General features: G+C 39.1%; 4 protein-coding genes across 5 annotated transcripts; 3 read left to right on the top strand and 1 right to left on the bottom strand.

Moving 5' to 3' along the window:
* Nucleotides 1–11,472: 11,472 nt before the first annotated feature.
* Nucleotides 11,473–28,276, top strand: ttc12 (tetratricopeptide repeat domain 12). Of its 2 annotated transcripts, none has more exons than XM_085380607.1 (21): nt 11,473–11,620; nt 11,905–12,062; nt 12,315–12,336; nt 13,254–13,331; nt 13,585–13,706; nt 13,941–14,000; nt 14,338–14,409; nt 14,754–14,814; nt 16,184–16,372; nt 19,279–19,348; nt 20,186–20,274; nt 20,658–20,826; nt 21,329–21,424; nt 22,334–22,397; nt 22,482–22,616; nt 22,788–22,880; nt 23,120–23,188; nt 24,782–24,883; nt 25,267–25,366; nt 25,590–25,818; nt 27,881–28,276. In XM_085380607.1, exons 1-21 carry the CDS (start codon nt 11,569–11,571, stop codon nt 27,948–27,950), a joined length of 2,100 nt encoding a protein of 699 aa, XP_085236733.1. In that variant the 5' UTR covers nt 11,473–11,568; the 3' UTR covers nt 27,951–28,276. The 2 variants fall into 2 exon arrangements, with proteins under 2 accessions (XP_085236733.1, XP_085236734.1); XM_085380608.1 differs by having other exon boundaries at nt 11,905–12,086.
* A 1,869-nt stretch (nt 28,277–30,145) lies between these two features.
* On the top strand, nt 30,146–40,287 carry LOC146654056 (uncharacterized). The gene is made up of 5 exons (XM_085380232.1): nt 30,146–36,003; nt 36,562–36,795; nt 37,897–38,053; nt 39,274–39,403; nt 40,100–40,287. Exons 1-5 carry the CDS (start codon nt 30,248–30,250, stop codon nt 40,285–40,287), a joined length of 6,465 nt encoding a protein of 2,154 aa, XP_085236358.1. The 5' UTR covers nt 30,146–30,247.
* Nucleotides 40,288–48,629: 8,342 nt separating this feature from the next.
* ankk1 (ankyrin repeat and kinase domain containing 1) lies at nt 48,630–58,037 on the top strand. Its single transcript, XM_085379782.1, has 9 exons — nt 48,630–49,027; nt 49,695–49,977; nt 50,153–50,304; nt 50,642–50,691; nt 51,478–51,633; nt 52,296–52,420; nt 53,349–53,382; nt 54,948–55,188; nt 55,934–58,037. Exons 1-9 carry the CDS (start codon nt 48,843–48,845, stop codon nt 56,973–56,975), a joined length of 2,268 nt encoding a protein of 755 aa, XP_085235908.1. The 5' UTR covers nt 48,630–48,842; the 3' UTR covers nt 56,976–58,037.
* A 28,098-nt stretch (nt 58,038–86,135) lies between these two features.
* Nucleotides 86,136–143,907, bottom strand: drd2a (dopamine receptor D2a). The gene is made up of 8 exons (XM_085429435.1): nt 143,494–143,907; nt 115,999–116,309; nt 98,425–98,534; nt 91,472–91,608; nt 89,985–90,193; nt 88,938–89,024; nt 88,325–88,712; nt 86,136–87,857 (listed from the first exon to the last, which is right to left on the bottom strand). Exons 2-8 carry the CDS (start codon nt 116,275–116,277, stop codon nt 87,661–87,663), a joined length of 1,407 nt encoding a protein of 468 aa, XP_085285561.1. The 5' UTR covers nt 116,278–116,309; nt 143,494–143,907; the 3' UTR covers nt 86,136–87,660.
* Nucleotides 143,908–144,179: the final 272 nt, after the last annotated feature.

Raw genomic sequence — 144,179 nt, 5'->3', positions numbered from 1 at the left:
AGACTGAGCCCTGGAACATTGTATGTTATTTTGTTATTTTTTTAAAATTTATTTCATTAATTTAAAATGTTTTTTAAAGATATGACAACCTGATCTGAGATATCAAAAACAGGGTTTCAAAGTGTTTTACATCAAAACATGGTGTATAAAAATCTATCATATCCCAAAGAAGCAAGAGAAACTCTAGTGCAGGAATAATTACAGTGGAACCGAGTAGCTGGGAATAAAATAACCTAAAAACCCACAAATAAGTCTTTCAAAATGATATAAAGGGAAAATTTACTAGATTGTGGTTTAACATGCTGCATTCAGAACCATCAGCGTTGGGCTTTTTGAACTCTGAATTCATTTACTAAGGTCCCTTTAATCTATTTATCTTACACTAATTTGTGCTTCTGGAGCTAAAGGAAGATTTTGATCTCTATTTCTCTAATTTTCTTTTTGGGTTTTATCGACTTCAGTTCTTTCAACCTAAATAAAAGTTTTGTTTTTCTAATTTTTGACTGAAAATCCTGCATATAGGTCTTTCTGTCAAAAACATGATTATTTTTTAATTCAGTTCAATTTTGAAAAACTCTCTTTTAAAAGAAAGAAAGAAAGCTCTGGCAGAATGAGGAAAGCCATCTGCCATAACCCGTTGCTCTCACATTGGGAACGTTACTCTCACCACTCTTAAAGCAGTTCTCAAAACAGTTAAGGAATTTGTCACTCAAACAGTTGAACAACAAAACCCTTATCACTTGTCAATACATGCAAAGTCAGTAAATCACTTCAGCTGTGCCCAGTGAATAAAATAATTTCACCAGTGTTTTAAGACTTAGACACTAAAAGATTTGAAACTTTTTTTTACACAACTTCTTAAACTTCACCTTCAATAAACTGGTGGCTCTGACAAGTTTGCATCAGTGTGTTTTCTTTGCAGCCAAGTAGATCGTCTAACCACGAGTTCACTCAAGTGTCACAGTTTTTCTTCATTCCTTTGATGCAGTTCTCACATCAGGAATGCATTTCCCCACCCACACTGCCTTTCTCATTGTGTTTGTACACTTGCTTCACTCCTAACCAGAGCTCTCACTTGTCTCACACTTGTTCATATTGTCCAGCGTTCGATTTATGTTTTCAGATGGAGCAATTCAAACTTTTTTCAGATTAACATAGTTGTGACATCTTTATAATATATACATAATACATAATATATTGTAAATTTTTAATTTGTTGGATTAATAGAGGCTGTCTTATCTCACCTCATGTCATCTCATCTCATCTCGCCCGTTTTCATTTTGTCTCGTCTTATCTTATCTTATCAGCTCCTGCTGGGATGCTGCAGTGTTTTGTTGTGGCTACATTTTCTTTATGGGTTTAGTATGAATCAGTGAAGCTTGTCATGAAATATATTTTTGTCAAATAAAGAAATAAATAAATGATAGTGAGAGGTGAAGTAAATGTTTTCAGTAATTTAATGTGATGTGAGTTGTGATGTATATCTTAAGAGTAGGTCATGTTCTAGTGAGGACTCTGGTAACTCCTGGTGGCCTAGCTGCCCCTGGGTGGTCTGGGGCCTCTGATGCGCCGGCGGAGATGGGAGTCTCTTCAACTGGCGGTTAGTTTGTCACATCCTTGCAGGAGGCCTCTGCTCCACAGGAGTCTACCCTGCAGGTAGGGGAGGAGAGGAGAGGTGGAGAATGAACTCAACCTGTCTTATGTAGAATGGTGAATGATTGGATGATAGGGTGGGTGTAGTTTCCTCTGCGGTGGGGTTGGGTGGGTCACGCCTGGCTTGGCGGTGCTGCTGCTGTTGGCCCCGGTCTGGATGGGCCTTGGTGGGGGTGCCTATTGGGGTCAGCGGGTGAGTTCCTCCTCTAGGGGCAAGGGTACCAAGACCTGGGGTATAGAGTACGCTTGGGGAGTGTGATTGTGTGTACAGTGTCTATTTATGTCTGTCTCCACGTTGAGTGAGTGCTGAGTATTTGCATATGAGAGCATGAGGGTGGGAATGGATGTTTGTATCTGTGTGTGCCTGTATGTCATGTCTGTGTCTATATGTCAGGTCGGGTATCAGACGCCACCTCTCTAGGGACATATCAGGCCCTCCATGGTATGGAGGCCTATCTCCCCCACCACTCTCCCTGCCAGTGGCAGACGCCCTCAGACATCGGTGCATTGGTGGTTCTTTGTGTCCGGGGGCGTCCAGGTACGCACCGGGTCACTCCTGGTGGCTGCTTGTCGGGGCCTGGAGCCTGGGGCTCGCTCGGGCCCCTTTGGGGGTGGGGTGCCCTCGGCCTGGGGCTCGGTCACTCTGGCACAGCTGGCTGCTGGCGGAGCTCACGGGCACGTCACTGCAACCCCCCCTGGCTTCTGCTCCGCGGCTGCTGAGTGACCTCTCATCTGGGACTCTCCTCAGCTCTTTCCGGGAGAGTGGCGCGGCTGCCCCTCCGTTGGTTCTTCTTGGTCTCTTGTGCTCTGAGGGCCTCTGGATGTCTGGAGCCTGGATCTCCTCCATACCTGCTTCATGCCCTGGAGGATGGGGCTATGGCCCTCTAACAGATCATTACATGAAGGAACCTTTTAAATACAAGTGCGCTCATGCTCACAGGTGTACAAACGGGTGCTCACAGACACAAACTACACCCTTTTTGGCTCCTACCTCAAAGCACACTGTGTGCTGTCGATCTTACGTGCTGCACGATAATATTTAATATTTAGTATTTACTGTTATATTCACATAGATTATTGCCATGATGTTGTTTATTATATTGCTTTTTTTGCTTGTTTTCTCTTTTTTCTTTCTCAACATTTTTTGTGTGTTTGTTTTGTTGGTTTTTGTTTTTTTCCTCTTTATCATCGTTCCTCTTCCCTGCTGTTTCTCTTTCCCTCTTTCTTTCTTCCTTTTCTGGGGGAAATCCAGTCATGTCTGTCCCGTGTGTAGCAAGTGAAAATAAAATAAAATAAACAATAAAAGCAAAGGTGAACTAAATAGACCAATATGGCAAGGTCGGGGTGGTCAATTTGGTAAAGTAAATCCGTTGGGCATCTTTCTTTGCCTTTAGACAATAATTCTGAATGCAAAAGAACCAAACGGGACATGCGGGGAAAAAAATAAAAATAGAACAGCATGCAGCATCACGACATATGAGCGGGTGGAGTGAGGTATGGGGTCTTCAGGGCAGGGGGGGCTGGGATGAGTTGGCAGTCTGGTTGGGGTCTGTGACGCTGGGCTTCCCTGTGACTGCTGGGCTGGGGGTCGTCTGCTTGCCCCCACCACAGGGAAAAAGGTAACATCTCTCGGGTCTGGGGGTCGATTGCCCCCCTGGGGGTGGTGATACCTGGACTTGGGAGTATAGAGTATGTCTGTGGAGTGTGAATGGGTGTATAGTGTTCATTTCTGTTTGTCTCTTCGTTGGGCAAGTGCTGAGTATTTGTTTTTTTGTGAATGAGGGTGGGAACATATGGTTGTGTCTGTGTGTGCCAGTTTGTCTATGTGTCAGGTCAAGTCCCCACCTCTGCCTCTTTGGGAACATCTTACCTCTCCGGTGGTCCTGCTTGGGTTTTTGGCACTCTGAGGAGCCTATGGAAGTACGGGCTCGGGTCTCCTCTGCCCCTGCTTCATGCTATGGGGGGGAGGGCTATGGCTCACCACACCCTCTAGCAGATCGTTACATGGAGAAGCCTTTTGAACTCAAGCGCGCTCATGCACACAGGTGTGCACATGGGTGCTCACATTCACAAAAAAATTGTGTTATGCTGATTTATTTGTAAGCCATCTATGCCTGACCAATATAATATAATATAATATAATATAATATAATACAATATAATATAATATAATATAATATAATATAATATAATATAATATAATATAATATAATATAATATTACAGTCCTGCTCTATTTCACAGCTGGGCTGCTATCCCTGATGTAATCTATGTGCATGCCAGGTCTGCGCTGCTAGTTAAATCAAAAAATTAATACATTTAAAAACCTTGTACTGATAGTGTTTGGAGGCAAATCTTGACATAGGGTTAGAATTGAGGTAGGGGACAGGACCACATGAATGAGCATGTATGCATGGAAGGTGTGGCTCCTATACTGTAAGCCAATAGAATGAGCAGAATGAGATGTTAAATCCTATACTGCCACATGATGGCAGAAATGGTTACAGAACACAGGTCATATCTAATTTCTACATATTGGTTGTAGCACAGTGCTTATTTCTTAAGGTTTCAGAGGAATAACCAAACAAGTTGGGCTCTGATTTCTTCCCTGATGGAGATTTCTATGAATAATATCTATTTCACACTATAATTACTGCTTAAGTTCTATCTTTTGATTCGGTAGAAGTATTTAGTGTGTTTAATCTCTACAGTTAAGCACTTGTTGCATGGTCCATCCCACTCTTTCTGTCTTAACCTTCAAAGCTCAATGAAATTTCAACATTTAAAATGCTTTCTATAGGCTGTAAATGATTTTATAAGCCTGTTCTTATCTGTTATTATTCTATGTTATAAAGGCTATATATCCTTTAAGTCAGGGATGAGCTATCTCAATATAAGAACAAGTTGGAGGATTTCAACATAGATGAACATGTTGCAATATACTGCAGCAGCTACAGAAAGGAATCTGTCACCTTTAGGCTAAAGTTGCAAGAAATAAATATGTAAAATTACAGCAAAAGTTGTGGAAGCTCATTGCCCAGACTGCCCTCTGGAATATTTAAATTTCTGTATTTTCATTTATAATAATTTACTGCAGGATGGGTCACATGTAAAACATAATTTTAACTTCATTTGATGTTTCAAATTATTGTTCCTATTTTTCCAGAGTATTGTATTTATTTACACCACATAAAAATATAGAATATATTTCAAGTAAGCACCACGACCTTGATTGCTTCTTGAGTCTGTTTATGATCATACAGACAGTAAGTTGAAAAACTTCAGTGGACCCAGGGAAATGCTTCTGTTTTCTCATCTTGAAGGAATTTTGGGAAAAGAGAATTCTCTGAAGGTGAAGACAAGACTGAATAAACATATGGTACATCTTTTATGCATCTATATTGATGTTTAATATAGATATTTTATATTTATATTATATTTACAGAAGGTTATAAAATCCAAGTCAGTGAAAGAAACGGAAAAAAAGAAAAACAGAGGCAAAATTTACCACATGGCCACCAGGTGCCAAAGCAAAGGTGTCAAGTATCATAAACCCAATAATACAATATAGCTGATAGATGTTTTACAAACAGAAATGTTTAAAATAAGCCACAGACAATTTTCACTATCAAATTAAAAGAAGTACTTTTATTATAACACACACCCTTTGTTACAATTTTTATATATTTTCTTCTTTCATCACGGCCCATGCCAACATAACTGTAAATAAGACAAATAAAAACAATATTTTTTACAATAATATGCCTTTGTTTTCTTCCTTTTAGTAAATGGCACACTCGTGCAGTACTCTGATGCTGACATGCACTCATTGTTCTTCCTATAATTTTCATATCATATCATTTTGTTTTTGTTTTTTTTTAAATGGAAAAAGCCAATTAAACATAGTGTCACGGTTTGCCGGGGCAAGCCGTGTGAATAATAATGGATCCAACTGCAGGCTGCTGAAGTGGAGGGTGAGTTTATTTGCAACTAAAAGGTACAACAGACAGGGTGGCGAGGAACAAAACGGTGAAAACTCTAAACTGGGAAAACTAAATAAAACACTAACCGGAATACAAACGTGACATGCAGGGAGAATGACCAGAGAATCAACACAGAAGGGTGGAAGGGAAATAACACAGACGAACCAGCAACTACCATGACAGAAGACACAACTTAAATACACCCAGAGAACACAGGGAGATTACACGCAGGTGGGGAACACAGCTGGGAGTGATTATCGTGACGAGACTAGGGAGGCAAACTGAAAACACTCACATAAGACGCAGACCTTCACAATAAAACAGGAAACACATACACGCAATGACATAACACACCAACTAAACACAGACTGGGGGACACAGAACATAGGAACATGAACAGAAGAATACAAACACCCAAGGTAACCAAAACCACAGAATACTAATAGACTAAACATAAACACGGAGTCGCAGACTCCGGACCATGACACATAGTCTGCAAACACATGCGAACAAGGACCTGACATATATTCCTAATTAATGATCCATGTAGAGGAGGTGTAGCACATAATTATAAAAACTTTTTTGATTTTTACTCTTTATTTTCTGGCAAAATTTGGCCTTCTCTATCTTACATAAATGTAGCTGTAATCCAGACGATGATGATGATTATTCCAAAGACTGTTCCGAGGATGTTCAGGGTCTTGGCCGTCCTTGATGCTTCCTCAGCAATAGCTGATTCCCCCAGAGTGTTTGCATTTTGTGCCTTTAAGAAAAAAAAATCTTTTTTTTTCTTTTACATTTAACTTGCTTAGAGAAAATATGTGTATATGTGTGATGGAAAAAATGATGCGTCAATGAAATCTGACTGGCTACCTTATAATAAGCACAAATCATTACAAATCAGCCTGGAGAAAACCTAAAAATAAAAATTCAAATATATTACTTTGAATTTTACTTTTAAGTGATTTATCTGGTTATTTAAAAAAAAAAAAAAACAGCAATGATGTTCTAAAAAACTGAAAGGCTTTGGATGATTGTTGCTCTGATCTTTCGGTGTGTTTCTGAAAGCAGGTACAGAAGAGCAAAAGTTTGAGCAGGGGAAAAAAAATCTTGATTCTCAGGGAATGTTTCCTACCTTGCAGGAAAAGATAATAGCAGGAATCCCAAGTGGCAGACAGCAGCATAAAGTGTTAAAGATGGACCAACCAAGATAGGATGGAGCAACAGCGTGGGTCGCGCCTTCTTCCATTGTGTCAATCTCTTGTACTTTATGGTTTATTGGTCAGTGTCTGGATCCAGTGGGTGGTGGGTGTTGTGACCCAAAACCTTTTATACTTCAGGGGTGTGGTTTTGGAGTTTAATAGCTAACAGCTGCATGTATGTGTGGAACAGAGAAGGGGAAAACCCCCTCCATGCACTTCTATAGGACTGAAATTCAAGAAAGATTCAAATGAAGCCAAGAAACTTCCCACTGTAAAGAGCCTCCTCCCTGGTTGAGTCTGGAAGCAAAATCTGCTTGTGTAAATGTAATTAATTAATTACAACAATTTTATTCTGTAGCTCACATTGATTTATGACACCCAACACAATGTGTCATTGGTTAAATTGTTTTACTTTTGGTTTTCTATCTAATCAGAACATTGCAACAGAAATTAATTTTTTTTTGTTTGTTTTTACTTCTGAGACTTAACTCATTGTATAATTAACAGGATTAAGGAAAAATAAGTTTTGGTAGATAATTAAATCTGCCTCCTTCTTTGAAGTAGCTTTTTTATGAGATAGCACGTTCAAAAGTTAAATTTGTACCAAATCGTTGTAACTGTGCTGAGCATGATTACAAGATGCAATTACTATCACGGTTTGGTGCTGTGGAGGGCAGGATGAGGACCAAAACGCAGGAGTCACGGACACAGAAGGGTGAACTTAGAGAAGCTCTATTGTACTGTGCAGATGTTCAGAAAATAAACTCACGAAAAAATACACTAAACCAGAATGTGAGAGCTGAAACACTGGAAAAAAACACGAACAGTAGGAGGGAACTGGGTGTCACAGGTGGAAACACAGCTGGGACTTATCAGATATAATGAGACAGAGGGAAAGCAAAACTCAAAACACTGAACACATGACACAAGACTATCAAAGTAAAAGAGGAAACACAAGCAACATTGATTTTGGTTAAGAGCACGAGGTTTTGGAGAGTACAGTGGCCAATGGCACACTTTGAATCTGTCAAAGTTTACAAATCTGTGCATACTGATAAAACAAGCATAATTCTGGTCATGCTCACTAGTGGTGGTCATTATCTATCAGACAGGGAAGCCGAGCTTAGGTCACTAGGGGTCCATGATAAAATTTGGGCTCAATAATAACATTTTAGATGGACATGAGCAGATGGTCAAATCAATTTTGTTTTTATTTTCATAGGCATCGTCACAAAACCTTTCCGTCACACCTCATGTCTTCTTCTTCTTTCCGTTGTTCCTTTTAGGGTCAACAAAGTGATTTCACCCTTTTCCTAGTCTCCTCTTCTGTCACACTGACTGTCTAGATATCCCCCTTTATCAGACCCATGACTGTCATATCCACACTCTGGCTTTTTCTTCTCTCCTGCTCCTTTTCAGTGTGCCTTCTTTCTTTCCTCTTTCTTTGTCTTTGGCCAGCAGTAGTTGTAGCCACCGTTTGTTCTGCCCTTAAACAGGGTAAATAGAAGAGATTGACACGCTACTCTCGCCTTTAGCTCACAAAACCAAATCACATTTTCTCTACATAGATAAACTCGGCCTTAGGACACCATTCCGAAACTAAATTATCCTTCTTTTCTTTTCTAACTGAGGAATATATTAACCGTATGAACCATAACATGAAGTAAATGTATTTTATTAACTCATGTAAGACTCAACCAGTGGATCAAAGCACAATGAACCCAGGCAACACCCATTTCTGCTCTTTACATTCTCACTGCATATTCCCTACAGCAACACAGTCAAAAAACAATGAAATTCTGTTATGAAATTCTGTTATGTTATAAGAAACAGAATTAAATACCTCAGTAAGGAATCAGATTTCTTATCCATCACATTTGCACTTTAACTGTTGGCCAACAGCACTAGAAGTGGTTGTTGTTAACCTGAGCCCCCACAAGCCTAGTATGGAAATCTCATTCTTTATGAGTCACACGTTTGATCTGGCCAAGATTTTAAGCTGGATGCCCTTCCTGACCCAATGTTCTCTATTTTTCTTGCACTCAGAGTACACTAGCTTGTGGCCCACCTGTGGTCTGGTTTTAGATCAATCCATGAATGCAATACTGCTATAGCAATCCCTCTTTGGAGTGAAAATGATGATTCAGTGTCTTTCTGTAGTGCAATTGAATTCTTGCCATGCAATTTGCATATTCGCTGTAAGCATTGGTCTAAGTGCTTCAAAAATGTTCCCTAACCTCAGATCAAATTTGGGATACAGGATGGCCTCTGTTATTCTGCATCAATTCAAAACTACAGGATAAGTGGAAGATGTGCCTGAATATTTATAAACAAACAAGATCAAATAGATGGATTAAAGCTTCATTTTGAAGCACTAACAATATATATGCATGTAATAGAAGTAGCAGAAAGCACACAGTGTTCAGTTTTGTGAGAAAAATGGCATGAATTACAATAAATTTACTGGTGTTAAATGTTTTAAAAAGTAGAAACATTCACACTGATCTTTACAGATCAAGAAGAAGAAGACGTGGAATCTTGTGGAGAGTTAGTACACAAAGAAAGATAAAGTGGAGCGTATTTAATGAATGACTGCTCTGTGCTGTCAGTATCTGTTGTCCACTGAGGCACGGAACTGCAGGAGCTAGATCCGGCCATACACAAGCCCCTGTCTGTAACTCACACAATATGCATTCTGTCCTGCTCCAGTGCATACACTCTACCATGGAAGTTCACAAACTATAGTAAATATTCTGACACGGAAATTCATAAGCAGTAGCTGGACACCAGATTAGACACGACAACTTTAGTCTGAAAACAACTATAATTTCTTAAAATTGCTTTTGTTTGATCAAATTAATTTTATGTGATTGGTTTCTGTGTCTTGCTGTGCTCTTAACCTTTGAAGCCTCTTTTCTGGAAATATTTTCAGCTTCCTAGTTTAAGACTTGTGTAGGATATTACACAGAACATTATACCAAAAAAATCTAATTCAATTTGAGACCGTAAGTGATATAATTGCAACTCTATCTTCGTTTTCTTTGTGCAGATGTGGACAATGAGCCTCACTGTGTGTGATGATTTGGATCTGTATTAAATGTCAAGCTGTGAACACAGACAGCCTGTGAGGAGGGAGGCAGCGAGCTTTCCTGTAGTACCATACTTCATGTGGAGTCTTCTTGTAATAGACAGTGAGAATTCCTATTTTGCACAAGTAGCTTGGTACAAAGCCCTTCCTGATTTCTTATTGTTTTGCATTTTTGTCTCTCGTGCTTGTTTCAGATCACCAAACAAATGTTAATATTAAACAAAGATAACCCTAGGAAATAAAAAAAATGCAGTTTTTTTAAAATGATAATTTCATTTCTTATGGGGGAAAACATGTCCAAACCTCATCAAGATGTTTTTTTGTCAAATGTGAGATGAGCCTTTGACTCTTTCTGGTCAGCAGTGGTTTTCTTATCGGAACTATCCCATACATGCTAATTTATTCAATTTATTTCTTATTATTGAATTTTGAACTCTCAACTCAAGTGAGGAAATTCAGGAATGCAGTTTTAGATGCTGTTCTGCTCTGGCTCTCACTGTGACTTGTTTAAAATCCTCATTTAAAAACTGTTCTTTCGTATTATTTGGGTTAAACTTTGTCTAATATTAAAATGTCTTTGACACATGTAAGTGTGACATATATATGTAAAAAAAATTCAAGAAGGGGGCACTGTTTTTTTTTTTGTTTTTTTTTTAAAACATTTTGTTATTCCTGACTATTTTCACTGGTTGAAGGATGAAACTTAAGAACGGATTTAGTCTCTTCATTACGACTATTTTGAATATTCTGTAGTTAATTAAAGATGAAAAGAATGCAGTACATACAAAGGAATAATAAAAGACCCACAGCACTATAAATGGACAGCTAGACGGACAACATATTTGGATAGATGTGTTTTCAACCACAAGGAGGCAGTTTAGCTCCACTGTAGAGAAAAATGGACGACGGGGTTTCCTATTGCGATAATATACAAGGTCTCTGCAGAATTCACAGCCCTCTGTCGTTATATGTAATGTATGAGGGGCAATTTACAGCACAATATTTACTCCTTAAAGGAGTAATGGCACGAACTCATCACTAGTAGTACTACAACAGCTGCTGGTATAATAAGAATAAATATTTTATTTTTCTTTTCATTGAAATAATAATAATAATTAATTAAAAAGACTACTAATTTCTATGGTAGTGAGTGCTGCCTTCAGATACTTCCTCTAATCCGCGATTAAAGAAACATAAACATAATTATGTAACACAATGCACTTATTTTAGTGATAAAAAATATGTTAAATACCGCATTCATAACCATGACGGAACTAACTTACATTCACAATGAATCAAACACGTCTCAGTGCTATTTTGATTCAGTTTTGATTTAGTTAAGAATTACCCTTTTTTTTTTTCTTTAAAATTTGTCCCTCATTTATAACCCAGAGTAGTTAGCTAAAAGTAGTGTAGTTAAAAAGCCCCAGTTATTTACTTTCGCTGTTTGTTCCGGCTTCTTCTTGGCATTCTTATGACATAGCTTATTTGTGTAGTTTACGGGCGGGCCTGAAGGCATCACGTTGCTATGGTAACTCAACGCTGAAACCTGAGGGAGAAGTACATTCAGCGTCTAGCTGAGATAAAACGGAGCCACGTGTCTTAGAATCCAGCAAAAGCTGTCTAAAACGGACAAACACGCAATGGAGAAACTTGAAGACATCGAAAGTTTTCTGAAGAATGTTGATGAAATAAGTGAGTAATGGTAGAAGTATAGTTTACTAACGATATTAGCTAACACAAAGTTATTCTCTTGTACCCATTTTGCTAAGTTAATTAGCTGTAAACGCTAAAAAACTATTGTGTTCAATAAATATTGAGCTCAAAACGCAAATGTAGTGTATACTTCTGTGCTACTGGGAACTTTGTTGGTTTGAAGGTGTAGATTCTTGAGCTATTTCTTTACTTTTAGCCCTATTTCAAATGCCAAAGTAAAGCCTCTTGGAAAAGATCTCTCTATTTCTTTGAATTCTTTTCAGGTCAGCTTGTGGAGGACCTAAGGTCTTCTGATGCTGAAGCCCAACAAAAAGCAATGGAAAAAGCTGATTGCTACATCACTTCCTTGGCAGAGCCCTGCAGAACCAAAATCAACAAGATGACAGTCAACACAAACCCACCGCCACTCCCTCCTTCCATAGTAAAGACATGCATGCAGTCAACAGCATGTGTCTTAGTCTACAACTCCTTGTATCTTTCTCTGTCTCTCATCCACTCTCTGACCCTCAGGCAGGAACACTACAGACACTACAAACAGCTTCTTGTTGTGTTATCCACCTTGTTCTCTCTTGTTCTTTAAGAAAAAGAACACGGTGTACATTAAGCAGTGAGTAGGTTTTGACCTCTTTGCTACTGTTATTGTTTTTTAAATTGTTTTTTTCTTCTTTTACAGACTCCTCAGACTGAAACTCCAGGTGAGCCACAATGAAAATAAATGTCTCTGTGGTTGTCAGTTGCAGTGATTGAAAGCACACTGATACTGTGCCCAATAATGAAATATTTCAACCAAAGAAGCAAAAACTAGTATCCATTTTTCAAAGATAAATTAATAAAGAACATAAATGATTTATTCCTCCCATGAACTACCATGCATTAGAGGATATGAATGACTCGAAATCAGTGATGTTCTTTGAGTTGATTTGTCTAGAGGCCCTTTAGTCAAGGAGCCTTGTTAACTGTTTAACTCACCAAGGACTTGCATTACATCATCAGTTTTACTGCTTAAACATATGCAAATAGGAGTAATCTCTAGGCTAGTGTACAGTATTTTTATATACTGAGAAGCGCTGTGATGACATCCCACTGAACCCAGCACCCTGAATGTGATATTCCATTTAAAACAGCTTTTCAGCCGGCACTTCTTTTCAAGTCGCCCGGGGGTAAAACTCATTAACAGTTAAGCTTCAAATGTGTAAAAAAACTCACACCTCTTTGTGTGAATCTTCTAATATTGAAATTAACACACCATACACTGAATTCATGATGAGTAAGAAAAATAATCTTGTGCTCGGGGCTGAGAAAGCAAAACAGATTTTAAATTTCTCTGGCTCTTATTTATAGAGAATATCTAGCTTTGTGTGAACCCTCTTTGCATTATAAACACACACTCTGCACACTGTCTGGATCTGTGTAGTTACTAATAATGACTTTCTAAAACGACTGCAGTTTAAAAATAACAGAGCTTCTCAGACAGCGTTGGTTTGATTTTGTTTATTTAAATGGTGTGCAAACTCTCTTCATACTGTGCTCATTAAAAATGGCATTTTTTGACTATTTCCTCCTTTGTAGTACTCATGCTTAAGATTATTTTTTTAATTTCTGTTTTGATCAGAGAATTTCATGAAGATTATGGAGATGGATGCAGAAGAAAGGAAAGTTCGGAAAGCTGCAAATGTGAAAAAGGCTATCGGTTTGTGAAACTTAGCTACCAAACCCTCAGAGGTCTAATTCGAACTCCAAGCAATCAAAATATATGTATTTTTATTGTTTGTGTGTCTTTGCAGTTTGCATTTCTCCAAAATACAGGATTAGGGTTATCACCTGTGATGAATCAGACTTCAGAGGGTTCACCTGTTGTAGATGAGCATTTCTCTATAGTCATTGTTCTGCTGAGCTGACAGTGTTTCCTTTTTAAATGTAACTGCTTGTATCCATCCCTGCAGCGTTCAAGGACAAAGGGAATGAAGCTTATGCTCAAGAAGACTATGAAACTGCTGTAAAGTATTACAGCGATGGTTTGGCTGAAATCAAAGATATGCAGCCGCTGTACACAAACAGAGCTCAAGTAAATATCTTCAATCTATGCTTTACAATGAAAACACAGACTTCCCTTTTTTCTCAAGGGGAAACAGAGCAGAGATGCTTTTGTGTGTTTATGTGGACACAGAGTGCATTAGGCATCTGTGAAACAGAACTTTAGAGATTTTAAATTTAGAATCTTTGTTACCATCTGCAGTGAAATTGTAAAATCATTATGTTCCCTTTCAAAATGTCCTGTCTAATGTTTACATCTGTGTAGGCCTATATTAAACTGGGAAAGTACAATGAGGCCGTCAGTGACTGTGAATGGGCCCTAAAGGTAAGGTCTGCCGCATGTGTTATACTGAAGTCTAGTGAGCTCACCAGCAGTTTAGAAATATTCTCTAAAGAAACTGGGATGTTTGAAAAACTGGTTTAATTTGGTAATATCCTCAGAATAATGTTTTCTTTATGCTTCCCCAGAATGTCAAAGACACAATTTTTGGGTGGGAGATGTGCTCTGTAAACTGTTCATGTAATTTTCTCCAGTGCAGTGTGTCTGAAAGTCAGGTTGAATATTTATTTCTTACTGTGCAAGTGTGCTGGAGTCATTAAACGACCATTATGTAGATGAAGAGGTTTATTAAGTAATCCCATGATTATTTCATTTCTGCCAGTGTAATGAGAGGTGCATAAAGGCTTATCTACACATGGGTAAAGCATATCTGGGATTGAAGAAATATAACGAGGTGAGTAAGAATACCTCTCATTACAGTTGTACGCCTGAAGTAGAAAGATAATAAGAATTCTCAAGAAATTATAAATATGTTTCTGATTAAGATAATGTGGACTCACAGGAATCATCTGTAAATCTAATTTCAAATTATTTCAATTTATTTATTCCAAAATAGGATTATATCTAACACAGATAACCAGTAAAGCAAGATTTATTGTATGAATCACATTAAAGTGCACTGTAGCTTTTTGCAAACTGTATACCAGCTCTGCTGAGTCTAGAATCTTCTGGAGTCTTTAGTACATGATTGAAACACATTATATAGAAAATGATGCAGAACATTTTTTCTTTTTTTAGGCAAGAGGCTGTTTTGAAAAGATAGAAGAAATTCAACCTGGGAAGGAAAAAATAGTGAAAGGTAAAGAACTATTTCCCATGGACTACGCTAGGAAAAGGTCCATTAATGAAAATCACCATCTTTGGTCATGTATCATCCAGAACTGTTTTAAGATGGGTACAGCACACATTTACGTTTTTCTTTGAAAAACATCCACAATATTTTGTTTTTTTTTTATACTTTGCTTAATTATTCTGTGAAAAGAGTCATATGTTTTCCTAACAATATAAAGCCATCATACTCCTCAAAAACATGACAGTTAGAGGAAGAATGCATCCGTTCATTTTCTTCCACTTGTCAGGGTAGCACCCTGTGGCAGCTGGGAGTCTATCTCGGTCTATCACAGGGCTAACACATAGAGACAGACAACCATTCACACTCACATTCACACCTATGGCCAATTTAGAATCACCAGTTAACCTACTGTAACATGCATGCCTTTGGTCTGTGGGAGGAAGCCAGATTACCTGGAGAGAATTCACACAGAGGGAGAGAACATGCTAACTCTACACAGAAAGGCATCAGCTGGATTGTGGATTTGAATTCAGGACCTTCCTGCTGTGAGGTGACAGTACTTAAAACGGCCCCGCTGTGCCATCCTTGATTAAAAAAAAAAAAAAAATACATTTAAGTGATGAAATATCCATCCACATGAAATATTAATCAGGTAATTAAAGGGTTAAGCAGTATTTTTTAGCATACAGGACTCTTTGTTCTCAGTCTGATGGTAAGATGGCAAAATGCTTACCAGGCCAAAAGAGTAGAGTTGTATGTAGAGCAGCAGTGAGACATCCTCATGTCTTATCCTGTCAGTGACCAAAGATTAGACACTGGTTAGATCAGAAATAGTTTGAAAAGGAGGAGCTTGAGTGGAGGTGGGTTGCAGTGTGACTTCCTGAGGCAAATTGACTTTAGGCTAACTAAAGCAACTTAAGTAGTGGGACCTGTACCAGATTTGATGATCAGATTCATATAATGATACCAGCTGAGACCTAAGCTGATGTGACCTGGGATTATGTGGCCTGACCTGGTTTATCTGAACTAGCACTGTGCTCTATTTTGTTTTATTCCCAGATAGAACCTAACCTTCCTGCACTTTGTTACTTTAATGCATATGATGCATCAAGTTCAGTGTTTTACACTGATTTTGCTATTTTCTTATTTGGGCTATTAGGTCATATGTGATGTACCAATACATTTCTTATACATTGGCAAGTGACCTCTTTCTATTTGAGTGAATATTAATAGCAGGTGGTGGGTGTGGTAGTCATGCCAGGTTGACAGATGCACCACAGGAGACTCTTCTCAGATAGGGGCAGCTGCACTTACTGCTATGGAATAACTTACTTTCTCTTCTTGCTTCTCCATTCTCTTTTGTTCTCCTTTGCAGAATACCTGACCCAGGTTGATTTGGGAAAGGAGAAAGAGACTCAGGAGATAAAGGCAAGGGAAGAGTTTGACAAGGGGAAGAGGAAGGCCACAACAGTGGTGGAGCTGTTGGAGAAGCTGTCAAAACCCGGTCAGATTGCCCTCTACTACTGCGGAGGATTGGAGATTCTGTCACAAGCACTTACTGACTGTGAGTGTTCAAACAATTGTGTTTCTCCTTTAATCACTGTTTTCAGTTTTTTCTTGGTAGACTGCGTCTCCGGTGCACCTATTTGTTGGTTTTATGACAAACAAACAAACAAACAAACAAACAAACAAACAAACAAACAAACAAACAAACAAACAAACAAACAAACAAACAAACAAACAAACAACAACAAAAAACGGATTTCAGGCTAGATTGGATAAGAAGACTTGAAGCAGAAAAAGAGATTACAATAATATGCTCTAAAAGCTTGTGCTAATTACAAAAATGCTTTTTTAAGTTTTGCAGGATTGCTTCATGGTAGGTTAAATGCTTACCATCCATGAAGTCCTGCACCATTAGTCTTTGGTACCAGTGACAGTGGAGCAAGTGTGTAAATGGTGGCTGATGTCCATTAAGTATCAGCTTCGCAGACGTTAATGTAAAATGAAAGACGTGCCAGACATTGTTCCTTAGTTTATTTAATAATGATCAGTGCATTAATATCAATCCAGATTCCATATTGGCCAAGGGCATGTGTCCAAATGCATTTTCACTTTTATTTTAAATCAAATATTTTCTTAAATGATTGAATTTCCAGCTATTTTTTGTGTTTTCTACCAGAGACATGTCTAATCAAGATATTGGTTAATTAAAAAAAATAATTCATTAATTTTAAGTACTGTATATTCCTTTTTCATCCTGCTTGTAGAGTGATGCAGTTTTGTTCTTGAATCTATAAATAAACAATGAATTGCTTCATTAAAAACACCGTTACAGTATGTTTAAAACTTAAGTATTTTTTTCGACATGCCTCGTAACGTTCTGTACTTTTAGATGTTGATGGTATAGAGATCAGAGGTTTGCTTTCTTTGAAAAACTACATCTACCTCAGTTGCTGCTGTGTTTGTGTTATTTGTGTTTATTTATTTTGTCAGGATGCTGGCTCAGTTAAAATAGAAGAGAATTAATCATAGCAGTGCTGAAATCCTCTATATATAGTCACGAAAAAGAAAGTTTTCAGGACCTCTGTGCAGTCCTGTAACTTGCAAGAAGCTTGATAGCTACATCCGAGAGCATTACTAGCATGTTAAATGTTAAATTTCATGACAGTAAAATTAGAAAAATTTTACTGTCTGGAAGGGTTACCACGAGAAAACCTCATCTCAATCAACGAAAGCAACATGCAAGCTATTGAATTATTGTTTTTTCACAGGACTGCCCAGTCTGCAGAGTCTTGTGAAAACGTTATTTTTCTTATAACTCTACATATAAAGCAACAGTACTTTTGTTAGAAACTGAAAAATGTTCCTGTTTATTGTCCCTCAACAGTGAAATGATATATCCACCTTTACATGTGAAACTGTTATTCAATAAATAATTTTCAGGCTTTTGTGCAGTGCCACTTCTGTGAAAATCTTTCATTTCTTCTTCACTGGTTCTTTTCAGGATTTCCTTATATAAAAATCCTGGAATTGCCACTCTGAAACTTTCTTTAGCGTCTAGTACAGACAGAAGTTTTTTTTTTCCTTTTTGTTTTACTGTGCCTGGTGGAGCAGCTTTAGTGCAATATTTAACAAAGCATCCACGATAGAACTTGTCCATTTACTAAGCTCAGCAGCATTATTTCACTCTGTCCTGTCGGTCACTACTGAATGTTGGAACTTCTCCATTGACACACTAGATTTGTGACAGCCTGGCCCCGGGCACTCTCCATGGACATGGGCCTCAAAATGACATGTTTATATACATTTCAGTGCAAGAAGTGAGCTGTTGAAAAGAAACATATCTAATTCCTTTTGCTTGGTGGTAGCACAGAGCTTGTTTCTCAAGGTTTTAGATAGGCAGGAACACACTCTTATGGGCCTGATTTCTTCTTGGGTGAAGTAGGGAATTGGGTGGCCAACCACTATTTCACCCCATGTTCCTGTTTGACAATGATACACTCAGGCTGAAAAATAACCGATATGTTTACCAAGTCCTCTGCAGTCTGAAAAGGGGCCACTGTGGACAGGGAGTAATTGAACTTCACTGGGTGATTCACCCTTCCTATTTGAGCTGGTGATATTTTTGTGAATGTTTTTGACCTGCCAAATAACTTTGAAAGTCAATGCTACTAATGTAACTCTTTTTAGTTATTGCCACAAGGCAAAAATGGCAGTTTTTTTTATTCAATAGCAGCACTGTAACAGTATAACTCGCCAAGGTCAGTGGCTCCATCTGAAGTTTGTTTTTTTGTCTACTTATACTTTAAACATGTGGCAATGACGTGGTAATGAACTGCATCGAGTGTTCTGCTACCTGCATTGTAAATTTTCAGGTATTTTGACTGCAGGGGCAAGGCTGATGAAACTAATAATGTTTAAAGTTCACCACTCAGCAAACCATAAGAAGGTAAAGCACATCAAAATGAAATGGTAACTCTCTCTACTTCTTCTTCTTTCTTTTTTTTGTTAACTTGTATGACTGTTTGTAACATAGGATGTTATGTTGCCCTGGGTATTGTCTGCCAAATGGCAAACATCTCTTATCAAATTTCACTTTTTTCTTCATTAGAAGAATAAAAGTGTCATGTCAAATGATATAATGCCTGTCTTACAGTGCCATTCAACAGAAAAGGGCAAAACTTACATAACTTACGACTGAAAGGATCTCAGCAGGGCTGACATTACAAGCTTTTCCCCCTAAAAGTACTCCTTCACTGCTCTGCTTTACTTCGTCTTCTTTGGTATTAGATAATAAACTGTTTCTTACTTTGCCTTAGTCTCTTAACATGTTTTATGTATTTTTCATTCCTGCCCTTGACTGTAAATCAGCCAGTGAAAAAGGTGCGTCTGCAAAATCTCTAAGCTGCCTGATGATGTTCCACTGCTTTCCGTCTTCTTACACCATATATTGTTCTCTTCAAACAGGTACAGGGCAGACCCTTTTCAGGCTGAACAATGGCTTTAGTATCATCGCCAGCAATGTCACGGTGAGAAGGTAAGGAGACCAGAGGGAGAGGTAGCAGTCAGCCCTCGGTGGAGCTTTGACAGATGGACTTAGAGGCAGGGGCATACAGAGACAATGATGGCATAAACTCGAGAGATCATTCACCGCCCCCTCTCCCTCCTCAGCTGTTTCTATGAAAGCCCAGAGAAGAAAAGATGATCACACTAGAGATTGAGATGAGTGCTGAAATAAGCAATGGCCCCCGTTCTGTCCCAGAAAGAGGTTGTGTTTTTGTACAAGATACAAATTATGACTCCCTCGTTTCAGATCAGTAAGGTTATTATTAACTTGTCACATGCTTTCAATGTAGTCCATTGTTAGCAATATCCTTTTTCAAGCTGGGACACAGTGTCCAGGAAGCAGAGGGTGCAAAGAAACTGCAGTCTGAGCTTGACGGAAATACTCAGTAAGGCTGCTGGTGTGAGCCAGATAAATCACCTAACACCTATGTGAGCCACGAAGCAGGAAAAGCCAGTGCCATTGTGGCCTGTCCTAATCACAAATTGAAGGGGCACTCTGAGTTTGGGTGCTCTTGGTCATTTCTGAGAGTTAAAGATAAGCAGGAAAAAAGGTCTAGAGTTCTTCAAAGTTACATTTTATGCTAAATATAGTATTTTTATTTCAAGGTGTCTTTCAAGCTCTTCACTTTTACATATATAGCTGAATCTAAAAAATGAATGAATATTTTTTTTGTGAGTGCCTTTTTAAAAAAATAAACACTGTTCTGCAGTAGGGTTGTTTCATATAAAATTATCAGCTATGTTGTCTTTGGCAACTGGGTTTTATGTTTACTGACATACTCACATTGCTTGTATAATTTCTCTGCAGTTGCCTGTTGGAGAAAACAAATGATCCAGAGAGTCGTGAGCTGTGTGTGTCTGTTTTTAAAATATGGAGGAGAGTTTGTTGTGGAAATGGTATGTTGACAACTGAGGTACACTTCAGTGTCTGTCCATGTATCATTTTACTGTCACCGATTTAGAAGGAAAATAAGAAAACAATACTGTTGACCTCTAAATTAGTATTGTGGTCTTTATGCACATCTTGTCAGTATTTTGTTGAACATGTTTTTTGTGCTTAAGATGGGTGACACATGGAATGTCTAGCATTTTGTGCAAGCCTTGATCATTTTTACACACTGTGTATTTGTAATATAAATACCTTCATTATCAACATAGGATTAATAATACAATGCTAAATTCATTAAAACTAGGTTGTTGTTTACTGGGAACTGACAATGGGACCACTGTGTCTAGTGTATCTGTCTCTTTATTCTTCTTTGTTTTTCCACTGCTTTCAGATGAAAACCAGAAGCTGTTGATGACATGTCCGGTCGCCACACAGTCCATTGTTCATTTGGCTTCATCGGAGCATGATGAAGTGGCGAAAGAATGTCTGGCACTGCTGTCGGTGTACTCAGAGATACCACGTGGCAGACATTTGGCCATTGAGAGCCTTGATTTGAACATGTAAGATATTACTTTATGTTGTCGGGAGATTCCACTAGCGATGACTCAGTTGGAGTGAAGATTCAGTTATTGTCCACCATAGTCAATCGCTTTGCAGGGACAGGGAATTATATATTATATAGACAGAAACAGTAATGCTCTTTTACCTCCTCCCTGCAGTGGAGGGACTTTAGTCTAGCCTCGGGTAATATGTTTGTTATTGTCACTCCAGGTGCGACATCATTTTAATGATATTTCAAGAACTTTTGTTCTGTCATTGCTCTGTTAACTCTGAGCAGCCCAAACAATTTGTTTTGCTACCCGTATACCTGCGGCTGAGCAGATTTTCAGAAAATGTAAAAAGAGTGATTTTTATTGTCAAAGTATTTCTGGCATTATTATCCCAGTTGTTGGTCCCAGGCTAAATGCCATCATTATGTGGGAACAAAATATTAATTTCCTTTAGTAATATCTTCTCCCTCTCTCTTTGTTTATCTGCCTTTGCTCTTATCTGAATGTAAAGGTTAGTGAGGAACCTCATGGTGTGCGTCTCAAAGCCAAAGAAGCAGCAGGAGAACACAGCGGTCAATATTCTGCAGAACTTTGCAACAGAAAGCCGGTATGATTCATTACTAACCCAACAAAATACTCAAGTCATGATCACTTCACGCAGTCTTTACAAACTAATAAAACAGAAACAAGGCCTACAGGACACTCCTGTTTGCCTAGCACAGATCTACCTGTATCAGCAGAAGTCTAGAGAGAAATAATAATGTGTTATCCAAGCCTTAATTACTACACTCATTAAAGCCAAGGCTGCTCTGCTTCTGATCGACTTCAACTTAAAGACGCTATTTTAGTGTAGTATACATATAAGCAGTATAGATATCATACAGCATTCTTAACCTTTAGTATTGAATTAAACGGAAAATGACTGTGCAGTGCAGATACAAAGCTCACAGCAAATCCATCCGACTTTTACTGCCTTTGATGTGGATGAGTGACAGTCTTCAGAGACATGACAGTCAGTTCTGTTTGACCACTAAATTGAATTGTCCTGTATCTCTTGTATGACTTGGACATTTTGTGCATTTGGGGAGTATTTACAATTGTTGAGGCTCTAGGGTTCGAAGATAAGTCACTGGACTCAACTGTTCAGCTAGGAAAGCGGTCCCCTCCTTTGAGGTTATACACAGTTTTCGTTTCTCGAAGTTCTTGATTTGCTTTCTTCTGTCATGCATGGCTGTGTATAACTTAACCTGACATCATTCTCTCACCTTTGACTTTATTCCCATTGTAAAAACAGCACACAGGATATTGTCAATTTGCTACTTCAGTGTGACAGTAGAAGACCTTCTGTCATTTTCCATATTTATACTCAGACAAATCCTGTTTTGCATTTGTAGCAGACATGTTTATATATATATATATATATATATATATATATATATATATATATATATATATATATATATATATATATATATTTTTTTTTTTTTTTTTTTTTTTTTTTTTTTTTCTCTTGCAGGTTTTGTATTCAGTTGAGAGATGTTTTGACAGACTCAGTCATTCTGCCAGTTACAACAATGCTGGTAATATATGCAATTACTGGTTCACTTTATATGCAATTTGTGTGCATGTGGAAAAAGTACTCAAGTGTTTCCTGTATTTTTCAGAAAAATTTCAACACGTCCAATCAACATATACTTCCGTCACTGATATCAGGTCTCGGCTGTCTGGCTAGAGATGACGTCATTCGTCACAAGCTTGCTCATGATCCTGATTGTTGGAAGGCCTTTCTGGTTGCTGTTGTTAGTAATGGTTACACATTTGTCTCTTTCTTTAGAAAAGTGCAAATTGCTATTCATTGTGTTGACGTCATATGCCAAAGAAATTAAATGTCTTCTATAGTGTTGTCACAATGAGACAGAAAAGATGTCTGCTTATTATTTAGTGGAGGGTTTTATTCTCTCTCCACACAGAGGACATGCATTGCATCTGAATACAGAGAGATCCTCTACCCTTTACTTGGCTTGATTATGAACCTTTCAACCGTCACCTCCCCTGTTATCCAGGTAAGTTCTCAGGTTCTCTGACTTTTTTCCTGACAACTTGAGGAACAACATTCTTACTACAAAATTCATTAATAGTAATAAAATAAGATTGATAGATTAGACTATATCAAAAAAAAGAAAAGAATAAAAGCCAATGGGAAAGGAAGCAGAAAGAGCAATTATTTGTTGTGACACCTATTTAAAGGTGAATTGAATGTGAAAATTGGATTATCCACTTTTCCATCTGTGGCTGTTTGAAGGAGCTTTCTGTTTCACTCTGCGACTCCTGTGTGGATCTCCTGAGGCATAACGACGAGGGAATCATAACTGTGAGTAAAGCTTATGCTCCAGCACTCTGAAGACTTTAACCTTAACAAAGAATATAGATTGATCAGGCATAACATTATGACCATGGACGTGTGAAGTGTACAGCACTCATTATTTCTTCATCATGGCTCCTTTTAGTGAGTGGGATATTGAGTGGGATATATCAGCTATTATTGTCAAGGTTGATGTTTTAGAAGCTGGAAAAATGGGTAAGCGTAAGGATTTGAGTGAGTTTGACAAAAGCCAAGTTGTGGCTTGACGACTGTATCACAGCATCTCTAAAAATATCGATCAAAAGGTCTAACTAAGGATCACTGGTGAACAGGTGACAGAGTCAAGCATGGCTAAGGCTCAATAATGCATGTGGGGCGCAAAGGCTAGCCCATGGGGTTCAGCTCAACAGACAAGCTACTGTTACTGAACAAGTTAATGCTGGTTCTGATAGAAAGGTGTCAGAATACACAGCGCATCACATTTTGTTGCAGCAGACCAGTAAGGGGGCCCATGCTGACTCATGTCCATCGCCAAAGCTCTGACATTGGGCTTGTGAGCATCAGAACGGGACCTCGGAGCAGTGGAAGAAGGTGACCTGGTCTGATGCATCATGTTTTTTCTTTTACATCACGTGGTAGATGGCTGGGTGCACTTGGGAACACCCAGCACCAGGATGCACTATGGGAAAAAAGCAAGCACTGTGATACTTTGGACAATATTCTGCTGGGAGACCTTGGGTCCAGCCATCCATGCGGGTGTTATGTTGTCATGCACCACCTTTATTATTACTATTATTGTGTTGCTATTTTGTACATTATATATTATATATATTAGCTTTGCTGAGAGGATCTGTAATGAGCATGTATGTTCCAATTATACGTTGGAAACGACAGTTAACATTTGCTTTAAAGCATTAGAAAGTTGTCTTTATGGTAAAATATTAAGTAATAATTTCTTCAAAACACCCTTCAAAGTTTTTAAAGATGCATTATTCACATTATTGCCAGTAGAATAGAATAGAATTAGAATTCAACTTTATCGTCATTGCACATGCACAGGTACAGGGCAACGAAATGCAGTTTGCATCCATCCAGAAGTGCTTTAGTGATATAGATATATTACAACATATATTAGCAATAATATAGATATAGTAGTGGCTTTAGACCAAGCTGACTGCAGCCTGAAACCCAGTCTGGTCCTAATTTGTTGTTAAGAATAACCTTCTTTGTGTCGGCAAACAAAGAGAAAAGAAGGAACAATTTTTTTCATCACTTTTGTTCTATTTTGTCTACTGCACACCCACATATTGTGTAGTTTGTATCTTCAAAATATTAAACTGTGCTTTCAAAATCCTGGATAATACAGTGCAATTTAGACATTTTAACCTGCAATGAGTTTCCAGTTTGTAATAGCCTTATTTTTATTATTTTCTGAAAACACCCTTTTTCTTCAAATGTTTTTTTTCTGCTAGTTTTCCTTGCCCCATAGCAGTTTTTTGATAATCTGCTATCCAAATTCTCTGCTTTGTTTTTCAAGCCTCTACTTTTTTCAGTCTTGTATTATTTCATTTTCTAATGCCAGAATTCTTCATTGTTCTCCAGAGAGCCACAGGTGTGCTAAGCACTGTCCTACCCCAGTCCTCACAAGCCGTTCAGCATGTTATCCAAAGGGAAATGGTCAAAACCATGTGCAGGCTCCTGAAGGTGGTAACTGTGAACACTAATCTACTGCTCAAATGTCACCATAGTTATCTGCTTCTTCTTGTTGAAAGATGTCATTGTATAACACATATTCATTTCATAGTAGCGCATGCAACTACTTGGCCTGAATTCGTTGCTTATTTGTGAGCTTGGTTATTTGTCTTGTGCATTCATGTTTTGTATCATGTATCATCAAAGCAACACAAAATGCAACAAAGCCAGAGACCCAAATTTTCTCTATATATACATATTTGCCGTAATTCCACTAAAAGACAGTTTTTCTTCATATTTCACGTGACCTCTGACTGTCACCATAAATTTAATGTTTATCCACATTCTTTCTGCTGGTTTTAATGTCATTGTTATTTTTGTGCTTGCCTACCCAGGGAGCCGGGCAGACTGCCACTAAGTATGCCATTAAGACTTTGACAGTGTGCACTGCTGCCAGTCACTTGGCACGGGAGAAGCTGGTGAACTCTGATAAAAGTGAGGAATGATTGACGTGTTGGTTTTAACAAGCTCCTTCATTAGTCCATGAATAAAATTTGAGTGCTGACCTAATATTCAAATAAAGTGTGTGCATGTGTGTGTTGATTCACATATGAGGACAGTAAATACTACATCCACTGATTTTTAAAAAAATTCTTTAGGTGTATTTAAATATATTTAATATACATCCTAATTGCCTTTCATTTACTATTTCACACAGAATTGTCTATAATACGTCGTTTGCTGAGCTCCAGCTGTGACGAGATGGTCTCAGGAAATGCAGCCCTGTGCTTGGCCCACTGCCTTGATTTGGAGGGAGTTGCCAGTGACCTGCTGGGCACTGATATTGTGCTGTTGCTGCTGCAGCACGCTGCAGGAGATGCTAAGAGGACAGCTGTGCAGCAAAATGCAGCAATAGCTCTTGGGAAGTTGTGTCGATGTGAACCCAGGTACCCTCTCACCCTAATCGATAAAGCCACGTAAACAATAGAACCAAGTCGCTCACCACGTATTGCTTTGAAGCTGATGCCATGTTGCTCCCGGACATTACACGCTTCCTAGGTGGCATTTTAATATATTTACTAGCAGGTCTTATGTCAACCAGCCATATTCACTCTCATTGATAGTCACGTATATCAAAGTTTATTAGTAATAGTTTAGTCAATATAGTTTATAAATGACCTAACTTTTAACCCCGTTAAATTGGTTTTCATGGATGCCTGGATGTTAAACGTAATTGTTACACCTGGTAGAGCAGTAACCCTGATCATTTTATTACAGATGAAAGGATTTAGACAGTTTTTAACTCTCAGTGTTGCCGCACTGATCGTGTGACAGCGGAGTTTGGGCCCAGGCACGGCTAATGACGTCAGACTTAAAGACCGGATTAAGACTCGACTGTACGCTGTGTTCGTGTTTTCCTGCAAAACAATAAGTTCCATTGGAGCAGCCCTTCAACGCCTCTCTCTGTCTCTCGCTAGCAAAGTTGACCCAGACAACAAAGTGAAGCCAGTTTTCGGCTACGAGCCCGACACTGAACCCGATGCATTAGCCAGAGGTCCCTTTACTATGGTTCAGAGCTGCGGACCTGTTTTATATACCCGCGGAATAGTTTTCTATATGAGATCGCTGCAAAAAGTGCAGCCTTACCTAATGTCCACCCTACTGTTACTCATTTATATTAAGATTTAAAAATCTAGTTGGTATTGGTATGGTGAGTAGCCTTCAGTAATAGTAATAAATCACACAGCAATAGTACATTCATGTAGTTGTAAAAAACATGATAATATATTAAGTAATCCAAAGTTTTCAGAGTAACATTGAGTAACGTTACAGAATTCGTTACAAAATACATTTTGGGGCATGTATTCTGTAATCTGTAGTGAATATGTTTTAAGGGTAACCTTCCCAACACTGAGCATTGATAGTAGAGGTAAGAGATATAGCCTAAATATTATATCACAATATTTCAAGAAATTCATGAAAAGTATATTTTTGATGATACAGAAAAAAATAATGGCTCCGTTACTGATGCTTGCAGCTTGCAGGCAGTAGCATTTATTTCAGTGTAAGTAAATAAATCCTTCTTTTCCTGCTGTAATGATGAGGCACAGCCTAATTTGAAGTGCAAATCTACTGAAACAAGAACCCAGCAACAGCAACATTATAGTGTAATAGTAGTGTCACAGCATTATATCCAGCGGCACAGCAAAAGTTAAACGTAAGCAAAAAAGTAGCCTACGTAGTGTTTTCACTGAAAATTTCGGTAAAAATATAACATGGCTATTTAACAGTTCAGTTTAAAAATAACTAAAATGACTTAACTTTATAACTTTTTGGAAGCCTGTGATAACACTGAAAAATATTTTCTACTTTGGATTTTTTTTGTCATCTTTGAATGACCTTTAAACCAGCAGCTTAAAGCACTACTTTTGCAAAGAAATCATAAAATTTAGCTATCAATTATTTAATGAGTTTAACGAGCTCTTTTTTGGAGTAGCATTATTTGAGGATTTTATAAATATTTGGGAGAAATTAATGTTTTTTTAACAGTCTGTAAAATAAATGAGAAGAAAGCCCTTCTAAGGATCTGGAACATGTTAGGTTAAATATTGTTTCTCTGACTCTCACTGAAGAGTGAAATTTGAGTATGAACATCCATCTACTCATAAATCCACGAGGATATAAATAAAAAGTGATCACGTTCTTAGCTAAGCAGTGATGTGTCGCTGTGGGCCATCATCCACTATAGAACCTCTGCGATTATGCAAGTACAACTGGAATAGTACACTTTATAATAGGAGTCGGCAGCGACAACGTGTCTCTTTATTCCTAGAAAGACTAAAATATTCCTCCAGGCTGAAGCACTTGCGTGTGACTGTGTTGAGGATGTGTTAGTCTTCAGTTCCTGAGCTCACACGAGTGTAGTTATAATTGAATGCCAACCAGCTGAATATATTACTGCTACTTTCTTTTGCAAAAAATCCCCCAAAACTTTTTCTTCTTTTCCAGACACATGAGCAAACTTCGAGAACTACACGGCCTTGAGATTCTGCACTCGTGTGTAAAGCTCATCTCATGAACCCCTGACCACACATTTTATAATATCCTTCCTTGACCCCAGTCTTGTTTTCTCCTGTATTCTGTGTTAGGCGTTGATACTTGCTTACCTTTGGGTAAAAGTGAAAGTAAATGAAAATGAAGACGTGCCAGTCCTGGTTGTTTATTAGTCTTCCTATTTATTAAATTTCATTTAAGATTATATTGATTTGCTATTACAGAAAACCAAGTCTGACTAGAGATTCATTAAATATTTTCTGTATTTCATTTGGATTTGAGTCTCCTCCGTTCTCCTTGTATTTAAACACTGAACAGTGTTTAAATACACTGTTCAGTGTATTAGAACAGTGTATTTAAACACTGAACAGCTACAATATTCTGTGCTTATTTTTCATGGAGGTATTTCATGTATGAATCACCACATAAGTGCACCCAGTTATACCTTGTTTATCTGTAACTTATATGATTTGAATGCCATTGTTTTATAACATCAAATATCTGCTTCTTGTACAGTTGAATAAGCTGTATTGTATTGTTGTATTTTCAGGGATTGATATTGACCAGACAAGGCAACATTAACATGGTGATGGTATTTCTATTGGGAAATTGATTAGAAAAGTGAAATATTAACATGTTTATACTTCTTGAAACCTTTAGATACAGTTTCTGGGTTGTTGTTTTTTTACATTAACATGTAGCATTTTCAGTACAACTAATTGTATTGTTGCCCTATAGTCAGAGTTTCTGATACATATTGTTTAAAATTCCTTATTGAATTCGTTCATCTTCTAACCCATGGCCATGTAGTTGTGACTGTAAAGAGGGAGGATTACTGTGAAATCGAATCCACGTATAAATGAACTTCAGAGGACAAAAGCTCCCTGCATGGGATGGCACCATCTGCTAGTAACTGCAAACAGCTGATACCTTCTGCTCAGGTGGATTAAACAGTAATAAGAGCATTTAATCAGCGGGACTGATAAATCGCAAACAAGACAGAACAGAAATGAAAATGCTTCACTGTTTTATACTAGGACTCTTTCTGCTTCCAGGTATGTACTCACAGTTGTGTTTATTTTCTCAGTAAAGTAACTTAACTTAATGGTGAGCCCTGTATACTGCAGATTAATCAATTAATTGGCCAATTTAATAAATTATTTCTATGTTAGATAGAATATGTTTGTTTTTTGCAGCTTGCAGCTATATATAAACTGCATACAGTACACATATATGAGCTGTAAAGTTGTAATACTTAAAATACAATATACTGCTTAAAATGTAAAAAATATTAAAGCAACATTAAAAAATACAGAAATGATTATTTATTTGTTCATCAGAAGAAAATACCAAAATAAAAACAACAAAGAGTAGTCTGCAGAGTAGAGTAAAGATGCCGAAAATAATAAAATAAAATAGCAGCTCTTTGAATAAATTAAAAGAATTTTCCTCACATATATATTTAATTGTGTGTCATGCCTGGTAGATGGATAGATACATAAATGATATTCTGGCTCTTACATTTTAATTTTAAAGTAATTACCTAAATCAGAGGAATACATTCATAAGTTAAGGCGTATTACATTCATAAGACTACTTTGTTTAGCTTTATGATAATGTTTTAATATAATCAATATTAATTGATTTATCTTTCACACCCATTCTATGTGTGACCTGTATGTGTTACCCTGTATTTAAATATATGATGTTATGGTATAGGTTTTTTTTTTTTTTTTGCTGTTTCCTCAGTTTGCCGTAGAGTAATAACTCACAATATTAATGTGCAAAGATTAATTCAGTTTGTAAACTGGCTGATATCAATGCTGCAATTATCAGTGTAAACATCAACCTCAGACATTTTCTATCTTATGCATACATGTACTATAGCAGCAAGGCTCTTTTTCTAACACTATTTTAAACTTCTTAAAATCACCAGCAAGGACAAGTTATATGAGGGCAAGACAACCTCTCCAATAACTAAAACAGTGATGCTGATTTAAAATGTTTTAACCTCACTCAGTCACTCGGTCTTATTTTGAATACCAGGTGTTTGTACTAATGTGATTTTAAGACTTCAATAGTACTAAACAGTAACACATTTATTTTATTTATTTATTCATTTTTGTGCTATTTTTCATGCTAGGTTTAAGAAACAGAGCCTCTAGGGAGGACATTTGAGTGACATGTTTTGCTTTTGTCTTCGTAGTCAGGGCAGAAAAAGAAGATTTCCAAGGTTACTTCACAGAGCAAACAAAAGGCACAACTGTCACAAAAGATCTGCTTCTGAAAAATGAAAACACAACTGGTCATGGCACAGAAGCAATGCCTACAAAGAAGACACATCAACATACTGCAATGGCATTGACTGCCAAGTTTCCAGAGGCGGTCTTGCTTGACACCAGACTGACAAAACCTTATAAGAAAAGTCTAATAACAAAGGCGTCAGCTTTAATTTCCCTACCAAGCTCAAAGCATTTTGTCTCCAGAAATGGGAATAGCTCTCTCATATTAAAGAGAGAGCCGTCGGCTATGAGGATTGACACTGAATCAGAAAAACTATTGATCTCTAATTATGAAAAGATCTCATCATCTTCTGCGCAATCTGCAATAGAATTAATGATGAATGACACCTCTGACCCAGAGGGCAATTTGACTGCAGAGGCAGTGAAAGCCCCTCCTTGGTTTCACACTCTTCTTGATTACAGGAATCAAAGAAACACTAACTCTGTTAAGCTCACATCTGCTGATGGATCCCTGAGACCTCCAGCGCTATCTGCATCTCATTCTCGTGTAATTGATAACCTGGATGCAGCACGTAATGACAGCAGTGACAAACAGTCTCAAGGCAAGGAAACCACAAACCCGAGAAGAGACCTGTATGGCTTGGGCACAGTGCAATCCATCTTTCAGAATGCTACAGCAGAAGATTCACCGAGAGGAAGCACAATAACAAACTTGTGTTTGACCTGCCTGAAAGATCAAAGGCCAAGCTCCACCGGGAAAGCTGCACTGTCAACTCATGGCTCCCCTGACAACAGTAAACTTACAGCCTCATTAACCAGTTTATATCAACAGTCAGCTCGAGTGCAAGAAGAAATGTTAAACAGAGACGTCAGTCATGCAAACCTCACCAAGCACTCCAGTTTCAGCGAGGGAGGAAGTTTACCTTACGATCAGACTTTCCTTTCTTTTTCCATCAGTAACACTCAGAGTCATACTCAAAGCGTTTTGAATGATTCCCCAAACATTTTTTTTTCATCAGCTCCAGAAGCGGTTGCGTTTCACACACGACCTCTTGCTGAGGTGTCGTCAGAAACAAAAGAAGACACCAAGAAGCAATTGAGGCATACCTATCCTAGTGAAGCTTCTGTCAAAGAGAGACCCGTCTCAACATCTACAACATTTTCTCACTCATCAAAATCCTTTTATATTGCAAGGAAACCAGTAGAAAGTGGAGAAAAAGAGCTGTATGAAAAAAAAGTAAGCACTGGGGTCCCGCAGTCAGACCTGATATATTTCAGTAAGAATAACAAAACAGCTTACCACAGTGTCTCAACAAACTTAAAACGTTTCATTCAAAGACAGTCTTTGGACATCAGCAGTGGGCCGGTAAGCAATATGCCTGTTATTAGTTCAGCTCCCCACAGCACTCACATAAGTGTTCTTACAGAGGGTAGTGATCACAGCACTGCATCTCATCCAGCAGTAAGAATGAGCTCGATTGAAGCTCACAGTGCAGCAACACCCTTCAGCGGGAGTAGGCCAACCGCTTTGCCAGTCGAAAATCCTGAGTCTCACTTTCAGACAGGAAGAGTGGATTCTTTGATCTCTCTTCTGAGACTCCAAACACCAGCTAAACCAAGCTTTCAGACCAAAGGACCCATACTGACATTATTACCAAAGGATTCTGCCATAAAGCTTGCATCTGCAACCACAAAGACACACTTGACAGATAAACAAGATCCTCTGACATTTAACGCTGTACACAGCATTGTTAAACATTCTTCTGTTGATCCCCCAGGGCCAATGAATAAACCAGTTATAAGAGAACCACAAACTACAACCACCGCAACAACAGAAGTTTTGCCCAGGAAGTTGTTTCTCTCAGAGTTGAGTCAGGACTTTGGTGATGACATGCCCGTGTTGACACTACCAACACTATCAAGCAAATCTCTTTCTGAGAAACTGACAATAAGTAAATTTTCAGGGACTCAGTCTAAACTCATCCAGGTAGGAACTTATGATGTAGCTAGAGGGAAGAATGTAGCATCAACTCGTCAGTCTTATTCAACATATAGTGGGGATTTAATCAGAGAGTCACTAAGAGATAATGATACAAAATCAAGAGATGAAAATGAACAGGTGTTGTATGCAGTTGTAGAAAATGGGAACAAGACAGAAAACGATGAGGAGATGAACGCAATAATAAAGTTGCAGGAAGGAGAGAAAAACAGGAAAGACACAACTTTGAACTATCAAAGAGAAAAATTTAAAGAGAGCAGAGAAGAAGAACAAGAAAAAATAATCAATACCAGAGCTAAGACAAATCAAAATGTAGACAGGGAAGGGGAAGAAATGGCAGCGCAAACCGCCAACATGAGTAGGGAAAAAGGTGAAATGACCAATGGAGAGGAGGGTGTAACCTTGAGACAAAACCTGGATCAAAGCAAAGGGCAAATCAGTGATGAAGAAGGAGCTGAAAGAGACAGTGTGACTAAAATATATGAAGAGAATTTCCTAAAAGTTGCAGCTGAAAAGCAGAGTGAGTCTTTAAAAAGGGAAGAAGCAGAGGATAGAAGTGAGAAAACGCCAGAGGGGAAAGAAGACAATAAATGTGTTGGGGAAACTGGGAAAAAGGACATGACAAATGTTCCCTTTGGACCCCCTACTAATTCGAAAGAATTTAACAGAGATAAAGAACACGTTGTTGAGAACCTGTCTCCCTGCCCCAGTTTGATTAAACAGCTGGGAACCACTGAGAACAAGGGCATTCATCTGGGAGAAAATGCTACAGCAATTGTGGAAATCACAAATAAATCATTTACCTATAAAGTGACAAAAAATCACAGAACAACAAGTCAGAGCCCCATCCAATCGAAAACAACATCTCTTCCCAAAGAGCCATACACACAGACTAGATCTCATCTCTCTCCCCCCAAGGACGTTTTTCCAAAACATGAAGTTACGTCATCACTCGCTAAAGAAAGTGCCCGGAACGAAGTTGTTGAAGCTACATTTGGACATCACACTTTAAAGTTTGGGGACGTATTAAAGCCATCGGTTTCCCCAAACAGCAGTGCAGCTAAATTCACTCACCCTTTACTAAAGACTATCAGCAATATGTTGTCACTCACCACCCATCGATTGACAACCGCAGCTGGATTCCCGAGAGCTGAGCCCCACTTTACAGTAAATAGTTCTACTCCCAATATATCAATTATTTACGACATCCCAGATCAGACGCATAAATTTAGTGCTTCAGTTTCAAAGGCCAATTCAATTTTACATACCGCAAATGAGAGCGAGCAAGCAGAATACATTATAGCATCAGTGAATCCCGGTCCACACCAGAAGATGTATAATCACTCATCTACTAGGCCACCCACAGCCACAGCCTTGTCATCCGAGGCCCCCATCTCCATAGGCCAGTTGCAGCCTCGCCAAGCGCAGCCTGTCCCTCAGATCAGCGAGTCCTCCTCCTCCCCCTCTTTTGACATGACTTCAGGCCAGCCATGCTCATTTAAACTGTCAGAGCAGACAGCCCATCCAGATGCTCTGCATACCTCTGTTGATGGTAACGAGCAGAGATCTGTGCATACCCTAACGGCATCATCGAGTCCTAAAGCGGAAAACGATCAATTTCCCCATACCAACATGTCACCGCTGCTAAATCTCAGCCTGTTTGGAGGTGACATTTTACCTGGCACCTATAGGCTGACAGGTCTAACCGGATCAGCGGTTAGCCCTGTCTTACTAAACTTACTTAGGGCCAATTCCAACACTCAACATGCGAATGGTGAAAGTGACCGTGTCAAGTCTTTGTTAGGGACTGCTGATGAGACAAATCAAATCAAGGAGAACGATAATGCACGAACAATGGTGACCTTGAAAGTGAAACATTTAGAGCTGGTCACAGAGCAAATATCAGAGATGAGACTTGAAAAGAACAGTTTACCTTTTATTACACCAATGACCGGCAGCAATAAAGATAACATAGATGAACTTAATTCTTTGTCTATAATGCAGGCTGATAAACCAGCAATGAAAATGATTCATGAGAATGACCTGATCAGTGTAAATGGCGAAAATGAAGCAAACAGCACTGTGACAGTTCCCATCAAGTCTGTCATGCTTGCGGTTCATTCTGGGCCCAGGACTGAGCAGGCTATGGACGACAATTTTGTGTATGATTTTGGAACACCTGCCTTTAGCACACATGTGGCACCATCTGGCACCTCTCCAGATGTTGAGTCAGAAGGTTGGCCTGAAATGCCTAAAATCCAGCATGATGATGTGACTAAAATGTCTGTTTCTGATGTGAAGCATCATGCAGAAAAAACACCCGGAAAGCAAAACAATTCAGTGAGCAACAGTGCTCTCCCTGCTGCACATATTACTTTCAGAAATGATATCATTATCCTCAGTAAATCCACACACCAGACTGACGACCAGCTAATTACTTCTTCCTTTCAAATGATAACAGCAGTAACTGATGATTCCGTGTCCCTGGCTCCAACTCCTACCATAGGTGGGGTTACTGTGTCCAAAGAAGATCACGAATCACTGCTGATGGCTAGTGAGAGTGTGCCAGTTGTGGAAAACTCATCTCGCGCTGCTGCTGAGCACATAGAGCACTCGAATCGTCATACTGAGTCTTTGTCATTGATAGGGCGTCCCATAACTCCTACTACTGGCAAACCCACCCCTGCTGTGAAAAGACAACACACAACAGAAACACACAGTGCCGAGCTGCCTGAGGATAAAATTTCTGTACGGACTATTGAACAGAGTCAGCATGCTGCTCCTGCTGTATTTGTAATAACACATAATATTAATGACCCAGAGAAGGACATCCAAAGAGACTTGCTGCAGACATCCCACAGAGCTGAAGGTTTGCATGGTCCAACATCTACCATGCTTAGAAAAATGGAATATTCATTAATTAAAGACATCAAAACAGCTCTGACTACAAAGAGTGCTTTTGAAGCCAAACAATCTCTACTTGAGAAAATTTCTGCAGCATATACGCAGGACAGAACAGAGCAGCCTGACAGGCAGACCTCGCATGAAAAGACTTCAATAAGTCAATTGATATCTGGATTTATGGCAGATTCTGCACCAACTACAAGGATCTCGCCCACAGACATTATTAATAAAAGCAGCTGTAGGACTATCGGCTGTGCTCGGTCAACCAAGACGACTGAAACAACAACTGGACCAGGTGAAATTGATCATAGTCAGAAAATGTATAAAACACAGGGTGCAGTCACAGAAAGAGATCATTTCAGAGACGAGGACACTGCTGGCGCAAAACCAGAAAATGGCAATTGCAGCTCTGACTGTCTTGTAGCTGGAAAGGCTACACCGCAGGCCGCTGACCTTGAATATGCAACGCTTTCAGCATTCATCAGTATCGGTGAATCCGATCACGGCGTTGATGAAACGATGTCAGAAAAGGCCAGGAGTGTGGCAGCTAAAGCTGTTCATTTGGAGAGGCACTGGACACCTGAGAGGCCCCACTTTGTAAGGAAAACAACACAAAGACGCTTTCACAGAGAGACCTCGAAGGCTCAGGAGGTTCCTGCTAAAGAGGTCACTTTATCTGAACCTGAAGCAGCTCTTCTGCAGACCAAAATAAAGGCTACTGAGCTGACGGTGCTCTCTGAAAAAAACACAAAAACACAATTAAACCGAGGAGCAGGCAATGTCGAGGTACTTGAAGCGCAAAATGCCACCAGGTTAGTGAGTGCCGCGGCTAAAGAAGAGTCTGGGCGCAGCCTGTTACTGCCAGAGTCTGAGTCAGAGCTGCCAAAGCTGAAGCGCAGGGGAAGGACCTCATCACATCTGTATCTCTCTGGGTAATGCTACTATTTATAATTAGTTAACACATACTGGAGATTTTGAATGATTGAAATATTGACTAGAAATGATCCCATGACTTTTACGTTTTTTTTCTTCCTAATTTGTGAAAAGAAGTCAGGAACCACAGTTGGCAAACAGACTAGGATGCCATTTTATTTATTTATTTCTGCAGTCAATGAATGTTTATAGCACAATTAGGAATTTTAGCTGAGCAAAATAACTTAGACATAACTACTACTACCCTTCACAACTGTGAAAACTCTGAGGTGGGAAGAGTTTTCAGAGCTGTATTTGTTCAACCTGAGATACTCATGTGACTGCAAGTCCTAAAGCTGATTTCTATACTAAATCAAAATAGATGTAAACGAATGTCTACATTGAGAAATCAATCACAAAATAAGATGTATGTTTATGTGTGTATGTTTAGCAGTAACATAAAGTATGTAATATGCAGTACTTTACACAATAACATTTTTGGTGCCGCCCTTCTTTAAAGATATTTATGATGTAAATATGTTAAGATTCATGTTGCAAATACACCAATTTGTTGGTAGTATAACAGAAGTTTCAGAGGATCTGTGTGGCAGTGGAAACTACACAGCAGAAATGAGTCTTGACCTTGGGAGAGGTGTAGAGCCTGGCGATGCTGTACCTGCCCAGGGGAACCTCAGAGTGGTTATCAACCTAAAGACAAACAACAGTCAGATAAACCTCGGGGTCACCTCCTGTTGCCTGTCTCCAACCATCCAGCCAGACCTTGCAAACTCTACCTGCTGTCTTTTCTCCAGGTAAACAGGAAAGCCGGAAATAAGCGTTTGTGTTCTTTTCCAACTCTTGTGTTCCGGCAATCCCCCACCACAATGAATTGGATAAACTGTCAAGAAAATGGATGGATGGATAGAATTCTGATGTCTTTGATAACATCAGTGTTTGTTGACTTCTTGTAATAAGGTTATTAGGCAGTCTCATTCAAACTTTGGATTAAATATAAGTTTAAATGTTCAATTTTTCCAAATCTCTGACCTGGTGATGGGGGAATAAAATAATTAAAAAAATTCAGGTATCACATTTTTACCAGGTAACACTTATCCACACGGCCCAGGGTTGTTATTATACGTAGGGCTAGACTGTCACTGCTTAAAAGAATGTTTATTTTTATTTATTTATTTATTTTACCAGATAAACAGTTTTACTATAACTTACATCAATCCAGGAAGCTGCAGGTCCATTTCTAAGAGTTAAATATTCTAGATAAAAAGAAGGCTGTTGTAGGTTGATGGTGTTATCTCTCTGAGCCAGGATCAGTCAGATAGATGGAAATTGGGTGCACTCCACACATATGGAGAAGCAGCAATATACTGTAAATAGACAACCTGTAAAATATCAAAGTCTGAGTGACTGTTAAACTTAAAAAAATGTTTACACCAGTGATGTGCAGTTTTTTTTTTCAAATGTATTTCTCCTGAGTGAAATGAAGAAAAAAAAACAGTAAATCATTTTAAATTACCTTGAAATAATAACCTCAATAACTCCTAAAGAGCTGAGGAAATGCTTAAAAAATCAGCACACTGGTGAATATATTCTGGACGCTAAATCAGAATTTATAGCAAAACTTATTAACATTACATACCATAACTACCAATCTTACAACACCCTAAAACAAAAACTGACATTTACCTAATATGATTTATTGTTTTTTTAAGTGTTCAGCTCAGTCCAATCCAAAATATTGACACAAAAAGGGTGCACTGTTTATTGATTACTGCAGCTTCCATGGCATGTGGCAGGATTTTCTCACTTTAACCGCTTTTCCTTAAACATTCCGCTATTTCTTTTAAAGAAAAAAAAATCCACTAAGGTTATACTCTGCATTTGTTTTGGTGCCTCAGGTTAGCAGCAGAACCAGCAGGGATCACACTACTGCCCACTGCCTTGTCAACGAGTGCCAGCTTCACCATCAGTCTCTTCCAAATGATTAATTACTCAGTAGTGTACCTACACTGCGATCTGAGTGTCTGCCTGAGGAACCACTCTGACTGTGAAAGGGTAAGATTGCAGTGGGTGCACAGCGTAATGATGTGAGAGAATGAAAGAGCAAGCGACTGAAGGTAATTTAAATTTTGTGACACGGAAAACATGGAGACAGACTAGAAGTGAGCGGGCTCCTTTAAATTGGTTGGGTACAAGAGCAAAGAGAGACGGTAAATGAAAATTATTTGAAAGCATAGGCATACATAATTTTTCAGAATCAAAGTTAAAAGAATCCTTTGGTACAACTAATGCAACATGCCATTGCTAATACTAATAAGTATTTTATACATCTCACTCTTTAGCAAGATTACAAAGACCGGAGTCAAACCCCAGGAATCAAACACACAGCCTGGAACCCTGGTCACGTGATTATAGACACACTATAGGTTAGATGAGGTCTTCACAAAGTTAGAGAATAGCACTAGACAAGCAGCTCTAATACCAACCCCTATATCCTGCTGTTTTGGGAATGAGGGCTCTGATTTAATGAGAAAAGGGGAATCATCTGACAAGTGCATGTTAGAGGGCGGAGGTGAAAGAGAGGAAAAACTCCAGAGACTCATTTTGATGTCTGGCTTTGAAGAGCACTTCCACAGCTCCCACAGCAGCTGTGATTCTAGTATTGCTAAGTTCTCAGCCATTTTTCTTTTGTTTTTTCCTGGGGATATATGATAGACGATAAAAGCTCCATCTTATAGAGCAGTAAAACACTTTGAGAGTTTGAGCTTTGACACAAATTGTACTGCATTATCTGCAACTTTCTTTGTCCACATCTATTGCTCCTTCCCCCCTCTTGTTGTGACAAATTGTGTTTCTTCTTTGCACTTGATGTGAGACTATGCATTCTGGTGAAGCACATCAGCTACAGAAAAGCTATACATTGCATTGCAAAAACCCAGTTTGAGCTGCTCTAAATCAGAATGGGATGCCTAGATTAAATGAAAGCTGTTCCTTACAAGCTCAAATCCATATTTGCAGCTCTTTATTTGAAATAAATACTTCTGCTCATGCTCTTTTTATTCAACTAAAAAAAAAAACTGGCAGGAAAGAAATCAGGTTTTTCCAAAATATTTATCAGAGGAGTGATTTGTTTGTGTTGGTTTCGTGCACATTTCTTTCTGTTTATCATCACAGACAGAAAGAACAACCATCCATCACCCAAACAGATAATAACCTGTTAGCTATTTCACCAGTTTCCAAACTTAATTGTTTTATATCTCCTCGTCTTTTTGTAGCAGTGCCTTCAGAAGAGGCGTGCACTTCCCTCAGAGGGCTCGCAAACTTTTGCCACCAATCTGAAAAATCGCATATCCTTTGGACCCATGTTGAAACAAGTGAAGAACTCTACCTTTCCAGAGGAGATAGGTAATTATTAGCTGGTCCTTACACAAAAATGATGATCTGAGATAACAGAGCATGCACGGCAGATGATGTGACAGGAAATTAGATATTCTCCTCATGAGTGCGTCATATAAAGCTACACGATGAAAGTAAAAGAGATTAGAATAGAATAGAATAGAATAGAATAGAATAGAATTCAACTTTATTGTCATTGCACATGCACAGGTACAGGGCAACGAAATGCAGTTTGCATCCATCCAGAAGTGCTTTAGTGATATAGATATATTACAATATATATTAGCAATAATATAGATATGTGAGTATATTACAGAAATGGGTCTATTATGGTATGTTATAATGTACACGGTATGAAGTATGTTGTGAATATTCTATAACTATAAGTATGTACAGGCTGTAGTGAGTACAAGCTATGTACAGGATATGAACAGGATATAAATATGAAAAACTATACAGAATATGAAATAAATAACTTTACAGAATCTGGGATATACAGCTATACAGAAATGGGAACTATGCAAGTTGTAAACAGTTGTAGGATTAAAGATTATCGAATGTACAGAATGATTATTTACACAGAGCTATACAGTAGTGCAGTTAAGATAAGTGAGATATAATTCCTACAGAGGCTATATTAGGGAACACTGCACAAACAAGTCATGGCTGTGACTTTTACGGTCTGTTTGTTTGTGTTTTTATCAGAACCATCAGAACTGGACTTGGCTCTGGTCATAGTCAGCCTGGTGGTTGGCTCCTCGCTTGTCACAGTGATGCTGCTGCTGGTGTGGCTGGCCTACCGTAAACGGGGTGACTGGCTGCTCCGCTCGGCGGCTCCGCCACGAGCCTGCTGCGGCTGTCTTCACCCAGGAGGTGACTTGATCCTTCCGTGACCAAGGAAGGACCGTCGCCTTTTACACTGATCAAGTCTTTACCAAAATAGCTGCAGACAATTACATTAGTCAACAGACAGTGGAGCAGTCAATCATATTAACCACAGAGCAGAGGCGGCCAGCTGCATCGGCTGGTATAGGCTAGACTACACAATGAGGAGCAATCCAATTCACACCGCCTTTCGCAGGTGACACAGCTGTTGCAGTCTAATTTTGTACTTAACCATGAGCAGTCGATTATCATTCACAAATAAAAAAAAAAACACCTTGAGCCCTTTGTTTTATCCCCAGGGGCAAGAAATCAGCATGCTTTGTTTCCCACTTTGAGAATAATGGCTTGTGAATAACTGTTTCATACACGATAATGTATGCATTTGTGTCTTGTTACCTATATCGAGTCTTTGTGGTAGAAGCTCATTTATTATTGCAAGAGAACATACAACAGCCCTGAAATGTTGCTTCTGTATCTATACACTGTAATATGATGTGGCTAATAATATGAAATAGTGGGAAAAAAATATCAGAATATGTATCAGTGCTGATTTACTTTTAATCTGTGTCTAAAGAAGAATTTTTTCCTGATCTCAATCTCTAATCTGAATCCTTAATAAGTACAATGAAGCAAAATACAAATGGGAAAATCCTTTCTAGCAGTATTCCTAACATAATATTCCATGATCCATTTTATGTGCACCAGTAAAGTTTTTTTGGGGAACATTGTTAGCGCTGTTTCTTTCTCTTTCCTCATTTTGAATGTAGGTGCACTGCTGTGCAGGGAGTTCAACACTGACTTCCAATGAAGGATGATGACCTTCAGGGTTTTTAGTGGGAGCAAAAACAGACATGAAATTCAGGGGCAGTATTTGAATGATAAGATTCCATCAGCATAGAGTTCAGCTCAAGGTGTTCAAGACTCCCTCCCTCTGCGCGGACCGGTACCAGTCCGAGGCCCGGGGGTTGGGGACCGCTGGTTTATAGGAGAATCTAAAACTGTGCACTTTTATTTTGTATTTCTATCTATTAACATTCTCAGTGTTACTGTTAAAAGTATAAACTCAGACTTCATAGTTATAGAAATCTAAAATTTCTCTAACTTGTATTCATAAACATTGCAAGGTGCCCAGAACACAGTGTCTTGAATGACGTTTTATCTGATGTCTGGATTTCCTGGCATTAATGGAAGCCCTCACTGCTGCTAAATATGTCAGTCAGACTTCAGGAAAAATACGATGGTAATCTCCCTGTGACCATGACATGACCTATGTCATGTTGCAACTATGCCACTATTTGTGGACAAAATATAAATTTCCAATTCTAATCTATGAAGATCTGATTTGACGGATTCAGTGTAAAAGTTAATGGGAATATCTGTTTCATGTGTGACGCACATGAAACAGGGGAGGCAGCTAGGTGAGTGTCCGAGAGAGTCAAGGAGTGAGTAGCCAAGATGTACAACATTTTTCCTGTCCGGAGGATTGTTGCAGGCAGGAGAGCAGACAAGTAAGAAACATGAAGACTGAGTTGACCAGCACTGGAAGACATGGTGAGAGACAGGTGAGTATTGAACCTAGAGCGTGGATACTGAAGATGCAGGGAGAAAATCATGTTAAAATAACATGAGGAGGAACATGAACATTAAGCAATATTATATGAGCTGATTTCCCACCGTGAGGTAGCAGACCATCTGGCGAAGAGTGGAGGCTAGAGCTGGTCTTCAAATCCTGGCCGGTGATTGATGATGATGATGATCATAATGATAATTATAATAAGTCCCTCCCTGCTACATTTAGTGTTTGTGCTTTTTCCTTCGCAACCCAGTTTTGTCATCTCCTTTCTGGAGCCTGTCCTGTAAATCTGAATCGCAACCTACCTGAAGAATATTTCAAACACCTCCAGCTACTCTCGCCTGCTTCAATCAGTCACTTCCTTTCCTTGGATAGGAATGGATTTACCTGCTTTCCACCTGCCTGAACACCATTCCCTGCACCCCTGGTCTGATTTGGATTTTGGCCTACCAGCCGTGAACATCTCTGGAAACTTTATTCATAAGACCAAAAAGAAGATAGTGGAACTTAATTAAAGAAGTCTGCAATGTCTTGTTCAATTGATCTTGGCTGCTGTTAACACTTTCTCTCTTCTTCTGGCAGGGCTCCTGGTCGCGTCCCTGATAAACCATCCTCCCCAGCCAATTACCAGCTGCCCCTAAATATTAACCAGCTTGCTCCTTGAGTCCATTTTAAGCCAAAATATGACACATTGGCGAAGACAACAACTCCTGTGCTCCCACTTTCATGCACTAGCAGACATGTTTTTTTAACTAATGGTATCAGAATTTACATAATATACCTTTAAATCAAAGTCCAAACAATAAGTAAATTATATGTTACTTTGTGTGTGCCTAGGCCAGTGATTCCCACAGTGTGGGGTGGGCACTGCTGGTGAAGTTACTGCAGGTAAGCCACAGTAATTCAGTTTGAAATTACTCACATGTGTAGAGTTAGAGGTGTATAAACATTTATTTATTAATGTAAAAAGTGAATTAAAACTGGTATTAGGAGATGGTCAGTTTGTGATATTAACCTGACCAGAATGTGCTGCTTTTAAATGGATGTTAGGGTCAGGTGGGTCACTTTGAATATGACTGGGTAGCATTACGAAAAACATAGTCAACAGCCTGTGTTATTCATGTTTTTTGAATACAATTTTCCAAAATATACATCACTTTCTTTTTTTAGGTGAGCTCCATGGGATTTTCTCAGGTTTTAAGTAGGCCACAGCACAGTGTGCAGAATGACTCTTGACTTTGGCTGATCTAGGCAAATCGAAACAGACCCTGCTTTATATTATATGGGATTTAAATTTGAAACACTACTAAATTACTGCACCCTCAGATTTTGAACCACTATACAAAGGATAAATAATTATTTCACAGTTTTTCAGTCTGACTCTTTTTTGGTAACCATTATATTATTCCTTTTTTTTTTTTTTTTAAACATTGTGACAATATTTATTATTCTGTAGAAATAAATAATGAGTAAAAAATGATGCTCTTGAGAGGCCCAGCAATGTTCTAGTCCAGTGGTGGCGTCTGTGTTCACAGAATATTAATAAGAAATGCTGGAGTTAAGCTTGTTAGCCATTAGAGGACGAAAACCCTTTAGCTCTAACCAGTCAGCTTACCGGGTGTGGTGGAGCTTGCTAATGCCATTTGCTGAGCTAAAGATGTGGGTTCCATCAATGAAGACAGACTTCCACCCTCAGGTAGCCTATCTGAAATCTTATCACGGATGCCTGCTTTACACTAGAACATCAATCCATGAGTCTCTCCTAAATAATAGTGCTAGTTAGTGAGGCATGACGCTGTGGCTGTCAGTGAATGTTAAATTCATTTATTATTGCACCCGTCTCTGTAGGATGAATGAAAGTGATTGGGTAGTTAGGACTTGAGTTGAGGGGTTGACACTTTAGCCATCTGCAGAATAAAAAAAATATATCTAAGCAGGGCATATTTTATGCCTGTGATGAAAACAGCCTTTCTGGTCTTTGTGGAAGAAGATATGCTGTCAAAATAAAACAAATGTGACCTTGTATTAAGTGAAGATCTTTCATATCATTAAATTATTAATTCTGCTCATGTCTTCCTATATATGAGTGCAACGGCATTCACAGCTCACCACAATGCCCTTTGATAGTGCTCTGCAGAAATAATGAATCTATAATCTTGTAAAGCCTCACAATAATATAGTTAGAGATTATCCCATTTTGGGCTTTGCAAAATAAACATATAATCAATAGGACATGTCTAAATGAATGTGACCCTGTAGATGTGTTCCACATGCGCTCTGCATCCCTGCAGGGAGAGCTGACAGATTTAAAAGGAGCCGGGAAGGGAAAATCCTTTAGAAGTAGAATTATTAACCAAAAAATTCTAACCATGTCTCACAAATGAAAGCCTGAACAAAAAGCTAGCTCAGAGGATGAAATGACAGCAGAATGCTGGGCTGTGGTTGGTCTCTCATAAGATGTGCATTATGCATAGAGAACCTGATGAATCACATTTATATGTGTTGTGTAAAAAGTAAGACAAAAACACACACAATAAGAGATAGACTTCACAGAGAGAGTTGCAGACAACTGGGAATTTTTGCTGGACTTTTGCTCTCAAGGGAACCATATTTATTCTAAATTTGCTATATGGGAATCAAGAAACCCAAAGGAGACGGCCCAAATGAGTACCAAAGCTACCAGGGACCCACAGGAATCATTTATATATGTGTGTGTGTGTCTATAAATGTATGTGGGAGTTCATCACTATAGTTAACACCGCAACAAAACCTCATGTCCCAAGATAAATTTAGCTCTAAAGGGGGTTGAATGGTGGTGGAGTATAACTGAATGAGCCTATAAACCAGAACAGCAGGTGGGAATAGAAGAGAAGGTAGAGGACGTCTTTGTTTTCTCATCTTCCTGAATGAGCTTTCTATTACCGTAATCCTTTTGCATAAGCCGGGCAGTTAAATCTTTTCTCTTAAGGAACAGCCCGCTTTAATGATGCAGAAAGATGGAAATACATAATTAGAAAATGTAAGGCTCCCAATCCTTCACGATAAATGTTGTGAAAGATTGGGAGAGGAAATGGGTTCACAGATAATAGTGCCTGTGCACTATTATCACATGCTGCTAAATTTACAATTCATTATTAAGGATTATTGATACATTTGGAATATGCTAAATTAACTCTATGACCAGCTCCATAGAATGAAGCAATGCTGTGCCTCATTCCAGCCTTAACGAAGATAGAGGCACAATGTAATTGAAATGATGTCCTTCTTCTTGTATGCAGAAAACAATAAGACTCTACCAGGTCAAAGTCTTTCTTATTTCATTTTCTCTGCATCTCTGTGTCTTAAACTGTGGCAGGAAAACCAGCTAGGCTGAGGGTAAGGTGTAGGTAAAACGATGATCTTGATTGTTTTGTGGTAGTGGATGCTTACACATAATGAATGCTCAAAGATTTCTAAAGTTATTCAGTCAATTTTCCACACAGTTTCAGGTAATTTTGAACTTTAAATGAGAAACACATCATGTTCTTATGACTATGACTGTTTTCAAACTTTTTATATTATTTCTTATTTTGACAGTCACTTTGTGTCCTCTACTTGAAGTTCATACAAAGACAAGGTGTTTGCTAATGTGTTTGCACACCGTCTTTGATTTCACATCTAATCTCAGAGAAACCAGCTGGCGTGCAGTTCAGTGCCCAACACATTAAAAAACAAATGAATAACTAAAAAATAAGTGCCTGAACAAAGAATAAGCTTTAAAAAAAGAGAGTAGAGCTTTGTGACAAAACGTCGCCTACTAGATGAGTTAGATGAGATTTTCCAGGTGCTGGGCCACCACATGCTGCCGAAACAGCTCCAGGGTCAGTGTGTGTCAAAATGATTGTTCAAATCTTTGGAGCTCTGCAGGAACAATGAATAACATTTTTTGAAAACACATTCCCTCAATTAGTCTTTTTATGGTGGCAGTACAGAGCACTGTCTAGTATGTCTATAACGACAAAATTTTCATAGCTATCACAGCTATTCAATCAATGCCGTACATCATATGGATGGAGGCATCATCAATTTGAAGAGAACACTCCCATCAACCTTGTCTGAGTTGCAGTTGCATTGAGCCTCCCTGCTAAGGGGAAAAATTGAGTCAAACCATTCCCAAGGCAAAGCAGAGCCACCAGATTACATTACTGTAGGGGGTTCTGATGGGTTATTGATCTTAAAAACTGATTGTAGTACTCAGGTGTGGTTTTGGCTCAGATTTTAGGAGGAGAGGTGGAGCGTGAGATTCAGGCTGAGTGGCAGAGCTGTTGAATATCGTCTAATCAGTGTCTCTTATGCAACAGTGGACTGGGACCTGCAGACGCCTTGGAAGCACTGATGTCTGAGCAACCTGACACACAGGCACACAGGCATAAGAACACCAGTGCAGGAGAGTGAACTCTAAATAAAAGCACAAGCAAGCAATTTTAAATACACTTAGTCATTGAGGGTTAGCAGGAGGGACTATGCGCTTACCTGCTGCTCCTTGGCAGGTAGCTCCATGCCCTCCTGGGTTTTAATTGCACCTTAGAACACATATGCATCAACACTACAATGAGCGGGTGGAGGGAGGTTTGGAGTCTTCTCCCACCCCCATTCTCTGCGGCCTGCTGGAGCGGGAGGGCTAGTAGGAGGAGTTGGCCGTCCGACTGCGGTCTGGGGTGTGGGGCCTCCCTGCTGCTGCGGAGTCGGGGTGGTCTGCCTCTCCCCACCGCAGGGAAAAGGGTAACACCACCTGGGTCTGGGTGCAATTCCCCCCTCCAGGGGCAAGGGTACCTAGACCCGGATTGTAGAGTACGCTTGGGGAGTGTGATTGTGTGTACAGCGTCTCTTTATGTCTGTCTCCACGTTGGTTGAGTGTGGAGTGAGTGCATATGAGAGCATGAGGGTGGGAATGGATGTTTGTGTCTGTGTGTGCCTGTATGTCTGTGTCTATATGTCAGGTTGGGTATCAGACGCCACCTCTCTGGGGACACCTCAGGCCCTCCAAGGTTTGGAGGCCTATCTCCACCCACCACCACTTCCCCTGCCGGTGGCGGACTCCCTCAGGTGTCGGTGTGTTGGTGGTTCTTTGTGTCTGGGGGTGGGCGTCCGGGTACACACCGGCTCACTCCTTGGCGGCCGCTTGTCGGGGCCTGGGGCCTGGGGCTCGCTCGGGCCCCCTTTGGAGGTGGGGTGCCCCCGGCCTCTCGGCCTAGGGCTCGGTCACTCAGGCGCAGCTGGGGGCCGGCGGAGCTCACGGGCGCGTCACTGCAACCCCCCCTGGCTTCTGCTCCGCGGCTGCTGAGTGAGCCCTCATCTGGGACTCTCCTCAGCTCTTACTGGAACAGTGGCGCGGCTGCCCCTCTGTTGGTCTTCCATGGTCTCTTGTGTTCTGGGGGCCTCTGGATGTCTGGAGTTTTGATCTCCTCCATACCCGCTTCACACCCTGGAGGACGGGGCTGAGGCCCCCCCACACTCCCTAGCAGATCATTACATGGAGAAACCTTTGAAATGCAAGCATGCTGATCCACACAGGTATGCACACATGGGTATTCACAGACGCGGACTAAAGCTTTCTTGGCTGCTGCCTCAAAGCACACTGTGCGCTGTCTATCTTGCGTGCTGCACAATATCGTTTATTACTTAGTAAATACTGATATCTATGACTAGCTAGTTTATTGTGATGGTGCTTTGTTTTCTCTATTATTATGTTGCTCTTTGTTGTTTGCTGTCTCCTCTGTTTGTTTGTTTGTTTGTTTTTTTCTCCATACAGGTGACCCAGGAGTTTTTTTTTTTTTTTTTTTTTTTTTTTTTTTTTTTTTGTTTTGTTTTTTTTGTTTTGTTTTTTTTGTCTCTCTTCCCCCCCCCTTCTCACCGTCTCTTCTCCCCTTTGGTTTTCTTTTTTTCTCTCCCCCTCTCTCTCTCATTCATTCCCCCTGTCCTATTTATTAAAAAAAAAAAAAAAAAAAAAAAAAAAAAACTGATTGTAGTACTCAGGTGTGGTTTTGGCTCAGATTTTAGGAGGAGAGGTGGAGCGTGAGATTCAGGCTGAGTGGCAGAGCTGTTGAATATCGTCTAATCAGTGTCTCTTATGCAACAGTGGACTGGGACCTGCAGACGCCTTGGAAGCACTGATGTCTGAGCAACCTGACACACAGGCACACAGGCATAAGAACACCAGTGCAGGAGAGTGAACTCTAAATAAAAGCACAAGCAAGCAGAATGTGAAAGCTTTCTGTGTGTGTATGTGTGTGTGTGTGTGTGTGTGTGTGTGTGTGTGTGTGTGTGTGTGTGTGTGTGTGTGTGTGTGTGTGTGTGTGTGTGTGTGTTAATAATGGGCATATCCTTCAACTCAGATTGCAACTGAGCCATTCAACTATATGTGTCAGTGGTGTGCCTTGTTAAAGTGAATGGATCATGAGCCAGTAAGGTTACTGTGATCAGCCATAATAATAAAACCACCTCTTTGACCCGCAGGTCCCCCAGCAGACCACTGCAGTGATGTGTTCAGTCTCATTCACCTTACTTCTGGTGGTTTTAGTGTTTTGACAGACACACTAAACAGAATGGTATAACATGAGTGCACTGGCATGTAAAAATTATCGCAACTTGGCATCAGAGGAGAAAGAAAAAGTTCTTTCACTATTGACCGAAAGCAATGACAGCAGTCTCGGCTGCTAAAAACCAGCTTTGCAGCATTGCAGAGCAAACAAGTTCTACAACTCAGCTCAGCTCCGCCCACAGATCTGGAGTGTAGTTTAGTTTGGATGTCACTCCTCGTAACTTCCACACAGCTAGCTCCACTTATTTTAAAGTGAGTCTGTGTTCTTGGGCTTTTTCTCTCCCTGTGTGAGACACAAGCTCCTGCGGTGCTGCTCATCAATGTTGATCTGGAAGATAAACCCTGTTGATGTGAAGGATTAGAGACTGAGATTGTTTTGAGGGGTTGTGTGAGAGAGGAGCTTTGCATTCATGGATCGCCTTGACCGAGCTCCTGGGCAGTTCAGGAACTTCCAGAAGGATGATTTTGAGGCTGACTGGATCAAGGTGGCTAAATGCAAATCTGGTGAGGTGTACCAGGTCAAGGTCAAGCTCTGGCGGGAAAACTGTGCGTTGAAAACGTTTGACACAACCTTGTGTGGAAACAACTTTTACAGGTGGGAACTAAGTTATAATTGTTAGAATACTTTGAAGAATATTGGGTCTATAGAAAGGAAAGGCCCACAGCTTATCGTTTAATTAGCATTTGCGATGCCAGGATATCTTATTGTAATATGACAAAGCTTTCAACGAATCCCACCCCACTATATTATAGCACCACGCACTCTCTGAAGGCCTAAATTAACACCATCACAGGCAACAGGGAGCACTTAGACTTGGCAGTAGGAGTGTAACGGCTGTACAGAACAATGCAATGTGAAACACCACGTGGACTTGTTACAACACAGCTATGATTAATCACACACATTTCTGCTCCTCTGAACCAGACATGACAACTGATTGGTGAATATGTATTAGTTAAACATTAACCAACTACAGAATTAACATGGCTTAAGCCAAGAGATTCATCACTACCTATTCTAAAAAAGGTAAACAGTATATTGTCCAAGGCAAATATCAGTGAACTGGAACAAATTCAAGATTAAACTAACATTTGGTAATGCTTATTGGACTCGGACTTCATCTTGAATTGTACAAAAACTATTGGATTCATTGTATCCATCGCTCTCACCACATCTACTTTTGATGTTTTTCACAGAAAACATTTCCAGTGGTCAAAGTTCAAAATTCGAATAAAATCACAGCCTTTTTTTTCTATTCCAGGAAAATAATAGAGGAGGTGTCCAGCATAGCCAAATTGAAATTCAAGTACATAATTCCCATATATGGCATGTGCAGTGAAGTGACTGCACTTGTGATGGAGTACATGAGTAATGGGTCCCTGAACAATCTTCTAGCCAGTCACAGTTTGATGTGGCCGAAGAAGTTTCAGATGATTCATGAGACCTCCTTGGGCATGAATTTCCTTCACAGCATGAAACCTCCACTACTCCATCTTAACCTGAAGACTTCCAATATCCTTGTGGACGATCATCTCCACATCAAGGTCAGTAAACTTCTGGAAACTTAAAATGAACTCCTGGCTTATTCTGAGCTCTGCAGAGCGCTCTATTTTAATTCGATAACATTGTCTTATTCTTGTTTTGTGTGTGTGTGTGTGTGTGTGTGTGTGTGTGTGTGTGTGTGTGTGTGTGTGTGTATGTGTGGTTTTTTTCACTAAGATTTCAGATTTTGGTTTAATCCACTGGGAGGAGGGCATGAACAAGACCTTGTTCATGGAGCGTCTGGCTGCTAGAGGGAACATAAGTTACATTCCTCCAGAGACCTTCACTCACTCCCCCGATCCTCCAGGAACTACCTTTGATGTTTACAGGTGACTTGCCAAGGGTGTTTTTGAAATTGCACCATCAGAATCACAGCTTTTTTTCTGATTCAGCGCACAGTTCACACTTCACACAGTGTAACCTTGCTGTACAATATATATACTTTAATCTTTCAGAAGTCAGAGGGACATATTAGATGTATATCACTCACTCGTTTTTGCACTTTTATTTATTTATTTTTCATTGCTGAAAAGCTTTTCATTGAACAAAAAAGAGCTTTCAATGCCTTTTATGTGTGAGGAGGACATCCACAAAGTTCAATGAATACACAGTATGCCAAAATGAGAACGCCAGGACTGAAGTGCTTCCTTCTGCTTTGATTTGCAGCTTTGGAATTGTGATGTGGGAAATTCTGACACAACAGAAACCGTATGCAGGTAGGAAATTATTCATTTGAAATGAATCCCATCTTCATTCCATGATTAATAGGCGTTTCTTTAGAAAGGAATTATGTAACACTGCATAAACATGAAGGGATTTCATTTCAGTGTTTTTAGAAATAGTTCTTAAATGATGTGAATAACATTGTGAAACATATGAAACAAAACTCGCAGAAGCTTTAAAACATGTCACCAAAATGAGCTTTGGGGTAAACTGGCTTAATTAGTACTCATGATTCCATTATTAGACATTTCCTTCTGAGAAAACAATTGTCTGTGAAGATTTTGAAGTGGCAAGTCAGACGAGTTAGAAAAGCCAGATGTCTTCCTACAGAATTAGATCAACTTTATACTGCTTTCAAAGTAAAGTCAAAGCCAAGAGGTTGTTATCTTAACTTGGCATATCGACAGTAACTGTCTGTAAGCTTAGTATGGTAATGACGCACAAACCCACAAACATGTTAAAAGCACAATGATTCATTTGGTATGTCTAGACCAATACCACATTGATAATAAGCCACTAAGGATTCATAACCACAATGTTTTAGAGAAAAATAATCGGATTTTGAGGTTAAAAGTGTGGCTATTTTTATGTGAGAACTTAAACATTAGAGGGATAATCAGAGGAATCATTTGTAGAAGAAGAAAATTACACTCTCCCAAATGAATACTTTGGCTCAGTGCCCTACACACACTTTGAAAAAAGCCATCAAACAAGTAGGTTCACTTTGCTCCATTCACTGCTTACTGCATGTGCTCATCTACATCTAAATCTGGATGCAGGTTGCAGTGTGACCACAGTGCTCTTACAGGTGTCGCAGGGGAAGAGGCCCTGTGTGACTATGATACCCGATCAGAGGCCTCCTGAGTGTGAACAGATGATCAGCATCATGAAGCAGTGCTGGGACGATGATCACAGGAAGAGGCCACCGTTTTCAGGTGCGGCAAAAGGATGCTTTTGGGCTTTTTCTTATGAATTTAAATGTTTTAAATGTAAAACTTGTTGGAGAGGGCAGTCCAGGTTACTAGCCAGACGTGGAACAAGATTTAGAGATATCCTGCACTACGTGCAGTTTTGCATTCGAGCATCTAGAGCAGAGCCACAGCAATCGGATTTTAATAAGATTACTAGTGCACATCAGTTTCATCAGACCAGTGTTTGAACTCAGAAAAATAAATGCATAAACAACAAATAGTCAAGTTGTTCCTTTCAGCTTTGCAAGTAATTTTAAAGTCAAAAGTCAATGATGTGCTCCCAGGGAACACATTATAATGCTTCAGTGAAATACATACATTCAAATGAGGTTTTCATCATTTACATAATAAGAAGCAGGGTCACCATTGTTTAAAGAAACACTCATGACTTGAGAAGTCATGCTGATGAATACAAATCACCTCCATGTTTATTCATAAACTGCACCTTGTCCAATTTGTCGTGTTCGCAAATCTCTCCACAATTAGTACCGTATCTATGAAATAATTCTCCTGCGATTCCTGGATGACCATTCATGCTGTAGAGGGGCAGTCCTCACTGGGTTTTGGTGACTACATTAACTTGAACAGGCCAATTCAAAGATTTTCTTTCTGCTGTTTGTGTGCAGACTTTGTGAAGCAAACGGAGGCTTTGAGCGAAGTCTTTAAGGTCCCGGGACCAATTCACAGTGGCAAAAATGGAGATGCGGATCAGAAAGCAAATTATCCCTGGCTGTTCTCATCAGTGAAAAAGGTTTGTTTGACTCCACTCTTTAGACTCCACTCTAGTTGCTCTGTTGTATGCACTGTATCTACTCCAGCTTTGAGGGCAGATTAGTGGTATTATAGTAAGTTTGACTATAATGTTCACTAGCGTTCGCTAATTAGCACAATGTACATCTGGGGCCGATTAAAATGTCAATTGTGTTACACCAAATGAAAAGTCAGGGGAGTCAAGGGAGCCAGTTTTAGTAGGATTTACCCTCAAAGCCAGTTGCTTTCAAGTGTTTTCTGCCACCCCCGGCTCCTTCAAAAGCAAAACAACAACAACAACAACAACAAAATCGATCATAAGATTAACCAACAGAGTTAGTGGAGAACGCATCCAGCAGCCACCTCAACTGTGGTTAAAAATCCTACAAACTAATTTGGGTCATTAAAAAACAACAACTGCCAAAACGAAAACCACCATTCTCTAAACTGACACGTTACTAACACTTGAAAGGGCTATCTTTGATGACCTCTAACCCACTCACCCACCTGCCCCCATGACCCTAAACTGGATAAGAGGTTAAAATGGCTGGAAAAAATATGGACGCTTCATGGCAGTCAGTCTAGTAACCTACAGATTATTTCAAAAGGATAAAAGTCATGGTAGTACTGAATGGAAATTTAAAACGATTTTTCTAGCTTAGGGTAGGTCTCAGTCCCTTCTTTGAAGTTCTGTACAAATTTTCAAGGCATGAAATAGCGTGCCCCCCCCCCACACACACACACACACACAAACAATTTTTTCTAATATTCTGTGTAAATAAGATTAATAATGTGGTCAGTTTTTATTACTCTGTTTAACTCTGGAGCTCACGCGATAACTAATTATTGTGCTTGTAAGCCACTTGTGATGACTGATATCACAACCATTAACCTTTGTTTTCTTTTCTTTTCTTTTGTTTCCATTTTAGATCACTAATACCGAGATGTCAGTCTCTCCTTCAGGTAAACCAGCTCTCAGAGCATGGTGGAAATGTTCAGTTCAATATAATTTTTGCAGGGCTGACACTTCAAAAGTGATGCTTACAGTGCCGTCACATAAAAAAAAATCCATCACCTTTCACACTGACAAATAGAGTCAATACAATCAATAGAGTGGAGGAGCTGTTGTTCAGGGGAGGAGACAGTAATGCGTTGTTGATGCTTTTGACCCAGTGTTGCGAACAACATTAAAATAATAGGTCAGGATGCTTTTCACTTTTACAGTCTGTTATAATTAGATTATCAGACTACGACGACCTGGATGACTGACAACCTACCCAGAAAATACATTACTTCATGCAAAAAGATTGAAGAGTTTCTGCAATTCTAACAAGCGTGAAAATCAACCATCACTATTCTTCAACACAGCCTGAACTCTCATAGACAGCTTTCTTGTAATTTATTTAATAGTTCTTGAGGCTTCCTGTAGGTCATTCAGAGCTCTTCTTTGGATGTTGGCTGCCTTTTCTCTTTTCTCTATCAAAATGATCCCACACTGCTGCAGTAATGTTGAAGTCCGGGCTCTGAGGAGGCCAATCCATCACTGATTGTGTTCCATTGTGTGCTTTTCAGTCCAGGTATTTTTTAAAAAACACACTGGCATTTTTTTTAGCACCATAGTCACGCTCATAAAAGCTGGCAATTAGATTATTTTCAGACTACTTCATGGGGGGTTAAAGTCATGGTGGCTCATGGTGGATCTGATGCTACTTTTCTGCATGCATAATTTAATCAGTTTCAAAAAGGTCCCCAACACCACTTACTGAAATCCAGGCAGAAACCGTGTTTTACACATGGCTGTAGATACTCACTTCCCCACAGTGGATCATTTCATGTCCTTCTTTCATCAGTCTAACCCTTTGCATGTCTGCCTTCACAATACCCATGAATCTTCTCCGTGTTGTGTCTTTTTTTCCTGAGCAGCCACTCCACCTTTAACAGCCTTCCTCCAGAATATCCACTTTATAACTTTTGGGACATTTGCATCTTTGCACATGGCCAAAAAAAGGCTCAACACATGTATTCACACATGTATTCTATCTTGCTTTTACTGACTTTCAAGCTATACTTCCACCTCCCCATGTTCTCTTCCATCTGCTCCTTACACTCAATGCACACTTGCTTCTTGGTAAAAAAATACTATTTAACGCATGTTAAAATGTGTTCTCTTGCTTTTGCGATGACAGGCTTAGAACTTAAAGTGCTTAAAGATACAGTGTAGACACAACACTGGTTCATCCCTTGAGTTAGGTTTCTTTAATATCCTTGAGTGATTCATAGGTCAGTGTTAAAATGGTCAGGTACATGGACTGGACTGAAATTAGGTGAAAAAGCAGCCAATGTCCAAAGAAAAACTATAAAAGACCTTCAGAAAGCCACTTTAAAAAATGACTTTTGCACAGCACTGCATCTTCAACACTAGTACTCAAAAGCTCTACATCCCTTTAAAAGTTGGCTTACAAAAGCTTCAAATAGAGACATTAACATTAGACTAAGCTGTATAATGCAAATTTCTTTTTATTTAACAGATGGCCAGTATGACAAGGAGGCCATTCTCTCTATGCTATCAAAAAAAGACTTTGGCAGTTTCAGGAAGTCTGTGAGAAGGGAACACGTATCCTCACAGTTTTCCGGCAAAAAGACACTCCTTCACTGCACAGTAGCTAGCGGTGATTCAGAGAGTGTCGAGCACATCCTGAATCTGGGTGCCGAAGTCAACTGTACGACTGCCAAAGGTTACACTCCTCTTCTTATTGCTGTTCTGCAGAGGTATGTATAAGCCTATGTATGTTGTCTTAGATCAGTTGCAAGCAACTAAGGGACAATGCTGTGCTAACAACTGCCTATTTTGATCCTTGGTTTACCAGATTTCCTGCTCTTCTCTTCAAAGTTTAAGAGAAGCACTGAAAATGAGGGAAATACAGTTTTTGCTTTCTTACTAAGAACTAAAGGAAAAGATTGATTCAGTATCGCTGTCATTGTCTTTTTATTATACCGTATCTATAAAACTCTTACAAATATTGAGAAATGTTATAATAATCTTGATGTTAAAATTATTTATGGCATCCCATTTGTGCAAAAATATTTATGCATTGATTGGTAGAAAGGCATAAATATCCAGTAAACATGTATTTCCTGAAACTGTATTTATCCACGTATGCAACAAAGTGTTCACACGCACAGAGATCAAAAAATCATCTAAGTGATTAAGTGTGCTTGAACTATTGCCCAAACATCCCTGAAAACTGCAACATTGTCTCTACTCTAGTTGCTTGATTGCAAAACTACATGCACTTCATGATATCTCTGACTCTTGTTCCACATCTGGTAGGCATGGGTCACTGCAAAAGTATAATGTAGTGATTTGTCCACGTTTCCCCACTATTTATGTTTTTTAAGCAAAGTCAAGCTTGTCTTGATCCTGATGAGGTGGCATTATGTAGTTTTCTGAAGTGTAGGACTGTTTTATTTTTAAGTTGTAATGTACTCTATCAATGAAACTTATTTTCAACAGGCTATATGACATCATCTCTTTGTTGCTGGAACATGGCGCAGATGGGAGCCTGGGAGATGAGGATGATTGGACACCACTCCATTTTGCAGCTCAAAATGGCGATGACAGGACTGTTCGACTCCTGCTGGACAAAGGTGCTGTCATCAATGCCCAGGAAAAAACCGGCTGGATGCCCTTCCACCTGGCCTGCCAAAATGGACATGAAACTGTGGTGCGGCTGCTGCTTTTGCGACAATCGCAGGAAGCTGTCGTAGAACAGGAGAAGGCAAACGGGAGGACACCGCTCCACTTGGCCTCCATCTACGGGCATCTCAGTATCGTGAAACTCCTCCTAACTCATGGAGCAGATCCCAATGCGACAGACAAATGTCTGTGCACTGCTCTTCACCTATCAGCCGAGGAAGGCCATAACAGAGTAGTCAGACAGTTGATACAGAGTGGAGCGACTGTTGACATTGCAGACAGCAAAGGGAATACTCCACTTCACCTGGCTGCTCTGAAGGGTCATACAGGCATATGTAGGCAGCTGTTGTCAAACGGAGCCAACCCAGATGCCACTACTATCCAGGGATGGACCCCCATGCACCTGGCTGCCCTAAAGGGACATGAAGCAACACTGGTCCAACTGGAGAGTCAGGGTGGTTGTGTAAATGCAAGAGGTGAGAACGGATGGACTCCACTACACCTGGCCTGTCACCAGAGTAAGCCAGATTTGGTAGCAAAACTCTTGTCAGCCAAGGCCGACCCACATGTCACAGAGGAGAGTAAAGGATGGACACCACTACATGTGGCCTGTAAAAGTGTGAGTTTTCCAAGTGTCCTCCACTTGATATTCCATGGCGCAAATGTCAATGCTTTAAATTATGGAAATGCCACACCTTTACACCTGGCTGCCCAGCACGGCTGTGTACCCATTGTAAAAGCTTTACTGATGAATGGAGCAGACGGGACACTGCTGGATTCTTCTGGATCCACAGCTTTAAATGTAGCTCAGCAGAGTGAAAAGTTGGAAATAGTGGAATTACTAGAAAATGGATGTTAACTATCATGAGGATGACAATATAATGGAGAAGTTGCACTATAGAGGAGGGATTATCAGGCAACTTAAAGCACGATATTGATGATTTTTTCACAGAAAAAAGACCAGTTTTGCAACGCATAAGAAAACCAAATCAATTTCACAAACCCATCTATATTTTGAATGTTGTCAGACCATTGCACAATTGAAAGCAGAAATCCATTGCTGTCCTTGCTTAAAAAAACAGCGTCTTCAAAACCGCACACTGTTTTTAGAATCGGTTGGATTATTTGTGATTTTCCACACCTGTGTTGTATCATCATGCTTGTCAATTTAGCTGACGCTTTGCCACGACATCAGTGTTTATTGTGTTTACAGCTGACTCCTGGCCACTTTATTAGGTATACTTTGCTTCTACTGAGTTTGAACTGCCTTAATTCTTAATGGCACAGATTCAACAAGGTGCTGGAAACATTCCTGGGACATTTTGGTTCACATTGATGTGAAAACATCACACAGTTGTTACAGATTTGTCTGCAGCACATCCATGATGTGACTCTCCCGTTCCACCGCAAAGGTGGTCTATCGGATGGAGATGTGATAACTGTAAAGGTCATTTGAGTACAGTGAACTCATTGTCATGTCTAAAAACTGGTCTAGGATTTGTTTGAGAGTTTGAGATGGTTTGATGTTTATGGCATGGACACCTTATTAAATTGAAATGAAATGCATGGTTTCGGGAGCTGTATTGACCTACACATTCACAGGGTTTTTCCTGGAACCACAGTGACTGACTTAGATGTAGTGCTAGGAGCTGAGCTGAATCAAATGACTGTAAATGAACAGAGCAGAGGTATATTTAACCTGAGCTTGGATTTTTCTTTAAAACATGTTGCTAAGTGAATGTCTGCTGTATCATTTTTAAATTGCTATTTTATTCTGAGTTTATTTTCCCCCTTCACAGCATCTCTGACCCTGAGCAAATTAAGTGCTGTCTGTTTACTTGTGTGGATTTTCCTTCTGTGTTGATTTTGATTACATCGTGACAGCATGAAACCATCAGTCCTCTTCTCCTGCTCATTAAAAGAACTGGGTAAACCATTTCTTTCTTTGTGTCTTGTCATTTGTCTTTTTACCTGACCAATATACTATTAGAAACAATAGATTATGTAAATGATGGACAAATTTTTCAAGTCTAAAAACCTGGATCCACTGTAGAGGTGCCTCCAGAAGTGCATTCTTTCCATTGGCCAGCAGGGACACGACACTCTTGGTTGTGAAAACAACTCCTCCCCTTGCTCATCATGTTCAAGATGGTAAAGGCGAAGGCAAACAGCTTAGTGTTTCACAACGAGACGTCCTTAACTAATGCGTGACATCATGGTCGCTATATCCATCTTTTAATTACAGTCTGTGCTTTGAACCACTTGACTAAAATACTAGAGTCTCAATACAAACTATAACCTATAGAAAACAGTCAAATCCTTTACTTTAAAACCATAAGATTTTTGTTTAATTTACACCTGCAAACAACTTCTAATGATTTTAACAGATTTTTCCTCCTTCCTATATCCAAATTTATAATGTCATGTAGTTTTATATCAGAAACCCAACAAGGTAAAGTATATTGTTGACCCTATTTTCATTGAACAGAGTTTGAAAAACAGGCATTGTGTTATGGAAAGAATCTCTGTTGCAGAGTTCTGTTTATTTCAGGTCGGGTTGGATGTGAAGCAGATTATAGTTGAAAGTGTCCTTTAACTGCAGCAATTCACATTTGAAATGTATGGAGCCTTTAATGTCTAAAGAATTGAAAGCAAATCACATTTGTGTGGTTGTTATCCACTGTCAACAGTCAGATGACAATTTAACAGATGTGAATGACACTTATCCGTGGAAACCAGAGCTGTGTCATTGTGTAAACTGTCTAACAGCATTTCTGTCCTACTAGTATTCAAATCAAACAATTCATTTAAAAAAACATGAAACAAACTATACAGGTCTTCTGATGCTACTTCCTAAAAACCTCTTGCTTTTCTTTAATCAAGCCCACCTAAATCGATGATTCTGCCTCAACCTTTTTACACGTACAGTGACACTTTGGAAACCTTCTATCTTGGTCACTAATTGGGTTTGAAGGCACCTAAACAAATTTTATTTTCTAATAGGGAGACCAGCAGGAAGAAGATAATGCCGTGTAAGTTGCCACTAACGCAGACACCAACAGCATCAGAGAGAAAGAAGAAAATTGCATTGTTGTGGTCTTTAGCTTCACACTGCGGCATGCTATAGTTCATCCACTTTTTTTCTTAGTGAATGTATTCATTTAACATATATTATTCACAGAGAATTGAACAATAGCTTAATTAAACATTCTCTGATGTTCTTCCCCTCTGTGCTCTGATGTCTTGTGTGATGCAGTTATACAACTTTGTGGAGTTTTAATCGAAATTAAACTCAGACTTCACGGCCTAATTGCTTTGAAGTGACGCTAGACAACAGTTCACGGTGATGTATTCACACCAAAACAAAGGCTCTACTGGCTTTGTGTAACTCTTTGCAATATTGCATACTAGTGCTTTCAAAAGCTTATCAAATAGTATCATGTGGATATGAGTCTGCTGATACGTTTTTAAATCTCATTGTCTTATGCTGCCTTAACCCCTCATGCACTGTTCAGAATATTTAGCCAACTTTTAAAGCATAAATGATGCCAAGAAGGACTCTTTGACATTCACAGCTCTTATTTTAATGATATGAATTAATCTGGCCATTTACTTGGTATATTTAGCTTCTCAGAAGAGAGCCATTATGCTCTCTGCAGAGAACCCTCTTTAGCAGGGTTAAACTCACCTTTGAGCTGAGCCCCGTGGTGTTAAGCAGCTGCAATCATGACTGATGCAGCTGTGTCTTTTGACCCAGGTGTGCAGCCTCAGCAGGGGCAAGCAGGCATCTTTGGTGCTTGCTACAATAATTGAGTGAGTGATCTGTCATGCCTCATGGGAGATGATTTTTTGAGTGATGACATAGAAAACATTTTTTTGGCACTGTGATCTCTCTGTGACCTCTCGCTCTGCGAGAAGACCCCACCTCGGCCTGTCTAAATACCGAGCATTAGTGCTTGCTGTTTTTCACTTGAGTGAACCATCCTTCACATTATCAATTGAAGCATTTCAGTCATACCTGTGACTGCATTAAAAGTGACTTTTACATTGAAACACTGAGAAATTAATCAACATGCCCAATTATGATTCCTTGAAGATTTTAAAATGGAAATGTGTATTCATATTTTTTGTAATATAATCCAAAAACTACTGAATTATTACCTCATTGTTCTAGTTTATTCCTATTATGCTTTTATGCTTCATTTCCCTAGTGTTGCGATTTGTTATTAATGAGTTATTAATTAAGCTCACTGCTTTCTAGCAATGAAACTACACTTTCCAACACACACTCATGCTTCATAATTCAGTACATCAAATTTTGGGAAAGTTTCACTCCCTTGAGGCTGTAGCAGCATCTCCCTCAAACGTAAAGTTAATACATCTCTAGTAATAGATTTGACCTGTGTTTCCTATTTTATTCTTCAAACTTATTTGTAGTTCAAAGAGTGTTAAATGATTTCATTATTGAAAGTTTAATATTTTTCGAGACTATATATTGAAAAAAAGAGAACTAACAGTCATAAGGCTGAGCAGTGATTTGAGTGTTTTAGTGCTGCTGAAGAGCATCATTTGCACATTAGTGCAGAGTAATTAGCCATTGTTTGGCTTTCTAATAATGTTTTTTTTCAGCAGGCTATGTAAAATATCTTAATCAATGCTTTTAGCCTAGCATTGCCCCTCTCCAACTTACACAATGCATGTCTTGTTTTTATTCTTTCTTAGAGATTGCTGAATTGGCTTTTAATGGATAGATTAAAAGAAATATAGCATCTAAATATATAGTTTTGTCCTTGGGGGTTTACATTAGGGGTTACAAACAAAGACAATACACTTTGTTTTTCTTGTACATATATTAATATGCTATTCTTTAATTGTTCTTACCCCAGCCTTGTCTAAATTGGCTCAATGAAAATTATCTCAATAAAACATTTAAATGTAATTGTCAAAACAGTCTGGGAAACAAAATGGTTTTAACAAGCAGCAAAGAACATTGTGTATCATCAGGATTTCAATATAACCTGAGAGTAATTGGTAGGTTTTTCATTCTCCAGACTTTAATGGAATGATGGGAAGGACAATGAGTTTGATTATATGAGATTCACTTCAAGGGACAATGACAACTAGAGAAAACAAAAGTTCATATTCCTGGGATGTTGGATTTTCTGTCAAAATAAGCAATTTATGGGAAATATAAATGTTTTTTAACAACAACAACAATAATAATGATAAGAATGTATTTACATTAGGTCTACATTAGATCTCTAATTTCTATTGCACATGACCTTTATCAAGTAATTGAAACCAATCAGGAATATACATGTGAAGAAACTCTCCTGCATTCAGATGTCCTAATATAGAGAAGGCAAAGGAACAAAAAATAAATGCTCATTAGAGTTTCCCTGTTGTTTAAGAATAAATTAATGGATATCTTCAGAATAGACATATAAAGTAGAAAATGTCTTAATTTTGAGTGTGTATGTATTGTATTGAAAAGCTGACATATTTTATAGTCCATGATGTAGTTTAGTCTTTTAAGAGCATTTCTAGCATATTTTGTGTAAGAAACTGGGGGATTACATGTGTTAGTATCCATGTGTTGTTTATGACATGAAAAACAACCGTGCTGATTTTGATGTTCTAGATAACAAAGCGCAGTGTGCCAGACATACATAATCAAAGCAACAATGATAGAAGTAATACCTGGCAAGGTCATGGGTTGATAGAGCATGTCAGGTAAACATTTCAGCTGGGAATGATTTATGTTGGAACATAAGCTGAAGTTAGACTGTTCAGTCATTTTGTTAAAGTCAACACCTGAGTCCAGTGGGCTTGACAGAAAGGTCTTATTGACATTGTGCAAAACATTTTTCTCTTCAAGGCACTGAACGACTTGGGGACAGCAAACACTTACAAGGTATCAAAAAGTATAGCAAATATTGAATTTTTTTGCACTGCAGAATAATAACACAAATACATATTTCCTATGTTAAGCAACCCTCAGAGGTCCTTAGGGACATTTATTGTTTTTTGCATTTTTAATTTTAAACCATTTTCACTGTGTTGAGTGGGATATAGCCAAATTTGTCAAAGAATTTTCTTTTTAAGCAAACACACTGGACAATAATAATGTCCAAACATTTCTCTCCTTGGACAAGCTGCTAGTAGCACAAAGCCTACGTTATGTAAAACATCACTCAGATACAGCGTGTTTCTGTTTTATTTCCTCCCACCTTCACCTCTTTACTTCTTGTTTAGATTGTATTCAATCTCTGCAGATGAATAAGATGAATAACAACTGTTCTTATACCGACAGCCAATATTGTGACTGCTCACTTCCTGTCAGTCTCAACAGGCTGTTTGGTAATCTCATGCCTTTTTGAGTACAAGTCATGCATGGCATGCAGGATTGTCAGACATCATGTAAGCACACAAGTATACTGCATTGCACAAGATAGGACATGACATGGCTATATCCCGACACAGCGTGATTCAGCTAAGGTAATATTTTCATTGTAAATTTATCTGAACATGAAGGTGACCTCTAAATATGTGCAGCTAAACAAAATGCTTTGGAAACTGGTAAATAATGTTCAAGGTTTTACCTATTTCCCTATTTTATGCAGTATTATACAGTTTAAACAGTATGTTAACAGAGCATAATAATGCAGTTGCAGCAAACTCTTCAGTATCAAAAAGGGTGTTGCAGGTTCCTTTAAATATGCAGGACTGTCTTCACATTGTAGCCACTGACATAAAGGTGTACAGTGTACGGCATTTTCTCTGTCTCATTGGGGAGTGACAGACTATAAGAGAGCCATTACTGACTCCTATGAGAAGGTAATAAAAGTAAATAGGGAGAACTGCAGCTGATCTAATTCATTTTTACACACAACAACAAAAAGGTTAGATTTGTTGTTTTACTAGAATTGCATTCAAGGTTTATAGAGCATTCTCATCTTTCTCAGTTTTTATTTAGTCATTAGTCATGTGCAGCAGGTCTTTAAGCTAAAATTCACTATGTACACTATAGCTATAGCAAAGAGGTGTTAACAATTACATCGTGGTTACAGTAGATTTCCTGAAGAAGTTTAAATGAAGCATAATTTGCTTCTTTTGGCCACTCCCTTGTCACAAGCGGGTCGCTCCACATGTTTGATTTGGCAGAGATTGCATTCTTGACAAAACCTAAAATGGGATTTGTACTGTATTTCCAGATGGAATCAAACCAGCGACCATTTGATAAACCTTGTAAATCCTCTTCATCATTGATGCCTGGGTGTCTTTATTGCAACACCTGAGACAGTAGCCACGCTGATCATTTTATTGAAGATTAAAGAATTTTGACAGCTTTTAACTCTCAGTGGTGTGCCTGTATTTGTTTGATAAAGGAACCTTTATACCTGGAAATGGCTAATGATGTCAGAAAAAAGTGCATATTAGCTGTGTTGATAATGGCCTGACTTCCTATTTTACATTCCTCTACAATCTCAAAAATCTCTTAAACCATTTTAAACTGTCTCCTTGAAAGTCTCCTTTGAAATCACCACTGTCAAAGAAAATTCAAAGATAGAAAACATGAACTGAAAATATGCTACCCTTGAACACTTCTTCACAGCAGTCTTAATGTCACAATCTTGAGGTAAAGACTGATTCAATACATTCAATACAAGTGTAAATGAAGGTGAGAATTGTGTCTTGGACTATTGGAAAGTGCAGAAAACCTTTAATTAGTCTCTGTCTGTGTAGATATAGTGCACCTTTAATCATTCCTCTTTCCATTTATTTATTTTTTAATATAGGAAAAACGTTGTAAAAGATCGAATAATACAAATAATTGAGGTTTTTAAAAACCTTTAACCTTCTTCTCTTTTGTAGTGGTATGCCACTTAGGTGACAGACGTGTCTCAGTAAATCAGACACAAATAATGATTGTCAGGCTGTATCTGTGATGCCTTAGCTGCAAGGATGTTGATATGGTCTCTTGGGTCGATAGCTGATGACAAAGCAAAGACTGCCATAGTCCAAGTATGGGCAATGTGCCTCAGATGCTGAGAGGAAAAGGAGTCAAGATAAAAAAAAAACCCAAACTGAACCAAAAAACAATAGGATCAAAGATGGTATTTTCTGCATATTGTAAAAAAAAAAATGTAAGGGGTGTTTTCATTTTTTAGATTTATAATAAGTAATGAGTATAATATAATAGTATAATATTTCAGTAGGTTCTGTCTATCTATCTGTATTTTTTTAAGCTGCATTCTTAATTATCAGTCATTCATATCTGCATATCTGTTGGGTTTCTAGGATATTCTCCAATCAATCACGTTGGGTGAGTGCTGAGTATTTGTATATGGGTGCATGAGGGTGGGAATGCATGTTTGTGTCTGTGTGTGCCTGTTTGTCTGTGTCTATATGTCAGGTCGGGTCTTACACTCCACCTCTCTGGGAACTCCCAGGCCCTCCAAAGGCCTATCTCCCCTCACCACACTCCCTGCCGGTAACTGATGCCCTCAGGCATCGGTGCGTTGGTGGTTCTTGGTGTCCGGGGCTGGGCGCTCAGGTATGTACCAGCTCACTCCCGGTGACTACTTGGCGGGGCCTGGTGCTTGTTGCTCGGTCAGGCCTCTTCCCGGGGAAAAGGGGGCCCTCGGGCCTCCGGGCTTGCAACTCGGTTCCCTCTGGCACAGCTGGCTGCTGGCAGAGCCGGCGGGCACGCCACTACAGCCCCCTCTAGCTTCTGCTCCGTGGCTACTGGGTGACCCTTCATCAGCTCTTCCCAGGAGGGTTGCACGGATGCCCCTCCGGTGGTCCTCCTTGGGCTCTCGCACTCTGGGGCCTCTGGATGTCTGGAGCCTGGATCTCCTCCATGCCTGCTTCATGCCCTGGGGAACGGGGCTATGGCTCTCTACATCCTCTAGCGGACCATTACATGGGGAAACCTTTTGAATACAAGCGCGCTGATCCACACAGGTGTGCACACGGTGTTCACTGTTCATAGACATAAACTACACCTCTATTGGCTGCTATTTCCAAGCATATTATGCGCTGTCAGTCCTGCTTGCTACACAACAACATTCAATATTTAGTATTTACTGCTGTTTACACTTAGCTAGATTAACGTGATGGTGTTGTGTTTAGTATGTTGCTCTGTTTTTTTGGCTTGTTTTCTCTTCTTTTTCTCTCAACAGGTGATCCAGGAGATTTTTTTTCTCTTCTTTCTCTTTTTAAGTGCCCTTTCTCACTGTCCCTCTTCCCTTCTGTTTTTCCTTTTCCTTCATCTTTCTTTCTCCCTTTCCTATCCCTCAGTCATGCCTGTCCCGTCTGTAACAACTGAAAATAAAATAAAATAAATAATAACAACAAAGGTTGATCAAATGGACCAATGGACCTGAAAAACGATCAGTAATTCCAGTTGAATCCTAATAGAGTGCTTCATAAGCACAAAAGATCCAGATGGAAGAAGACGTAGAGGAGGTAAAGAGAATGAAAAAGCTCAGTAACTTAACAATTTGCTTTCAACATCATACTTTCTTGCATATCAAACTCCATTGTAGTATTTTTATTTTATCATACAACTTAAGTTGAAACATTATATATATATATATATTGCATTATAGATGTTTACTTTGAACCTCTTCGAAGGTTTTAACCTACTTTTACAAGTTGTTTTTGCAGCTGTTTAATTAGTGCTACTACAAGCTGCTTCCACTCCAGTGGCATCATGCTTAATATTCGTAACCTGTTACTAAGATGCAGTAAGAACACAGATTAAAAACATAGATGATTAAAATCTTCATCAACACTTTTTCCAAATCTTGCAGTTGAATTTTATATTAAGGCCTGCTGACAGAACTCTATTAAAAAGTTCTTCAATTTAAGCAGTGAGTTTGACTTCGCAGTATTTAAATTTGCAATTTATGTTTTTTCTTCTTCTTCTTTTATTCCCTCTGATCCATAGAGTGTCATGCATTATGTAGTAGCTTGGTTGTGGCACAGCACGAGTGGGTGTATCTTAAGCGGTGGCTGGCTCAGGCTTGGCTCTCCACCATTGAAGTTAGATTACTAACGCAGATAGTTAACCTAGCTCTCACACACCGCCTGTTGCCAAGGCTGGCTGATAAAGAAGAAAGCTTTGATTGTAGATTTTTTTGCTTTGGTTGTTATGGCTTTTAAAATCACGTATATTAAAGTGTAAAATTCACGATCCACCCGTCATTTCTTTATATTCTGCTTCCAATGTCATATGCTGTGGGAGTGTCTGGTCGGGCATGGTCCAGGTTCCTGTCATCCGTCCTTTGGGGTGGAGTTGGCCAGCTCATCACCTGTTTTCAATCTCCGGGGCTCCACCTAGAGGGTTTTTAAGCCAGCACTGCCTGCCACTCCTCGCCAGTTCGTCCTGCTACCATCTGTGATTCATCACCCGTCGCACTCACCAGTAGTGCTGGTTCCGTCTCCATCCTGTTTTTCCGTCTGCTCGGAACCCAAGGACCACATACACAACTTCTCCTCAGCCTGCCCTTCAGTCCATACTCTCCACCTCCTTGGAATCTGGACCGGACTGTCCCCACTCTCGATCCTCTCTGGAATGCTCCCATGGCAGCCTTTTCCCCCGCTTAATAACCAGGGTCTCCAAGTAAGCCCAAGACTATCCACTGGCACGCCATACCTCTGTCCCTTACTCGTTTGTCACTCAGTAACACCCTTCTCCTGTGTTTACAGAAAGTTCCCGTTCGAGTTCTCCCTGTGCTCTACGCCTGTTTCCCCGCCCACGGATTTCCCTTAGTTTCTGCGAATGGTTTCTGTTAAACCCAGTTCTGTTCACGTTTTTGTTCCTTCTAATAAATTATACATAGTTCGAGCAATTGAGTCTGCTTTTGAGTCCACCGCATCCTTGTTTGTGACATCCAAGGTGTTAGACTTATGCTCAAGCATAAAACAAGCACATAGAAGCAATATTAAATTGTATCTGTAGGTGTTTTTTCCAAGCAGCCTGCTTTTTCTATTGCTTTTGTTGAACAAAGTATGACAGGCATAAAATTATATTTTTGCACCAACAAGATGATTCCAAAAGAGCTACTAGCTGAAAACTTGGCACATCTTCGCATGTCGTCCAGTGCATCCTTCAAACATTTTAGAAAACTGCACAAGTGGAGGGCAAAAGATGTGCCAGGCTTTAGAAATCTATAACAGATGAACAGTATCTGAAAATTATGTCTTTAAGAAATAGGGCCTGACACAGAACCTGAGAGACTCTGTTGCTCCTGTACACTGGAGCCTCATCAGAAATGTTCTCAGAGACAGAATAAAGAAGCCATTTTTAAGAAAGGGAAGCAGGGAGGCAAGGCTGACCTGTTGCAAGCTATACAACTGCACAGTGGGAACTTTGAAAGGCATAAAAACAGTATGCCTTTGCATGAACAGGGTGATTCTCAAATAGCTATTAACTGAAAGAGAGAGTTTTAGCACTGAGAGTGTACAGCGATCTGTAAAACATAGTGGTGGTTCTGTTATGGTTTCGGGCTGCATCTCAGCTCAAAGCCAGTGTTGTAGACCTTGCCAAATTCAGAAGAGATTTGATTTTGATCCGCCACACAATACTTTTTGTGTAATGCTTGATTGGCAATGACTTCATTTTTCAGAATGACACTAATCCCAAACACACTCTGTGTGCAGAAGAACCCAGAGTGGAACACTATCAGTCGTAGGCTGACCTCGCCAGAGCCCGGACCTGAACATTATTGAAGCAGTGTGGGATCAACTTGAACAGAACAGAAGGCAGAAATATCCAAAGATGAGCTTTGAATGACCTTCAAGAATTCTGGGGAACTTTTCCAGAAGATTACCTAAAGAAATTATAAGAAAGCTGTGTAAGATAGTTCAGGCTGTGTTGAAGAATGAAGGTGCTTATACCTAATAATGACTTTCAAGCTCATTAGAACTGTACAAACTCCATTTTTGCTTCATATACTGTATTTTCACCTATGTTTGCACATTTCAGTATATTGCTGCATCTATTTCACATTTCCTAGCAGAATATAAAGAAAATCTTTGCAAGCACTGTATTGGTATTGGATTTTTTATGGGGACTGGCCTTGCTTGCTGTTGATGTTTGGTATGTACTTGCTCCACACATTATAAAATAATATTACCTTGCAGTCATTTTAATGCCTTCTACACTTTCTTTTTTACATCTCATTCCTGATATGCATGCTGATGTAAAAGCCGTGGCCGCAGTACTCCAGCCTCTGAGCAACTTTATCCCTGAGAGAATAAACGGAGCGGAGTGAGTGTTACTTTCCCTGGTGATTTTCAAACAGCTAAGCAAATATTACCAAACACAAATAGTCTCTCTGTAAGCTAAATATACAGAGGCCACATTATCCAGGAAAAACATTAAGCTGGGATAGGATCCATCCATCCATCCATCCTTCGTGCTATTTAATTTCACTAGCTAAATTCTGGGCAGTATGATTGTCCCAGATCCCAGGTTTAAATCTAGTCTGGGGCATTCTTGCATGACTTTTTAAATTAGTTCAATTAAATTCAATTCAGTTTTATTTATATAGCTCCAAATCACAAGAGCAGCCCCCTCAGGGTGCTTTATATTGTAATGTAAACACCCTGCAATATCAGTTTTTTCTCCCCGTGTCTGCTTTTAGTTTCTCCAGGCTTCAGTTCGTCAGACTTCCCACAGTCCAAAGTTATACATGTTAGGTTTATTGGTGAATCCAAATTGCCCACAGGCTTGAATTTGAGTGTGAATGGTTGCCTGTCTCTTATGTGTCAGCCCTGAAACAGATTAGTGACCTGTTTCTTGCCCTATGACAGCTGGAATATGCTCCAACATTTCTTTTGAATTCCAAGGTTTGGCCCTGTGGGTTTTCTATTTTCCCACTGGTTTTTGCCACTGATTTGGCTTACTGACCAGTTGACACTGTTTGCAGGTTTTCTGCGCTGAGCAGGCTTAGAGCCTGGGGGTATAGACTGAGTACTACAACAGTCTGGTGAAGAATAACAAAAAGAGGTCTAGGTTAAATACTGAAGAAGAGAGTGATGAAAAACAAATGTGGCGACTGAATCCCAAGCGACCTCACCCATTTCCTGAGTGAGGTAAGCAGCAGAGTTATCAGGTGCACACACACCCACTCAAGTAAGGAAGGGAGAGTGACAGTTAGGGTGGAAGAAGAGAGACAACTAGAAGTTAGGACAGATGTGGAGGACTGGTCGCACCACGACAAACACAGGCGCAACTGAGACAGGTAGGGTAGCTGTGCTCAAAACCATGTGGCTGTGTACTGTTGGAGTTTGACCTTTTTCTAAAGTGTCATCTGTCCTTTATCTTTTATTAAATAATTTCCCAAAACACACCGTGTATTATATAATAGGAATGGATCTATATACCAACTATTGATATAGATAAATGGGAATGCAAAAAAAAAAAATGCCACAAAGGGGCGCATACTGTAACTAATCTGTGGTAAGGTAATATTACTGAAGAAAAGACTGAGTAACTTTTCTTTGACTGAACAAGTATCTCTCAGCCTCTTGCGCTCTGACAGCAGTTACACATTGCTGACATTTTAAAACATCACTTTAGTGAGCAAAGTGCAAAAAAAAAAAGAAAAAGAAAAAAGAAAACAATAAAAATATGTGGAAATCATGACATTAATGCTATACTAGAGCAAATCCCCCAGTCAAGAGTTTAGACAAGAAGAGCAATATTCATATTTTTAATGGGAATTTAATTGAACCTCAAAATCAATGCAATTATTTAATAACTGTTTATTTCCTTGAGTGGTGATTGAGCTGTTGGACAGCTACCAGTAAAAACACATTTCAAAAAGGTCAGACAGAAACTCTGTTTTTTCTCATTGTAGCACGGGATGATGACACAGACTTCTCTCTGATTCAAATGTTTTTTTTCTCCTCCTAAATAACGCATTATCCGCCTGACAAATTTTGTGAGATGAAGGAATGCATCACTACTAGCAATATGTTAGGGAAACAATTTAAATTGTGTAAGTTACATTAATAACAGATGAATGATTAAATATGGCTAGATACTTGAGCCAATGATAGTCCACACTAATGAATTACTAAAAGAAGTTTAATAACTCGGGAAGTGCAACCCCAATCCTAAAAATATGTAATGCTCTGCAAAATGTAAATTAAAACTGAATGATTTGCAAATCTCTTAAACCCACAGTTCATTGACAATAGAACATAGCAAACAGATCAAGTGTTTAAACTGAGAAAATATACCACTTAGTTGCGGCAGTGTTTGTTTGTGTTTACCACTGTCTAAGATCCACTCTTCTTTTAGCAACAATCCAAAAACTGAAGAGACCAGCTGATGGACTTTTAGGAGAGGACTGTTATCCCTCTTTTGGCTGATACAGAATTTTAGCTGCTCAATCATCCTGGATATTGTTTTAGCACTCATCATTAGTGATGTTCGATTCGTGAACGAATCGTTCAATACTCGAGAATCACTTTACTGACTCGTGAATCATGATTCACAAGCCCAACTGACTCACTGACTCATCCCTGTTGCTGTTAGCAAACTAATTCCATTAGTAGAAATATATCTAGCTTATAATTAAAATTGTGGAGGGGAAAACAACAGGCAGTTTCGTAACAAAAGCATTTCTGCTCTGAACTGGAAGAAAAAACCCTGAGTAGAAGCTCACATCAAGAAAATAGCTCCTCGGTTCAGAGTAGCATCGCGCTGCTAACATGCTAACAACACATTTGAGCTACTCACCCCCTCGCTTCCTGTGCTGAATCGTAAGCATAAGCGAATCACTCAGGACTCGCTCACCCCCTCCCTCCTGTGCTGAATCATAGAGCGAACGAATCACTCAGGACTCACTCACCCCCTCCCTCCTGTGCTGAATCAAAGACAGAGCGAACGAATCACTCAGGACTCACTAACCCCCTCCCTCTTGTGCTGAATCATAGAGCGAGCGAACGAATCACTCACTCACTCACTAACCCCCTCCTTCCTGTGCTGAATCAAAGAGCGAACGAATCACTCAGGACTCACTAACCCCCTCCCTCCTGTGCTGAATCAAAGACAGAGCGAACTAATCACTCACTCACTCACCCCCTCCCTCTTGTGCTGAATCATAGAGCGAGCGAACGAATCACTCACTCACTCACTAACCCCCTCCCTCCTGTGCTGAATCAAAGAGCGAACGAATCACTCAGGACTCACTAACCCCCTCCCTCCTGTGCTGAATCAAAGACCGAGCGAACTAATCACTCACTCACTCACTCACTCACCCCCTCCCTCCTGTGCTGAATCAAAGACCGAGCGAACTAATCACTCACTCACTCACTCACTCACCCCCTCCCTCCTGTGCTGAATCAAAGACAGAGCGAATTAATCACTCACTCACTCACTCACTCACCCCCTCCCTCCTGTGCTGAATCATAGAGCGAGCGAACGAATCACTCACTCACTCACTCACTCACTCACCCCCTCCCTCCTGTGCTGAATCAAAGACAGAGCGAACTAATCACTCACTCACTCACTCACTCACTCACCCCCTCCCTCCTGTGCTGAATCATAGAGCGAGCGAACGAATCACTCACTCACCCCCTGCCTCCTGGCTCATAGCTTCTTCTTCTTCTTGGTTGGCAACCAATGTTAAGGCGCATTACCGCCCCCTGGCTCACAGCGCAGTGGACATTTAGATGAGAAAATATATATTAGACACACTTAAGGAAAATACTAATAAAATACAAATAAACAAAATAAATGTTTATTAAGCAATTTTGATAGGAAATTGCTTAATTTTAGAAATGTTTTTGCTCTTTTTTCTCTATAAAATAGTTTTTGTTTTTTTTTTTTAATCTTTCATCTTAGCAGTGGGATTTACATGAAAAGGGAAACAAATTAAGTTTGAGTGAAAATGTAAAAGTTTTGCACTCTCTGGTCAATTGACTCAGTGAATCAAATGACTCAAAACACCCGATTCACTTTGGTGAGTGACTCATTAACACTCGATTCAGTAAAAAGAATCAAATTTACCATCACTACTCATCATACCTCTGAGGTATTTTTACTTCTTTTATTTTCCTGGTAAGCATTTCATTGTGGCATCAACAAGTTTAGGTAAAGCAACATGAATGAGGGATGACCTTCCAGCAGGAAAGGACCAGATATGGGGTAAAAGACAGAGCTGTGGAAACCGTTCTGATGATCCAGAGCAATAACCTAAATAAAGGCTAAGCTAAAGGCTAGCATGTGGGGTGTGTAGTCTTTTATATTGTGTGGAAATGTGTTTGAATGATAACATGTCTTACTGACTTAATTTATGCTACTACGGTTATGTCTGTTTGCAGTGCTATTTGCCTATGAAGAGTGTTTCCAACCCCCCAAACCTCTCCTGTACAGTCCTGCAAAATCCCAGCTGCTGCTTGATGTGTATGATGCTGTTGGTTGAATGCTGATTTGTCGACAAGTGAGCCAGAACAGGGAAGGAAGCAAGAGTGGAGTTCACCAGAAATGAGAGAAAAAAACCCATGAAAGACCAAAAACTACAGCATGAGAAGTACAGTGAGTGTATACACAGAATCATGCCTAATTTTAATGCAGTGTTGTCTCCAGTATTGATTTTCAACCTTATCTCTTGCACACAGAAACTTCTCCTGATTTTTATAATCTTTTGATGATTTTGTATACTGTAGGTAATGACATATTCATAAGGCTTCACAGTTTTTACACCTTTTTTTGCAGATTGGGGAACCTTTGACCATCTTCACCTCTGAGAAACTCTGCCTCTCTAAGAAGATCTCTAATGTTTATACATCTGTTGCCAGTTATTTGTTAATTGGTTACAAAATGTTCCCTAAGCTACTTCCTTTTAGTGTCACTTACTTTTCCAGGCTTTTCTGTCTTTTTTATGATGTGTTGCTGTCATCAAATTTAAACTGAGTTAATATTTTTAACAACCCATTTGCCATTCAAGTCAACCACTCCAAACAATCTCACTCAATTTCTTTGGTACCAAGAAGGCAAACAGTAATAGCTAGCTTCCCAGCACCGGGATGGAAAGGAGGGACAGTCAAGTGGCTAATGCACAGGCCATTCATCCAGGCAGTCAAGGCTTCATCAGCCAGTTCCTCAGCAATCAAGGCACGAGCTAAGGCAGAAGTGGAATGAATCCCTCTGGATTATCACAGCCACAATTTTATTCTCATTTAGACGTGTCATCTGAACCTCAAGGTATATAAGACTTCAAAAAACACCTCATATGGAGTGAATGGTTGAGTGCAGACTGGACAGAAAATTATTAGTCATATGCAAGTAAAGATTGCAGCCTCTCACCTCAAGAAAATGTATTTAATGATGACATGGCCGAATGTAAAGTCTGAACAGCATGCAAGGAGAATTTGTTCTGCATGCTGATGACCACAACGTTAATGCTCATGAGTATCTGTAGGCTGCAGGTTAAGTACAACTTAACCCAAGCTGGCAAAGACTCCAAGAATGTTGTGGGGATATCAAAAGTGGCGTAACATTCACTGCTGAAAAAGTTTGAAAATTTCCCTAAACTCAGCAACAAAGACAACTTGAAGTAAAAGAGTTTTGTGGCATTCTTCTAGAGATAGTCTGCAAAAGCTGGTGACTATCTTCCGGGACTGTTATATTTGGACGCTAGAGGAGTACATCCCCTTATGGAGAAGCTTCCTCGGTTTGCAGGAGAAGTCAGTTTCAGTAAGATCCAATTGTAAGGAGGAACATCTTTCATCTTTGTAAGAGAGCAAAACTAAGGAACCTAATGAAAACTTATTGAAGCATGCAAATTAGTTTTGTAGCATTTGTTGTGTATTAACATATAATCAAAGACTGCTGACTGGCGATCAAATGTATGAACTGTAGAAGTGGAAAAAACCTAACCAAAAATTATAATGTATAAAATCCAGTTTCATGCAAATGCACATAGCTGGTGGTAATGAATAAAGTCTACATTCCAGCTCAAAGGAAACAAAGGCAATAAAGAGAGCAATGAGTCTCTTGAAAATTAGTGTTTTTGACCTTTTCAATACACACTCAAGACCTGCTCTGGGGTAATGAAAATTATGGGAAGAAATCTTGCTAGACAGTCTGTGGATGGTAAAATCAAGCTTCACTTCCAAATTTGATTGAACGTGATGTGATCCCTGACGACAGGAAAGAGAGCCCATCCCTTGTAATGGCACAACATCACCGACACTTACAGCAAGTTGCAGATAAAATTCCCCCTTAAAGAGCCAGATGCTCCTTCCTCCTGCTCTTGGGTAGAGATATCCTGTGGGTTGACAAGGTGAGGGAACAAATCAATGGCTTTTGCAGTGCGCCTTCTGCACAATGGCTAGATCTAGGATGGGTCACCATGGGTGACGCCTGCCTGGGGACAGCCCATAAGCTGCCAAATGTCAGTGTTTTGAAAACACGTGCTGCACAGTGGCCATGCATAGTTTTTAATCTGTGTCCCATCAAAATTGTAATTAAGGAGCTCTCAATGACCTTACACTGCCTCTAAACTGCACTCCTGTCTTGCATTGATCTCTCGGGAAAATGTTGGATAAGAACTCTGACACAAAGGGCTCTTCCACTTAAGGGAAATAAGGACCACTGGTATTTTCCATCTTTCTGAGCATAAACCCCCCGTCAGTTAAGAGTGGTATTTGATCAGAGTGCTAGCTATGAAGGTTCGTCCCTGAACAAAGTTCACCTGGGGAATTCCGTCAAAATCAGAGTCAAAGACAGGGATGGGCCACATGCAGCCAACTTTTTTTAACACTCTATTTTTATTGGTAGTTTTGTATTTTTTTTTACAAAACATTCAGACCCTTAACAAGTACAGAGCATCTAGGCTAGCAAAGACGCATATATTTAAAAAAAAGAAAGACATCCATTTATGGTACAATCAAATCAAATAGGTGAATTACAGCAATGATACATGGTACCAGAATTTATAATATTTTTCCATTCAAGTAAAGGTCCCATTTTTTCCAGTACTTCTCAAATTTAACAGCAGGAAGTCTTAGTGAAAAAGTCAGTCTCTCCATTGTGTAAATTTCCTTGATGATGCCTATCCAGTCCAAAAATGACGGTGGATCCACATTTAGCAATTTGCGAGTTATGGCTTTCTTTGAACCAGCCAATAGTATTAATAAAATATATTTGTCCGACTTCCTCAGTCCTTGGGGCAAATCACATAGATAAAACACAGTGAAATCAAGGGCCAAGTTCAAGCCCATCATAGTATTGATTTCTGTAATCACTACTAGCCAGTAGGGGACAATCTTAGCGCATTCCCAAAAAATATGAAAATGTCCTGCAGATATACATCCACAGTTCCTCCAACACTGAGCCTTGTTAGGGTCTTTACTTTGTTTACACTTAGCATTAGGCGTGACAAAAAAAACGCACTGTTTTTCCATGCAAACTCCCTCCATAGACCTGAGCTCGAGGGCATTACCACAGCCTTACATATATTAAACCAGTTGTCGTCATGTATTATTATTTCAACCTCTTTTTCCCGTCTAGCCTTGATGTACGTTTATTCCTACATGTTTGTAAACATTTGTATAATCTGGATATCTGTTCCTTTGGCGCATTTTCCTTACAAGAGTCAAAGAAGAGTTTAACCAAGCCCGTGTCCTCCTCTTCTAGGAATTTTATGTTTCTGTCGTAATTGGTGTCGGAGAGGGACAGTTCCTTCTTTATAAAATTCTCCATGAATTCGAGCATGTTGTCCCCTTCTTCATCCTCTGGTATCCCGTGAACACGTATGTTATTCCTGCGAGAGCGGGCTTCCAGGTCGGACAGACGTGTCTGGAGAGCCTCTTGTAACTGGAGAGTATGGCCGAGCACGTCTTTAAGGTCGACTGTGACCTCCTCCACCTCGGTTACTCTCTGTTCGACCTCCTCCTATTTGTTACCTCTTTTAAGTCCATGACAATTTCGTCGAGCCGTTGCTCCACTTCTTTCCTAAACTCCGACATTTCTGTTTTCACAAGTCCAGTCTTTTCCGCTATTTCTCTTTTCAAATTATCCTGGACTTTTTTCAACTCAGCGAGAATGTTAGCTTCAAATGCCTCCATCTCCATAGCTCCGTGTAACTTTAGCTTGCTAGCACCGTCAACTTCTTTCGGTGAAAAAGTCCTTCCTCCGCACTTTCTTGCCACTTTGCTCTTTAGTGGGCTGGATGAGTGTTAGTGTAAAGATGTTGCACATTTAATCCCATAGGTATCTTAATATAAAATAAAAAAGTGCAATTTCACCAGTCATCTCATTTTTCTTGCATGATAAATATGTAAAATCTGTTACGCGACTACTTTGGTGGAGCATGAATGGCTGTGAAGAGAACTGTATCAGCAGGAAAAACTTTAAAATTGATCAAAATTACAGTTAGAAGTCTAAAATTTATGTCTTCCATCCAAAGCTGTCTAGCTGGCCAGATTGGAGTCTTTGCCGAGCTGATTATGGCCCCCCGGGCTAATGTTTGACACCCCTGCTCTTGGAGGTAGCACAGGCATGCACTGAGCTTACTATATATAGAATCAATGTCAACATAAACCTTCATCAATGCACTAAGATGTTACTCCATTTACTCACCTCCAAAACCTCTGTGGTCTGACAGAGACACAAATTCCTCAAACTTGTAATGAATTGAAAATCGATCACAGTGATGCAACATTAACCAGCTACTTAACGGAAAAAGGCTCCACATGGGCGTTTTATCTATCCCCATTCCTCACACATGAGTGGTTCTTAGGAGATACTTATCAGTATTGCTAAACAGATTCTGGATGTAGTGCTTCTTCAGTTTGCATACACACAACCAACACTCGCTAGTGATGGAATAACGGCGTTACTTTTTCAGTAACGAGTAACCACAATATAATCAGCAAATACGCATTCAAAATATATATTTCAAATCTCAACAACTTCTGCTGTGAATGCTGAGTACATTCAAGGCAGAAGTTATGGCAGTAACTAATGCAAAACCACCTGTGCAGCTGTTCTCACGCCAGCTTTGCTTTTAAATCAGAGGTCAAGCTCTGTAATGGCATCCACTGCCAACTTTGACCCACACTTGTTTCCACACAAAACAGTAGAAACAAGTACAGAGTCTTGAAAATACTCTAGAAACTCTGGAGGAGAAAATGCCTTTTTACTCTCAAGAGCAGTGATGGGAATAATAGCGTTACTTTTTTCAGTAACGAGTAATCTGACTAATTACTATTCCTATCGTTACAACGCCGTTACCATCACTAACAAGAAAATGCGGTGCAGTCACGTTACTATTTTTCAACAAACAGACGGTTGAAGCTGTCTTCAGCTTACCGCACCTTATATCAGTTGCACGGAAGTAGCTGTCTACAGATGAGCTTTAGACAGCTAGATGGCCGCGCTCCCACGGAGGGCAATCACGGTCACTTTTTGGCACAACACCTGGAGCTCAGGGGGGCAAAACAATCACATGAGTGCTGCTGTTTGACTGAGGAAGAATAAAGTAGTCGTAGTAAGCCAATCACACGACCACTTCAAGATGACAAAGCATATATAGCAGTTTTTAAATTATGTTGATAGGCCACGTAAAACCAGAGTCATGATAAACAATATATACGCTGCGCTTTTCCTCAATAGTTTCATCACGTTTGCTGTCTAAGGACAGCGCTAGCAAGCACTCTCTGCTTACAAGCAAAAAATAAAAAAACAAAACAAAAAACAGCCTGTTCGTGTTGGTGGAAAAATGCACCATGTCGACCAATCAAGGTTGTTTATGGAAGAGGGGGAAGTTTTAGGAGTAACGGCGAGAGAGAGAGGGAGTGAGAGAAAGAAAGACAGCAGAAAAAGAGAGAGAGCGAGTTTTGAGACGTGAGAGATCTGTCACGTTTAGTGTGTTTGGAGTGTGTAGTTAATGTGTTGTCTTGTGTAGTTAGTGTGTAGTGTAGAGGATAGTTTTGTGTTGTGTGTCACAACAATGAGGTGAGTGCTGTCTCCAGGTAGAGAACAGGAGTGATACACCTGCTGCTGTCAGACCTGCAGGTATCAGGCTGTGATGTTCTCCTTTATAGTGGACAGAAATTATTTTTTTGGAGTCGCACAAATAATTTCTGTGGTATCTTATTGAATGCAGAACAGCTGATGGTTATATAAATAGTTTGAAATGGTTATAACAAAGGGTAAAAGGTGAATGGCTGCAAATAACTTTGTTGTTTGCAAAACTTGTGCATAGGATTTTAAAATTGACAATTTATATTTGCATTTAAAGTTATGAAATATGATTCAATAAACATGTTTGTGGTTGTTACAGTAAAAAATATAACTTTCTACTCAGATTTTATGTTTTAATTCCAAACAAGACAAAGTAAATAGTTTTTAAAGGTGAAATGTAGAGGTCAAATCAAAAGTAGTTAAAATGGCCAATTATACCCTGGACCCCAGAGGGTTTAACATTTTCTTAAGTAACATCGTTGTAGAGAGGGACATCCTTCAGAAGATGGATATAAGGTTTTCTGACTCTCTCCCTTTCAACAGCAGCAGACTCCTGCTTGATCTCAACTATCAGCACCAAAACAAAAAGGGGCCCAGAGGTGATTCCTGATGTAGTCATACTCCCTCCTTGAACCCATTTGTCACTCCTACTGCCCACCTCACCACTGTGTCACTGTCCTCACACAACTCTTGCACTGCCCTCACAAACTTTTCTTCCACTCCTGACTTTCTTAGGTAGTACCAAAGTTCCACTCTTTGAACCCTATCAAATGTTTTCTGTAGATTCACAAAGACACAATGAAGCTCCTCTGACCTTTTCTATACTTCTCCAAGAACACTATCAAAGCAAATATTGCATCTTTAATGCTCTTTGTCAGCCTGAAGATAAACTAATGCTCAATGATCATCACCTCTTCATGGTATGACTCTTCAGCTTTGTCCCTCTGTAGTTACTACAGCCCTGCTCTTTCCAGGTTTGTGTTAACCTCTTAAGCCCCAAGCCTAACTGATCTGAAAAAGGCCCGTCAGCGTCTCTACCACCTCAGACGCTTGAGAGACTTCCAACTGCCCTCCAAGGTGCTCAGGAACTTTTACTCGTGCACCATAGAGAGCATCCTGGCGGGAAACATCTTAACCTGGTTCGGAAACAGCACCATGCAGGACAAACGAGCTCTACAGAGGGTTGTGCGATCAGCTGAGCGCACCATCCGCTCCGAGCTCCCTGACCTCAAGGTGGTGCTGAACCAAGGCCAGGAAGATCGTGAAGGACCTCAGCCATCCCAACAACGGACTGTTCTCTCTGTTGAGGTCAGGAAAGCGATTCCGCTCCCTGAAGACCAACACAGAGAGACTGAGGAGGAGCTTCTTCCCGCAGGCGATACGGTCTCTCAATCACACCACCACACAGTACTGACCCACACATATGGTTCTTACACACACACTGGACATTCTGGACATTGTTTTCACTTCATCACTTAAATCACTTTAAGCATATTTGCACTGCAGAAGACACTTACAAATGTGGATTGCACAACACTGGACATTATATTCTTCATTTCCAGTTAATACTTGTACAGCTGCTGTTATTGTGTATATATTTATTTATATTTCTTCATGCATTCTTATATAGTTCTATATTGTGTATTTTGTTGTACAGTTATTTTATTTTCAACTTTAATTTATATATTTTATCTTATTCTTTCCCAGTTAAATTTACCCTTCATTCGAATTTGTGTTGTACAGTTATTTCCTTTTTAACCTTAATTTATATTTTATTCCTTCCTAGTAAAATTTACCCTTTTTAATTTTTCATATTTATTTCCCTTTTTAATTTTTCATATTTATTTCCTATCTTATTCATAGCCTTTTCCTTTTTTGTTTTCTTTAGGTCACGAGCAGTTGTCCAAGCATTTCACTGCATATCGTACTGTGTATGACTGTGTACGTGACAAATAAAATTTGAATTTGAATTTGAATCTCCTGCCTTTTGCCCCCGTATCAGGGGCCGTTGGGGCTTAAGAGGTTAAATAACCTGGTGACAAGTTGCCCTGGCTTCTCTACTAGACATCTTCATACCGCCGCATACCACATTTCTCTCTCATGTATTTCTTCATTTATCAGCTTCTCGAGGTACCCCTTCCGTCTGTATACCTCTAACCTGCTGCACATTCTTTCATGCTTGCTCTCCCGGCCAAATCAACCAGTACTTTTGAGTCCTTTTCTCCTTCCTTGGTGTCCAGCCTCACATACACTCATACACCTAGCCTTTCAGTTCTCCTACTCCTCTCTGTTATTACTATTCCGCTTTAAATTTGCTAGCCCCTTCCTTTAAATACTTTTCTGTACTTCCTCATTCCACCACTGATCATTAAATACATTCTTGGCAGTTTCCCTCCGATCACTGTGCATCCACTATGGTAATGCTTGCTTTAGGATTAGGCTAGAACACAGCCATGCACAAGAAACTATCTCGGTGTGTCATATGAAATTTTACATGTTTACATTTAATCTCTATCAGAAACAGAGCTAGGAAATTAGTCCAGGTATTTGTAAGTATTTAACTTTCTCTGAAAGTATTATCATTTTGCACCACTTGTTCTAAGTAAGCGTATGGCCTTTAGGGCCTTTTGGGGTCTTAGCAGATAATACATTTTTCTAATTGTTAATGGGCCAGCATAGGCACTCGATAGGACTCATTTCATAGGCATGAGAAGATTTCAGCTATATAGGAACGCTATCATTATCCAGTCATTACCTTAGGTTCCTTATTGCCTACACAACAACAGTGCTGTCTGAATCCTACTTCTCCAACCCCTGGGGCTATTTTTGGACACGCCTGTCAATTATTTCTGCAAAGATAGAAACTGTACAGAGGTGATGAGGGAAAACATACACTAGAGATTGAAGAAAGAAGAGGGTGGGGGAACAGACACAACAAAAACTCTCCTCAGAGACTCTATGGTACAGCATTGCATTGCATGAATAGCTGACTGCCAGTGTTATGTAGTTTATTGCTGATATGATATTTGATATTGTACTGTGAAAGCATATATCCAACCACCTTTAGAGCCAAATGTAAATCACTGCTTGGTCACATTACATGTGAAATATAATACAGAGAGGACTGGACAGAACTCGAGAGGCTGTATCGCTTTATCTTTCCTATTGTATATGCCTGTGTTGGGGAACACTGGGTACAATGGTGCTTCAGCATATCAGTAATCCTTGAACTGGAGCCCTAAGGCGGTGCATAAGGAATGACACTGGGGACGGGCTGTCCAGCATTCCAACATTTTCCTCCTGATATAATCAGAAATTTAATCAGAGACATGGCGGTGCCCTGTAGCATCAATAAAAAAGGTGGGATCAAAACCATAGTTTTTCATAAATGACACAAAAAAATGAATGAATACAAAAAGATTGCATTGTGAGGAATTCCCATTTAAGATACCCGTAATTGTTGCTTTTTGGCTTTCTCATAACTGAGTCTGTCACTGTGAATTACGTTATGTTTATCTTGCATTTCTTGCACTCTGACTACATAAATATACACCACAGCTCCAATGTAGACGTTCAAACGGTTTATGGTTAGTCCCATATATGATTAGACAGTGACATTGTTTTTATATTTTAGCTTGCTACCAAAACAGATTACAGTTATTTGATGAATTTAAGGTGACAAGCATTTTTACATGCAGTTCATCTCTATCTGCATCTGAGGTTACCATTTTCAGGGAATTATACAGTATTTGACTTTGGTTTTTATTATTCTAGTGTTTGAAATTTTGGAATTTCATAGAATTTAATGGAATTTTATATAATATACTCTTTTGTAACAGTTGCAAGTTCTTTGTATTTTCATTTGGAGTTTTCCTAATAATTCCTTCCTTTCTCTTATCTCTCTGTGTTCTCCCTCAGAGTGACTTCATTCAGGTGTTTTCCTCTGTTGTAGTTTAGTTCCTCTTTTATCCTGATAGCCAGTTTTCTCGCTTGTCTTTTTTTGCACAGCCTCCCTTTTTCCTTTGTCATGGTACTCTCAGTAGCTTTACAGGTGGCTTTCAAAAGCCACAGGCTAAAACTTGTCAGTTTTTTCTCAATACCATGGCATATTAAATATATTATGTACATATCTGGGATTGCTGAAGTTCTTATTAATAGCTGAGCTATGTTGCTCTTCTTCCTCTGTATCTCCTGGCATGTCCTTGTTCTTTAGATTATGGCTTTGTTTGGATTTTTGTGTTTTGTTTGTAACTTTGATCAGCCACAATAAAACCCTTTCGTGTTGAATTCCGCCTGCAGTGCTCTACATTCGGCTCCTCCACTCCTACACACTGATCATGACACCCCTATTTTTCAGAGGCAATTCCCTAAGAGCTGTTTCATGAAGAGATGTGGGATATTTCTGTTGTATTTCTTCCAAAAGAACTCACAAGGGGGCTTCAAAGTGGCTCTCAGTGTAAGCAAAAGTGACCATCCTTAGTCTCCAAAACAAAATATCACACAAAAGATGTTGATTCTGATATATTTTGAAAAACTAAAAAAACTAAAATAAGTTTTGTGCATTCAGAAACGAGAGGTGGATGGTGATGTTGGAACAAAAAACTATGTGGACTTTATAGATAGCTACGTAACCTTCTGGGCGAAACCTGTACTTGTTAGGAGAGAGATGGCATCCATCCCACTTTGGATGGAGCAGCTCTCACTCTCTGCAGCTTCTCTCCTCCTGTTACCCCCTCAAACCCTTAGAGACTCTGTCTGCTCCCTGACAAAAAACAAACCAAAATCAGCTGAAATAATTTAAACACAAAAAATTCCAAAGAAAGAACAATATTGTATCTACAACAAATAAAACTGTGAAATGTGGATTGTTAAACATTAGGTCTCTCTCCTCTAAGTTCATGTTAGTTAATAAATTAATAATTACAGTAGGATGATTGTGTTAGTTTAAATGACCCCTGAGTTACACTAATTGATGCTTTGCCTTGTCCACCCAGCTGGAAAACTAAAAAAAAAAACATTTTTATTTGTTGTTATCTATCGTCCACCTGGGCCTTTTTCTGTCTGAATTCTCAAACGTTTTACCTGATTTAGGGCTCAGCTTAGATAAAATAGTTGTGTGTAATTTTAACATCCATGTAGATATCCTCAACACGGCATTTAATCTATTATTAGACTCAATTGGCTTCTTTAAACATGCAAAAGAACCCACCCAGCACTTTAATCACATTCAAAATCTTGTTTTGACATGTGGCATAGAAACTGAACATTTAAAAGTGCTTCCCTATTTGCTGTGTAATCAGTAATGGATTAATTTGCGGTGGTTAAATCACAATGACTTACAATACCATAATAAATCTCTTCCACAGCATGTCCTGTCTTTTGTCTTGTCTTCATCGCTCACCCACAACCAGTCGCAGCAGATGGCTGCCCCTCCCTGAGCCTGGTTCTGCTGAGGTATCTTCCTGTTAAAAGGGAGTTTTTCCTTTCCACTGTCACCAAAGCACTTGCTTATCGGGGGATATATAGTTTTGTTGGGGTTTTCTCTGTTTTCTTTGTATTATTGTAGGGCATTTACCTTATAATATAAAGTGCCTTCAGGCAACAGTTGCCTCAATGCAGTAAGAAAACAAACATGGCTTAGATCTTGACCTTGAAGACATGTTTGGGAGAAAACCCATTGGGCGATTAGTGTGTGTATGTTTGATCACTGTAGTTTTGTGAATTGTAGATGGATGCCTCAACAGAATCCATGAACTTAATGGTCCTTCGGCTGAATTAGATAAAAGCTAAAGGCAGAAAAATCCATAAACAAATACCAATGGAAGACTTAAAGGAAGAAACCTTTATACACAGTCGACTGGGACTCATGAGCCTTACATAGCTTCTTTGTGAGGATCTCTCACACACATGCACACACAGACAGACAGACACACACACACACAAAAAAAATGAATGCCTAACCCTAACCCTTAACCTAAACCTGACCATAACCTAACTGTAACCCTGACACTAAAACCACATTTTGAGCCTCAAAGATGCCTTTAAATGCCTTCAAATTTGTGAGGACCATTTGTATGTCCTCACAAGTGACTGTTGGTTCTCACTAGTATAGTTGAATGCAGATTTCGGTCCTCACAAAGATAGCTAGACAGGAACACACACACACACACACACACACACACACACACACACACACACACACACACACACACACACACACACACACACACACACAGCCTATGTCATAAGTCACAGCCCTTCTATAACAGCTTTTCTCAAGGGGCAAGTAAAATTCAAGTCCCTATAGTTAGCACAAGTCCATTAAGTTGTATCACCAACTATTTCACAAGTCAGCTGCTGAATGAAGGTATTCACTGAAACTGACAGCCTCGTTACTGATTCTGCTCTTTTGTAAAAGAAACAAGGAAATGTAACAAACTCTTGAGCAGCAATCACAGTTTTAATTCTGTTGTGACTGTAGGGTTTGATAAACTAATGAATAAAATGTAAGTACTGCTGAGTGAATACTTCAGTTATGAAATATAATAACATTAATTGCATTATCTTTGCAAAAGACAAAATTAATAGAGAGCCAGCTGAGTTCAGTTTGCAGAGAAGCACAGAAGGCAAAAACCAAAGCTGACCACCAGAAGCCCTTTTTTACAGGTTTTAAATTTACATTTATTTAAAAGGTTTTCACAGTTTCTAACCAACTTTTGACAAAACATTTGTCTTACAGCTTTGTTCTGTGGGCATATGATCAATAAAAATGCCAATGATAGCCTCATATACAAATTCACAGCTGGGTGACTTTGGCGTTAAGTTATAGAAACATAAAAAAAATCACACAAAACCATAAATCAACCAATCAAAGCAAGCTAACAAAGCTGCATGTTAAATTAAGTTTTTGTCATTGGAGTGGTGTTTTTAACAGACAGCTTTAGTCACTTAAGAGAAAACACGAACTCTCATGAAGACTCAGTAAAAATTCCTGTTTTCTGTTGCACTCAACAACAGTACATTTTGCCTGCATGCTAGAAAAAGCAGTGTAGCGTTAGCAACATGCCCACCCCATCACTTTCACCTTACCTCAGAAGAGAGGGACGATTGAGGGAAGATGATTATGGTTATGTTTAACTGGGGTTTCATATTTTTACAGTTTTTATATTTTATGATATGGAACCTTTATCATTTTGGGAGTATGCTTATTTGCTCTTAGATCTTAATTATTAAGAAAGAAACAGTCGTCTCAATAATCAAACTCCTATAGAAATACAACTCAGTTTCATAATTTTGTTTTTTGCTGGTGTAATAAATTGCTCTCATCTGTTTCCCTTGATAAGGCTAAGATACACTTCCCTGGCTCTTCTTTAAGATATTGATTTTAGATACTTTAGGGTGTTTGGGTATCATTTTAACTCCCAGTTTATTGATGTAAAGCCAGCACAATCTGCAGTTAAATGTCAACTCCTCAGAATAAAATCAAGCATGAATAATCACCTTTACTAGCGCTGCTTTCCGCACTGTAGCTGCTCAGATATATTTCAAGGAAAGGTTTGGTCTTCTGAGATGACATGACAACAAAAAAAGGTGAAAGCTGCATTTCCAGAGCATTGTGTATTCAGACTGCAAGTGCAGCACTCAACACAAGTGATGAATTACCTTGAACAGCAACTATTTTTCATTCGGTTGCCTTAGTCAGACTTGGGGATTGCTAACAGCGGTAGAAATACTTTAATATGTTGTTTCTGGCTCATCCCTTTGTTGTTCTTTTTTTTTCTGAAATGATGCAATGCTCAAACATCTTTGGCCATCACGAAGACTGATGTTGAGCTTGAACGAAAGTATAAATGATGTCAGCTACTCATGAGAGTAAAGAGTGCATTTCACAGCCACAACAAAGGAATTATGTCATCCCCCTCTTGACCCAGACATGGTGATATGCATCCATCGACACTGTATTCTTACTCTTTTACCCATGCACAACACACAAAACTTTATTTCAAATATTTATTTCCACTTGTCAGTTTGTCACACATAGATACCACGGTTTAGTGGCAAACCATGGCGCCCACAAATATTTAGTTTCCCAATGACTCGTAACACAGCGTGCCCTTTAAAGAAAAAGAAATATTCAAAAATGAGATCTGTAGCAGATGCACAGAGGCATCGAACCATCTCAAAATTGTGTTTTAAATAACTAAACATGAATAACAACAATGAAAAGAATAACACACAGTAATAACAAGTAAATTCAGTCAGTGTTCATTACTAAAGAATAAGCTGGAGTGTTATTTACGCTTCATTTTGATCTCATCTTCAGACATGAACTCCCTTTTCCCACCTGTTCATTAGGACTGAAGCTATTCAAACAGTGGCACATAGCGAGTCAGTCTGGTAGCTCTGTGTGTGCGTATATACTGTAAATATAAAATGAGATCATCACTCCAACTCCAACACTGTAGTTGTAATAGTTGTATACATGTATTGCGGTAGCTATTATTTCAGTTTCACCCCATTCTTGCTCAGCAAAGGCCCCAGGGAGAGGCTTCAGGGGCTGGGTTGCACATATCCACATGATTATACCTGGAAGCTGCAAAGTCCACATACCATTCATTAGTTTTAATGGAACAACGCCTCTGCAGCAGAGCTTGGTGTTGCTTCCAGTAAACAACTCAAACTGCAGATCAATCCTAGGAATAACAGAGAAGCTTTTGAATAATGACCAGTCAGTTATGAGTGTATTCGTATACACACAGTGAGCGGTGATATTCATGTGGCACTTCACACGGTATCTTAACTTCATTTATTGGAGATCTTTTGCAATTTATTGTTAAACATGCATTTCAAGTAGAGGAGCAGTGTAGCATGCATCACATTTCTATTGCGGTCATATAATCACAATAAATGCATTAAGAAAAACTATGTACAACAAATAATAATAATAATAGCATTAGTAATTATAATAGATATTTATTTATAAAATTGCTAAATTGCAGATATTGGCATGGCTGCATCATACAGCAAGTAAATTATACCGTGTCTTTCAGACAATCAGTGAATCTAATCAGTGAATTGTTTTCAATTTTAACACTGCAATGAACACTGACTCGATATCTTTAAGATTTGCAAAAAACATCTATGATTAAAACATAAAGTACACATACAATAAATAGCAGTTTGCATGTGTGTGGTATACACAGATGGCTCCTTACATGACAAGCACAATGATGTCAGAGAACAATGTCATTTTTTTCTCTCTCCATAAAACAGGTCATCGTTACAGACATTTCTTGTTTTACATTCAGTGATTTGGAGAACGGGACTCCACACGAAATTTAACATATAGATCCAAGATGCCTTTCAAGAAGACAAAGCCAAAGCCAGTTTTTTTGTTTTTTTTTTCAGTCACTTAACTAACTTTAAATGAACAGATCGTAGTTTCCCCACGTGGTGTATTTTCCTTAAGAGGATGAGGTATTTGCCACAGGATATGCTTTCATTCATCACCTCTCCTTTAGTCTGATCAGATAAGTGATGTTGCAGCTCAGCAGTGCAAGATCTTAATGAATGCCTTTCTGAACTCAACATTAAAGGTGGTGTATATGATGGGATTTACAGCACTATTCACATAGCCCAGCCAGGTGAAAGCGTTATACATCCCGGCAGGAACCTTGCATTTGGTGCAGTGGGTGTTCAAGATATGTGTGATGAAAAACGGCAGCCAGCATATAATGAATACACCTGAGGAAAGAAAAAAAAAATTAGGTATTAGAATAAGATACAGAGAATGAGGAAATAAAGCCCAAATATGGGTGGCCCTACTGAGGAGTTGGATTCTAAAGTATCAGTACAATTTCTTTTTGTTGCATCACTGTCTGACTTGTTTTTCAAACTCTTTTTTTAGGTCCTACTGAAAAAATTGATTGAAATGAAAACAAAAACAAACGTAAAGACAGCCAAATACCTATGATAGAGCAGTGGGAAAAAAAAGATATGTACATTGCAAAAAACGCTTTGAACACGCTCCTTTGCATGTTCAAAGATAACATTTGGTTCTAGAAATGCTTAATTTTCTAGTGTCACTTCAACTTTGATGTGCAGAATCACATAAAACGGCTTTTAATTGAGCTTGTATTCACTTTCATGACTTCTTTTAAAATCAAATGAATAATTTAAAAATTACTACTAATAATAAGGGACTAACTTACCGAGGACGATGGCTAACATCTGGGTAGCCTTCTTTTCCTTTTGCTGGGAGATCTTTCTCTTGCTCATGGTTTTCACAGAAGTCTGAGTCTTGCCATTAGGTAAGGCCTGTGTCTGGAAGGCTTTGGCTACGATGGGTGCCGGATCGCCTAAGGTCTCCTTGGCAGGATCGCCGTTCTTTTCGGCTTTCTGGCCCTCCTTGTGGGGTGTGGGGGGTGTTGAGATGGGGCTAGCGCTGGCCTTGTTGGGCATCAATAGCTGATGGCTCGTGGCTGGAGTGTCTCCAAGAGCACCTTGTATCTGCTGCTTCTGCTTCACACTGCTTCCACTGTTATTCAGCTCATCCAGCTCCAGATCTTCTCCCTCATTGACCACATCTTTGATGAATATCTGAATGAAGACAAATTTAGTAAAGGTTCATTCGGATGGGGGTAGCGAGTATAAAACTTTTCTTTATTTAACTTTGAATTTTAAAATTACATTTATTCTAGCAGATGGGGAAAACTTCAAGGTGACATCTTTCGAAATCTCTGCAGGCAAAAACTTTTTTTTTTTTCCATCAATTAAACTTTTAGGGGAAAGCATAAAAACAAAAGAACAAAAATGTATACACACCACTTTCTTCTTGTTGACAGGAAAACTCCCATTAGTTTTAACAATCATGGTGCACAGCCTCACATCCTCTGGATGAGTGCACTTATCCTGAAATGAAAACAGCTGTGTCAGGCAAGGAGAGAGTACAATGTCAAAGCAACTGACAAAAGGGCCGTCTAAGCATGGAGGAACAGGTCCCGCTTCCTACACGGTCAAAAGAGGCTACACTGAGCACGGAAAGGCTGTTTAGCAGCACTCTGATCTGCAGCTTCTATACCCGCTGAAAATCCAATCCATCAATGTGACCATGTAATATATTGTTGTGTGAAATAATTTCACCAACCTTAATTTGATAATTAAGATAAGAAGTGAAAAATTATGCTCCGTTACCCCATAAAGATTATAGCTATCTGTCAATATGCTGCCATATATTGACCAAAACCACAGCACGAAGCCATGCATAAACATGAGTAATGTACTGCACTGGATCGAGAGTGTTGCTTACTTTCTGTACAGACATCAATAAGTTATGACAAGAAAATCAATACCCAGAAAAGCAAAAGGTCATTTGAGGGCCGTCACAATTAGTTTTGCATGTCACATTTTCTTTTTAAATGACACATTTTACAGGGAAATGTGTCATTTAAGATTCAAATTTGTGTCCTGGATTAAACCTGATATTAAATATCTTATTTTCATGTAAGGTGTTAAAAACTAAAACAGCTAAAAAGCCTTTTCTAGCAGAGTCTTGCTCAATTCAACCCCTTATCTTAATCCATTGTGTATTCAAAGAAAATCAATCGCAGTCTGTGTTTTTATTTTAATAATGTGTTGCTCTGTAATACAATGTCTGCTTGTAAAACCAACAAGAATAGCTGGACTGAAAAAATGTATTGCAGTTCCCTAAAGAAACAAACAAAATCAAACAGCAAATGATGTCTTTTGTGATGTTTTTTAGTTTAATGTATTACTCTAAAATATTAAGACAGTACAGAGAGATAAAGGAGCTTTGATAAAATAAATGTGTAAATGAAGCCATAAAAACACGAGCCAGCTATAGCAGCTCACCTTTAGTGAGGTGGCCATATCAGGGTCCGCAGCCTGAGAGACAAGCTGCTTTGGTTTTGTGTTGACGCGTTTTCTGCGCTTCCTCAGGACCACATAAATTTGGACATAAACGAGCAGAGTGATGATGAAGGGTACATAAAAGGACACAATGGAAGAGTACACCACAAAGGCTGGATTGGCGATCACACAGAGAGACTCATCACGAGTAGCTGTGGAGATAAGCACAATGTGAATTAAGACTGCGTGTTCTCTTTCTCCCAAGACTTGCTGCTTTTGTGCGTGTGTATGTGTTTAATCTTATTTTACTTCCACTTTTAAAAGTCTGTAAAACCAGAATTTGGAACCTTAGATTTGCTTGAACCAATAATTGCTTTTTGATTGCAAGTAGATCCAAAAATGTCACCACTTCTACATTCTCCTCACTCTGAGGTTATTTACACAGCACTCTTTCTACCTCACCTCCACTCACATTAACCGTACTCCCACTTCTCACAGCCCATGTGGACTGCCTTATAGCTGTGGAGCCAAATGCAGAGATCATCTCACCCCAGTTTTGGACTCTGCAAGGGTTGTTTGTTAAGTTTAGATTTTAATAATTTACTAGATGAATTGCCCTCATTTTTAAAATTCCCTAAAAACTAGTTTAGAAACTGAGGCGATGCTTCTCTGGGCTTGTATTTCTAGCTTTTTGGACAAACCAAAACTAATAATTATAAAGAAAATTGCAGCATTTCAAGTTAAACCTGTCCAACTGTCACGCTGAAGGCTGTGGCTAGAAGGCTAGAGAAAGTAGTCTATTTAGGGGGAACTTCACCAATTTTATACATAGAATTATCTTTCCACTAACAAGGTTCAAGAAAGATGCAGGAAGCCTTCAGTAGTTGCTATCAGAGAAATGTAGGATCCAGTGTTTTTAAAGCTCAGTTCACACTCTGGGCTAGAAGTCTGGCTATTTGATGCTTCACTTTTCTCCATTTTTAAATGTCTTTTGAAATTTGTAATTCCTTCTTTCATGCTTTCTACAAAATATGCCGACTCGATCTACAGTCAGTGTTTATTTCTCAGGGTTTGAGTCTGAGCTGAACCAGCATTAAATGAAGGACTCAAAGGGATGAGCGGAGCTTCAAAGTGACAGGCCACTGGAGTTGGTCAACAACAAGGTGGCGCCTCGCAAAAAGCACTTAATCAAAACTGCTTTACTAGTAATCCTCCTTTAAGCCCCTGTTCCTTGGAATAACCAACCTAAAGGCCAAAGGCTCACTAAAAGTAGATACACACGGGTGTGAAGGAGTTCTTTACCGGCACAAATAGCTCCATAGTGAATTTACAGTGCAGTATTGTAGCTGTAACTGGGTGCTGACATAGATGGTCTGCTTAAGTACAGTGGCAAACGTCTGTTACCTCTGCTATCACTCTGTCTTGCACCATCACAAAAGCATTTCTGATTCACAGACTGAAGATCATGTGTGTATTGTACTCTCTCTTACCTGTGTTATTTAGGCCAAACAACAGGGGACAGGATATGGCGAAAGACAGTACCCAAACCACAGAGATCATCACCGTGACCCGTCTCCTGGAACTGTAGCGGGTATTGTACAGCATTGGCATTGCAACTGCCGTGTAGCTGTAAGGGGTAAAGGAAACATAGTTGTCATAGTTATAATTGGTGAAAAACATGGCACATTTTTATAGTTGTACATAGTGAGTAAAGCAGGTTTGAAATATTTATATACACACACATGCTTTTAATAAAATTTCATTTTATTGTATGTTTTTCATTAAGTGATCACACCACTTCTATTTCCAGTTCTCTTTCTCCATCAGTTGAAATTTTTAGCTCAAAGCACAACAGAAAGCATGGAGCCAGAAAAGGGTGAAACAAGAAATGCTGCCTGTCATTTTTAATCAAATCCTTTTCCGAGATGGACTGGCCTGTGGAAACTGGTGCTGTAAGCTGCAGCTCCAATAAAATGAGATACTAGTAGGAAGGCTGTTTTAACCCCAGTCTCTTGCAGGAAAGGCCTTATCATTTAACCCTGATACATTAGTTAACCTTATTAGTGAGCTTGCAGTAATCACTAGGAAATGCCCAGCTTTCTCATTCATTGATTTTCTTTTTGGTTTTGAAGTGTTTTACTCAGAAAGTCAGCTTGGGAAAGCCTTTAAGAGCGCATGACTGAGTGTCTTTGTGACAGAAAATCAGTGGTTACTGACTACCAATCTAATGTTTACGATGATATTGGCAGAGATTTCTTCCAGTAAAAGTTTTTCCTCCTATGAGCAAGAAGCCAACTGCTTGCTCATAGGGGATTTTTGTAACGTTACCTTACAATTTTTTTGGTGGCTGGTGGAAAGCACAGGTTAGGAAGGTGGTTGCAAAGAAGCTGAAGCGTCAGACAGTTCAATAACAGTTGTTAGTATTATTTTTTTTGGCATGCATGACATGAATCATTCAAACAATAATAACCATTTTAAGTGTTTTCTCCCCCTATTTTTGAGCTGTTGATGGCGCTCATCAGTGTAGTTAGAACATTGAGCACGGCGATATGACTCACTCAGTGAACATGTAATAATCACCACACCCTTGATTAATAGCTCACTTAGTATCAATCAAGCCCTTTGGCTATTTGTGCCAGTGGCAGCCTCGCAGAAACCCACGCAGCCTGCGTACAAAAGACCTGTCATTTCAAGCTTACACACAAAAATAGGACCAGTGTGCATCAGGTCAATAGTCTGAAAACTTGTGAGACACTATCAAGCTCTAGCAAAATATGTAGCCACTAAATAAGCACCTGCGCTAAGGTAAAGCAGCTCAAACACCTGGAGACATGGGATGCATGTTTTCTTCCAACCTTTTTTTTGTCATGTGCTTCATATTACATTAATAAGATTGTTCTGGGAAGCTGTAGTTTTAGGTAATTGTGCAAACCATTTATGTAAACAGACATTAGTTTTTCTCACAGTAATTGAAGCAACGTGCTGTATATAAACACATTCAAATAACGCTAAATAAATTTATTCTATTGCATATTATGACTCACTGAGAGCATTATTACAGAGAAGTGTTTTCAGCCATAAAACCGCCTGCTTTTTGGCGAGCATAATTGGAGATTGGAGTCCACGCGTACATTCGTATTATCTCCTACACATAAGCAGTTTTGTCTTAGTTCCATTAGTCTTCTGCTTCTAAAGAGGAAGTGAGTGGTTAAATTGATTGGCCATTGTTGGAGGGCGCCCCAACTCCAATTGCAATTAATCTAGTCATCCTTCTAAAAAGAGTGAATACTTACATTTGCACACAGAAATAGACCCCATAATTTCATCACACCCACATTAGAGAATAAGAACAAAGTTAGCACAGCAGGAAGCAATCCTTGGATGTATAAATTACTGTGCTGCCTAGAGCTGGAAACACATTTATCTGTGACTGTTATATGAATCTTTGCAAATAAATCGCCATCATGTGAGTGGATCCTTAACCGTGCCAAAGCCAGGTGAAGTGATTCTTGATTCTGTCACAATGATTCACATATTTGGTATTCACAAATATGTGGCAAACAAGCACAGGCCATATCACTGATATCTAAATGTAAATTCAGGTGAGATTCCTCTCTAGCGTGCTTGAAACATTCATTTACATACAAAAACAGCGATATACGATCACATTATTCAGATTAATAAGATTTTCTCCACATACAAGTCATCTGTATTCTAATTCACTCACCTCAGTAAGAGCTGAAAATGTGACCAAGGTGAATATTTATTACTACACTAAAGTGAAAGCCTGTGTGGAGTTATGAGATTATTGTATTTGTTTACTAGTCAGCAAGACTATGCGATATCTACAAAGTGTAATTATAGGACCATAGGTGGAAAGGCACAACACTGGCAAAAGAAGAACCCATTTAATTTTGCTGTGGATGCAGATCACTTCTTTAAAATGGAGAAATAAATCAGTGTCACTGGATATGCTCCTTTAGCGTATCTTTAAATTAATCGTGAAAGAATTAAATTAAATTAAATGAAGATAGAAGAGAATAGATGGATGGAAAATGTGGTAAATATATCCTTGATATTCCCATGAACAGCCTTCAAGTGTAAGTTTCAAAAAATTACATAAAGTTTAATCACAGCACTATCGTTAAACAGTTTTTTTTTAAATCACAGAACAAAATGAGAGAATTTAGTTTTTAAAGAATCCACGTTTATTGACAAGACAAGAAGCAGTGTTCTTGCACTGTTATGTTGAATTAAACAGAGACTATTGATTTTAAGCAGTTCCGATCAATATTTAAACAATGAATCAAACTACTGTGTACGTAATGGGTGTTCTGAAAGACTGTATCTGAGCAGATAGTTAAAAACTGATGCTAGAAAAATATAACACTGAAGTGCTACGTTTAAGCTATTTTGACTTTGTTAAAATAATCTGTATTAATTCTTTATTATAAAAATATTTCATGTTGTTATTAAATAATATTGATGCATATGCTGTTTGTAACTGTAACAGGGCAGCCCTTAGCGGCTGGAAACACAGTGAGACAGACCAAGGCAAGTGTAGTGGAACAAAGTATTTATTTGCTATATGGCTCTCCTTAAAACAATTAACTTGTCGAGCTTCTTCACAGCACAAAAATCCATCCTCTAATGACAACTGGCAGCCTTAAATATGTTCAGCTGTCACAGACTTAACCATTATTCCACTCTCAGGTAAATTCTTAAATCCCAACCTTCCACCACAGTATACAATATATCAATAAGAATAAATAAATACATAAATACATCTTCACATTTACATATTAATAAATATTTCACACTTTAATGTTACACAAAACCCAATATTATAAAAACCCAGAAACCCAAGCACAAAAAGATTCACCACACTCTCTTTACCAATGGTCTCTCCCGGAACCTTTAAATGGTGTCTGGACCCCCGGGGAAACATTTGCCCAAACACCTTGAAGAGGACACAGGCAAGAAAGGTGAGTAATCATTAACTTACAAACACTTATTTGCACCACTTTTATCCCTAGATTTCACACACACATTTGCATTAGTTTTCCTTATTGGTAAACCTTAATCACAATCTCAATCACCATTCTTCTCTCCTGACAGACAACCACCACATTCCTTGATGAGGAGCAGCTGTGCAGGATCTGAAACAAGGCCACCAACTGATTTTAAAATTCCCAATAAATAGTCAATAAATATTTAAACTTCTTGTGTGCAAATCCATGCTTAAAGTGCAATGCTCATAAAGTGCTTGATAAGGTGCTTTTAATAAAGTGAAAGGTGTGCTCTAAAGTGCTATACAGACAATACAATATAAATAAATGCAGTAAAGGAGTCCTCTTCCTTACAGTAACACATACTATGTAATATGCAATCATTAATCTGAATTATGAATGCCTCTGGCTCAGTTTAATATTCAAACCTGAGCCTTTTGTTTTATTTAATACTTTCATCTAAATCTTAATTTTACACCCTTTTTGCATGTGAGAGGCTCTTTGGTATTTTGATCATCTTTACATCTTTACAGGAGGACAATTTATGTGAGTAACATAAAAATTCAAACTTTGTTTTACTACTGACACTTAGTTAGGATATATGAGTGAATTATGTAAAATGAATGCTTAATAACCTATACTCACTGAAACTTTCTTGCTTATAGTACATCATTTAGCATTCAGATTTACACAATTATATCACATGGCTTTAATACTGATAGTCAAAGCTTTACAGTGTACTTTTAGATGTTTGTAAGCTACTATAATTGAGATACTGTAATTAATCTAAAGTGATATTATTCACTGTTATTTTTAAATTGCACTTTTTATTAATGCATCGAATATCTTTAATAATGGCATTATTAAGCTGCTGTGTAAATGTAGTTGCCACCTCTACTAAAGAAACTTTCAAATATGACTCAGGTCTGTGGAACATTTCAGCATCCCTCAGCTCACTCTTTTAGTTTTCCACTAGTGTTAATATTTTTGATGCATTCCTTGCTCTCTGTGGTCTCAGCTGCAGCAAAAACCTTTTTAAGCAAATATGCTCTATAAACCTGACTGTTTGCTACAAGTTTAGTTCTAAACCACAGTCAAAGTCTTCCGCTCTTAGATTATTTTAAGGATTTTTGCAGCTAATTTGGTTGAAAAGCCAGCAAGCTCTGCAGTCTAAATGACTATGTAGATTGTTTGCTTTGTCTGCACTCTCTCACAGAAAATATGTCGTTTGTGAATTGCATAAAAAACAAATGACTAATGATTCAGGATGACAACTTTAAAGGAAAGACAGAAAACAAATTTGCATTTAATGTATATGTTTTTTTAAATAATAAAATTTACGCAATAAGTATAGTATAGTTTAGCATTGTGTTATGTTATGTTAGCATTTAGAAACTAAGTGGTGCCTTTTTCATACTTGGGATTCCAAGAAACACCCTGTGTTGTGAGGCAGGTCTAGACTACAGGGGGACAATTCACACATTACACTGGCCAGACTGCATGCATGGCATTACTGGAACTTGATCACAGGATTTAATATTCATAACCCCAGCTCCAAAGTGTAAATACAACCTGATAAACCCATATTCCATTCACAACAGATTATAGAAAAAAAAATCATGATTTTAAAACAAAAAAAGGTTGATTTTTATTTTATGGCAGAAGCAGTTCTCTAAAAAGTCGTTACAGGGCCATGTTTACCACAATTTAGAGTCCTCTATTCATTTAACAACAGTCTGTAAATATCTGGGAACTGAGGGGGGCTGCTGCTGGACTTCTTTGTCCTATTTTTTGTTTCATGATGTGCCAAATATTTTCAGTTGGTGAAAGATCTGGTCTGCTGACAGGCTGTTTCAGCACTCGGACTCTTACATAACAAAGCCATGCTGTTGTAATATTAGCGGCATGCTTTTTAACACTGTCCTACAAAAATATGAAAGGCCGTCCCTGAAAAAGTGACGTTTGTTTTGCTCTATATGTTGCACTGATGGTGCCTTTCTACACCTGCAATCAGCCATTTCTACATGCACTAATGCACCCCTATACCATCAGCGATGCAGGCTTAACAACAAGGATGGTCTCTCTCCCGCTCCTGTAGTGTGGATGATGTGGCATTCATATTTTCCAAAAAATGTAAGAAATTTCGATTTGTCTGACCACAGAACCGTTTCCCTCTTTGCTTCAGTCCATTTTAAATGAGCTTTGGGTCACAGAAGATGGCAGCATTTATGGATCATGAAACTTATACAACTTATAGACAATATTATCTGGAAGTGTTCCGGAGCCCATGCAGGAATTCTTATGACAGGAGGATTCCTGTTTTATTGCACTGCCATCTGAGGATCTTAAGATCACAGGCATCCAGTGTTGATTCTCGGCCTTGTCCATCGCAACTTTTTTGTAAATGGTGTTTGGGGTTTACTCAGCAGTTAACTAAAAATTAACAACTAACCCAAAACACCATCTGACAAGTCATCACATTGACTTAACCCTTTATAGCATGACCTATGAAATAACTGCCAGGAAATTCAAATTTTCTGAACCATTTATTGAGCTTATTGAACCATCTAACAAATCTGCTTAATAAAATTGATTAAATTACATTTAAATGTCCTTTAATTTGCTACATCTGACATTAAAAAATGCTTAAAAATACATCGTGCAATTTATTTAGGTTTTTCAGGATTTAAAAAATTACACTGATTATGCAGAAATCCCCAAACCACACAAAAAAACTATATGTATTAAACATGACACACTAGGCATTAAGATGTTTATTTCAAACAATATTTATTTGAGAAATTGGGTTCAGCAAATATTTATTTATTTTTTCTTAAAGACTTAATTAATTAAAACTCTTTTTTAAAAATTTGGTGTATATTTATATTACAAAATGTATTTATTTTTACATATTCAATTAACAATTAATTACTCAAGATGAAATCCTTTTCAGTGATTGCTAATTTTTGTACCCGGTAGTTAAACCTTTGCTAAAGTTCATCTATTTTTAAAATTTTTAACCCTGGCATATGTCTATGAAAAGGTTGCTGCTGACAGTGTGCAGGCACCCACAAATATGCTATTAGATTTCACTCTCCACAGCACCTGTCTTACAGGTGGTCCTTGGATAATGCACTCATTTTAGTTCCAAAATTGCATCAATATGCCATATTGATGTGCATACATATTTCTGTCCTGAACATCTGGTGGCTGGTAATCAGTATTGCAGATAAACAGAAACTGAATGTGTTGTTATGGTGTATTCCTGGCTTAAAAATCTCATTTTGTTTGTTAATAGCTGTGTGTGCTTTGATGGTCATGCAGTTAAAATACACCAGTTTTCTGTTTCATATTATTCAGCAGGTAAAGATTTCCATCGGAAATCCATGCTGGAATCATAACAGGCTAAACAATCTGCGAGGTGGCAAACTCACCGATCAATGCTGATGGCACAGAGATTGAGGATGCTGGCTGTACACATCATCACATCCAGAGTGACAAAGATGTCACAGTGGATCTTGCTAAAGCGCCACTCTCCCACCACCTAGGAGAGGAAAACATCCACAAATGACAGTTAACTGCCAGAGTCAACAGAAAAAAGTCAATATGCTAGCAATGGAAGCTTCTTGGCAAAAATAATGTGTTTGTGTTCAGCAATAAAAAGCAAACCTGACACTAAAGCCTTCTTGCATAATTTCCCATATCATTTCAAACTTGGCAACACAAAGAGAGAAGCAAAGGAACAAAACTGAGACATAAGAGGAAAGAATGGATGACTGAATTATGAATGAGTAAGTATTAAAAAAGCATCCGTTCTATCACATGAAGAGATTTCTTGCTGTCATAAACATTTTGCAAGAGCTCCAAATCCAAATAATATGTCAGTTTCTTTTTTATGAAGAATTTTACAAGTGACTAGTTGAAATTTGACAGATTATCTTATCTCTCCACTTACAGTGGTAAGAAGTAAAAGCTTCAAAAACATATAGACATCCTCCTTAGACAAGACAAGTATTCTTTACCATGTATCCTACTCTTTAGCTCGAGGAAGCGTTTGATCAAAGACGAGATCGAAACCTGTTTGAATTCATGCCACCGTTGCTCTCAGCTGTATGATCTAAGCTCATGATGAAACCAACATCAGTGATGTTGTGACAGGTCTGAAGCCGCCCAGCTTGTCTGACACTGAAGCCTGCCTGTTTCCTCCCACAGCTCTATCAAGGGTAAGGGAGATGTGTTTGTTCAGGGGCAACTCCTGCCTGGCTGATTAATCTTTGTCTTGTGGATGTGTCTTCATAAAACTAAGCTCCCATCATTAAAGAGCTGTAACTTTTTGCTGGTGTCGTTATAGCCAGTTTTCTGTTGCCCTGAAAACTGATTTCACCTCTCCTCTCTTCTCTTTTCCACAATTTTCCAACCTTTAACTCTTGACGTTTCTCTTCACTGTGGCTAAGCACCACTATGATAGTATGCTTTCATTTTGACTGTTTCTCTCTTTGCTATCATCCTTTTGCTCCTTGCACTTGACTTTTATTTTTCAGTCAAAGCTACTCCAACACACCCGTGCAAGTTCCCGTCCTGCTAGAGCTGCGAACAAATTTTAGTGTTAAAATTTAAAAGGCCTACAAGAGCTGAAAGCCATTTCATGTCCTTGTGGCTGCAACTGAGGTCTGTTCAGTCTATGTAGCGAAACACCTTTTGTGGATATTAAACAGCTTTTTACAAGACAGTCATAATAAATGCATGTGTGCCAAAACTGGCGTGATCCCCTGTCAGGAAACATCGATCTGTCCTTCTCAGTTATCCCACCGTTTGCATTTTTCTGTTAAAGTGAAGATGACTTTAATCTTTTGAAGTTAAATTATGACACATCATCATTTTATGCTGTGAAATATTTATATAGATTTTTGTCATTATAAGTGTATTCAGTTGAAAACGTTGTGTTATGAGGTCTTTACTTTATTCAAATCTGTTCATTTTGAGTCATTTGTGCCAAATTTGAAGATATTACCTCAGCATGTTCAGAAATATTTCATTCATGAGAATGGGAATGGGATGATTAACCCAATGGCATTATGCTTCTGGCAACAAATGAAAAATGTAGGCAATAAAAAGATAGAAATTATGACAAGTTTACTAATGTTGTCCATCAGCAACACACAACAGTGCTATTATATTATTGAATTTTAATGATGGGTTTATTTGTTTCTCCTTAAATCCTGCACTTCACTTCATTATTGAAATTAATTGACTGCATCTTTGTTTGCAAATTAGTAGATTGTTTGAAGAACTTTCCATTCCCATAATGGGTTTTCTTGTAATACTGCAGTGTCATTTTTATTTGCCAAGCTCATTTTTTTGGTGAATTATCATCTATAATTCATATTATGCATACCACTTATGCATATGCATATCACTTAGAGGGTATTGGCATTTGATTTCAATCTACAATGCTGGGAAAAAGTAGAAATAAGGATGTTTTTTTTTTTCATCATTGTTTTTATTGCAGATTTTCCTTTAACACGACAGTGTCTCGACAGTAGACACAGAACAACAAAACAGTACAAACACAAAACGTACACAACAGCTCTTAAATAAGGCATAATACAAGATACAAAATACAAAATATAACATACAAGAGGTGGTGAGTCAGTCTTACAGCGCCCGGGTGGTGATCACGTGTGTAGTAGTCCTTTGAATAAGATAGCGGAAAGGTCCGGTCCAATATAGTCCAAAAAGGGGTGCCACATCCCATAGAACTGACCCACACTGTGGTGTATAACGTGTGTGAGGTATTCCAGAGGAATCAGTTCAAAAACTATTTTGCGCCAGCCACAGACAGTGGGAGTCCTATCGTTGATCCATTGTAAGAGGATATTTTTCCTGGCTGCAAATGTTAGAGTGTTATACAATCTTTTGTTGGCCGCCGCTTTTAGGCGGTCACTTGGAAGACCTAGAATCAGGGACAAAGGGTCCATCTCTATATCAACGTGGAAGATTTTCCCCAGTTCACCTGTAATGTCAGCCCAGTATTCTTGAAGCTTATAACAGGACCAAAAACAGTGAGTTAAAGTCCCTACATCAGTTTTGCACTTAAGACACACAGGGGAAAGAGAGCGGCTGAAGAGGTGTCTGCGGTGAGGGGATACGTGTAATCTGTGTAAAATCTTAAATTGGATTGCTCTTGTCCGAGTACAAATTGAAATCCTTTTTGCGAGAGACCAAACGGTATCCCACTTATCTTCATCTATGGTTACCGACAGTTCCCTCTCCCACACACCTCTAATCCCCTGCGCATCAGTGGTAGTCAAAGCATTAAGCACATGGTAAAATGAACTCAGAGACACCGTCAGCTGTTGCCCAAACAAAACCCTCTCAACATCAGATACTTCAGGGTGCTCAGCAAGGGTTGTATTGTGAGTGATATAGTGTCGTATTTGCAAAAAACGAAAGAAATCCTGTCTAGGCAAGCCGTAACTGTTGGTAAGCTGTTCAAACGACATGAGTTCACCACCCGAGAAAAGGTCACCAAGAGACTTAATATTCTTATCAGACCATCGTTGAAAGCCGGGGTCCAAAGAACCCGGAGGGAAAGCAGGGTTATTCATTATAGGGGTAAAGGTTGATGTTATTCTCGATCTTCCCTCAAGACGACGGACAATTCGCCACGCTTTTAGGGTGTTGATTGTTACAGGATTTGTACAAAGGGCCTTGATTCCGTTAAAATCATTACAAAATAATAGATCGCTCAGTTTGCATTGTGACAGAGCTGTCTCAATATCCGACCAGATTGAGGTTTTACCCCTAACCCAGTCGCTCACAAATCTTAAATGGGCAGAAAGCTGATACAATCTAATATTAGGTAGATCCAAGCCGCCCCTGGAGCTTGGCAGATGCAACACTGCCATCTTGAGTCTGGGTCTGCGCTTGTTCCAGATGAAAGAGGTGAGCCAACCATTTATGTCCTTCAGTACTCTCTTAGAGAACAAGACGGGGATCATTTGGATAGGATACAATAGCCTGGGCAGCACATTCATTTTGATCAGGGCAATGCGTCCTAGCCAGGAGACAGGAAGTGACGCCCACCGCTCTAGGTCCTGTTTGAGTTTGCCAAATAAGGGTGTGAAGTTGGCTTTGTACAATTGGTCGAGAGACGGGGTAATAAAGATCCCCAAATACACAAATCCATTAGGAGACCATTTAAAAGGAAAGGAAGGAACAGTAGCCGGCATTGTGAAAAGAGTACCGAGAGGCATGGCCTCTGACTTAGCCAAATTGATTCTATAGCCAGAGAAATGGCTAAACCTGTCAATCACCTCAATGAGACTGGGTACGGATGTTACAGGGTTAGTCAAAAGAATCAAGATGTCGTCCGCGTATAAGGTTATTTTATGACACAGCTGTCCAATCTCTAAACTACGTATTGTGGGCGTCGCCCTTATGGCCTCAGCAAGAGGCTCTATGGCCAGAGCGAATAGAAGGGGCGATAAGGGGCAGCCCTGCATAACTCCCCTATGAGTGTTGAAGTAATCAGACCTAAGTCCATTAGTCAGGACTGCTGCCTGTGGATTATTGTAGATAACTTTGACCCATTTTATAAAATTCTCCCCTAAGCCGAATTTGCCCAGAGTATACAACAAATAAGACCACTCAATTCTGTCAAATGCTTTCTCCGCATCGAGAGAAAGCACCAGGCCGTCAATAGATTTTTGCTTGAAAGCTACAATAGCGTTCAGTAAGCGTCTAACATTGGTGGCTGAGTTTCGACCCTTTATAAAGCCTGTCTGGTCCTCCCTTATCAGCACAGGTAAAAAATTTTCTAAGCGGGTGGCCAGAATTTTAGAAAGCAGTTTCCTATCTACATTCAAGAGGGCTATAGGTCTATAGGATCCGCACAAATCAGGACACTTCCCTTTCTTTAGAATTAGGGAAATGTTGGCTTCCTTCAGTGTCTGCGGGAATTCACCCGTAATGAAGGAGTGGTTGAACATATCAAGAAGCGGTTCCACAATAATATCCCGAAACTGTTTATAAAATTCACAACAGAAGCCATCAGGCCCTGGCGACTTTCCACTTCGCAGTGATTTAATAGCCTTAAACACTTCGGTCTTAGTTATAGGGCTGTTAAGGGCAGTCTTCTGTTCCTCTGACAAATTTGGTAAGTCGAATTGGGTGAAGAAATTATGCATCAGCTGCACCCCCTCCGGGACTTGTTGAGAAGAGTACAAGGCTTCGTAGAACTTCTTAACACAGTCATTTATCAGTTTGTTTTCATATATCTTGTGGCCACCTTCATCAGATATCGCTGCAATGGTATTCGATTCTGCGCGCTTCTTAACATAGTACGCCAGACATTTACCGGCCTTATCTCCATGCTCGTAGAACCTCTGTCTGGTGTATTTAAGTTTCTTCTCTGCATCTCTGGTAAGAAGGCAATTCAGCGCTGACCTGAGTGCGGTTATTTCTTGCCATAATGGTGGTGATGGGGAGGCAATATATGTTTTCTCCTTATCCATCAATTCGCTCTCTAAAGATTTTTGTTCCTCCATCCGTTGTCGCTTCTTTGTCGCAGAATACGAAATAATTAGGCCCCTCGCATAAGCTTTGCATGTTTCCCACAAAACAGAGGCAGTAGTAGCTGAGGGGGTGTTGATATCCAAAAACGCTTTAAATTCTGCAGAGAAGTGAGAGGTAAATTCCTCATCCTTAAGAATAATGGTATTAAGCCTCCAGTGGCGGGACCTATGAAGCGCAGCTTTAAGATCGAGATCCATGATTACCCTAGCGTGATCTGAGATGATTATACTTGTTATGTCGCACGATACTACTGAACCTAAGTCAGTTTTCGGGAGAAAAAAGTAATCAATTCTAGTTTGGGACCTATGCGGAGCCGAAAAAAATGTGTATTGCTTATCGGAGGGGTGAGTATATCTCCAAGCATCCACAAGTCCAAACTCGTCGCATAGAGCATGAAGCGCTTTGGCCTGAGGAGAAGGAGTTGCAATGCTGTGTGGAAATCTGTCCATAAGCGGATTTAACATTAAGTTGAAATCACCACCAATAATAACGGTAGAATTAGGAAGAAATGGGGCTAATTCCAGAAACATTTTGGTAAGAAAGGTAGTTGGGTGGGCAGGTGGAAAATAAACATTCAGTAATAAGATATTTTGGCCTTGCAAAATCCCTTTGACTATCACGTAGCCGCCCTTCAGATCCTTAACGCAATCAGTTACTACAAAAGGTACATTTTTCCTAATCAACACTGCCACTCCTCTACTTCTTGTAGTGAAGGATGAAAAAAACACTTGTCCATATAATCCTTGTTGCAACTTCAAGTGTTCATTATTATCAAGATGTGTCTCTTGTAACATAGCAACATCTACACCGTCCTTTCTTAGACAAGTAAATATCTTCCTCCTCTTAATAGGGCTGTGAACCCCTCGTACATTCCAGGTGCATATTCGCAGCCTACTCATTATTAGACTTATTCATGTATCACACAAAGCATATTGAGCCAAAGGGTTCACCACACCCTGGTTGAAAAAATAAATAAATAAAATAAAAATAAAAAAGGCATGAAAGAGCTGTGTGACGGAACATTCAAAGAACAGTGATTTGGCAACAGCCCTACTAAACATGTAGGGAAAAACCAATCTCCTCCTGCCCGTCGGGAAAGCCGAAGGGCATTGCACGCGCGTAACTCACGCCTACCCATAGACGAAAACACAGTCCGTCCGGTGCCCGATGGGGTGGAAGATTTCACCTGGTCGCTTATAAGCAGCGAGGACGAAAAAAAAAAGAGTCATATACGCCTAGATTCGGCAAGTACTCACACCGGTTAATTAAGGCATAGTGTGAAGAAAAGGAGTACTCCGGTGGTTACGGGGATTCAGGGCAGCGAGTCCGCGTAGGACGCAGCTGCCTCCGGTGTGTTAAATCTCTTCTCCTTGCCGTTGGCAAACAGCCTCAGTGTGGCGGGGTAGAGAAGCGCATAATCCACATTCTTCTTCCTCAGGCAGCTTTTCACCTCGTCGAAAGCCTTGCGTTTCTTGGCTACCGCCGCTGAATAATCATTAAAGAAGGAGACTTTGATCCGACTTGTTGGTTGGTTCGGCTGCGTAGCCAGGCGCCGAGCTGCGGCCATCACACGTTGTTTATCAGCAAAGTTGTGAAGCTTCATAATGATGGGTCTGGCTCGCTGGCTGGGGCCCGGCCTCGGTGCTAGAGAGCGGTGAGCGCGGTCTAGTTTGATCTTCCCATTTTTAGTTGTGAGCTCGAGATAGGAGGGGAGCCATGACTCCATGAAGGCGACAACATCATTTCCCTCCGTGCCCTCGGGAAGCCCGACCAGGCGAAGGTTACATCTGCGGCTGCGGTTCTCTAAATCGTCCATGTGGTCTGCCATGTCAGTTACTTGTTTTTCGAGTCGAGCCACTTTCGCCTGCAATACACCTGCCGTGTCTTCCACGCCTGAAATCCGTATCTCGGCGTCTCCCACCCGTGTCGCCAGAGCCTGGATCCGAGACGTCTGTTCACGGATTGCGGCCAGCACAGTATCAACTTTAACATCCAATAAAGTTGTAATGCTGTCAGTTATCTTACTCAGAGCCGCAAGGATATTCGGGTCGATATCACTCCCAGTTTCCTCAGCGTCAGCGGAGATTTCTGTGTCGCTGGCGTTAGCTTCTTCAGGCTCAGCCGCCATAGGACCCACAATGTCGCTAGCTTGCACAACCGGAGCTGTCTTTTTCTTAGACCTGACGTTAGGCATTTTAGAAAAATAGTCGTCCAGACTCATTATAGAGTTACTCCCACGCACATTTGTAACGTTTCACCAGGTGAACACGTATTTTAGATGGATAATCGGGGGACCTCACCGGAGCACAGCGAGACGGGTGTTCGCACTACGTAGGGTTGCCAACCGTCCCTTAAAAAACGGAATCGTCCCGTATTTAGAAACAAAAGTACACGTCCCGTATTGAGCTAATAAGGGACGCACTTTGTCCCGTAATACAGTGAGAATCAAAAGTAGTCTATAAATGTTAATGGAATTAACGCTTTGTTTGAAAACATAATTCCCAGCCCCTCTCCTGCTTTGTGACCAATGAGCTGACAGCACACTTATGACAATTCGAGTATGACAATTCAGATTATCTCATTGGTCGAGGAAAGGTCGCTTGCGGAGAAAATACCGGAAGACAACAGATGACCACAACAACAAGCATGGCCAACAGGGAAACAAATGCCGACACTGCGGTGCACGTTTCGGATGACAGTACACCTAAAGCTGGGCAGACACTGCGATTTTTTTCAGTCACGTTATTCAGCTCTTGCTCAAACTGCACGATTGACTCGCAGGGATTAGAAGTTTGCAGGTCACGATGCAGGGTCTCACACTATACGGCCCGATGCTCTGATGCGACCTGAGTGCTCACACTGTGCCAACATAACATGAAGGTTATAACAGAAAATCTGTCGCTCGCTCTCTCTGTCTTTCACTCACACAGACACACCACCATCAACTTTGCTAAATTGCTAATGAAAAACATGATCAGGCAGCTGTGATTGAGCAGCAGTGTAAATCCAACTATTTTCACGGTTGTTGTGGTCGTGATAATTTTGTGATGCCACATCGAAAAGGCTCGGATGAGCTTTCCAAAGTTCTACAAGTGCCTCCATCACTTGTGTCCAGATCACACGCTGCACAGCCGTGCTGCGCCGTCTTTTTCACCGATGTTTACGTGTTTGCGCATGAGCAGTGTGAGCGGCTGTGGTGACACCCTCACGAGCGATTGATGATCGGGAGCTGGTCGTGAGGTGTTAATCGCTTCTCGTTACCCCACGTATACTACACGATGCACGATGAAGGCCAAAATCGGGCCGATCACCAAATTGGTCGCACGACTCAAAAATCGGCTCAAAATGGGCCAAAAATCACACAGTGTAAGCCCAGCGTTAGACCAGCAATGTTTGATCCCCTCAGAGAAAGAAAAAAAGGCTGCAAAAGTACAGGGAGGACTGGGAAAAGGAAAACACCTGGCTGGGAAAGTGCACGATAACACCTATAAAGCGCACTGCACTGTGTGCCGGCGCACTTTTTCCATAGGCATGCTTCTAGTGGTGGGCACAAGAAGAACATGAGGGGCGTGAAAGCTCGGGGAACCCTTAACCAATTTTTTGTCCACCAGGCCACGGCAGAAGCAGATATGGTATGTAAACACTGGTTTGTTGTTTAAACCCTCTGGTTAAGGTTAATATGGGCATGTGCGGTGAATATCAGCGCTATGTGGCCAGAAGTGTGATAATATCATTTATTTTGTGTAATAAACAACTGCAAGGATGGATGATTACAACAAATAGATGAATAATACATAAAAGTAATACATAGATGAATAATGATGATGAGTTAAGGTGCGTAATCATGGGAACAAGCGGGTTTACAAACAGGAGCAGCTGATTAGCATTAGAAAAGCTGAAATAATACCTCAACTGAAGCCAATTGTACTAAATGCACTATATGTGCACTGTTACAAGAATATTTTTCGTTCTATTGCTTTCTATTAATTTATATAATTTTAAGTTAAGCAGGACAGAGTTCTTTTAAAGAAAGATTTACTTATATTCTCAAAAGTTAAGCATGACAGGCTTCTGTTTAAGAAAGAGACCTGTTTTACTGTGTTAATGTTGTCATTTTGAGCTAAAAATAAATGGCTAAATGATCATTTGTTTCCCATATGGTCATATCACAAAGAATATGCATCTGCTTAAATCAAATCCAAGTCAAATGGTTAAAAAATAATTTCACACACACAAAAAAAGAGCTACCACACTGGGAAGGGTGAAGACAACTGGGTTGCCCGGCCCTGGCCACGAGGTGTCCCTTATTTATTTTTCAGGGAGTTGGCAACCCTAGCGCTACGACGCCATCTTGCCAACACGTAACTCGAAATAAGGATGTTATATGAGATACATCATTTACTAGTCAAATGAATTCTCATTTGTCAACTGGAGAAAGGATTAGCTGATTTGGATTTAAATGAGTCATTCCTTTGACAGTCAAAATAATGTGCTGTTTTATTAATTCTTATCTTTTATTAATGTTTTATAACTAAAAAGAAGGAAAATGTATTATTTTAAAAATGCTATTTTTGCTCAGCAGGGTGGAGCATCAGTATCTGTGTTTTACTGACAGAAGTGCTACATGTCTTTGAACATCAATGTTTTTCTTCCCACCTTTACTACAATTAACAATTTTTGTGCATGTTTTGACTTGTGGTGTCTACCTTGCAAAGCAGCTTGATTCTTATTGTAAGATTCATAAGATCAGATTTTGAGCTACAAGACTTCTGGAATAATGTCCTTTGGGCAGGAAAGAGCAAAGTGGAGATATCTGGCTATAAATCTGGCTTTAATACACACCACCACATTTGGTGTAAACACAGCATAAACACAGCAGCGCAAACACCTCATACCAGGTGTCAAGCACAGTGATGGACGGTGATTTGGGCTTGTTTTGCAGTTACAGGATCCAGGGACTTTGCAGTCATTGAGTTGACTATGAACATCTCTGTATATAAAAGCATTGTAGAGCCAAATCTAAGTCTATCAGTCAGAGAGTTAAAGCTTTGCCAAAATATTGTCATGCAACAGGACAATGATTCCAAGCACAGCGGCAATATTTTTCCAACTTTGATGAATGGTAATAATTTTAGACAAGAGTGGCACCTGGTGTGCTCTTCTGCTTCTGTAGCCCATCTGCTTCAAGGTTCAATGTGTTATGCATTCAGAGATGCTCTTCTGCATACTATGATTGTAATGAGTGTCTATTTGAGACACCATTGCCTTAAACTGGGAGCAGGCTGGCAATTCTCCTCTGACCTCTGGTATTAAGCAGATTTTTAAATATAGAACTGACTTTGTCTTTTAGGATCTTTGCAAATCCTACACATGGTCAAGTGGAAAAATCCCAGTATTTTAAGTTTCTGATATGCTTCGACTTTTAACAACAAACATACCACATTCAAATCATTTAAATTGCTTTCTTTCCCATTCTGATGCTCAGTTTGACATAAAGCAGGTTGTATTGACCATGTCTACTTCCCTGAATGCATTGAGTTGCTCCCATGTGATGGCTGATTAGATTATTTCCCATTACAAGCAGCTGAACTTCTGTACCTTAAAAAGTGGCTGATGAATGTGATACATTAAAGTAAATCAGAAAATTTCCAAAAAGATTCTCATGCCCATCCAAATAATTGAATTCAGGTGTTTTTTGGATCACTTTAATGATCACTGGTGTATTACATCAAGCACCTAGGCATGCAGACAGCGTCTACAAACATTTTCGAATGAATGTTTCGCCCATAGCAGCTCAGTAAATTCCAACATAGTAATGTGATAGGATGTGCAGCAAGTCCAGTTTAGAAATTTCCTCACAACTAAATATAAGTCAACTCTTATTGGTATTATGACAACAACAACAGCAACTCAGCCATGAAGTGGTAGGCCAGCCAAAATCACAGAGCGGGGTCAGTAGATGCTGAGGTGCATAGTGTGCAGAGATCATCAAATTTCTACAGAATCAGTAGCTACAGATCTCCAAATTTTATGTGGCTTTCAGATTACCTCAATTCAATTTATTTATATAGAACTAAATCACAACAACAGTCTCCTCAAGGGGCTCATCAGAACAGCTGTATCCACATTATGAAATGCGATGCAGCGTCTGATGCAGTTGGGTTAAAACTGGACTCTAGAGGAATGGAGACATGTTATCTTGAGCGATGAATCATGCTTCCCCGTCTGGCAATCTGATGGAGGAGTCTGGGTTTGGAAGTTGTCAGGAGAATGGTACCTATCTCACAGCATTGTGCCAAGTAAAAGTTTGTTGGTGTGGTGTGGGGTTGGTTTTCAGGAGTTGTGCTCGGCCCCTTAGTTCTAGTGAAAGGAACACTTTAATCTTCAGCATACCAAGACATTTTGCACATGTTCCTAACTTTGTGGAAACGTTTTGGGGGTGGCCCCTTGATTTTCCAACATGACTGCGCACCAGTGCACAAAGAAAGGAAAGGACCATAAAGACATGGATGAGCGAGTTTGGTGTGGAAGAACTTGACTGGCCTACACAGTCCTGACCTCAACCTGATATAACACCTTTGGGATAAATTAGAGCAGACACTGTGAGCAAGGCCTTCTCGTCCAACAACAGTCTGACCTCACAAATATGCTTCTAGAAGAATAGTAAAAAAAAATTCCTTGTGGAAAGCCTTCGCAGGAGAGTTGACACTGTTGTCTGCAGAGGATGGGTAGATGTCATTTAAACCATGAAGAATAAGAATAGGATGTTATTCTAGTTCACATGTGAAGTGAAGGCAGGCAAGGGAAAACTTTTGGCAATATAGTGTACGTAAATAGGCAAATAACCAATAAATACATACATGAATAAATAATCATATTGGTAAAAATGGAAATTTGACTCTGTAATGCAGCGGTCCTCAACCCCCGGGCCTCGGACCGGTACCGGTCCGTGAGTCGTTTGGTACCGGGCCGCGAGAGCTAAGGCTCAGGTGTGAAATGTGTGGTTTTCAAGGTTTTTATCGGTTTTCAGCGTTATTTTGTTATTGTTTTTATCGTTAACTCGGTTTTCCTGGGTCTTTTCACGTGTGTTATGAATAAATCTTCTTTTTTTTCGGTACCGGTACTAGTTTTATTTTGTTGTATTTATCTGTGACACCTTAAAGGCCGGTCCGTGAAAATATTATCGGGCATAAACCTGTCCGTGGCGCAAAAAAGGTTGGGGACCGCTGCTGTAATGTACACATGTAGAGCTTTACTACAAAAATGGGGTTATGTCACTCATCAGTCAGATGAGATTTTTCCCTGAAAATGTCAAAAGAAGTAAATACAACAGTAGGGCTGGGCGATATGGCCTAAAATTCATATCGCGATATAATTTGAAGCATGTGCGGTAACGATATATATCACGATATATTCTTTTCTTCTGTATAACGTATTTTCCACACTAAAAATCCTTTAATTTTCTCAAAAATTGAGAGTGTTCCTTATGTATGAATTCTGGTTGTGCTTACTGACCTCGAACCGATTTCTGCGTGCAGAAATCTGTTAAAAAATGTTTTAGTACAGCTTTGGTAAGCTGCACTGCTTGATGGATTGTCAGAGCATTACGGCTGCCTAGTGAGGAGCTTTGCGGAGTAATCTGGGTCCAAAACTCCGTCAACTTCAGGTCCCAAAGTAAAACAAACACTAAGAGTTAAAAACGGTCTAAATTCTTTCATCTTTAATTAAATCATCAGCATTGCTGCTTTATCGGGTGTAACAATTAAGTTTAACATCCATGCGTCCATGAAAACAGAATTTGTTAAATTTAATGGAGTTAGAAGTTAACAGGAAGTTAGCTCGCTAGTTTACACCTAAACATTTCATACCATGTTCTGACTGAGAGATTTTTTAAACTAATTAAAACGTACAGCTCTGCTACCAGTTCCGACATAAATGAAGACAGAAAACTAAACAGCAGTGGCATTTGTAGTAGGGCTGGGTATCGTCACTGATTTCTAGAATCGATTCAATTCCGATTCACAAGGTCCCGAATCGATTCGATCCACGATTCGATTTAATTCGATTCGATTCAATTCGATTTGAATCTGGGAAATTTTGACAGTCAGAAATATTATAATTCAGATCAGTACATTTACATATTTTTGTATCTATAAAAAGGAAGCTGACACACGCAAGACTTTATCAAAGGTGTGAGCATCACAGCAGATGCCTTTGTGTCAAAGTAGCTGAGGATAAAACACAGAAAAACATGAAGGTGATTTTCCTGGCCTGGGATTTTATAAAAATATTCTGCAGTACATCAAAAATGAAAGAGAACCATTAATCAACACATGAACATTACCTCTGAAGTTACAGCGGTTTTATTAGAGACACGACTAAACGTTTTGCATTTTGCATAATTTTAGTTTATGTTTGTTCAGTATTGAACGGCAGAAATTAGGTTTTCTTTTTGGAAGTATATAAAACGAAAAAAAAAAGCGTCGGAAGTATCGAATAATGAAGAAAACAGATTTTTAGACGGGAAACTGTTCTTGAAGTACAGAGAGGGGGGGGGGGGCAGCTGTGCATCGTGGTCGAAGCATAACAGTAAAAGTACACTGAATTCATGACGATGTTTATGTGAAGCATAGTTTGGATCTTCTTTTGCTGCTGGTTCGGTCAATATTGTTTAGAGAGACATCAAACTAACAGCTTTAGAATCAGCACATAAAAGGCCGGAAAAACACAAAGCGCAGACCCGCCGACAGATCAGAATCAGCGAGCTGTCGGCTTTCAGCCCCGACTGTGAGAAAGGCAACATCTAACTGATTCTGATCCGTGGGTTGCGCTGTGTGTTTAAGTCTTTGTGCAGAATCCGTGTTCCTGCTCTCATTTACTGTCTTAGCTGTTTGGTGGCTGTTGAAATTTTGTGAGATTTCACCTGAGATTCTGGCATTTCGGGCAAAATAAATTTATATTAAAAAATCGATTCAGGATTTTAATGAATCGATTTTACATTATCCAAGCCAGAATCGATTTTAATCAATAAATCGATTATAAAAACCCACCCCTAGTTTGTAGGGTTACTGAAGTTGGACTACCTGGTATATAATGTTGTGCTACGTGATTGCTAGCGACACAGCTATGTTAGCATAACATTAGCACAGTGAAGCTGGAGGATGGATGCCAACTTTTTTCCACTCGATAAAAGTTAACGTGCAGGATTCTGGTGGTTAGGGACAAATGCAATCGCATAGCAGGATGCTGTACTTCAGTCAGGAGAACAACTGAGATTATTCATCCACAATACGAGGTTAGTTATTAATATACTGCAACAACATGGGAATAGAACAGCTGCGAGAGAATTCAACATTAATGTATCAATGTTACGGAAGTGGAGGAAGCGCAGTTTTTGGCTTTCCCCATATTTCAAAAGTGCTTCATCTCTTTGCTATGACTGTCGCCCGCCATAATTTGCAGATGATAATGGTTTTAGCCGCTGCGATGCTTTTGACCAAAACAGGCGCAGCTTGATGACATCATCAACATGCGCTATCGCGATAGAGCGATATAGTCAAAATCTCTATCGTTGGCCAAATTTATATCGTTTCTATCGCCCACCCCTATACAACAGGAGCCATCACTCTACTCTACAAACTTTCTCTGGTTTCCAAATTGAAATTCTGTACACATATCAGCCACAATGCCTGACAGCATATTCTTTACAAAGCCTTAAACAGGATTTAAACTACAGCATTAGCTGCCTCCGCAGGTAAGGCGGGTGTTTATTCCTGCAGTTTTTGTGCAACACTGTTCATAGCCTTCATTAAATTCATGGCTCTGACCAGGTCACTGTAGCTGATCGCCAATTATGCACTCCAAGGTAATAGACTAACAGGTTTAGTTGTTGGCATGATGAATATTTTCCACTGATTACATTTATGAGCCATTTGGTTTGCAGTAGTTTTCAAACATCTGCCTGCTGTGTGGATGCTATAAAGACATGAGGCAACACCTTGAAAGCAAATATTCTACTATATACACGTTTTATTCACCCTTACTTTAAACTAACTCTCAACTTCTAGTTATGCAAAATGTTCCCTCCGTACGCTTTCTAAATCAGTCACACTAGGCAGAAAGCAAAACCTGCACTAATTAATGCAAATTTAGTATTTAATAATAAAGGGCAAGTTGAATAACCTGCCCACACTCTGTGACTATGTTCCCACTGTAGTTCATGCTGTTACATTCTTAACACGAGTTAATACGCGAGTTACATGATGACCTGAGTCAGTGGCATTCTAAAAAAATTCAGTGCCTACACATGAATACAGAAAAATAGGAACAAAAAGGAAAGATGAGGCTTGAAGAAAGGCCTCTCCGAGTTCAGCAAAAAACAGAATAAAACAAAAACAATATTGTAAGTATTGTCATGAAGTTTATTTGTTTTAATCATCTGAAACGAAGCCTAATTTCAGATGGTGTCCGTGATGGAAGAAAGATGTTATGAAGAACATGAGTTGAATAATTGACAAATCTCTGCCTAAATTCCTCCGTTGTGAGCTCTGAACATATAAGGCCATCTTCACTCAACACGCTAATCCAGAGATTATGAAACTGTCTGGTGTTTACCTCAAAATGATGTGAACTGTGCAGCAGTTCCAAATAATTTCCTATTTTCAAGGATTTCTAGCGGACCAACTACTAGCGTCTCACTTTATCCCATCTCACATTAGTAGGAGGCCTGACAGCCTTGGAGGGACACACCAGAATCAGATGAGCATCCCACTCTAAACACAAGCTGGGAAGTAATCCCTTTTGACTTTGACAAACAGCCAGCACTTGCTTCCCAGCATATTATTCTAAGGAGGACTTCACTCTCCAAATTGCTGTTATTAGCCTGTTTGGATTAAATGGCTATAAAATTGAAGAAATCTGTTTCTTAATGCACCAAACTGCTCATGTGGGTCTTCCCCCCCCCCCCCCCCCCCCCAATGTAGTTGCCAAACTACATTTATGATGTGTAGAGCCAGAACTAAGTGTGGGGCATCAGGAGAAACAAGAGCAGCCAACTACTCGGTGAGTGTTTTGTAATCTGATGTTATGTTTGCACACAACAGATCCTATAAAGGAACAGCAAACAGTCAGATTTTTGTCCAAAAGCATGCTGTGACTTATATTTGATGAAAGATCCGGAGTAGTTTTAGTGTTCGCCGTACTTCAAATGTGTTACACTTAGTAACGCACACTTGTTCAGTTAAATCTCTTTACACCATCAAAGACTTACTTTTCTGATATCAAATGCTATCTTTTATTGATAAAGTTTTATGCTGTAATTTGTGGGCTTTGATACGTTGCTGATTACAATTCATCTCCCACTTATGCGATCCGCTTTGATGTAGGCTCCCTCTGCATGTATCCAGCTGGCCAAATCAACAGAGACAACAAGTAAATAATTTGGATAAAAACAAACAGAATGTGCAGGTTGGATACTTTATGCATGAACGAGCTTGAATCTGATTGTTTTTGGCAATGACCACAAAAATATTCTTTTGTTTATTTGAAAAAATATGCCCAGATCATACGGACAGAGTTGGGCTATGAAATTCTTTAAATGCACTATAATCTGGTTAAAGTGATAATCATCAAGAGTTTCTGAGAAACATGGGGGGATTAAAGTCCCCGCAGTCTTAGATTGCTTTTTTTTCCTACATCAGACAGCGTGACCTGAAGCCTAATGGTCAGAAATAACCGCAGGATGAAGGAGGTAGCTTCCAGAGATGGGCAAAGATTTTTCAAAAAGACCGACCACATCCCACTCACTTGGCAGGATGTGCATGCTATTATGAAACATCGAAGTCTGCCTTCTCTTTAAAAATGTGATTCCGATGTGTCATATTTAAATGATGTACCATAATTCATTTAAAAAACAAATGCAGCAGTTCTCTGAATGAGAAAGGATGTAGCCCAGTATTTGGGTGAATTATAGCCTAACATCCAGCTCTTGTTCAAATAGACTGCTCTGACATTTTGCTGTTGTCACATAGTGGGACTACATTACAGGCCTTTATCCACTGCAGGACTGATGTGAACACATTAGTCTTCACCTTTGTATCACCTTGAGCCTGTGACCTGTAGTTAACTGTGGGTGACTGTTTGGCTCAAATCCTTTTCACCAAGATTATTTTACTGGCATGCAATTTCACTTAAAGTCCTGCCCTTTCCAGTTTTTTAACCCCTTTCTAAAAAGAATGATTTAAAAAGAAAACTAAATACTGCTTTTTAAGATGGCAATTTTCTGCTTTCTGAAAACCCGAGACACAGAGGGGAAAAAAAGGTTTAAGAAAAAGAAATAAAAGAGCATGTCTGCTGCATAGGTCATGTCAGGCTATATGTCTCTTCGAATATGGGCAAAGAGAGTGTGTGTGCGTGAATTTCTACAATCCTACCTCTAAGTAGACAACCCAGGGCATAACAAGTGTGGCCACCAGAAGGTCAGCGACAGCCAGGCTGACGATCAGGTAGTTTGTGGTGGTCTGCAGAGCCTTTTCCCTGGACACAGCCATACACACCAGCACGTTGCCGAAGACGATGACGAAGATGAGCAGAGTAAGCAGCATGGCGTAGTAGTTGTAGGGGTGCTTCTGCTCTTGGTCTGTATCGTTGAAGCTCCATGTTCCATTGTCATAGAAACTGTCATTGTAGGCATACTGGGTAAAGACATCCATTAGCTGTGAGTGACAAAGGCCAAGAATGGGCCCTGCAAAATATGCAAAAGGAAAGAAATACTTTATTAATGTTGTATACATTTAGGGTTTGCCGACTGAGAAATAAAAAGCTACAGGATGACATCTGAGGTTAAGTTTTCAAGATTTTGATACAGGTTTATCTTGTAATGGAAATGTAAAATTAATATCTTTCCTCAGACACTGTACTCCAGTTCAAAGCAAAAACAGACCTTCGAAGTGTTTTGCTAAGTGCATTCCTTAGTAGGTACTTAGCCATCTTTGGCTGCAGTTAGAGCATCAAACTTCGTGTGGATTTATCTAACAAGTCTAACACATCGATTTTCTTGGTAGAATTGAAACCAATTTTTTGGTTTCTTTTGTGTTTTTTAACTATTATATTTATTTACCTTTGTTTTAAAAAAAACCTGACAAGATGTTAAGAACATTTGATGGCAGAAATATCAACAGCTAAAAGGGCACCTGCACAAATTTGAAACCATTTTAACTAACCACTAGTTATGTACCATAAGAACACACATACAAGCATATGGACATTATATAAACATAACACATGTAATTAAGAGGCAACATCATCAAGATAAACAACAGAAAGACATCAGAGAAGCAGATAAATAGGAAAAAAAAAACACACCAAAAGAACAAAATGCAGAAACATTAGCAGAAAAAGTTAGGGGGGTACTGGCAGGTTGGGAAACAGCTGCAAAAGTGGCAATATATGGAGTGATCCCTATTATTTTAGTTGAGGATGACTTTGTTCAGTTAACAGTTTTTTAAAATTTAAAGAGAAAGAAGAGCAGTGATCTCAGTGACACGGTAAAGGTATGAAGAGCACGAACTAATGCATATTACAACAGGTTCATGAGGTTAACCACTTACCAGAGAAATACAGAGTATGAAAAGTAAGAATATCTATCTCCATAGTTCACCGCTGTGTGCTGACCGGCGTTAGTCTAACACAAGAATGGTCTGTTTATCCATCAAAGCTAAGGTGGAGAATAATCTGTTTGGGAATACTACATCATTAGGTTAATCTTTAGATTGTAGCCTGCTGACATGATGTGAGAAGGACATGGTGATCTATGATAAACCCTCAAATGCGACAATCTTTCAGGCTACAAGGGGGACAGAAGCCTTCCTACCAGATCACACAACATCGTCTTGGTAGTGTTTGGAGTAGAGGCCCTGACGGCTGAAGTGGAATAAGTGCTGCATCTGACAAGTGACTAAGGGCATTAAGAACTGTTTATCGGTGTAAAAGTTACCAGGACCATTCACACAGAAGTAAAAGTGGATATAAAAAAATCTGCAAACCTTGTTGTGAGCATGAACTATTATCTATATATTGAACTATATCGATTGACCTCTTCGGTCTGCATCCATCCATTTTCCAGTGAAACAGGCTCATGCTAGCGACAGACATACAGACATACAGCATGTAAACATTACTGCATCCTCTCAGCTGAGCTTTGATGGATACCATTTTGACTGACATATCAGACCAATGTATTCTGCCATGTTTATGGCTGGTACTTCTACACATCCCTATAACACCCAACCTGACCTAAAGAGACCCTAGTGTCTCCCACTAGGGTGGGAATACAAAATTATGTAACACTAAATACAAAATTATGTAACTGTGTTGGATAATGTTAACTTCCACCAAGTTCCTTCCACTGTTCTGAATAAAATATGAGAGGAGCACTTTTTAGCATGATGTTGGTAAGTATGCAACCACCATCCACAACATCATTTGTTATACACCATGAATGCTAGCCGTGAGGACACTGAAAAGTTATTTTAGGGCATGGTTGCACCATGGAAGGAGACTTCTTCCCTGGTCCACTGTGAGGGAAGACATCATATATGCATTATTAATAAGAGAAACAGATGTCCATCAAAAATATGACAAATTGTGGAATTTTAAGCTATTTGGAGGTGCAATCTGTTGATTTTTGCTGAAGAAGTGCACGTGTTACATATGGATGACTGATTCTGACAACCATGATTTTCACTGTAAATCATGGTTGTCAAAAAAAGAAGCCAACACTCAGATACTAATCAGTGCAAAAATAAATAAATAAGTAAATAAAAAAACTTGGCTTATTTTCTTGGCTTACTTATTTGCAGCAGTAACACACCAACAGTGCCATCTTCACCTCTTCCAGTTGACACAATTTCACACAGCATCTGCGGACAGGACGCACAAAGCCCCTCCCCTCACTAGCAGCTGAAGTAGTCACCATTCACAACACTGAAGGACACTTTGAGGAGGTCAGTGGAGCTCATGTTTCAACAAGATTAAAGTATTAAACAGTTATTAGCCAGACCGGTGCAAATGTTAATGTTAGCTGTTTAACTATTAGCGATTATCCTGCAGCCACATTAGTTGTCATTTATTAATGGGCCAGCCAGTGGCTCATTAATAAGATGATAACATTAATCTTGGAGCTAGGATTCAAATACTATTGTTCATGCCTATCTGTAATTAATATACTGTAGAGCATGGAATTTTCTCATGAATTGTCTCCCAGTTTAAAATGAGAATCTAAAAATACCAGTGTGATACTGAATGTCATTCAGCTGGACAAAACTCACCCGTATACTGTACAATAAGCAATCAGTATCAGCAAGAAGAACAAAGCTTATTTTTGTTAAAGCACTGAAAAACAATTAGAGGCATTTTTCAGTTCGGTGAAACAATAACTAGATCGACTACTGCTTGCAGACACACAATAGACTTGTTTTGTCCCATGATACAGCTCTGACAGTTGTACTTAAAAAGCTTTCAGAATGAGACAAAGCAATTGTGGGGGGGGGGGAAAATCCTATGAGGTGATTCTTGGTGCCTGATTGTCCTCTACACATGCCCTTGGGAACTGTGACCAAAGGCCACCTTTGTTTCATCAAACCTGCGGCTTTGGCTTTTCATGGTCTGAGAGCTGTTCAGATGTCTTTTAGCTAACTCCCTGGGGGCTGTTATGTGCCTTTTAGTGAAGAATGGGTTTTCTGCCAACTCTAACAAAAAGGCCTGATGGTTGAAGTGATGCACTGAAGGTTGTACTTCTGTAAGGTTCTCCTGTCTCCACAAAGGAGCTCCAAATCTCACTGGATTCATCGGTAGTTCCAAAGTCTAAAATCTGACCTGTACTTTTGGGTGCTTTTAATGCTGCATAAATTTCCATGTGTCCATGTGTAAAGGCACACATATAATGATATGTGTGCCTTTACACAATCCTGTCTGATAGTACAATTCTACTAACCTGTTAATGTTATATATCATGCACCTCAATAAAATAAACAAATAAATAAATAATAAACTAGGAAAACACACAAAAGACTTATTATTACACTATTTTAAAGGTAAGTGAATATTGTATTTGGAGGCAATGAAGTGTCATCAGTACAGGGGTATGGTTCAATTTCCACAAAGCTGTAATATAGACGCAATCACAAACAAGCCACAATTCATTATCATGTGCAAGCAACTTTATATTTCTCTGTCATTCAAGTCCAGTTGTAACACTTGATGTGTTACAGTTTATGAAACATTTCTTTATCTTCGGGTGACCGTGGCTCAGGGGGTTGGGAAGCACATCTATAACCAGAAGGTCGCCGGTTTGATTCCCGGGCTCTCTGTCCTGGTCGTTGTATCCTTGGGCAAGACATTTGACCCTACTGGTGTTGGCCAGAGGGGCCGATGGCGCAATATGGCAGCCTCGCTTCTGTCAGTCTGCCCCAGGGCAGCTGTGGCTACAACTGTAGCTGCCTCCACCAGTGTGTGAATGCGAGAGTGAATGAATAGTGGAATTGTAAAGCGCTTTGGGTGCCTTGAAAAGCGCTATATAAATCCAATCCATTATTATTATTATAATTATCTATTAAACTGATTTAGAGAGTTTGTGCTATAAGCAAAACTGCAGCTTGCCAAAAAATCATGCTGTAGGAAATATGACTGAACCCCAGATGGTTCTGGGATATGAAAGTCTGTTTACTCTGATGTGTGCTTTGCATTCATCTTCGGTTGACTACAATATTGCCACACTGTTTAAGTACACTTTTTTCATATTGCTTGGTCTTGTAATTTTCCAATAAAAACAGTTCATGCTTTGTGCAGAGAAAGTCCTTTAATAATATTATCTTGCCTTCAGATTTGTCATAGTCACAAAATAAACACATCCACTGCAAAGCGCATCCTATTTTACAATACCCTCAGCAGTGTTTTTACTCCCACATACCTGTCTAGATTAATGTTTATGTCATCCTCCACTTTCTAAGCTCCATTTTCACTTCCTCTTTCTTCCTCACTCACACACTAATTGGTTCTACAACCTTTCAAGCTGCCACTTCTGCTGACAGAAATCTACTTCAAATCCCCATTTGGATCTAACTCGCTTTATCTCTTCAGCTAATTTAAAGCCAACAATTATTGTCCTGTCCTTTAATTGTTTTGGTAGGTTGTTTTTGTTTTTTCTTTGTTGCTGGGTTATGACTGTCATCAGTCAGTGTTACCCCCTTGCTTACGGCCAAAGGCAAAGCTGCATATCTGGTTCGGTGTTACTTTCAAATGGAGGTTTTGTGTGAAAACTGCTACTGTTTCTACTGTTGTTTTCTTTTCTGCATGTTTGCTGATTTTATGTAACATTACTTACAGGAAAAATTACTTTTAAATTTAAAATAACTTTAAGTGTGTGATCTATAATTCAATATTTTACTTTAACATTGTTTTGATGAACAGAATATTTAACGGGATGTGAAAATGTGAATCTATTCTATGTTCAAGTGTTGCTGTGAAGTTGCCTTCCTTAAAATAATACAACATGAAACCAAGTGGCATGCAGTTACTTTTGCAGATAGCCAAGCAGAGACTAACCACCCTCCCATCCACAATCACAAACAAAAACGTTTTTCTCTAATATTTAGCAATTCAAGATAAATTAGATCAGATTAAAACATACTATTTATGCTGACTGTCTACACTGTTCATGGAGGTTTTCACCTTTCTGCAATCTAATCTTACATAAATGTTTTCCTATTATTTCCTATTAGCTGACAATGATAAGCGGTTGATGAATTTTTCAAACTATTTCATTAGGATAAAAGGCAATGAAACACCATGAAAACATTTAGTACATATGTTATTCTGCAGAAAAATGTTCCCCATTATTAATACATATCTTTTGGTTGAATTAATTTTAAATACTTTATATATTTAATATAATATTATAATATCTGTTCAGTGTCCAGTATCATATTCTACAAATCACATATTGTAGTTGCTGTCCATTGAGAACCACATATCTATGAAAAAACAGTTGTGCATGAGTTTAAAAACACAGGCCCACATCCTGATGATATTTCTTTTTAGCATATTAAATATATAAATAATACAAAAAAATCAAAAAACAAAACAGCTGAATTAAAAGCCTTGAGCAGTGGTTGACATGGTGAACCGTCAATATATACAGCAGGAAAAATGAAAATGAAAATATCAATGAAAAAAGAAGGTGGAGTTTTGGCAAGCAGTGCTCGCCTTGCTTGCCCTGACAAAATGGTGAAACATCCATCCAGGTCACCTGTAGCAAACCGGACATGTCAGCCAATGTTTTCTTTTTCAGGCTTGTGTTCTTTTTAGCGTCTTTACTGAATCTAGTTTCTTCATCAGGTTTCTCTACAGACTTTTAACACCTGCTTGCAACAACTGGTGTGTAGAGGACATATCTTTTTGCAGATGCTTTTTGTGCCCTTCAAATAAGTTTCTTATTTTGGCATCCTTGAAAATCTTTAGTGATCAGGACATTGCAAAGGACACACTGTTAGGAATTTTAATAGGGTCTGCTCACTGCAATGATTAGATTATTTATATTTTTGAGAGGTTCACACACTGGTTCTGGCCTCAATTATTATTGACCTTGGAGATGGAAGCATACTATCCCTACATTGTGATCATATTTATGCAACTAAGTACAGTGAAAAACAACACCAAAAACTACGCCTCTTTCTTTGTGTTTTTCTATTTCTTGAGCTCAGAAGTCAGCTGAATTATAAAGAAAAGGTACCAGCAGAGGGCAAAGGAAAACCAAAACCCAGGGAGAGGGTAAAGAAGGATTAAGTGAGAAGCAATGAGAAGTAGAAGGGAGGGAAACATGCTCCCGTTAGGATGTGTAAGCAGTGCTCTAGGGCACCAGTCTGTGTGTACCCTGCAGATGCCCTGTGCTGTCTAATCTTATTTATTTTCCCACTCTACTTACTTAGATACAGTACATGAGACTGTTCCCACTGCTGGCCTGATAGTTGGTGCTTGCTTATAAACAAAAACATCCACGCTCTCTGTGCTGCCTTAAATAGCTCATATACTTTAAATTCCACCCTCTGTGACCAGTTTGGTTAATAAAATAGAGTATATCTTTCAGACAGGTAAGAGAGTCATTATAAGTGGTCAAAAAACGCGTCAAATTCACTGCACGCAGGACGTAGTTATACAAGTATAACTACATTTCACTGTGTGTTATACTTGTATAACTATGCATGTGACAAATAAAGAACCTTGAACCTTGAACCTTTTCACCAAATAATACCTGCTGAGTGCTTGTATTAAAATATCTAACAGAATATTGAAATACACCTTTGAATGTATTTAGGATATTTTGTGTGTTCTTCTGAACAAACAACACTGTAAAGAGCCTTTCAACTTTGTGAAAGCAGCTGTCGTCTGTAAGATTGCTCTTGCCAATCCCGAGCCAGCTACCTGGCCCCAAACACTGTAGACTGTCGGGTTCCTCTGGTCCTGTGCTGTTTCTGTTTTGAGCAGATTGCATGAGATTTGCTTTCACAACATCTTTTAACATTTAAACTTTTACATGTAAAGCAGGCAAAGTGATATGATACATAATCTCACCAGCAAGTTACTCATTACGAGACTTAAGGGTTCTGCACAGTTCAGTAAAATCTTGGATTGGTAGCAACCAATTAATATTAACAAGCAGTCTCAGTGTAGAATTCAAACACTGCAGCTTTTTATAGTTGCTGTAAAACGACTAAAAAAATTGGTACACCGAAAAAAATTAATGAAAGGTGAGAGCCTAAAGCATTTTTTGAATGTACTTATTCCTTAAAAAAAAGGCATGTGCTTTTATTTTTGTCCATGAAGCTATTGGAAATTTAAAGTTTAACTTACCATATCGCATATGTTAATGCTTTGGATGCTTCTAGGAACTCATTTGCTAGTAATTTAAACAAGAGAAAATAAAATAAACTGGGTGACTAATCCAAAAATTAGAACATACTCTTGAGACTCTTGAATCTTTTCATTTCTTTGTATTTTGTTAGGAAAATGGAAAATAGCAGCAATTTATCAAGACATGCAAATAGAAACTGAAAAACATTATAAAAAGCAAAAACAGTTTATGGGGTTTGTCCACCTTCAACTGAATTCTCTTAGGCAACTACCTTTTCATTTGTTTAAGCGGTCTTCAGCAATAGTCCTCCAGGATTCTTGAAGGACATTCACAGCTCTTCTTTGGATGTTGGCTGCCTTTTGTTCTGTTCTCTGTCAAGATGATCCCACACTGCTTTAGTAATGTTGACGCCTGGACTCTGGGGAGACCAATCCAGGGCTGATAGTGTTCCATTGTGTTTTCCTATCCAGGTGTGCTTTTACTGCATGTGCAGTGTCTTTTGGATCATTGTCATACTGAAAAGAAAAGCTGTTGCCACTGAGATTGTATTGCATAGTGGGTCAAAATCAGTTTTGATAAGGACATCACCTAACCATCTCTCACTGAGTCTAAGGAGCTTGGAAAGAAAAGTGTCTGAACTTCTTTAAGTTGCTTGAAGATGTTTCACCTCTCATCCAAGAAGCTTCTTCAGTCTTATTCACAGAGAGAGTGAAACGGGCAAGTTGCCACTGCCTGTCAGGGCTGCAGTGTTGGGAAGTGGTCGGTGGCATGGTAACATCTTTGAACTGATTACTGTCACTGTACACTAATACGATAATAAACTAAAATAATATATTTAACTGACTAGTATTTCTGGTAATGACAAGCAAGGGCAGGAATTTAGTTTAAATTCCTACAAAATTTAGTTTGGAAGTGCGCCGGATACGCCCAACAGGTTAGAGACCCTGGACCCAGAACTCGCTAGAATTGATATTTCTCATCTGGCCTGGGAATGCAATGAGATTCCCCAGCAAAAGCTTGAAAATGTGGCTGGGGAGGAGGTTGTCTGCAATATCCTCTGCAGTGCAACCTGACATCAGATAAGTGGAAGATAACTGATAGATGGATGGGGGGATATTGTTATCTCTCTCTATTTTCTTTGGTTATTAGTTACAGTTTTCCCCATCACCATGAGCCAAAATCCTCATAATGAGAATGAAATGGATAGAAGTAAGATATTAAATGACATGTAATAGCCATAACCTTCAACCTTTTTAAGCATATCTCATTAGCATTAACTTACTTTATATTATCATTCAAGCTGGATGCTTTCACTTACAGTCCAGTATTATCAGTATTTTTTTTTGTCAAACTTTTTTATGTATTTTACTTGTAGCACAGTGAGCGTCTCAGGGCAAATGATATTCAGCACTATTATTTCAACCTGAGCCTTACCCTTTTTTTGTTTTTTTAAAACTATCATCACTTCTGTAGAAAACACTTTGCAAAGGTGCGCCATTTCTTTCTTTCTCCTCAGACACCACAATTATCTTTTACAACATCCACCCCGCCTTCTCCACTTCACCTTGAAGTGAACTTCTTCCTTACAAAGAGCATGGCAGCATGTAGACCTGAAGCAGATTCTGATTCACTAACATTTGCGCTGTGATAAGAACAAAATTGGCTGGAGGGCAATGTTTTATGAATCTGATGGTAATTTTTGCATGTACTATTATTATTTTTTGTGCAGGGTAAGAACATTTCTGTGCACATATAAGTAAATAGGACCGTGGCACACATGGTAACAGGGAGTAGTTTCACACAAATTACTAAATGAATGTTTCCATCTCAATCGGGTTGAGTTCTACGGGGATGCAAACGCACAAATTACACTCTCAGTGAATTTGCAACATCAATAATTTTTTCTTAAAATAATTGCATATATCATGTTATATATGAACCAGTCTGTGAATCGTATCAGTTATGATCTAGTTTTCAAATATATGGGCTTCAAAAAGAAGATTAGAAATATTGAGAACATACAAATTTAAGTAGCACTACTGTATCGCCTGTAATCCCATACATGCCACATGTTGTTAAGCTGTATAGTGGAAATGCTACTTTCGCTTTGAAGTGTTAAAGAAGTATTAAAATGTAACAAACACGCAACCTTCCTGTTCCCACAGAAATAAAGTTTTGTGTATGTGAATGTTAAGTCTGTTTGCTCTTGATAAAAAAATAAAATAAAATAAAAAAGCAGCTGCAGACATAAAGTCAGCGATAACCACTTTTTGGCAGACGAGGATTGCTTTTAGGTGTCCACATGACTGTGATAAGCAGTTATCGCAGATGCGCCGTAATTTATTTTTGTTCTGGAACTAGGCCTAGTCTCAATATCAGGCTCTTGCCACACTGCATAACTGCATTAATCTCAAGGAAAGAACATGTTACGATCAGGATAAATAAGGACTTTGAATTGATGAAAAGACCGAATTACACAAACAGCACAGAAAGCAAAACTCTTGGACAGGATGGCCAGTGCTATCTGGGGCTGTGTGGACATCTAATACTTTGTGGCAACAGCGGGGGGTGTCTGAGCAATTAGCTTTGCAAATATTTGAAAGGCACTAAGGCAACAATGGAGGTTTTAACAGAAAATTTAAACCATGCAAAGTGCTTTGTAATAATCACAAACTACAGCTTAATGATTATAACTTAGGTCACATCATACAGTATATGAACCTCTGGCTTCTGAAATTACCAGGCAAATCCTGAAAAAAAAATGGCACCTCTATTCTGTGGAGGAAATTCAACTGAAATTGAAGAGGTATCCTTATATGCACTGCTGCACAGTAAGAAGAGCAGCAAGCATACTCCTACGTCACTGAAAATCTAACAGGCCGAGTCTCCATCCTCACTGGTCTAGTCTTAGGTCCAGTGCAGTCCTTGCTGTAATTTGTGGAGTCTGCCAATGGACCTAAGTCCGATATCTTAGTTAACTATCCACTATCCTCTCGCTTGTGGCTCAGCTTTATTCTTCTTCCCCCACTTGACCTCTCCCTCCAAAATAAAAGCACATTAAAAATAAAATGGCGCCCCTAAAAGTCTCTGGGCTACAAAGTGATACATTTGAGTGCACGCTGCATTAAGAAAGTTAGAAGATTTTCATACATAATACAAAAGGTAGGGAAGTGCCACAGACTTAATAGATATCAGATTATTTTTTTTATATGCAGTACACAGTATTCACTGAAATTGTTAATTTATGATCTATATCAATTATTTGTCCTTAATTTTTTAGGAAAAAGTAATTAAAAAATAGATTTTTGTCCATGTTAATTTTTAAATAATACTTGTTGGTGTTAGATGTTTGTCAGATGTTTGCAGCGGTACAAAACTAACTTAAATGATCACTGTGATTGCTACATTATTTTACAATACAAATGACTGTCAGAGTTGCAATAAATGAGCTTTCTCTCTGAGCACAAATTTTCCTTTCAACATCTGCAAAGGTTTTCCTGTGCTGCTGATCAATATCGCTTTTCTTTGCAATTACTTATATAGTCAAACTGTTTCCTGCTTTTAAAAACCCACCATTCAGACCGTGTTTTCTGTTTCCCAACAAAAACATGCACTTTGTGATCCTCTAACAAAAGAAGATGCGGCTAAAAACAAGCTGTTACTATGCGATTTTTTGAGGCCCATTATGGTGTTAATTCCATTGAGGCGCACCACTAATTAGCTGTCCGTTTCATTGCTTTTGTTTTTTGTTTTTTACTCTTAAATTTATGTCTTTTGTTTCAGTCACGTCTGTCTAGGGCCACAGCATGCGACGCCAGACACCTGTCAGTGGTCTTACAATCCTCTGCATTATTATCCTCTCAGCTCAGAAGCTTCTGTGTGTCTGTGGCATGTATATGAAAGCAGCAGTCAGAAAGCTGCTGGTAGGACAGTGCTTGCACACATGCTCAGATACATAAAATGACCACGGTTTGCCTAAGAGCTTTAACTTTAAAGTGTGAGTATACAATCTCAGATAAAAACTGAAGTAACCCCCTGGGTGTTGTGGGTGTCCTATGAAACAAAGCTGACAGCCAGAACAGTAAACAGAGAACAGTAAACAAAGCAAGGATAAAAAAGGAATCAAGTGGACCATTACAGATAAAATTATGTGAAAATTGTTGCACCAGTTGCATCAGTTATTATTATAAGATGTGTTATGTGTGGCGTAAGTGTGAACTGTGGGCATTGTGCATTGGTCTGTTGGAGATCAGTGCTGCCAGTAAACTGATTAATTGAAAACTCAGACAGGACGTCATAAGATTTTAAAGACAATCTGACACTGAGTGGTAGAGTTCGCCTTTTAGCTCAAGGCAAGCAGTGCTTCCGCAGTGAAATCTAAGGATTATTTGCATGTTCAAACAACAACGTTGCTGCATGAAAGAGCTCACATGTGGCCAAGAGCTGACTGAAAGCTTCTATTTGGATTGACACTATTAAAAAGCAGATTCTTGGAAGGGAGCTACAAGCTAGCAAATGAGTTAGAGAACCAAGAGGTAGTACAAGTACACAAAACAGAATAACTTAATAAATAAAACCCAAGAATGCTCCTTGTGGTGTAGATACATTACTTTGTGTATGATTAAAAGATGTTTGTTCTATTATCTACCTGCCTTTTTAGCCATTTTTAATCTTTGTGTATATGTTTTTTACAAGTAAATAAAAGAAGAAAACCATGAGAGAGACCAGAAGGCAAAAATGGGGCAAACTGCTGCCATTTTTGTGACACAGGTAACAAACAGCAACAGCTTACTAACTGGGAGGGAGAGCTTAATTTCAGACATAAACATGCAGGTCTGTAATGTAGTCCCCCTCTGCTTTTTAATCCCAGTCAATTGCTTATTTACACTCGTAAACATGCTCCATAATTACCAGCTCACACATCTGCTGACTTCCGTACATCTGCATCTGACGTGTATTGGCCTTCATTTGAGAACAGTGAGCGGACTGAACAGGCAGATTGTTAGGCTCCTCCGCGATAAGGGTCATCACCATTGGTTCCCTTTTAGAGGCAGCAGCTGCCATAGAGGATGGCTTACTAGCTTGCAGGAAATGTAATATTTCCCATGTGTCATGTAGTGTTCACTCATGTCCTGGGGGCATTTTCACTGCTTGTGGGAGAAAACTGCAGGCTGACATTATGATGTGGTCATTGCTTATAAGCAGTGGTATTTTTGAGCTCTTTAGCTGACTACATGTATGAAGTGGATTTGTAAATAATACAGCTGCACAGTCTTTCGGAAGATTTCTTTGTCCTCAAACCTTTCCCCACACCTCTCTCTTTTTCCTATTGACAGGAAAGCTGTGAAGACTAATATAATTTCTTTTTTTTTTTTTTAACTCTTGACAGAAAAACAGCCACAATAAACTCTTTTTTTCCTGTTATGTAACTCAGGAAGAATAGAATCAGCTGCTTTGTATCAATAGCTCTGGACTACTACCAATTAACTTAAAAGGCATTCATTGATAAAAAAAAAAAATGCATCTTAAATATTTAGGATGAATTTTTTTTAAAGTTTTTTTTACAGTGTGTTTTAGTAGAAGAGGGATTTTGTAGTACATTAAGACTCACAAGTTGAATTAGTAAGAAACATTGTGAAATTGTCAATTAAACTTAACAACAACAAAAACAGACATCTGTTAAAAAAAATTAAGCGAGTGAAAGCGGTGTTTTTAAATGCACTGTGTTTGACAAAATAATGATAACTGAATTTTCCTAAAACGACCGGTGACAATGCATAAATATATTTACAGCACTGATGTGGAGACAGGGAGTGAGTTGAATAGAGTCATGGTCAATAGAAGCACTGTTAGTTTGAAAATTCCTTTTTTTTCTCCCACACACTGTGCAACCACTATCCATAGAGACCAGCTAAGACTGCCAACCTACTGAGAGCTGTTCATGCTATAAAGCGTCTTACACAGTCTTGGGCATATGGCATGTTTGCATTATTGAACAGCTGCACCACAGAACAGCGGATGAAGTGTATCCAGCTCTCTGTGCTAAAATCTAAAGAGGGAAAAAAGGCCAAATTTTGAATTCAACAATTCCCCCAAAACCATTCCTTCTTCTTTTCTATCCAAGTATATTTGAAATAAGTCAGTGCTCAGATTTGGCTTCATCTGTCCCTTTTCACTCACTCCACCACACTTTGCTCTGGATAATGCTTCACATTTCCCACAAGATCTGGCTGTAAAACACTTATAACTTGCCAAAGTCACCCCTTGCTTGTGATCGTCTCTAAAACAAACAAACAAATTTGCTAAAAGGAAATTAAAAATTTATTATTCAGCGATTTTAACAACATGTTGCCTATTTCAACTTTTATGTAGCATTCTATCCAACCAGATGACCTCTGAATTGTGCGCAGTTGACCGGTCCTGAATGAAATCTCTAAATAGCTTGACCTCACTTTATACCCACAATCCCTCAGTTTCACATCTCACTGCATCCTCTTATTCCCAGGTGACCCAGCAGTGATCTATGGGAGCATAAGGCATTATCTAATGTGATATGAATGTGATTTTCATCTGCACGTTGCCAAGCCGACCCTCTAAAAAACAACAGATAGTAACTTCACTTTGGGCTTTTGGACACTTTCTTTAATCATATAAAATAAGGAATTTTTATTCCCCCCCCCCCCCCCCCCCCCCCCCCCCCGCCGACAGGTTTTGATTCATGCATTATAAAAGATTGAATAGACTCATAAGCATGAATACTGATATATATTGGTCATTTTTTGTAGTTCTCTAATTTCTGTTATTGGATTAGATTTCAGATAGCAAATTATGTTGTGATTACCTTTTACATTTACAAAACACACCCTGTAATTATAAATCTCCCCCATAATCTGAAATTAGTTTAAGTATAATGACTTTATAATCCTCTCATAAATGCACACCTAACCTGCAACTTTAATATAGGAAAAACACACGACTCTGTTGGCATTAAACGACATTAAACAACAACAAATGTTGGCATCAAGTACCAGTTGTGAAAATTCAGTTTAATAAACCATGCAACTACCCTGTTAATCTTACAGTAAGCTCCATTTAATAGCAGCTGTACTAAATTGCTGCTATTTATGAGCCTTTAAACTTGATTATTAATCTCACAGAAGCACTCAAACTTGAACATTTACAGTCGGGAAAAATAATTATTTGATTCCTTGCTGAATTTGTAAGTGTGGTCACTTACACAGAAATGAACAGTCATTAATTTTGATGATATTTTCATTTTAATGGAGAGAGATATCAACCATAATCAACCAAAATTTAGAAAAAACACATTATATAAAAGTTACAAATGGATTTGCATGCCACTGAGTGACGACTATTTGATCCCAAAGCAAAACCGGATTTAGTCATTCAGCACATAGATTACAGTCAATCAATCAATCAATTCCAGATACTCCTGATCTCAACGTATTAGATTGATGTATAAAGCACACCTGAGCACAGAATCAATACATTTTTCAATCAGTTTCCTCTATTCCATCCTCTCCATCTCTATGGAGAAAAGTGTAGACCTGTAAAATGCTGGAATGTGCTACAAGAGCATTGGCAAGAAGCTTGGCGATAACATAAAACTGTTGGTGCAATGACTCGGAAATGGAATAAAAAAATGACCATCTGTCACCCTCAGTGGAAGATCTTGCCACAGTCACCAAGATAACCAATAGTAACACACTAAAGCATATGTTGGAGTGTCTAGAAGGTCCCCCTGATCCAGAAGGCACATGTACAGGCCAATCTTAAGTTTACTAGTGAACATCTAAATGATTCAGAGATGGTTTCAGAGGAAGTGCTGCGGTAGATAAAATCAAAATCAAGCTGAGGGGTATCAATTTGTCCTGATGTTTTTGTATAATGGGAAATACTGAGCATGGCCCAAAGAACACCATCCAAACAGTAAAACATGGAGCTGGAAACTTTATGCTTTGGGGCTATTTTTCTGCTGAGGGTAAAGTGTGACTTCACTGCGATGATAAGCCAGTAAACGGAGGCCATGTGGTGGATGGATCTTCCAGTATGACAATGACCCAAAACATGCCACCAAGGGAACAAAAGAGTGGCTAAAAAAGTAACACATTAAGGAAATGGAGTAACTAAGTTGTTCTTCACACCTCATAGAAAATCTGTGGAGGGAGCTGCAGCTTCGAGTTACCAAGCAGCAGCCAAGAAAACAAAAGGATTTATAGAGTGGAACCAAACCTCTCTTAAGATGTGTAAAGGGTTTCTTCATCAAGTACTAAATCATGATTTTCTTAGGGATCAAATGCTGGTCACTCTGGATTTAGGCTTGAAATTTTGTCTCTCTCCATTAAATGAAGCCACCCTAAAAATCAGAGACTTTTAATTTCTTTACAAGTGAGCAAACTTACATATCCCGAATTAGATCAAATAATTGTTTCTCTCTATATAAATAACCTTTGTGAAAATTTATCTAATGCTGCATTCCATCTTTATGCAGATGATACACCTATTATTTATTTCCTTCAGTAGCACAAACCCCTTGATTTTTTACAGTCTGCCTTTGATGTTGCTCAGTAACATTTAACTCAACTTACAACTAACCTGGTGTTAAATGTAGATAAATCTAAGTTCACGTTATTCTCAAATGGCAAAGAGTTGTTATCTGTGTTTCTATCTATTGTAGGTATCATTAGAGATCAAGGTTTGTCATTGAAAACTCACATCGAAAGGCTTGTGTCCAAGTTGAAAGTAAAAGTGAAGTTTTTTGGAAATCATGTTTCTTTATCCAAGTGAGAAAAAACACTTGATTTATGCAACTTTTTTTTTTTTTAACTGTTATTAGATTTTGGTGATCTGCTTTTTATGAATGCACCTGCCCTGTACATAAAGAGGGTGGATAGTGTCTATCATTGTGCCTTTTTATGTTATTATTGGATGTGGAAATCGGCCATCTGTGTATATAAGCAGACGTTCCCATTGGTTGGTTTTATCTATAACTCTCTCCTCGGGCTAGTTCAGTCTTATCTGTGTATTTATATGTGTAAAAACTACAACCAATATAGCCTTCGCTGTCACAACGCCATGCAAATAAGTTGTCCTGAAAATCAGAAGAGAACTGGGAAAAAGGCATTTAAATAAAAGGCTGTCCCTGTTTCCTGGAATAGTCTACAGGAGGAACTGAAATTGGCAGAGATGGTTACCATGGGGGAGTTTAGGTCCATTTTAAAGGAGTGAGAGAATAACTCTTTTAGTCAGTGTTACTGTTTTTAAATATGGCTCTTAATGTATGTTTGTGTGAAATATTGTATTTGTTTTTTACTTGTTATGTGTTGTATTTGCTGTAACCTTTGCTGCCATGATGGCCAGGTCTCTCCTGGAAATGAGATTTAAATCTCAATGAGACTCTGACTTGAAGAAATGAATGATAATAAATAAATAAATAAATAAATAAATAAATAAATAACTTCCCTCGCTGTACTACAAAACCATCATTATGCTTCTTGAGATACACATTGTCTGATAGTGGCTCTTTTTGCCTTTCCCCATTTTCTCTTCTGTTACATAAATCTAATTTGTGGATGTTGGATCAAGGTAATTGCCTTTTCTAAACTGATTATGCCAAATAGTCACACCTGTTTTCCTTTGTCGTGTATGTTTATGTGCACACAGGGATTTAGTCTTAGTTAACCTTCTTCAGACCCTTCATTGTTAAATCTTTGTCTAGTTTTTAGTAACAGCCTATACAAGCTGAACACAAAAGCTTAAACTGATATCAGTCTGTCAGTACCAACAACATGTTTGATTTAAGCCCGTGATAACCTTCATCCTAATTAGTTTTCTATCTGGCACAGCCCTGTTTGTTGTTGGGTCAGAATGACCGAAGCTGAGGAAGTCAGTGACTATGTTGTAAATTCGCTTTTTCAGAAAATAGCTCCCCTTTGTTGCTGTGTGAGTGAAAATGCAGCTCGTTGCAAATGTGAAGCCACGTTGTACGGACCGGCTGTGTAGGTGGTAGCTGGTATGACTTTTACTGTGCCTAAAATAAACCTGCTCATTCCGGTAGCAATTAGTGTGTCATTATCTTGTCATTGCAATTATGCTGCCTTTCTCTCGGCTCTTGCAATTTAAAAGTTTTTCTCCCAACATCCATATGGGGTGCATTTGCTTTGATCAGGCACACCTCTGACATAAAAGCAATAAACATTTTACATAAAAAAGAAAACGTGGAGCTTATTTACTAAAAATAATTGGTAAGCTGTGTTTTCTGTTCAAATGAAAGTGGACAGAGGTACGCTCTCTCGTTTTAGTGAGACAATCACATTTCATAACGAAGAGACGCTGGAGCAGTTTGAAAGCTGTATTTATATTTATATATGTATCATACTAAATCAAATCCATCCTTCTCACGCAGTGTGCACCGGGTTAGCATATCTCTGTTTAAACAGAGTTAAAGAAGAAAGGCCCTCAGCAGTTTGCATTAGGATGCACAAGCGCCAATGTGACTTACATAAGAGACCACCCAGCCATTTATTTGGTTTAGATATAGTATGCAATAACCCATATCAAGGGAAATCAAAGTACGCGTTTTAACACTGGCAAGGGAGCTTTCACTGTGAAAAGACTGTCTGAAGGAGGTGAAAACAAATGATATATTGGAGATTCAGGAAGCGTCAAGACAGGCACACTGAAACAGAGTGAAAGAGATACATAAAGGGCTGAATAAAAAGCACCGATGAGTCAACCATGAAGGCTTAACCGCAGAGGTTACAAAATTCTACCTATGCTACAACATTGCTTATACAGTGAGACATAAAGGTTACTGTTGTGAAGATTTGAGCTATTCTCTATTCAGATCAAGCCATAAGGGTAAAAATGGAAGGACATCCACCCACTGCCAAAAGAGGAAACGGAGGTTGGTAACAATCCTCCATTGACCTCATTAGGTGATAGGGTAGTTCCAACCTAACAACTGGTGTGGTCCCTTGAGACGTTGCATACACACACACGCACACCGTTTACTACTTTTCCATTGCATCCCATGTAAAACAGAGCCAGAAACAGATGAACAGAAGTGCATGCACCTGTAATGTTGAGTATCTGCCCCTTCTTTTTTGCTCACACACTTTAGGTCTCATTATACGAGAAACTTGAAAAGTCAAACGATTCCCTGGATTTGTCCTGAATTGTTTAATTAAACACATGAAAATATGTCACTTTGTTTCAAGGTGAATTTTTAACTGTGTGTCATTAAATGGAGACTCTGAGCAGCTGCTTCTCACATTTCCACAGTGGGAAATGAGGTGCAACAAGTGTAAGTCTGACAAAGGTCAGGTGACCAGATGGATTGGCTGTAAAAACAGAAACCACAATAGTGTCTTGTGGTGGTTTCACTTTATTTATTTACTCTCAAGCTGTTCTGTGATCACTGAGATGCGAAAGAACGAAAGCCTTATCTGCAGTTTCAAACACAAGAAATATTAAAGTGTTGGTACTTATTTTACAGACATGCAGCTTGTGGGGATAGGTTAATTGGATAATCTAAATTGTCACTAGGTGTGAATGTGCGAATGAAAGTGAGTGCGAATGGTTGTCTGTCCCTGTGTGTTGGCCCTGCGACAGACTGGCGACCTGTCCAGGGTGTACCCTGCCTCTCGCCCTATGACAGCTGGGATAGGCTCCAGCGCCCCCCGCGACCCTGCAAAGGATAAGCGGAAGCGAATGGATGGATGGATGGATGGGTGGATGGATGGATGGATGGATGAATGGTACTTATTTTACTGCTTCCTATATGCTACACATATTTATTGCATTCACGAATAAATTAAAAAGATACCCATCCACTGGTTGAACTAACAAACGAGTATCTCGGACTCTTGGAAAGTCTCACTGGCAGAAAGAAGAAAAACAAGTCTGAAAGAAAGCACATTGTATTAGTTTAGAGGAGCTTAAGACCAGGCCCCTAAGTACCAAATCTACATAGGCAGGGTTTCCTTCCATATAAGGCCTAGTGGTACACGGTGTGTAATGATGACACAGAAAAATGCAGAACAAAGCAATCCTACTGAGAAGCACAAACAATTACCCGTGATAGTGTATGGGAATATGTGTCAAACGTTCTCAAGCTCTGAGGGGTTGCACAACAAAATGTTGTTTATCTTGAGGGGTTCAAGTTCCAGTCTTTCCATTTCCAGTCGTTCCATTTCTCCTTCTGTTATGCACATGTAGACAAGTATATTTTCTCATACAGTGAAATGGGGGCTTTCCAGTACAATCTCAGTCACATTTCTTTTAATCTATGGTAGAATAAACCTGATTCATTAAATGAAGTGAGTGCAAACTTATTGTGTACGTAAACTGATAACATTTCTATGAAAATATTACTGAGTGATGCCCAATTTCCCCATATTGTTAAGGAATCAGTTTTCTAAGGCTTAAACAGTACAACAAAAACAAGAGCGGTCCAGTAATCCATTTATTTTTAATCCCTGCCTTGACTTAGATCTTTTTTCTTTTCTTTTTTTTAAAGAAAATCTTAAAATGCTCAGTGTTTGATCACATTTTTACCAGCCACCAGTTATACCTTTGTTTTACTGGGCGCAAAGCTAATCTAAGCTCATCTGTTTTAAATAGCTGCCTATGGTTTTGTGCTCAGAGCTGGCGAAAACTATGGCAAGCAACCAAAAAATCCATACCAGAAAACAAAGACAATGAGTTCAAAGCAACAGCAAGAATAATGAAATCAAAGGGCTGGTTTCAGTGAGATTGTTACTGCAAGCAACCGTTTACATAACCAGGACTGATCAATTAAATTATTATAACCGCAGTAAATCACTTCTTCAGTTTTCTTATACTATGCTCCTGACTGTGGTTGTGAAAACATCTAAAAATGTCACTTTTCTAATGAAATAATATTTGACTGGGCATCAAGTTCACAAAGAGTAAGACTGAAGTTATTCATAATAAACGCTTGTTTTGCTTTCTAAAACAAAAGACTCCTGAGCTGTTGAGGAAAATGTCAAGGGAACTTCCATGAAAGAGTCTTTAACATAACACAAACCCAGCTTTCGTTTGGCATTTGACATCGCTTAAAAAGAAATAGTTCAAAGAGACGAATGAGTCATGTGCTGTATCAAAACGGACACATCGCCCTACTTCATCTCACTTTCACCTTTTAATTTTGGCCCTTGTTAAGGTTCACATTCACAGCCAAGAAGAGTATTTTTTTCTTTCTACACCACCTAGAGGGTCTCTGGGTGTCAAGCACCATCTGCAGAAGTTGGAATGATTTCGAACAATTGCCGCTAATTTAAAGTCTACAGTGAGAAACCCTTGGGTGAACCACATATTTGTGGTTTTTAAAAGCTTTTCATACCAAACTGTCCACACAACAAGAGAACGGTGAAGTAAGTTCATTTCTCCTGAAAAATTATTTATTTATTTCTATTTTGCTATTAATTCTCAATCCTTGTCTTATAATGCTCATCCTGTCAATATCAACCCAAAGTCTTTCATCTGTCTCATGCAGTTTTTCACTAGAAAAAAATTCTCCTGCATTTTGAGCCAAGGTTTGTAAGCCTCTTATATTTTATGAAGCTCTATATAGGGAGTGCAGAATTATTAGGCAAATGAGTATTTTGTCCACATCATCCTCTTCATGCATGTTGTCTTACTCCAAGCTGTATAGGCTCGAAAGCCTACTACCAATTAAGCATATTAGGTGATGTGCATCTCTGTAATGAGAAGGGGTGTGGTCTAATGACATCAACACCCTATATCAGGTGTGCATAATTATTAGGCAACGTCCTTCCCTTTGGCAAAATGGGTCAAAAGAAGGACTTGACAGGCTCAGAAAAGTCAAAAATAGTGAGATATCTTGCAGAGGGATGCAGCAGTCTGAAAATTGCAAAGCTTCTGAAGCGTGATCATCGAACAATCAAGCGTTTCATTCAAAATAGTCAACAGGGTCGCAAGAAGCGTGTGGAAAAACCAAGGCGCAAAATAACTGCCCATGAACTGAGAAAAGTCAAGCGTGCAGCTGCCAAGATGCCACTTGCCACCAGTTTGGCCATATTTCAGAGCTGCAACATCACTGGAGTGCCCAAAAGCACAAGGTGTGCAATACTCAGAGACATGGCCAAGGTAAGAAATGCTGAAAGACGACCACCACCGAACAAGACACACAAGCTGAAACGTCAAGACTGGGCCAAGAAATATCTCAAGACTGGTTTTTCTAAGGTTTTATGGACTGATGAAATGAGAGTGAGTCTTGATGGGCCAGATGGATGGGCCCGTGGCTGGATCGGTAAAGGGCAGAGAGCTCCAGTCCGACTCAGACGCCAGCAAGGTGGAGGTGGAGTACTGGTTTGGGCTGGTATCATCAAAGATGAGCTTGTGGGGCCTTTTCGGGTTGAGGATGGAGTCAAGCTCAACTCCCAGTCCTACTGCCAGTTTCTGGAAGACACCTTCTTCAAGCAGTGGTACAGGAAGAAGTCTGCATCCTTCAAGAAAAACATGATTTCCATGCAGGACAATGCTCCATCACACACGTCCAAGTACTCCACAGCGTGGCTGGCAAGAAAGGGGATAAAAGAAGAAAAACTAATGACATGGCCTCCTTGTTCACCTGATCTGAACCCCATTGAGAACCTGTGGTCCATCATCAAATGTGAGATTTACAAGGAGGGAAAACAGTACACCTCTCTGAACAGTGTCTGGGAGGCTGTGGTTGCTGCTGCACGCAATGTTGATGGTGAACAGATCAAAACACTGACAGAATCCATGGATGGCAGGCTTTTGAGTGTCCTTGCAAAGAAAGGTGGCTATATTGGTCGCTGATTTGTTTTTGTTTTGTTTTTGAATGTCAGAAATGTATATTTGTGAATGTGGAGATGTTATATTGGTTTCACTGGTAAAAATAAATAATTGAAATGGGTATATATTTGTTTTTTGTTAAGTTGCCTAATAATTATGCACAGTAATAGTCACCTGCACACACAGATATCCCCCTAAAGTAGCTAAAACTAAAAACAAACTAAAAACTACTTCCAAAAACATTCAGCGTTTTTTGGGTTCATTGAGAACATGGTTGTTGTTCAATAATAAAATTATTCCTCAAAAATACAACTTGCCTAATAATTCTGCACTCCCTGTAGGAGCTACAGCCAATTAGCCAACGATGTCTACTATCCATGCACATATGTTGTGCGCATATTCCCTGGTCACTTTATTAGGTATATCTGTTCACCTGCTAATTAATGCAAATTTCTACTAAGCTATTTACACGGCTGCATCTCAATGCATTTAACTGTGTAGACATGGTCAAAAGAACCTTCAGAAATTTAAACAGAGGATAATAGGGAAGAAACGACTTTGAACAAATGGTTATTGATGCCAGACAGGCTGGTTTTGAGTATTTCAGAAAGTGGTGATGTACCGGGTTTTTCCCTCACAACCATCTCTAGAATTTACTTAAAATGGTCAGTGAAAATGCGTTATTGATACCAGGGGTATGAGAACATTGGGTATAGCAGCAGAAGACCACTGGATTGCCACTCCTGCTAGCTAAGAATAGTTTACACAGGATCACCAAAATTGGACAATAGAAGATCATAAAAACATTGCCTTTTCTGATATGTCTTCATTTCTACTGCTACATGCATATTGTTGGGTCAGAACCTATATGCGTTCATGGCATAAATACCATGAACGCGTTGATCCATCGGACCCTTTTCACGCTTCGCCATTCCAAAGCATGAAAACGATGTGCATGCAGAAGTTGCAGTAAATTGCCGCAACAGCAGAGGGAGATATTTTATTTCAAGCCAACATGAAAATAACCAGGAAAGTGCTAGACAGACATTATTCCCCATTTGCATGTATATAGATATTAGCCACCCATCTTATTCATTTCTGATGATTAAGAACCCTGAAATTACTTCTTGTCTTTAATATATTATCTCCCCCTGCTGGTAATGCAACTTCTGCATGTGTGTCCATTTCACATTTTGGAGAGGCAAAGCGTGAAATAGACACAGTGGACCGGCGTGTCTATTACACATTTTGGTGTGATATCAGGTTGCTTTATGACCACCCCATGTCCCAAAGTTCAAATGATTTGGAACTGGTTTCCTCAACATGAAGATTTATGTGGTCTACTTAAACTGCCTCCACAGTAGAGCCCAACTGATATAGGATTTGTAAGACTGACACTGATATTTGGACACTTCACACAAACACACAACACAAGTAGATAGGTTATCATTTATTGACTTATTTTTTTATTTACTTGTTTACACTTTACAAACAAATGTGCTGCCAACAAGGAAAAACTATGCAACATCAACACTCATAACATGATTGAAGAGTCTTTCTCCCATCTCTTCTTTACTTTTACTTTTTCATTCATAATCTGTTATAAAAGCAGATATTAATCGATCAGCAAATAGCTCATATTGGTAGATAAAATCAACTTGCCAATATATTGGTCAGGCTCTCTTCTACAATCTAAAGATTTCAGTCAAGTCGAGCACTTTTGCGATGTGGTCGAATTAAAAAATTAACATCACACAGATGTGCACTAACTGTGTGATGATATCATGTCATTATGGATCTAAATCTCTGAGAATTGTTTCCAGCACCTTGTTGAATCTATGCCACAGTTTTGAGTTCCAAAGGTGGGTAGAACCTGGTACTAGCAATGTGTAACTAAGAAAAGGTGTATGGTTTGTACAATCATGCAGAAATGAGGGTGTTGCCTAATTTTCTCTGACACTGTTCTCTAACTGCAGGTAAAGCAGGATCATACCTCTGGAAAAACTTTGCATGTGTGTGTATATCTGTGGATTAGTGAGATAGCGAGATGTTCAAAGGTTCAGTGTGTTTTCCAGGTATACTAAGTTTTGACTGCCTGTTGCTCAAGCTTAAAAACATAAAGACCAACAGGCTCTTTTTTTTAAATTAAAAATGTGCAATGGTGGATTTCTATCCAGCAGAGCAGTAAGTCTGTATAAGTTATTTTTGTCTGTTTCTAAATGCAAGAGAGTACGTTTTGCAGCTTTTTTCTGTATGTTTGTGTGTCTCTTCTAAATATAAAATTGAATTTGTGGAGGTGTTAGTGATTTGAAAATGTTATGAACTGCACTATAATTGCCAAAAATATAGTACTGTGTGTGTACCCCTCTCCATGTAACTACATTTAAAAATAAAATATGTGCGATTGCAAAGTGTTAAATGAGTAATAAAAAAATCAATATCCAGTTATTCACAACAAACAAAGCCTAGTGATTGTAAATAGTGTTTAAACTGTTTAGATCAATATGTAATATGGACACACCATTAACGCATATATAGACCAACCAGCTAACCTGACTATCACAGCATATAACAGTAGAACCACGATCATAATAGATCTCCTATTGGGTTTGGACCTAATTGGCTCGTCCATCCTGTCAGTAATTGTGTGCGTCCCTTGAGTGTTGATGTATTTGACATGCTGGGAAAGGGGTTTCGGGAGAGAGAGAGACTGTAAGCGAGTTGGATAAAGTCTCAGAGATCCAATACAATTAAGTGATTTACTTACAGGGATGTTTGTGACCCTGATATAAAATCTGTGAGACGTACAAGAAGAACCCTGTAGCTGAGTTAGAGCTTGTGGATGGGCATCCTTTTGGGATATTAAAGGGAATACACCTCCGCTTTTTCTTGAAGGAGTCCATGTTTACACTATTCGGAGGCCATTTCAGGCATCCAGTTAGTAAGCTCTATGTTCTGCTGAAAATCTAAACTATTTATATTTCGTCTTCGGTTGCTTAGATGTCAGATGGCGCCACACGCAAAGGTCAGATGTGCTGTTTTTTGGGGCCCGACTGAGTATCATCAAGTGCTCCATGACATTCTGGGTCTGAGCTGCGTCTTCTATACACAATGATTAAAAAGTGTTTATAGAGCTTGGAATATATGTGGTTTCATTTCTGCACCTACACATTTATGAAGTTGCACTTTGCAAGATGCATAAAGTCATGTAAGACTTGATTAGTTAAAAAAAAAAAAAGTCACTTTTTAAAGTGTATTTCTGAAGTGGCAAGCCTCATTCATTCAGCCATATAATGTACAGGTAATACTATACACCATGAAATTAAATGTTCCTCCAGAGCATGACAAGGCTTAAACCATACAAGACTGCAAACAGAATTACAAAAGGTACACAGCATTATAAAAATATAAATATATAAATACAGTATAAATACATACAGACGAAAAAATTACATTAAAATTCCTTACAGTTTCTACTTTGCAAAACAAAACAACTGCACCACGCCAGTCCGACGTAAGATTTCTCCTCTGAATGACTTTCAAATCTGTCTGATTAATAAAAGACTCTGTGGTTTCACAGCAGCAGCTCCCTGCACCCGAACAACTTTTGTTTGGGTTTGTAATTGGATTTAACAAGCACAAGCTGCGACACAGCGTCATTTCTGTTGACTGCATGTCATTTGAGAGCAATGTGTTGAATCTCAACATTTTATTGATCGAACGGCAGCATCGAGTGATTTCCCTTTAGATCTTTATGTGCTTAATCCATTCAAAGTCTGTGCATCACCTCAACGTAAATGTTGCCATGAAATCAAATCTCTCACAATGCATCTTAAGGAATCTTATGGAATCTGAGCCCTTGTTAGTGTTTTTTTCCCCCGAGTATTAATTCAAATAATCCGTGTGGGGATTAATTTGTGCTTATATTTCTGTATATAGCATCCAGGAGATTGCATTCAGAAAATCTGCTTGTGGCCAAACAGCTAGGCTGGACAAGCCTGCATCAGGCAGCTCTGGTCAGACTGTTTTCCACACAAAAGCATCCAGCAGATCAGACACAGGAATGTATAGAATTCAAAATGTGTCAAGGGAATTCAATAACCAGGCTCAGCCTCTATCCATTTGACCTAAGATGGGTTCACTAAGGATTACTGGTTTGGTTTCTATATTAAAGAAGATTTAAATAGTTAATTCTAGTCAAGTGGAGTTGATATGAGCAATTTGCCTTGACAAATAAAGCCTGACAGCATCCCTTTTGATGAAACCACCAATTTGCCAACCAGGTGTTATAACCACCTGACCTATTCAGATATCCATACCTGCTGGGTACAGAGCAGCTGCTGACCAAATGTCAAAGCAGGTTTTTGTTGTTATGGTGGCTTATTAATATTTTCCAGAAGGCAGTCATACTGTTCTTTCATTTCTTTCTTCCCTTTTAGCACTGACTCAATCAAAAGAGATAAGTCTTAAATCAAAATCACCACAATCATTAGCATTATTCAGTTATTTGTCATGCTGTTTATGTGTTAGTTAGAATATGGCAGTAACTCGGAACATACATATAATATACACATCTTTTTTTTAAAATATTCACATAGATCATAAAAGGGTAACATAAACTCCATCAAAAGCGCTCTCGAGGCACTCAGGCTTATCAAGAGAGGTTTAGATACATTTTCCACTTTATTTATTTCCTGTTGTTGATAACTTGTGAAAGCTGCTTAGCGATGCTGACACAGGACGGAGTGTGCAGCCTGTACAGCAGTCACCTGCGCAGCACGAAGCTTGTGCCGAGAACCCGCTGCCTCTGAAAACCCAGCACTAATTACAAATTGGAAAGCACGAACAGATCTGAAATCAGCGCTTCGCGGGTTGGAAAGGGCACCGTGACACGGACACATCGCCACTCTCAAGTCTGAAACTAGGGTATAACTCACTTATAGCCCCCCAGCCACCCACCCTTTCTTGGGGTGGTTAAAACTGTCTTATATTAACGCCCAGCCAGGATCGATAAGGTAAACAGTAGACCTGTCATACAAATAAAACAGTGCACATGCTTGCGCTACCTGCAGTGTTATTTAATGTATGTATGTATGTATCTTTGAGCGATATGTCATAGATTATAAACTACCCTGGATTATCTTATTTTTTCTCAAGTTTAATACATCACACAGAGAAAACAGAACTGTCTTACCTTCACGCCATAAGTTTCAGAATCTTTGCTTTCACAGGAAGCGGCTGTTAAATCCAAGATCATCCACAGTTAGCTCCCACTGTATCCTTTATTTGCTTTACTCATTGCTTACTCTTTAAAAAAACGAACCGTCTCTTCGCGTCGTCTCTGGTGCGAGGCATTAGTTCAAGCTGGTAGGTTAAAAAAAAATAAACTACTGGGAGCCAAAATACATAGCCTAACAGTGAACGAATGAATTAAACAACACCTAAGATCACTTGCTGTTTTCCGGCCGTTTAATTAAACCCTCGAGGTTTATTTTATTTTATTTTTTTAAATTTTTAGATCAGTTCTGATCTTGAGAGAGCGGAGAAGCAGAAGCGGAAACTGTGCGGTGCCCTTCTGGTGTCCAGGAGCTTTACGCGGAGAGCTAAGTTACCTTCTGCACTGACGGAGACGGGAGACGCGGCGGCTGTGAAGAACTGTGGAAAATCAAGGCGGGGTTACATCTGTTTAATTCCTAAGAGGGATGCGTGTTTTGTTTTTTTGGGGGGTTTTTTGTAATGTCACCGGTGTAAGTGAAACCTTATTCCCTTATGTTTGCCTCAGATTTTCCACAGTTCTATCTTCTCTCCGTGGCACGGGCTGTGCTTTTTGTGTAATAAGTAAATAATGGAAAATGGCAGTGTGTGATTTAAAAAAAAATT

This window comes from Rhamphochromis longiceps, linkage group LG14, assembly GCF_057381845.1.
Source record: "Rhamphochromis longiceps isolate RC_006_pf linkage group LG14, R_longiceps_female_GT1.1, whole genome shotgun sequence".
Taxonomy (NCBI): domain Eukaryota; kingdom Metazoa; phylum Chordata; class Actinopteri; order Cichliformes; family Cichlidae; genus Rhamphochromis; species Rhamphochromis longiceps.
The sequence above is the reverse complement of the archived record's forward strand: the minus strand, read 5'-3'. Positions and strand labels throughout refer to the sequence as shown.

Coding starts and splice junctions, on each gene's coding strand:
- drd2a (XM_085429435.1), bottom strand. CDS start 116,277: ATGGATGTCTTTACCCAGTATGCCTACAATGACAGTTTCTATGACAAT. Junction 91,609..98,424: donor TGTGCCATCAGCATTGATCG/GTGAGTTTGCCA, acceptor TACCCCTTACAG/CTACACGGCAGTTGCAATGC. Junction 88,713..88,937: donor CTGTCAACAAGAAGAAAGTG/GTGTGTATACAT, acceptor GTCTTCATTCAG/ATATTCATCAAAGATGTGGT.
- ttc12 (XM_085380608.1), top strand. CDS start 11,569: ATGGAGAAACTTGAAGACATCGAAAGTTTTCTGAAGAATGTTGATGAA. Junction 12,087..12,314: donor AGACATGCATGCAGTCAACA/GCATGTGTCTTA, acceptor CTTCTTTTACAG/ACTCCTCAGACTGAAACTCC. Junction 23,189..24,781: donor ACGACGAGGGAATCATAACT/GTGAGTAAAGCT, acceptor ATTGTTCTCCAG/AGAGCCACAGGTGTGCTAAG.
- LOC146654056 (XM_085380232.1), top strand. CDS start 30,248: ATGCCTACAAAGAAGACACATCAACATACTGCAATGGCATTGACTGCC. Junction 38,054..39,273: donor ACCACTCTGACTGTGAAAGG/GTAAGATTGCAG, acceptor GTCTTTTTGTAG/CAGTGCCTTCAGAAGAGGCG. Junction 39,404..40,099: donor TACCTTTCCAGAGGAGATAG/GTAATTATTAGC, acceptor TGTTTTTATCAG/AACCATCAGAACTGGACTTG.
- ankk1 (XM_085379782.1), top strand. CDS start 48,843: ATGGATCGCCTTGACCGAGCTCCTGGGCAGTTCAGGAACTTCCAGAAG. Junction 50,305..50,641: donor ACTACCTTTGATGTTTACAG/GTGACTTGCCAA, acceptor TTTGATTTGCAG/CTTTGGAATTGTGATGTGGG. Junction 50,692..51,477: donor ACAACAGAAACCGTATGCAG/GTAGGAAATTAT, acceptor ATCTGGATGCAG/GTTGCAGTGTGACCACAGTG.